At 39.6% G+C, this 144,179-nt stretch overlaps 2 long non-coding RNA genes across 2 annotated transcripts; one reads left to right on the plus strand and one right to left on the minus strand.

Annotated features, from left to right (window-relative positions):
• Positions 1 to 29,415: 29,415 nt before the first annotated feature.
• Positions 29,416 to 89,784, plus strand: LOC109277017 (uncharacterized). The gene is made up of 4 exons (XR_002084945.2): positions 29,416 to 29,670; positions 35,430 to 35,508; positions 82,314 to 82,405; positions 89,652 to 89,784. It is a non-coding gene; the product is annotated as an uncharacterized LOC109277017 (long non-coding RNA).
• LOC109277018 (uncharacterized) lies at positions 35,386 to 38,408 on the minus strand. The gene is made up of 3 exons (XR_002084947.2): positions 38,303 to 38,408; positions 37,027 to 37,105; positions 35,386 to 35,503 (listed from the first exon to the last, which is right to left on the minus strand). It is a non-coding gene; the product is annotated as an uncharacterized LOC109277018 (long non-coding RNA).
• Positions 89,785 to 144,179: the final 54,395 nt, after the last annotated feature.

The following is a 144,179-nucleotide window of genomic DNA, read 5'->3' on the forward strand; positions in this document are numbered from 1 at the left end:
CCATGTATTAGTTACCGTCACTACACAATGATATGGAAAGAAATAGGGGCCTCTATCCCTCCCTCAGGTTGATTTTAACATTCAAGGCAGTCGAAGCAGGATAAGCTGTGCCCGGACTTGGGTTTGCAGAGCAGTCTGAGAGGGGGATGGGAGCTGGGACTGACTCTGTTCTTGATCTTAATCCTGTTTCGGCCACTCTCTGGCTATGTGATTTTGGGCAAGTTATCCAACTTCTCAGAGTTTCAGTTTCCTCAGCTATATAACCTGAGAATAATACCTAAGTCTGCTTTTTGTGGTGGATATAATAAAGTCATTGACCACACAGGAAGTAGACAATGTATACTACCTACCTACCTACCTATCTACCTACCTACCTACCTACCTACCTACCTAGTCATCCATCCATCTGCATGCTGTGCTCATCAACCTTTTATCAAAAGAAGTGCTTGAAGAGGGTTGTAGTTAAACTGGGAGAGAGAAATATACTACTTGGTGAAGTTGCTCAACCCATCACAGAGCACCTCCATGTTTATCAATTCTTCCAAACATTAAGGAAAACATGATTTTAACATAACTCTGTATAAGGCAGAATATCTTTTGAGAGTCTAGAGGGGTGTGTGTGTGTGTGTGTGTGTGTGTGTGTGTGTTTAATGGCTTTGATTCTCTCAACTCCTTTTGCTAGCTGAATCTTAACTGGAGAAAGAAAATTTTAAATCATTCAATGACCCATTCAGTGCAAGAATTCTCCCTGTATTGCCCCTGGCAGGTTGTGATCCAGCCTTCACTGAACCCAATGGGGAATTTAATATCTATCATGCATGAGAACCTTATGGCCAGCTTCAAGCATTATAAATTCTTCCCTGTGCTAAGCCCACATCTCCTAGAGTCTCTGCCTTTTAGCTGTCTCCATTTTGTGCTCTATGGCCACAAAGAACCAGTTACTTCCCTAAAGAAAATCCAACATCTTGTAACTAGGGGCTAATGTGGCTCTTAAGAAAGAGGACTTATTTATGTTTCTGTAGAAAATAATAATGGTACTTATCCAGATTTCTTTACCAGACACCTTAGTAAATTGTGCCGTCCAAGGGCAGACAGCTAAATCTTTTGGTGGGTGCCAGGTTGCGCTGGTGCCACATTGAAAACCACATGCTTCACTAAAGGGGTGATCTAATGAGTTTATTTCTCTGCCCCGGTTCCAGCGACAGGGCTATTTGAGTGACTTCATTGCAATCAGTATTGCTGACTAATGCCTGTATCAACACCTACCGCCACCACCGCGGGCACTTCAGTGATTTTACGTTTAGTTTGATTTCTCCAGACAGAACTTTTCCACATCATTGGAACTAATTGAGGTAATGGAGAAATTATTCTGGTGCCAGAACACTCTTACTTTCTTTCGCCCACTTCCCCCCTTGGTATTGAAAGACAACAATGTGCACAGTCTCTCAGTGTTTCTTTACAGCAAGAGGGGGAAGCTTGATCATGTCACCGTTACGCCGAGCCCACGCTTGGACAATTAAGGCTGGAAAACATATTCTAACCTCCATCTTTCTCTGCTTCCCAAGGCTGTGGCTGCACGGTCCAGCACTGTCTTCGTGCCATGCTCCTGAGCTGCTTCTCAGTGAGGATTTAGGAATCCTTGCTGTTGTTCTCCAGACTGACCACAAGACATCTTCTAATAGTCACTAAAACAATTAGCAGACAGAAACAAACATTTATGAGAATGTATTCCACCTTAATTACATGCATTGTCTGCCAGTGTTTATAGAGTCTCAGAGGGAGTTTGGAGGGAAGACGGAGCTGGCTGAATATGGTTTTGATTACAGGGATTTGTATCGAAGGTGGAATGGTGCCTTTTACTGACTCCCCCCCGCCCCTCCCCACGCGGCTTTGCATCCCTCACTCAAGAAGGTTGAATGAATCGTTCCCTAGACAGCATGGCATACTGCAGGGTCCCTGGTATTGCCTTGTGTCAATAGTTAGGGGCTTAGTAAGCATTGGAGGTTGAATTTTGGTAGACTACAGCGAGCTTCTCCACTGCCTGGTTTGGATTTAAGGGGCCATGCCACAGTGTGAGAGGGTAGGATAGCCTCTCAACAGATCAGAGGCCTCTGCTTGGCACAAGAAATGTTGGTTCATCAGCAGGGAGGAAGCGCAATTAAAGATGAGTGGGAACACTTACAAGTCTGTTTGAGGTTGGAGGGAAGAATCTAATACATTCTCAATAATAATTACTTTAATAATAATAGTTAGTTTGCATATTATACCACGTTCCGTTTCTGCGTTTTCCTTCTCTCTCTGGTTGCTAATCTTGCAACCTCTCCCTTATTGATCTGTTCACCCAGACTGGGTAGCAGAAATGATGAGATCTGAGCAACCGGTTGCAAATTTATCTGTGTTACTACCAGTTAGCAACTCTGGTCAGCATTTGGTTAGAAGTGGCTATTTGAGCTCAGAGCTGAAATGGGTGTTTTACATTACTTGAGGATTTTATTTCTCCACATCACCTCTGACCCCTTTTGCAAAGTTAATTGAGGGTTGGCCTTTTTCAAATTGACTGCAGGAAATTGACCTTTGTGTTCACGCTATGTTAGGAAAGGCCTGGATGAAGAGCAAATCAAGAGGGAAAATGGGAATGATCTGGCCCTTACAGTCATGCTCCGGCACTCTGTGAAATAATCACAAATTCCTTGGTGCAATCACATAGGCCGTGGTACCTACAAGATTGTTTCCCTGCAGAATCAAACCATAAATCAGAAATTCCCATTTTAATTTACAGCATACTCTGATGGCTCAAAAATTTAACAGTCTAAAAGTCTCTTTTAAATTAATGTCTACTATGTTTATTCTTCTTTAGCTGAAGCCTGTTTGCTCATATTTTTTTAAATTTTATTTTTTATTTTTTAAAATTTACATCCAAATTAGTTAGCATATAGTGCAACAATGATTTCAGGAGTAGATTCCTTAATGCCCCTTACTCATGTAGCCCATCCCCCTCCCACAATCCCTCCAGGAACCCACAGTTTGTTCTCCGTATTTATGAGTCTCTTCTGTTTTGTCCTCCTCCCTGTTTTTATATTATTTTTGTTTCCCTTCCCTTATGTTCATCTGTTCTGTGTCTTAAAGTCCTCATATGAGTGAAGTCATGATATTTGTCTTTCTCTGACTAATTTCACTTAGCATAATACCCTCCAGTTCCATCCACGTAGTTGTAAATGGCAAGATTTCATTCTTTTTGATTGCCGAGTAGTACTCCATTGTGTGTATATATATATATATATATATATATATATATATATATATATATATATGTGTGTGTATATATATATACACACCACATCTTCTTTATCCATTCATCCCTCGATGGACATTTGGGCTCTTTCCATACTTTGGCTATTGTTGATAGTGGTGCTATAAACATTGGGATGCATATGTCCCTTTGAAACAGCACACCTGTATCCCTTGGACAAATACCTAGTAGTGCAATTGCTGGGTCATAGGGTAGTTCTATTTTTAATTTTTTGAGGAACCTCCATACTGTTCTCCAGAGTGGCTGCACCAGCTTGCATTGCCATTCTCATGTTTAATCACTGGTAGAGATAGCTGCTTGAGGCCACTTACATAGAAACCTAACTCTAGGGACTATCTGTCAGGCAAGTGTATCTGTTCCTTGGGGAAGAAGGAAGGGCGATGAGGAAAAAAAAAATGCGTGCATTTTGACCTTAACAATCCTGGGTTCAAAATGTGACTCTGCCACTCATTCTCTGACTTATTTTAAGAAAAGGATGTAAACCCCTGAATCTTAATGCTTCATCTGTAAAATGATGAAATTTGCAAGAAATAAGAGTATGTGAGGATTAAATGAGTATTTTCAGAACTCAGCACCTAGATGCTTAGTACCTGCACTCATTTTTTTTCCATGTTGTGTGCCTCTTCTGTGCACTGGGGATCAAGTAACAAAGGGAATAGACAATGGCCTACCCTCATGAAGATTGTGCTCTTTGAGGGATGATTATTTCCTTACACTTCTGGGGACAATGAAGAATCCTGGTTAAATCAGCAATGTGTGAAATCCAATAGGAAATGGATTGTTATTTTTAACTAGAAAACCAGCATGTTAGGGGCACCTGGGTAGCTCAGTCGGTTAAGTGTCCAACTTCAGCTCGGGTCATGATCTTACAGATCATGGGTTTGAGCCCCACATTGGGCTCTGAGCTGTCAGCTCAGAGCCTGGAGCCTGCTTCAGATTCTGTGTCTCCCTCTCTCTCTGACCCTCCCCTGCTCATGCTCTGTCTCTCTGTCTCTCAAAAAATAAATAAACGTTAAAAAGTTAAAAAAAAAAAAAAAAGCCAGCATGTTAAATGGCCTCCTAAATCTCACAGCTGGATTAAATAATTCTGGGTCAGATTCTAGATTTCATGGTCTGGTGGTAAGGTCAGGCTGAGCTTGCAGACAGGGTGTCTGATTCGTTGCTTGATCCCAGACAAGTACTCTATATCTATCTGCCTTGATTTGTGTTTGTTTTATTTGTTTTACATGTAAAATTGGTATAACAATCCTTTTTTTAACCTCATAATAATACAAATGTAAAACCAGATAAAATCTGTGAAGGTGGCGTACATAAAATATATTCGTAAGTTCATTCTGATTTTATTAGCCAACCAAGGTGTAGAGGCTCTCCATTCCAACAACTTAATTATATGGACAAATTATTCAAAGCAAAACAAAACAAACAAAACACACAAGGCAGTCCTGGAGGAGTCTACAGATTTAAATACAGTGACCCAAAATAGATCCTGGACAGAGATAGCATGAGTGGTTTCACATTAAAAGCACCTGTGGAGGGGAGGCAGGGGAAGAGAATTAGGCATATAGCCTCAGAGAGATCACTAACTCCATAATGGACACAGGGGATGCCTCAGAAACACAAGGGGAAGCCTAGACCTGGGTTCAAATCTCAGCTCTTTCACTTTCTGTTGTATCAGTGATGTGTAACAAAATGCCCCAACCTAAGTGTCTTAAAGCAACAACCATTACATACGGGTCAGCTGGGCAGTTCTGCTGATTTGGGCCAGTTCACCCGATCTTGGCTGGGTTTACTCAGGAGTCTTGTTGTCAGCTTACAGGTTAGCCAGGGTCATGCTTGTCTAGGATGGCCTTGTTCCCATGTCTGATGTTTAACAGCTGGTTGTCTGTTGGCTGGGGTGATGGATGTGGCTGGCACACTGTTTCTCATCATCTAGCATTCTAGTCTGGCCTTATTGGCAAGGTAGAGGTAGAGAGAGTAGAGGTGTCCAATGGATCTCAAAGCCCAAGCTCTGAACTGGGACCACATCACATCTTCCGTCTTCTCTCAGCTGAAAAAGTCAGAAGACTGGCTGAAATGCAAGAGGCAGGGGAACAGACTCAACTTCTTAGTGAGAGGAGCTTAAAAGCCACATTGCAAAGGCTGTGGGTATAGGGAAGTGTAGAGAATTGGGTTTTGTAATCTATCACACTAGTCTGTGCACTTAGACTGGTTCCTTCCTTTTTCTGAGGACAGCAAGTACCTCACAGGACTGCCGTGAGGATTAGAAACACATGTAAAACCCTAGATATTATGTAAAATCTACGGGTAGATACCACAAATGGTAGCCATGATTATTTTCCTCTTTACTTTTAGTTATACAAAAGTATAACTTTTGTATCATCTTTTTTGGTAATATACATTTTTGGTAATATACGTCATCACAGAACAATTTAAAACATATATGAAATAATATTTATATGGTTTATAATATAAAGTGAAATACATATAAAAATAAAAAATAATTTTAAAATCACTGAAATCTCATTATCCAGCGCTAAGCACTATAAACATGTAGGAAACGTGGAAATTTCTCATAATCTACCATTATCCACATTGGCTTGACTAGATTGGTCTTACTTCACTTGACATTGGTAGGTTAGGCGGTCTTTCCCCATAACTTGCAGGTAACTACAATGTCTAAAACTAGACTTGATCTGCCTGTCTACCCCTTTCCTAAGCCATGTCTACCTACCCACCCATCTACTACAAGCTTCCTCTATCCATTATTTGGCATGTTGCCTATTAATGGATCCACCTTTACCTGTAATTCAGGTCTATCTGACCCCCCCGGGTTCCAGTCGCTTTCCCTCGGATCCACTCTGTGGGCTGGTGCCAGAGTAGACTTCAGTCTTGCTGTTCAAATCTTTCAGGTACTTCCAGTCACCTCTGGGGAGAGGTGTGTGCAAAGCCTCTGAAACACTGTGTGTGCAGAGCTTCTGAAAACACTGTGATCTTTGCACATCCTGTGTTTTCTGCTTGCCTTCAGCCTCATCTTCATAGCCAGACCCCTTCTCGTTTAGCTGGATCGTCATGTTATCTGTTATGCATAAGCCTCAATGTGTGAGCCACACAGCCTTCTCTGATATGCACCATTTCTCACATGGAATTATGGGTTTATATGTATATTTCTACTACCAGACCCTGCATTTACTAAGTGGGGGGAAAGTCACGATGATTCAGTCACTAGGCAAACATTTGCCAAGCACATGGGCAGGGCATAGCATTTGAGATTGGAAATAAAATGAATGAGTGAGTGGTTGAACAACCTACAGATCCTCCCATTCAGGCTCTCAGGGCTTCCACTAGTGGAACAGAGGACGAGGGTTAAAATGGCTGTTTGAGGCCACAGAACAGAAGGAAGTTCGTTGACCCACATGGACAAAATGATCCCTTTTCCTCATGATACTTTTCTGCCCACGGGTTTTTAGAGAACATAAATTGGGAGCTCAGCTAATTCATTCCTTGTCTCAGCAAGGAATCACCAAATACAAAATCAGATCTGAGGAATGGAAAATATTCCCAGGGAGCCATGTACTCAGTCAGTGTCACATAGAATCCATTGTGATTAAGTCTGATGACTTACCCTAGATGCACAGTGTGAATGAAAATAGGGAAAAATGCTGGTAAAGAAACGCTGATTAAAATATTCACCTCCTTTGAAAATAAACAGATTTGAAAGAATAGGTAACATTCAATGCTGGCAAGGCCGCTGTCAGGACTATTATTTTACAAACTATTTGGAAGTGTAAACAGTGCACTTTGGCAATATGTATTAGTATCGTTAAGTGTTTTATAATTCAACAATCAATATCTGAGATCCTATAATAAAGAATCTGTCTACAAAGATGTGGACAGCAATGTATGCTCAAATTGCTCACCTATGTGAAATTACACAATGGATTTTAGTTGTCATCAAAATAGGAAAAGATTCATGACGTTTTAAGTAAAAATAGTACACAAAAATATATATGCATATGTATGATGTATGTATATCTGTATATCTAGACCTATGTAGATCTCTATATTACTATCTATCGAGAGAAAAAATGAAACAGAAAGAAAAATTAATTTCATAGCAGTACTTATATGACTTGAGTAATCATACATATCTTTTGTATTTTCTAAATGTCTTGCATAGAGAATGTATTATTTGAATGTTAGAAAATAGCCAGTAATTCGTGTAAAAGGCAATTGAAGAAAACCCCATCATTATGTGCAAACTAATACGTTCTGTTTTCCCCCTGAGACATAGGGACTATAGGACTACACTTATACATTTATTAACATGGCTACATTTATGCACAAGAAGTTGCTAAATGGCCCTTTGGATACTTTTTATTTAGGAAAAACAACATTGCTACTGCCGCCTTGCATGGAGAAACTCCAGACAAGAATTAAAAAAAAAAAAAAAAAAAAGCAAGTATTAGAAACAAACAATATAGTTTTCTTTTAGAAACAAAACCTGTGTTTAGAATCCAAAAGTAATGTAATCGCTCTGGAAACTATTATCGTAAGTAATTCCATGTCGATTAGTTCATGCTCCCATGTCTCCAAGACATGTAAAGTCTAGAAGAAACAAAGGTTTGGACAGGAGTGAAATTAATCTTAGATTCTCAGCCCCATCCATGTCTCTGGGTAAGTCATGAGTGAGCAGTGACAGAAAATTCCTGATAGCCTCAAACCTTTCTTAAATGTAGACTTTTTTCACGACTTCTGGGTTCTCCCACCCTTATTTTGACTTCCCAATTGTTCCTATTTTGGAACATACTACATTTGGAGGAGTTGCCTCTTGGTCAGAATCCACTCTGTTTTCCATTTTCTTAATAATGCGCCTTCCTCCTAAGGCTCATTTGAAACCCTCAGGCTCCATTGTGTCTCAGGAAGGAACTGGGTGCCTGTGAGGTGAATCAAGGGAGAGAAAGCAAAGTTCAAGTTGTCTGCATGCCAGCTCCTCCCTGTGGGGCCTCCCGGCCTTGGTGGCCATCCAGATGGAGCGTCCCTTGGGCACTCTTTCATTTCTCTGAGCGGAGATACAGAACAATGGGATACGTGACCAGTATACTACTGCAGCCTCTTGGGCTCCTGGTGGGGTGTTCCTTCATGGCCCTACTACATACACAAAATAATGATAGTTGGGGTTCCTGGGTGGTTTAGGTCGTGATCTCGCAGTTCATGGGTTCGAGCCCCGCATCAGGCTCTGTGCTGACAGCTCAGAGCCTGGAGCCTGCTTTGGATTCTGTGTCTCCCTCGCTCTCTGCCCCTCCCCCGCTCTCTCTCTCTCTCTCTCTCTCTCTCTCTCTCTCTCTCTCAAAAATAAACATTAAAAAATAATAAAAAAATAAATGATAGTCTTCATTGTATTGCCTGGGACGTATGTAGTTCCCAAGTCTGATTCTTACACAATTAGTTGTCACTTTTTACTTTGGTTGAGCTGGAACCAACGTGACCGCTGAAGACAATATGGAGTTTGGATCCAAGCAGACCTGGGTGGGAGATGTTAACCCTGCCTCTTCATAGCCAGGGGATTCTGGGCATTCTATAAAGTAGGAATAAAAATACCCGCCTGCTGTGGTGTTCCTGGTTACTCAAGCTAAGGTAGTCTATCTGTGCACAAAGTTCCAGGAGCAGGACTCCAGTGAGGCTGAAATGCTGGAAAGTACACTGAGTCTCCATAAACCTTCCTCTCCTAAGGGGACGGAGACCTCAGGATACATGCCACTTTTTGATTCTCCTCTTGGCTTCTTATCAAAAACTTGGTGGCAGCTTTTGGAGACTTTACAGGCATCATCTTAGTGGGGTAGAACAGTAGGGGGCTTGTCAGAAAGTTGGTGAGAACGCTCTCTTACATGGTACATCACAGGGCTACTAAAATATAAGCGAGTTTCCCTAACTTGTGCTTTAGGCAACATGTCCTTCTTCTCTTCTTTTTATATGGGGCAGATAGGTGGCTCATGATGAATGTCCGAGGTTTGAATTCTTTCTCCTCTTGCTACAGACGTTTGGATTTCTGTTTCCATAAGGATGTCTGGACACGCCTGCTGCTCTGATGGGGCTCCTGCCTCCTGTCATCCCTTGGAGAGGAACCCTCCACCCAGTCGCCAGCTCCCTCTCCTCATCTGCCAACCCAGTCTGACCTGGCAAAATGATGGGGATGGAGTAGAATGAATTCACTCATCAACTTTACCAATATTTTATTTAAAAGTTTTTTTTTATTGTTTATTTATTTTTGAGAGAGAGAGAGAGAGAGAGAGAGAGAGAGAATGAGTGGGGGAGGGGCAGAGAGAGAGGGACACACAGAATCTGAAGCAGGCTCTAGGCTCTGAGCTGTCAGCATAGAGCCCGACGCAGGGGCTCAAACCTGCAAACCGTGAGATCATGACCTGAGCCAAAGTCGGACGCTTAACTGACCTGAGCCAAAGTCGGACGCTTAACTGACTGAGCCACCCAGGCGCTCCAACTTTACCAATATTTTAAAGGTTCCATGAGAAAAAATACATAAAGAACTTATGTAACAAAAATACGTAAAGGGATATGATATGAGCCTACTCAGTGCTCTTCCTCTTTAACTTTCATACCCTGTATCCTTAGTTCAGGTGGCAAAGAATCACACTTAGGAGGGGAACACACAATAATAAAACAATGACTAACATTAAAAAACTTTTCCTCGAGTCCCCTAAGTTTTCATGGTAACTTCTGCTAGTATGTATAAGGCATCAGAAGTAGGTCTGACCTGTGGGAAGACTGCTGTCTTTGGCTTTTTCCCCCCCATAGTAACTTCCTAGTCACATGCTTTTATCAGCCAGGAGGAGGATCCAAGAAAACATGGCTCTTGGCAAATATATTTGCCTATTTAGAGAAATTCTTCAAAGTGGTACCGAGAGCGGATCGGCAGTGTCTTCTTTTACTTGAAGGTCTTTTTCTCTTGTGATCAGGGCTGGAGAACAGACAAATCTATTAGCAGCTTCTGTTTCTAATCTTGTGTGTGTGTTTCTTTTCTTCTAATTAATTCTGTGGCCTCAGGCAAGTTGTCATGTCTCTGATTCTATTTGATGACATTCTCTACCCTGTGACCAGAGTTAACCATTTTAACACGGATCTCATCTGATCAGGCCTTCCTCCTGCTCGAAACCCTCTTGGGTCTCTCCTCTGGTCCAGATCTCTTGTTATTGAAGACCCTTCATACTTTGCCTCACTCTTCCTCTAATTTTAGGTCACATATATTTCACTCCAGAAAGGTGGAACTGTGTGAGGTTACCTCAGATCACTGGGCTATTATCACTGCTGAAGATACCAAGGTCAGTTTTTACTTAGTCTCCACACATACTTCAAACATCTTCTGCTGGGACCTACTTCAGATCTTACTCTCTATTCCCAAATCCCTGTACTCCCTCCTGAGTAGGATATTCTGCTTGTTTATATCCCTAATTTGAATACATTTCATATTATCCTAGGGCCTATCAATCATGAGCTCTTCCCCCAAGGTCTTCGATTCCTTGGTCAAGATGCAAATTCTGAAAGTCTCAGGCCAGTTAAAAATTCTTCATTCATATTACACTCTCCATATTCTCTATTTGTTATGGTATCAGATATCATCCAAACTTTTCAAGATTTCTCCGTCTTGAGGCAAGTGTCCCTAATCACCTGGATGATCTCAAGTCCACTGGCCGATGCACAAGGACCTCACTTGGGGATGGAGGTGGGAAGAGGCACAGCAGCACCTGAGATCTCGTAGGTATGATTTTAGGAAGCAAAAGGTGCCAAATGAAGGTTCACTGTCCTTTATTCTTTCACTTCAGGTAGAAATCAGAGGCCCATGCTGACATCTAATCACAATATTTTTCCACCTTATTCAGGTCACAAATTGGCAAGTTATGATTTCTTGTATTTTTTCCCCCTCTAGAACAGCAATTGATGAACTATGGCCTGCAGGCCAAACGTGTCTATTGCCTGGATTTGTACATTTGTGAGTGAGTTTTTAATGTTGAAATAGTAGGGGGGAGAAATGAAAAGAAGAGTGGTATTTTTGACATGTAAAAGCACACTGGATTGTCACTAGATATGGACTTTTTTTTTTCTTACATGTAGTAGCTTTAAATTTAGGTTTTGATCTCCATGAGCATGATATTGGAAAGAAAGAGTCATTAAAACATGCTTCCACCTCTCTGATCATGTATCTTTTTCCTAGTTGCTACTTGTTTGCTTTTTTGTGTTTTTTTTTTTGATGCCAGTATGTTTACTCTTTGTTTGATAAGCAAAGTAAATAAGCCAAGATAAATCAGTTTTAATCTACTAGCAAATGAGAGAAGCTAAGTTATTCAAGATGGTGGGGAATGGGGTGGGAGGGAGGAATAGAGGGAGGAATAGAAGGATGGAGTAGCGGATATTTTTAGGATCTGTCACTGTTTTAATAGCTCTGCTGTTATCACTTCAGAACAGCCCACATTTGGGACCATTTACGGCTAATGGACATGTGTTGAGAGGTGTATGTAGGATGATACGTCATGCAAAAGTGAAAGCTAAATGTTTGATTTTGCCTGACCAGAATGTGGATGAGAGGGAGAATCTGTGCCATTATTTTAAGTGCCTCCACTCATAGCTAACAGGTGTCCTGAGCTCGTTTGGGGTGTTTCTATATATACTGAAATTTTTCCTTTGAAAAGAAGTTTTGCCAAGAATATGAGGTCAAGATAATGCTTTAAATCATGCAGGTTCTACAGGGACCCAGGCTTGGCCTAAAAGAAAGCCACCGACCTTTCAGCTTTGATAATTAGACGGTCTTCCTCCAAATCCCCAGTCTCATGATTTGAATTCATCTAACTCTCACAAATAAATTCTCGTGTCTCTACCAAGTGTTTGAAATCTTAAGAATTCTTCGTTCTAGTTTCTGCTTTCCAGTGAAATTATTTATCTGGACATGTTTGTGATTTGACTATGTTTTTAAAAACATTAATTTTTTTTCTTTATTTTAGAGAGAGCATAAGTGGGGGAGAGGGGCAGAGGGAGAGGGAAGGGGGGGAGAGAGAGGGAGGGAGGGAGGGAGGGAGGGAGGGAGAGAGAGAGAGAGAGAGAGAGAGAATCCCAAGCAGGGATCCTTGACAAAAGTAGCCCACCTACTACTTTTGATGGAAAAAAAATTCTTACATCCTTAGCTCAGACCACCACCTAGAGAGTTATACGAATTTCTCCAACTTCCTTCCTCTCATACACTGCATTGATAATAAATAATGTTGGCTTACCATTTTTGTGCATATTTTGGGCACCATTCTAAGACCTTTTCATGTGCTAACCCATTTACTTCTCTGAATAATTCATTACATAGATGCAGAAACTGAAGCAGAGGTAACTTGTCTAATTGTTCTTCTGACAGCTATTTTTTTTTAAAGTTTATTTCTTTATTTTGAGAGAGAGAGAGAAAGAGTGAGAGAGAGCAAGAGCACATTGTGCCCACAGGGGAGGGGCAGAAAGAGAGGAAGAGGGAGAATCCCAAGCACGCTCAACTCTGTCAGGTGCAGAGCCTGACATGGGACTCAATCTCATGAACCATGAGATCATGACCTGAGCTGAAATCACAAGTTGGATGCTTAACTGACTGAGCCACCCAGGCAGCCCTCCTCTAACAGCCTTTCTTATTGTACACCTGTGTTCCACCAGGTACTGTTCTAGGCACTCGGATGTCTTCATAAACTAAATATGTACAACCCCTTGACCTCAGGGAATATTCTCCTATCTAATGCCATGGAGCAGAGGCCGGTTTAAGACCACAACAAGGTGGTGCCACTCAAAGTAAATTTACATCTTCTCTGTATGACACCATGCCTGACTCCAGCACAGCTCCATGTTTCGGCTCCCTCCCAAGTGCTATGAGGTCCTGGTTCAATGTCAACTAATTGATTGTGACTCTTGTAAGCCTCAGTTGCAAAAACTGTTTTTCTATCAATGGATCTATCTCCTTTCTGTCTTCAAAACCAGCATGTCCTTTCTTGGCTAATTACCGTCAGTCATCAGAGGCAGAGAATGAAAGCAAACTACTAAAAATGAATGCAGGTAAGGATACGGCTGAAGAGGGAAATCACAGGTGTGAACTCATCCTCCAACTCCTTGATGTTGGTCTCACCCTTATGCATCTACGCCAGTCCGAGGCACATGTGGGACACACGTGGCCTGTACAATGATGGCCCAGGTCCTGTCCTGCTACCCCATATGGCTCCCTGCAATTCTCCAGTGTGGGAGTCTGCCCTTATTGTCAAGGAGCTAATATTGTCAAGGACCTAAGTAATACCGCAAAAACTGTGGATTCAGAATTGGAGTGACAGAGTGACAAAAGTCCCAACTTGCCTGTTTTACTGTGGTTCCAGCATAATTATAAATAACATCCTTCCCCCCACCCCCCCACACAAGTATCCCATTTTGATAAGATCAAATGATATCATAACCCTAGGTAGTACCATCAAGATCCTCAGAATCATATAGCCCACACCCTGATCCAGGAAGCTGCAACTCGTCTGGAAAGGCATCTGGAAGAATGACCCTTGATCATTCTGGTTCACCATTTTCCACCCAAATAAATAGTAGAACTAAAGCACATTTTCTCTTCCTTTCCTTCATACCTATGCTGATATAATGAAGCTTGTGGATTTACAAGAGCTTTTCACTTGTATTCTTCCTCTATTTCTTTGCTGAAAATGCCACCATTTGTTGGCATCTCTGTTAAAAGCCAAAGAGTGAGAGCAAGGGAACATAAACTCTATGCACAGTCACTTAGAAGTATTTGTAAAAGTTTGAAGGTAAAAGCTATTGGAATTGTTATGTAAAATGAGTCTTTTGTTGGGATGCTTGGGTGGCTCAGTTGGTTAAGCATCTGATTTTGGCTCAGGTCATGATCTCATGGTTTGTGGGTTCAAGCCCCTGCGTCAGGCTCTGTGCTGACAGCTCAGAGCCTGGAGCCTGCTTTGGATTCTGTGTCTCCCTCTCTCTCTGACCCCCCCTTCCCCCATTCATGCTCTCTCTCTCTCTCTCTCTCTTTCTCTCTCAAAAATAAACATTGAAAAACATTAAAAACAAATGAGTCTTTTGTTTTAGCTGGAGATTTCATTTGTGTATGTGAAACCAACTATTGATAGGTGCTCATAATTTTCAGGGAAAGGACTTGAAGACCATTAAATACAAAGAAAAAGTGAATACAGGGGTGCCTGCGTGGCTCAGTTCATGATCTTGCAGTTTGTGGGTTCAAGCCCCGCATTGAGCTCTGTGCTGACACCTCAGAGCCTGAAGCCTGCCTCAGATTCTGTCTGTCTGTCTGTCTCTCTCTCCCCCTTCCCCTCTTGTACTCTGGCTCTCTCTCTCAAAAAATAAACATTTAAAAAACTCTTTAAAAAAAAGTGAATGCAAATTTATATTCCAACAAGAAATTACTTTTAGGGATTTGTTAGGTCTTATCTGCATCCAAGGAGATGCCTTTCAGACCCTCCTTAGGGTAGCCTGGCCTGTCTCTGCTTAGCCTCTAAGTAGCACTGCGGCTATAAACAAGACACTTAAAAAATTCTCTGAGCTTGAATCCTCACCCATTATCTGGTCATTCAGCACACACTGAGACACAACGATGAGAGATCTGTAACATACTCTGAAATATTTCAGCAGAGGTTTTGATATTGTGTATGTATGTGTCAGCTAAACTTACATCCTACGTACCATGATCATTTTTTTTATGTGAGAGAGAGTGAGTGCACAAGCAGGCAGGGGAGGAGCAGAGGGGGAGAGAGAGGGAGAATCTTAAGCAGGCTCCATGCTCAGCGTGGAGTCTGATGCAGGGCTTGATCCTACAACCCTGGGATCATGACCTGAGCTGAAATCAAGAGTTGGATGCTCAACCAACTGAGCCACCCAGGCGCCCCCATACCACCATCATTTTAATCAGAGATCCACACTTCAGGTGTGGTTGCTGGAAATACATCAGAAAAACAAACTCCAGATGTGGATATTATAAGCATGTTTGTCACAAAACCTCTGCTTAATGCCAGACTTCAGCTAATTATCAGTCTGTGTGTAAATTGGTAGCTTATTAACCAGCATAAGGGACATTGATTTACAGCATTTGAGGGATGTGACTTGGCTTAAATATTTTAAAGACCTCTGTGCCTTTGTGGTTAGAGGGCATAAAAGTCCAACAAAGGCAGCAGATTTAACATTGGGGTCAACAACCAAAGATTCATAGCTAAAAGGTCTTATGTCTAGCCATTGGCTTTGAGCAAGGGTTCCCAACCTCAGCACTACTCATATTTTGGGCCATGTGATTCTTGGTTGTGACAGCTGTCCTGTGCGTTGTAAGATGTCTAGTGACATTCTTGGTTTCTTCTCACTAGATGCCAATAGAGACCCTCCTTCCTCCCCTTCTGTTTTGTCAACCTTAAAATGTTTCTAGACATTGACAAAGGCCCCTGGGGGTGGGGGGTAAAACCACCTCAGTTGAGAAAGACTAGTTTAAGAGGACATAAGGTCATGGGACTAACCTTAAGGATAACTGAGTTCTAACAGTGAACCATTGTCCACTTGAGTAGACCTTTTCTTAGAAGGTGGATCCAGACTGTCCTAAAGGATAGAGCACTGAGGTGTCCCTGAACTCAAAGAATGGATCCTCTGAGTTTTTTGTGCTGCTTGCTAACAATTGTGTACTTTAATATCTGTATGTGTATGTGGGGGGACAGATTTGCTTTGATAGCTGGTTTGATTATAACTGGTTAGTGAGTTTATGGGGAAAATAAGCCTCTTCCACCTTGAACTTCTTGGTGCCTACCGTTATCTATCACAAAGAATCTATGCACTGTGACCAAATTGCCTTTGGTCAGTTCCCAGCAGGGGTGGACAGTGTCAAATAACTGATTTGGTTGGTATGCAGAGCTGGTCAAACTCTTCAACATGAAGTTCTAGGCTCCTAGTTGTAAGGAACCAGGACAAGGGTGTGCACAAGTGGAAGCCTCCCTCTCTCACCCTCTTACCCCCCAACACACCCCTAACTTGGCTGCAATTTCATCATTTCGTTTCCTAGAGATGCTCTGAACCACCTTGGCGATAGTTCTTTCTGTATAAGCCACTTGGTGACTGTCTGAGATTCTGAGAGGTAATAGTAGTATATAAACACAATTTTTTTTTTTTTTTGAGTTAAAAAGCGATGATCTCACTGCTGGTCTCCAGAAGACATAGGGCTGAGACTCTGCTGACCCCCTCCCTGCCCAGGTCTCTTTGGTGGGAGATCTGGAGTTCATTCACAGCTTCCTATCTAATGGAACCAAACGCATGCTCATCATAAAAATAAAATGCCCATCTCTGGTTTTGAAGCACCTCAGGGAACTTATGCAGGCCCCTAAACTAAATTCAAATCGCTCAGTACTTCCTTAGCTCCCCTCCCTGGAAACCTCTGTGGGAGCTGCTTTTGTAGTCAAATAATGCGGCAGGGCAGCAGGGTTGTGACTTGCAGAGCAGAGAGGCCCCCAGCACCGAGCCTCTCTGCAAGCCGTTCTCCTGCCCATCAGCTCCACCAGGTGGCTCTGTGCCCAGAGGAGCACCACTGTCCCCCAGTCCCTGGGGGCTCTGCTGCTCTCTCTAGGGGAAAGTTAATGATTTAATTGTGTCTGTGTGGGATACATAATAAATGAGCCTGAATAATTCAAGACAGGATGGCAGTGTAGAGGACACAGCCAACACCTGGGCTGGACAAAGATTTCTTTGGCTGCTTGAGAGGGTTGGGGGGGTGGGGAGGGGATATGCAGTCTTCATTTTACCATATTATGTATGCTCCCAGCTGCAAAAAGTCTAAACTACAGGACAGCCTCTTTCCCTTTTGAGAAGACAACTATGGCTGTCTGGATGTATGCGTGTGTAAGTGTACGTGTGCTTGTATGTGTGTGCGTGTGTGTGTGCGTGTGTGCGTGCGTGTGTGTGTGTGTTTCCTTGCCAAGACAAATTCTGATGATAAATCTGGCACCTTTAGAAAGATACTGGTCTTGTATCCCTTTACTCAACTTCAGATGTGGGCCTGAGAAAAATATCAAGCAAGCCACATTCTTCTCTAAAGTTTTATAATAATGATAATAAAATGGACCCCTACCAAGTTCAAAGGGGCTTTCAACTGGATACTTTTAGACCAGGATCTTGGTTGAGGGCGCATGGGGATCCTCTGGAATTTTGCTGCTTTGGGAGAAGATGGGAATAGTAAAGTCAAACTCCTGGCTCACCTGAAATAACCCCATAACTGAAATTGTTTAGTGACAGTGCCCGGGCTTTTTTTTTCTTTTTCTCCCAACCTGGGTATTACATTTTATTTAAGGGGCTGTAAATGTTATAGGTTCTGGGGGTTTATTATTGTTTTCCTTTTGTTAAATCTTAGAAAGTAATAAGATGAAGAACTGACATCAGTTCTGCAGAATACTTGCAGGAATTGTATAGGATTATCTCGAGGAATGTCACAGTATTTACTTTAATAGCCCAAAGAGATAATCATTCAGATAGACCTGGGGTCTCTCTACCATCACTATCAATCCCACTCCCTCAAATATCAATCTCCAGATGGTTTACCTTAAGACAATGATTGTTATCATCTTTGTTAGTCGAACAAAGTCCTGGCCACACTCCCTCGCCAGTAACACGCACACCCAGACATATTTGAAGGCAGATGACAGACTCTTTAAAGAACCACCCACCAGTCCTCCAGTCCTCCAGACCCCTTGATGACTACGGTCTCAACAGAAATGAAATCTGTCCGGGGGATGGGTGGGGGGGGGGGTGGGGAATGTCGCCATATTTCAAATGCTCATCAACTCACATAATTTGACAAGCGCATGGGCAAGAGGAAGTGGGAGCAATAGGTTGTTGAGTCCGGTAATAAATCCAGACCGCGAGACCACTTTGAAAAAATTATTTGAGGGGCACCTGGGTGGCCCTGTCGGTTAAGTGTCCGACTTCGGCCCAGGTCATGATCTCGCGGTTCGTGGGTTCGAGCCCCTTGTCGGGCTCTGTGCTGCAAGCTCGGAGTCTGGCACCTGCTTCGGATTCTGTGTCTCCCTCTCTCTCTGCCCCTCCCCCGCTTGCACTCTGTCTCTCTCAAAAATAAATAAAACGTTAAAAAAAATTTTTTTTAAAGAAAAAATTATTTGACTTTGGGAAATGCTTAAAAGGCACTATCAGATTTTTCCGGTGGCCCTACAAACGCTGGATAAGGGAAACAATGAGACAGAATAGAAAATGGAGGCTGTATGCTCTGGAAAGTAAAGAACATTCTCCTGAAGCGATGGTGCTCTCATTTCTGTTTATCAGCTGCCAGACTCTCACGTGAGTCAGATTCAGTGCATGCTTTCTTTTGCGGTCCACTTCACTTGGAAATATGGTGCAGAATGATCGAGAGCATTGATTTAAAAGCTCCAGGTAGAATATGGCCATCTTGTTCTCCTAGAGAATTAACACATTGCAAATATCCTGGCACATGAGAGCTTATGTCCCTTGTCAGTGAAGAAGATATGACAACTGTCATTAAGTGCCTCGCTCAAGAGGGACCTTAGACAACATTGAGTTCCTCTCCCCTAGATGAGCGTATTGAGACACAGTCAGGAGAGGACAGTGCCTTGCCTAGGCCACTTCTGAGTTGGTGGCAAAGCCAAACGACATCCATGGCCAGACTCAATCGGCACTTCCTCGTGTGTGTCTCCGTTTTGACCATTACCCTGTCAACTTCAATGACTCAAATGCTCCAGCTTTAAATAGGTTCCCGTGATTTAAAAAGAAAAGAAAAGAAAAAAAATACAAAATCAGGCTAACTTTCCATGACTCACTTTTCCAAAATGTTTTGTATCAATGCATCATGTATAGGGCAAACGTATGAGTTGCAGCAGGACCACAGCCAAGATTCTCCAAGGCGGAGAGTGCGTTAGGGAAACCCTGATACAGGAGAATTGGTTGCAGGGTCTCTTAGTAAATCATTGTTTATAAGTTCCACGTTCAAGAGAAAGAAAAACTAAGGCTTCACACAAACCACAGAACAAAAGTGGAGATTTCCAGCGAGGCGAGAACGCAGGGAGTGGGGGAGGTGGGAGGAAGGAAGGGGATTCTTAATGGTATATTGTTTTCTGAGCTCTACCAATTAGCAAACATCTCTTATAAAAGGAAGAAAGAAAGAGGGAAGGAATTTCATGCACTGAAATAGCCCCAGTCAGCTGCAAACGCTCCAGGCTTCTGCTACAAGGCTTTCAACCCCCCTCCCCGAACCCTGGCCATTACATCAGTCCAAGTGCATCCTGGGGGCTATTGTCATGCTGATGAGACTGGATTCTCCCACTGCCCGGGGAGACATTCCCACCACAGACTGGCTCTGGGGCGCATTCACGCTGTGCTGAATTGCCCTGGAGAATAAAAGATGCAGCCTTAATTAACTACTGCGCTCAGCTCCCAGTCACAGCTTGATTGTTGTGCGGGCTGCACTCTGCGCGAAAGAGGAAATGCCAGGGCTCCTTAAGCAGACCCAGTGCTGGGAATTAGGGCTCTCCTTAGGGAGCTGCCGTTGGGTTCTGTCTTGTTCTGAAAATAAAATATCGTAGGGTCTCATATCTCTGGATCGCTCGTGTCCCGTTTTCCGCAAAGAAACAAACGTCGGTGTCTGTTGTTATTTCTCTGCTCCTGCTCGAATATCCCAGTGAGGGTCTTTCCATGCATTTTATAACTCTGGCAGAGAACTCAACTTTATTCTTAGCACTGTCTTTATTTCATTTGAATAGTTTCTGGTGCTGTTGATACTCGGAACCATAAAAGATCCTGGGTTTTTTTGTTTCTGTTGTTTTTTGTTTGTTTGTTTGTTTGTTTTGTTTTCTGTTTTTTAGCCCATTAGATTTGGAAGTAGATCTGTTTCACCAAGAGGTTGGGTGGGAAGTCAATAGTAGTCACACCTTTTCATCCTGAGGCATCTCACCTTTAATCCTTCCTAAAATCATAGTCTTTGGAGATTGGCTTGATTTTTTTTATCATTGAGTTTTTTTCTTTAATACTGTAGGGAAAAAAAGGGTGTTCTTAATGGTGTATCAGACAAAATTGAGCACAGAAGTTTCAAAAATGCTGCAGTTGGTGGACTTGATAATCTCTAAATTCTGTGGCAGGTTGTGATTGAAGAAGCAACAGGGCCAGGAGAGGGATTCCCATTTTCCCTGGGGCCCATGAAGTGTGTTGGATCAGGCAGGACAGCGACTGTGGGAATGATGTAGAAAATGCCGGGATTCAGAGCCAATGGCCAAGAAAGAATTCTTGAGACCTCTTTGATGCAAAAAGGCCGTTTTATTAAAGCATGGGGACAGGACCTGTGGGCAGAAAGAGCGGCACTGGGGTTGTGAGGGGTGACTGATTATGTACTTTCAGGTTGGGAGGGGGTTAGGGACAGCATAAGTCTCTAAGGAATTTTGAAGCAAGGTTTCCAGGACCTTGAGGGGGCTAGCTGTTGTTAGGAAAAGATAATTTATTACTGTTAAGTAAAAACTCAGTCCTGAGACCCTTCAGATGTGTATCGGTGGAGCCTGGAGGATGACTGCCAACATATATCGTGGGGGAGGTAGAGATAAAGGAAGTTTCCAAAGGCATTTTTGTATGTTAAAGTAGACTTACAGGAAGGATCCTGGGGGTTTGGGCTAAGACTGCCTTTTGCCCTTAGCAAAGTGTCATCATGGAGGCAGCTGAGCTCCTAGAGCAATGTTGCTCTGCCTGTCTCAAGGACTTGTCTGTCAATGGGCTGTAAGTTGTAAGGAAATTTAATTTTTTTTTCCTTCTGCCTTTGTTTCCCACACCAGGAAGAGTCAGCAGGGCCTTAAGGGCCTGATTCGGGTCTCTTACTTCTGTTCCTTCCTGGTAGCCTCCCAAGTGCAGTCTCTTCAAACCTCCCCTCCATTATTTCTCACTCTTAAGTAAAATCACAGAGAGCCTTGGAAGTCTGGGAATGGATCATTTTCTTGGGAATGTTTTCTTTATACCAAATTTCAGTGATCAGGTGAATTTTTTAGGAGATCAAAGATCATAATGTATTTTTGCTACTTACTATCCTTCTAGAGCAATTGACTTGCCAGGTCTGTGTCAAGGGGCCACTTGTTCCCTTTTAGAGTATTGAGGCCACTACAGGACATGGTTCTTATCTAGTGTGTGTCCCACCTTGTCATTTAGCCCGCAAGACTTTCCATGGTTATGGTTGAATAAGAGAAATCCTACATTCCTAGCTCAGGGATTTTTTTTTTTTTTAATTGTTTTATTTATTTATTTTTGAGAGAGAGTGGGGGAGGAGGGGAAGAGAGAGAGGGAGACAGAGGGGACAGCTCTGGAGTCCAATGTGGGGCTCGAATTCATGAACTGTGAGATCATGACCCGAGTTGAAGTCAGATGCTTAACTGACTGAACCACCCAGGCACCCCATTCAAGGTTTATTTTTAAATATTTTAATGTTTATTTTTGAGAGAGAGAGAGAGAGAGAGAGCGCGCGCGCGTGCGCGCGCGCGCGCACTCAAGTGGGGGAGGGGCACAGAGAGAGGGAGACACAGAATCCGAGGCAGGCTCCAGGCTCTGAGCTGTCAGCACAGAACCTGACGCAGAGCTCGAACTCAGGAAAGGCGAGATCATGACCTGAGCTGAAGGTGGACGCTTAGCTTAACTGACTGAGCCACTCAGGCGCCTCAGGCCTTATTTAAAAAAAATTTTTTTTAATGTGTATTTATTTTTGAGACAACGCGAGAAACAGAGTGCAAGCAGCAGAGGGGTAGACAGAGGGAGACACAGAATCTGAAGCGGGCTCCAGGCTCTGAGCTGTTAGCCCAGAGCCCGACACAAGGCTTGAACTCATGAACCCTGAGATCATGACCTGAGCCGAAGTTGGATGCTCAACCGACTGAGCCACTCAGGCGTCCCTCAGGCCTTAAATTTTTTAAAGAAAATAACAAAATATTTAACAAACTACCCAGCATTAAATACTTGCCAGTATAATGGACCACTGAGTATTTAAAAATAGTATAAGATTAGACCAAGACTTTAAGAAGCCTTGGGTATAATGGAGCTCAGGCTGCCACCCCAGTTTACCTTAACATTTTCTTTCTTAAATTAGTTCTTTTGTTTCTATGCAGTTGAGTATTTCTCTGCAGCCATTAAACATAAAGAACCAGACAGAAAATGTATTAGAGTGAAAAAAGTCAAGTCCAGCAGAGATAAAGTTAGACCCAGACACACCAACGTAAATAGAATTTAACATACTTAAAATAGCACCCCAAAGTGATGTCACCACCAGGAAGAATGGAGTGAAAGGGTAGCTCTATTGCAGGAAGCAGGTAGGTTGACATGGACGAACACGTGGCTAGGTCCATGGTTTTGAATTTGTGTTTTTTGGTCAGCAGAATTTTAAAAAGTGAAATGTTATGTAGAACCCCAGTGTTAGGAAGCCGATATTTTTCTAACAGGAGCAGAGGTCAACAAAGACTCAATTTCTCTACTGTCTCATCATGCTAGGCTCATTTCCCAACTCCAATGGCATGCCTCCAAAAGAATATTCAACTTGATGTAAAAGAGTTGGAAAGACATTGCAATGACATGAAACTATGAGCCAGAAAATGAACGGGGGGGGGGGGGGGGCTGCTCCCCTCCCTGCCCACTAGGGCGTCTGTGAGCATCTTGAAGTAAGGCTGTGATCAATATAGCCTTATTAAGAATGAATCATTCAGAGACTAAGCCCCTTATGCAATTAATGATACTTAATGTTGATAGATGAGGTGGGTAGGGTAAATCAAAAATTCAGTAAAACATCAGCAACATGTCCTTAAAAGATGTTGAAACTGGGGCACCTGGGTGGCTCAGTCAGTTAAGGGTCCGACTTCTGACTTCAGTTCAGGTCATGATCTCATGGTTCATGAGACTGAGCTCCCTATCTGGCTCTAAGCTGACAACTGGGAGCCTGCTTGGGATTCCCTCTCTCCCTTTTTCTGCCCCGCCCCCGCATGTGCACATGCTCTTATAAAAATAAATGTTTTTTTATTTATATAAAAAAAAGTTGAAACAGATGTGCAAAGGTATTTCTTAGATGGATTTACAATGTCCAACTGCGCAACGGGATCACACTTTCTGTTGGTTGTCAGATAGACCACAGGAAGCAAGGAATCAGTCATATTTTAACATACTACTTAAACCCACCAAAGTGAGACCACAGTATGAAAGGAAAGAGAGGCATTCTCCCAAGTTAGGGGAAGATAGTTTAAGTCAACAAATAAATTCTATGTAATCGGTGAGTGACTCCCGCTATAACATGGTTTCCTTGAGAGCTGACTTCACATGGTAGTCATCTGGGTACGCCTAGGGCCTCGCTCAGTTTAAACTTAAACATTTAGCATCTAGCCAGATCTATCATCCAGTTCCATCTCAGCTGTTGTGGATATAATCCTGTTGTTTGCAGTGGACACACTTCCCTCCAGAGGGGAGCAAAATTTGTGCCTGATGGTGGCTGGGGGACTGTTCACTCTGCCTTAAGTTCAATTCCAACTTTTGACCTTTTCACTTTTTAAACTTAATTAATTAAATTATTTTTAAAAATTAATGTATTATTTATTTGCCTTCATTCTTTTTGATCCTTCAAGATTAGTTCAATTGGTCCCTCCACTTCTGTGAATGCCCAGCTTGGATCAAATATGTCTTCTCCCTTCTCCCTCTCTCTACACACACTTCATCTTTGTGTTTAGTATGTCATACTTTTGTGTGTTTTGATCCCTGCATGCAAGTGTTTAGTTCGAGAGGCAATGACTGCCCCATCCATGCACCATTAGAGTAATGCCTAGAATGCAGTGGGCATTCAAAAATGTCTTTTTGGAATTGTTCAATTTATTGAGAAGGGCCCAATTCATGCATTAGGCAAGTTTTCTGATATCTTCTTTTTTAGATATTTCTTTGCCTGCCAGTGCATGAACACAGGATGATTTGGCTAGCAGGTTAAATGCAAGACAGTGATTTCTTACAACCATAAAACAAACTCATTTAGAGCACTAGACCCTTCTCCTATGGAAAATTGGTTGCTCTCTCATTGACTTCCCATGATATTTTGACTGTGGCTCTCTTAATGCTAGGACGACTACATAATGTACTATCCAAATGGGTATATTGGCATTATTAGTATTTACACCACAACGGCAGATATGTCTAGAATATCTGGTCACATACTTAATGCACTGAGCTTGTACTACATGAGTGGTATTAAGATGCCTATTTCTACCCAAACTATGTTTTCCTCGGGAGCCAGAGTGGCACTTTATTCACACTCATAGCATGCCTTTCCTTTCTTAGAATTTTGTTTCATGTGTGTTGAAGGAATGAATTTCCTAAAGCTAATACCATAAGGTCATTTTCTTCACTCAAGTACACACGGAGGGTGCCTGGCTCTGCATTCTCCACCATTCGGCTATGAGGTTAACAGTGGAAATGACAGAATCTGAGGGACAAGAACAGTTGTTTACGAGTACTTGTCAACCCTCCCCTTCTCCAGAGATTCTCAAAAGTAAAAGAGAAACTTAAAAAAGGAAACTCTCAAGTCTATAGGACAGAGCATCAGGATCATAGCTGTGATGGTGACTCCTGCTGAACCAAGGGGTAAATGTGGTTACGCTGAATTCCTTCTCTGATATGTTTGTTCAATCTCCTATCGAGACAGTAGAGCATGGAGGTTATGATTGTGTGTTCTGAAGCCTAACTCAAGCATTAGAATTTTGGCCCTGCTAATTGTAAATGTTGTGTGCTTGGGTATGCTCCTTTACCTCCCTATGCCTCGGTTTTGTCAATGGGGATAACACTGTAAAATGGGGATAACACTACCTCCTTTCTTCTCCTGCTTCCTTCTTCCCCCTCTTTAACATAATTATGATCATAGAGTATTTAGATTGTCCTCAAGGGCCTAGGTCTTGTTCATCTTTGTATCGTGAGCATGTGGAGCAGTGAATAAATATACTAGGCACTCAATGAATAATTGATGAATACGTAGATAAATGAATTAGTGCTATCCTCCATGCACCAAGTACTGGTTTTATTGTGTTCTGTTCTGATTAGATATGCTGTAAGTAGAGCCTTGGTTGTTCAGTCTTTTAAGGCGTCTTTTAGGGGCATACGGAGGGGGCCATTAAGGAAGGAATGAGGAGCAGGGGTGAGGATTCTCAGGGTGACAAGTGGAGGATGATATTGCGTTTGTAATGTCCTCCATTGATTGTCCAGAATTGAATGAAGTCCTTCAAAATTTTCAGAGAACAAAACAGTTTCCAACATCTCACCAAATCAATCAATGCAGTTTTAATGCTCTTTTAAAAACAATGATTCTTGCAGTGTTGGGTTTATAGTGACTCATTTTTTAACCCGTGAAATAAAAGAAGCAAATAAATCCACTAGGGGAGATAGTTTAGTGGTCTAAATCTCAGGTAGGAAACGGGAGCTCCCTAGAATTGCAAAGTTCAAATGACAGCCACATTGACTTACCCCTTCATCTTGTCTGCAATAAATTGCGCTTGGTATATAGTGACAAAGACTTTTGGATAAGACTCTAAACACCCAAGGTTTGTTTGCTTTGTTTGGGACATTATAGAACTCCTGAGGTTTCTTTCTTTCTTTCTTTCTTTCTTTCTTTCTTCCTTTATTTTTTTTCTATTAGAAAAGGATTTGCTGTAATTTGGCCCCAAATTCTGGTACTTGGCTGAAATGTTGGGAAAACAGAGAACTGGCTTTCTCCTATAGTCTATTAGACACTTAATAAAATACGTACGATTAAGAGACCTCTTTCTGCTTCCCAGAGGAGTACTTGAGACTGGGTAAGAAATAGAAGTAAAGGAATGGGGTGACAAATTTCAAGACGATGTTGTAAAAGTGGGCCTTAGTAGTATGGCTAGCAAAATAGCTCTTAGGACTTTCAAACTGACATTGAGAAGCATACAAATATTATGTCCAGTATATTTTCAGATAAAAATGTAATAACACCAGCACTTTTGCATATGGGCAAAATGAGTATAGAAGTGATTATTGGATTATTGGAGATGTAAAAGAACTATTTCCTGCTTTAAAAAGGAGATCCAAATCTATACATAATGACTCTTACATTTCCAAATAAGATTAATCCAAAAAACACATTAAAAAGAGCAGGGTTTACACATAAATATACACTGATGAAATGTTTGCATTTCAAGGATTTAAAAAAAAATTCTCTACATATTCAAGCAGAAAACTTAGGTTACGTACAAAGGAACCAAAGTAAGCTCTTTCTCCTTAGTAATACTTCACTTAAGAGATAATTATGGAATTCCTACGGAGTTTAGAGTGATAAAAGGCAAGATTCAAAGATTCCAATAATATGCCATGTTGTCATTCATGAGCAAAAGCAACACAAAGATTTTCTCAGATGTGAAAATAAAGAAAATATGAACTATTTGTGAACACTTTGGATAAAATTACTTAGATTTACTCTAGAGATATTAGAAGTAAATGAAACCGGTGGAAAAAACACATAGATGGGGCAATGGGTGGCTCAGTTGGTTAAGCATCCGACTTCCGCTGAGGTCATGATCTCACAGTTCATGGTTTCGAGCTCCGTGTCGGGCTCTGTGGTGACAGCTCAGCGCCTAGAGCCTGCTTCAGATTCTATGTGTCCCTCTCTCTCTCTCTGCCCTACCTCCACTTGTGCGTGCATGCTCTCGCTCTATCTCAAAAATAAAATAAAAATAAACATTAACTTTTTTTTAGTGTTTTTAAAAACACATAAAGATGAGAACAGGAATTCAGTGAATTCTTATTGAATGAATTTTATGTATATATGTATGTGTGTGCATGAATGTGTGTGTGTCTCTTTCTCTCTCTATATATATTGACACACACACACACACACACACACACTGATACAAAAGCCAAATTGGGTACTTCTCAAATGTAGAGTAAATAAATTTTGTCCAACAAAATTGGGGAAGTGTCACATGCCTATGTACGTGCCTTTGGGATCTATCCTAGCATTCACGGGAAGCTCAGCCAATGGCTAAGCACAGCAGGGGGCTATATTTGGGTCATTTCTGCCCAATTCTCTTGGCCCTGTGATGCTCCATGGGCTGGCGGAGAAGTTTCAGACCTGCATTGTAGCCTGAGGCTCTATTTCTAGGTGTCAGATCTGTAGGACGATACTTTTCCCGGCTTCATTTCTCTCCTTTGTCTTTCATTCAATAAACCTCTTACATTTCTAGTTGCACCTTGGGGTCTCCTACCTGGAAGAGTGGAATTGACAATGTGTGTATGCTTGCTTGTGGTGAACTGGTAGGTGGATAATGGGCTCAGAGGTTAGAGAAACTAATAACAATTTTTTTTAAAAAGGGGGGGCTAAGATAGGAGGCATGCAACAAAATGACAGAGGTAAGATCCAACCTATTGTAAAAGTAAGACCCACCCATCTAGCTACATTATCCTCAGTTTGCTTCTTTGTAGCAGGCAGAAGATGGAAATGAAAACATGCCTATGTTCTAAATTTAGACCTGGGTATCTCCGCACTATTTTGGTAAATCCTTCCACCAAGGCTCCAGAATTTTATTTTGTCACACTCCCTCACCTCCATACTCACCGCCCCCCTGCCCTGGTACATAGTTTCATTCTATCTTAGAGAAGGAGGACTAAAGAAAATCCCTATTGGGCTCTGAATATCAGCTTCCAGTTTGGCCAACTTCTGACCATAGAGGAACAACAAAACAAAGCAAAGCAAAACAAAACAAAACAAACCATTCTTTTGAATATTTTGTCAGGTTTCTGCCAGGACAAACAGTAAATATTTCTGGCACTATTAAACAACCCCATGGACACAAGAGGCATCCCCAAAGAGGGTTCAAAGGATACTACCCTCCCAAGATCCAAAGATAACCAAAAGAAAGGAAGACAATTGTCTTGAGAGTTGGCAATAGTTCATAGGACTCTAGCTGCAAATGAAGTACAACCCGCATTTATGTCTGACCATATTCTGGGGACCCCCAACCTGATAGATGCCAAACCAAGTTCTCGGGACACAAAAATGGGACAAACAGGAAGGTGTTTCTCCCAGCTGCCCCTGTGAGAAGAAGAATCGACCACCAATAGGTTCTGTAAAAAGCAAATTCACAAGTCACATTCAAAGATCTAATTCTTATAAATGTTTCTTTTCCCCAGCCAATCTGAATTTAGGAAAGAAGAGATAAGGTGAAATTTTACCTTTCTCTCTCCACCAGGCACCATAGAGATCTGGGAGCGCTGACTTTGGCAACAATTTCACCCTCTGCCAGCTTCTGTGCTTTCCCAGGATCCCAGGCTGCAGGCTCTGGACTCGATGGGCTGTTCCAGAAGATTTCATCCTGTCGCCAGAAACTGCAGAGACAGAAAACCAACCCCTTTTACCCTTTCTAGTTAGTGCTTGGCTGAGACCCCCTTTTCTCTGGGGCACTTCTTAAATGGATAAGCTTATCTAAGAGCTTCAGAGTTCTCCCAGTAATTCAAGATTAAGTTTGTTAAGGTTAAACTTACTTGCGCAGCCTTAAAACACAATTTTATTCACCTGAGGCCTCTCACTGGCTCCAGTCTGACCCTGGATCCTAGTCCCACTTAAATTCGGTCCGGTTTCTATGTTGGACACAGTGTGACCCCTATGGTTTCTACTTGGGACCCCATGCGAAGTCGGACCTGTCTGATGTGGGACCCAGGGGGGTATGGAACCCAGTCTGAGGCTGGATCCAGTCTGAGGCGGGACCCAGCGTGAGGTGGGAACCAGCGCGAGGTGGGTCCCGTCTGAGGCAGGACCCAGTGTGAGGTGGGACCCAAGCGTGATGTGAGACCCAGTGTGATGTAGGACCCAGTTGGCGGTGGGACCTCGTTGGAGGCAGGACCCGGTCTGAGGTGGGAATCAGTCTGAGGTGGGACCCAGTCGGAGGTAGGACCGGGGCTGAAGTGGGACCAGCTCTGAGCTGGGGGCCCGTCTGACGTAGGACCCAGGGTGAGGTGGGACCCAGTTGGAGGTGGGACCCGGTCTGACGTGGACCCCGGCTTGACGTCGAACGCAGTCTGACGTCGGACCCACCTGACGTCGGCTCGCTCTGACGTCGGCGCTGTCTGGCTCCAGTCTGAGGCCGTCCTGGTTTTGAAGTCAGCCCGGACGCCGGCCGACGGTTTCCACACCCAGCCTGGAAGCCGAAACGCGCACGTGAAGCCTGAAAGCCCATGAAGGGAACGACTGCGACGCTGGGATCCCGAGACGCGGCCTCCCCGCCTGGAGAGGCAGCCAGCGAGCGGCAGGTTCGGCAGCCGGGCAGGTACGAGGGCCTTGCGGCTCGCTCCTCCAGGGGGCGTGTGTTTGTGTCTTTTCCAGTCCCCTCTTCTGACCCCAGAGCCGATACGAGGTAAACGGAGGCCTCGTAACCGACTCAAGTGTTGATTCGCTCAGAACTCGCCGCGGGCCGGGCAGCGTGCGAACTGGCGGACGGAAAGGGCCTGCGAGGAACTGGAGGAAGTGAAAGGGTCTTAGAGGAAGCGGGGGAGTCCTCCTCCGGGAAACGGCGGGTTGGCCATCGCGGGGAGGAGGGGGGGACCTTGGGGGCCGGCAGGGCTCCGTGGGGGCAGGCGGCCCCCCGGGAGCTGATCCCCGCGGCTCCTGATCCACCGGAGTGGGGTTCCAGTTCCGGGCGAGCGGACGCCGATCAGGCCTCGGTGGGGGCTTCGCAGAACCACGCCGTTTGGGGCCTGTTGTCTTGCTTTCAACAGACCCCGGCTCTTAATATAGTAGAACGGCTATATTTTCCCCTTAATTCCTTTCTTTTTCTTTTTTTAAATTGGAGAGAGAGAGAGAGAGCGAGCAGGGGAGGGGCAGAGAGGGAGGGAGGGAGAGAATTCCAAGCAGGCTCCACGTTCAGCGCGAAACCCGATCCCAGGCTCCATCCCACCTCCCTGGGATGCTGACCTGAGAGTAGTCAAGAGTCGAGAGTGGGACAATTAACCAGTTGAGCCACCCAGGCGCCCCTATAGTGGAAGGGCCCTTGAAAAGCCATGCATACTCATTTATCTCAGGGGCTTGAAGAGTGGGGAGAAGACATGTACAGAGAGGTGGCCGCATCATTTGTCAGAAGTGTGATCGCTGCGTTTCCTACAGATGCTGTGAGCTATTTGGCAGTTGTGTGTTGGCCTGTCCGCTGGTCTCCTTCCTTGCCCTCAAAGAGGAGTGTTTGGGATTTATGAAGATCCAGGGATTGTGGAACAGGCTGTTGGTAGATAAAATACTAAAGCCAGTGAGGCTGAGAGGTCAGAACCCCTAGACCCTCACGTGTCATTCAGATGTCTGTTACTGTTTTCAAGACTGTTCAGCATCATCTCCCATCCCCCCTGTCTCTGTCTCTGTCTCTGTCTCTATCTCCTTGTCTCTGTCTCCATCGTCAGTGCAGCTAGAAGCAAAGGGCTCCAAAGGGGGCAGGACCATAGGACAGAAGGAATCCAGACCCATGAGCCAATTGGGGGAGGGGTGCCCAGGGTCATCAGCAGTGGACACTGCATGCGTGAGAGAGAAATCTTTGTTGGGCTAAGCCACTGATGTGCAGAGGGTTGTTTATATCAGAAGCTAGTAGTAACTATTGTAACGCAAGTCTCAAATCTGTGACTCTTTACATTGATGCAAATAAAGGAATACACATTTTAAACATTATTCATTTTCACCATTTCAGTTTTACTCTTTTTCTGTAGGAATAGGATGAGCTCCCATCCCCCCACCCTCTCCTTAAGAGATATTATTTGGGTTCTTTGGATGGATCAGATCTCATTTGATGCCAGTTTTGTTACAAACAGTTCTCCCTGCAGAATGCCATCACGGGAGCAGAGAATTGGGATTTGAAAAATTAAGTCTGTTTTATAACAAAAGGTCAGCAATGAGGATCAGATGAGTTTGTATTCTTTTTCCCTGAGTACAGGTTTTATGTGAATATGTTTTAATGTGTAGTCTTAGACCATCCATCGCCAAATATCCAAAGAAAATAGAGAAATTTAGTTGGTGGCATAGTGAGATTTTTCCAAGTTGTTCAATTCTGTATAAAGAAAACTATTTGAACATTTACTGAATCAGTTTTCTGTCAACATTTTGGAATAATATAGACAATGCTTTCATTGGTCTCTCAGGTAAGGGCTGAAAAAAATATTAGGCCACAGAAGTAATTTAGTTTTTACTTTCCCCTTTCTCCAGGAAAAAAAAAAAAAAATAGTGCATAAAATGTACAAAGTCAGCATTTGTTGTTATTTGACAGAAATTATCATTCTTCTCTCTAGGAAAATTGTCCCAGAACTTAACCCCTACAGAGTGGTCAAAACTAAGAATTGACATGCTGAAGAATTAGGATGCTATATAAATCATGACATTCAGTCTCTTCTCGTTGATATGAACCTGCTGAATTACAAACCCAGGTCTCCTATGGAATTGTATCTCACGTGGCTGCTTCTGTAGGTCGTCTCTTTATCCTTTGGGTTTTACATAGAAGTGCTCTTAGCTGTTAAATTCTGTCTCAGTCCTGGTGCACAGAGTTGGATTAATGCCTCTGCACGTGTTGGTAGAGATTTAGCACACTTGCTTATCTCTGCATATTATTCCATACCAGACTGGGCTTTGGAAGATGCTTTGGTAGAACTTGGTAGGGAATATATATTCTTTTAATGAACGGAGGAATAAATTACTATCTTACCACGTTCGGGCTTGCTGAGGTCTGTTTAATTGTGAGGGCAAATGAAAGAGCTGTAGAATACCCAAATTATTGGTGACCAGATGTCAAGTGCTGCCATGTAGGGCCTGCTGATTGCATAACAGCCACTAACTAAATGTAAAGGTCATCTCCCCTTTTGCCATAACATTATGATCAAAAACACGAACCCATGCTTTTAAAAATAACTCCTTTGGCACTGAGGGGGACAGAAGAAAGAATAAGAAAGTAGAGTCAAAGTTTCACTGCTCTTCCTGCCAATATATACAAACCCACATCCAAAACACATCTCATTTACATGCCTGTTTATTTTGTTTTCATGGCTGTCTGGAAGCTGGGACCTTTCCTTTTCTATAAACTGAGACAAAGAGTTATAAAGATAAACTCTGACCCTGCCTAGCTCCCCATAATGTCTGGCCTTACCATCTTCACCTGGGCAAATATTCTTATCACTAAGGGACTTGGTGTATGTGTAGGTGTATTACCAGAAATTTAGAAAGCATAGCACGAGTTCTTTTGTTTACAAATTTTGAATTGGTAGTTTTTGCTCTAAGCATTACACATTCTTCTTGGTTTTAGGAAGATTTGAAGGAGGTGGAAGAAACATAGCTGGAGTCGAAATAATTTCATAGAAACGTAAACTTTAGATTTACAGAAATTTTAGAGTAGTAATTATTGGTAGGTTTTTGCTATTACTGTTGTCATTATAAAGCACTTATTCTGGGACACCTGGGTGGCTCAGTCGGTTAGGCGTCCAACTTCGGCTCAGGTCATGGTCTCGTGGTTTGTGCGTTTGAGCCCTGCATCAGGCTCTGTGCTGATGGCTTGGACCCTGGGGCCTGCTTCCGATTCTGTCTCCCTCTCCCCCTCCCTCCTCTCCCTCTCTCTTTCTCTCAAACATAAATAAACGTGAAAAAAAAATGGGGAAAAAAAAGCAATTATTCTGTGTCAGGGATTACTCTATGTATTTTATACATATTTCATCCTAATAACAATCCTCCAAGGTAGGTACTATTATTTCCCCCTTGTACATATGAAGAACCTGAGGCTCAGAGAGCTTAAGATACTTGTCCAAGGCCACAAGGGATGTAAGTGGAAGAGCCTGGTTTGAGTTCACCACCTGCTCATTCCCCAGATTCCTTTTGTCATGAAATCCTCTCTTTGTAAACTGGGTGCCACATCCTTTTGAATATATAATGTTTGATCAAAATCGTTCTTTAATAAGGTTTATTTCCCAGTGTTGAGCTACTGTCATCGCTGAAGGCACCTACCCATTCCTCAGACCCTACTGCGCATTAGGCTGGGTCTTAGCAGTAGGGAATTTTGAGAAATTGAATCCTCCTAAAATCACTTCCCTATTTGATGGCACACCGTTTTGTCCCCTTGAGTTACTGCTTTCTCTCTCACATTCTGCTGGTTTGAAAGGGATGCATTCACTTCCCATCCCATTTTAGATCATGTCGGGGGGCTTATTTTTCTTTTCTCAACTACTCCCTTCCTTTCTTAAGTAAAAATGCTAGAGATTTGAGTGGAAGTTGAAAAGGTCTTACGGAGAATAACAACAAGGAGGCCCAGCACTGCCTCACTGAGTGAGAAAAATACTCTGGTGAAAGATTTTATATTTTTCAAGAAGAATAAGAAATCTCCACATAAATCTCTGCAAACTTAGCCTTGAACACAAAGTAGAAAAGAGCTTTGAAAATGGCCTTCAAACCGGGCATAACCAACAACCTGTGCGTGCAATGATTCATTCTGGAATTGTTCTGCTGAAATGTAAACTCAGCGGTGAAATGGATGCTGCATGCTTTGGGGTTCTTAGCCAGATCCCGTCTACCGTCTGGAAGAAGGAGGCCACAAACAAAGTGATACTACTTTGTTGTAAAATAAACAGTCCCCCAAGGGCTTCCAAATGAAACAGGCTCTTTATTTTCTATGCCTGCAGTTTCCCACATCCATGGCAGAGCCTCCCATTCAAGTAAACAGAACACCTTCTTCCTTTGTGTTGCTTTTAGAATAGACTGGTCCAAACCGTCTGCACTCATAAGAGCTGATAACTACCGATCTATCTGGTGCCATCCTTTACAATTTTCTCCTTGGAACTGCATAATCCCTCTGTTTTTCAATTTTTCTCCTATTCTTCATAGACCCTTGTGCTTTTATCTTTGCACTCACTGCTCTATCCTCCTTCTTCTTTTAAGTTTATTTATTTTGAGAGAGAGAGAGAGAGAGAGCGAGCGAGCGAGCAGGGGAGGGGCAGAGAGAGAGGGAGAGAGAGAATATCCTTCTGAAATTGGTGGTTCCTGCCACGCTTCTGTTTTATTCTTCACATGGCTACTTCCCCTCATCAGCCTAGATCTTGCCTAACCCTAGCAAGCTTTATCCTGGCTCGGGTGCCCTTGAGGACGTTTTCCTTCTCTCAGGTTTATCTTACCACATGTGGCCATTAGTGTGTGAGCATTTAATTGATCAAGTCAGGACACTCTTCCCAAAGAGGGAGCTATTAATAAGTATGCTGAGACAACACACAAAAATCAGGACTGTCCAGGGGAAACTGGCCTGTCTTGTCAACTATTTTGGAATTTTTTTGTTGAATCGAATACTCCCTGCCCAACCCCCCGGTTATAACTTACAGAAGAGGAAGAACCTCATTTGAATCTTGTTTTCTGCTTATTTCCTAATGCGTGCTATCTCATTGCTTAATGCATAATTGGAGATAAATATAATAACAATTGCATGTGACAGCAAATATATGTATAAATACGTAAAAGTATGTACATACGAAATAGAAAAATAATATATTTATAAACAAGTTTGTGATGGTAGAATACAAAATTATGTGTGTCTGTGCCAACTGTCTGTCAGGCAGTGAGCTAGCTACCATAAACTGAAATACTGATTTTTATAATTCTCATCTTACAGTGAGGCATAAAGAAGTCAAGTGAAGAGCTAAGATTCAGTTTCCAGTCGGATGCTAAACCATGCATTTCAGTTGTGCTTTTTCCAAGAGTCATGTTAACACATTCCCTTTGTTTTGTCCTCTTAACTCCACTGGGCCCAGTAGCCAATACAGGTCATTATTTATGTGACTTATAATTATGCCAAATAGCGAGAAGAGGAGAGAACAAAATCAAAATAAAATATTTCTTTTTGGTAAGGTTAGGGGAGGTGTTGAGGAAAAAAGAAAAAAAAAATAGACTAGATGTGTTTGAAGGAAAGTGTGTTTCTGGCCAGGAATTGGTGATTAGGATCAAGCCATTTGAAATTCTTCACGGAGTTTGGACAAACACACATGCATCATCTAACACTAACACCATCGATATGACTTTTATTTCTGTTTCCAGCTGAGAGAGTCATTACTGTGATCTGTGGGACATTCTATACATGAGCTGATACTTCTCTTCCTTCTCCTCAGTCTCTAAGGTAAGATAAGTTCACACAGAACTTTAAGAAATCTAAACAGTGGCATTTGTGTCAAATAACTTTTACCTTCATAGCTTCTGACTCTGGCTGCTTTCAACATATCAGGATTCTGTTCTGCTCTGTCTTTCTAGTTTGTGTTGAATGGTGTTTGTGCTCTGCTCTTAAGACAAAATACATGCCTGAAGCCTGTCTTACTTCCTTTATTACTGTTAAGTTATATGTCGTCCATGCATTAGAACTTTTCTCCTTTTTTTTTGGTTTTCCGCTTTATTAAATATGTTATGACTTCCCATTATAGCACGCCATAACCTGATTGGTAGAAACTGTGGTTGTCTGGTGCCAAGAATAACCAAATATGGCTCCGAATATCAATCTGGTATAATCCCAGGGCAAGCCACACTGGAAACCGAATACGCTCGAAGTCATCGCTCTGTTAGTCCCAGGGAACAGGGGAGGGTTATGGGGAGTGGCGGTGGGTGGACTGACTCCCCGCAGGGTCTCATAAGTAAGAATTTGCCTATAGAGGTAATATTTAGGGGGCAGTCTCGGTCATTCAGCATTAGTGTTTCACAGCTTCTAGGCCACTTGCTAAGTGTTGTATTTCTGCTGCAAACTGGAGTAGAACATATTAAAGAATAATTTACACAGTTGAGAAATCCATGATATCTCCCAATATACTTCAGAGTTCAGATTACTTTTTAAAGAATTCCATTTTACTTACAGTTGGAGACGTCATTGCCATTTTGGGATAAAAGACTCAATTTTAAGTCACTAGAGGTTTGTATACTGGAGTTATTATCTACTTTCCAAAACAGCAAGTTTTTATTTTGCTACGGTTTAATTTTAATCTCTTTGACATTAAAACTTTGGCATATATGTCATCTTAAATTTTCTTTCTTTTTTTTTTTTTTTTTTTTTTTTTGCTTGTTTGTTTTGCTTTTTGTCAAAGGTAGAACATTCTGGGCTTTTTATTTTTTATATTTTTTTAAATATTTATTTTTGAGAGAGAGTGTGGGAGCACATGTGTACGAGTCAGGGAGGGGTGAGAGGGGGCTAGGGAGAGGATCTGAAGCAGGCTCTGTGCTGACAGCAGAGAGCCCAATGCGGGGCTTGAACCCACCTGACGTGAGCTGAAGTCAGACACCCAGGTGCCTCTAGATCATTCTAGACTCTTTAAAGATTAGCAAATTATGCTACCTTAAAACATAAAGGAGAAGCCTTTGGCTATTCTATTTAGTGCTTTGATTTTGTGAACTTTCTCTCAGTTTCTTTGCACAAAGTTACCCAATCCTCCAGGCAAAGTTTTCCAATTATTATTAGTAGTAGTAGTACCTGTAGTTCCTAGAAGTCCAAGATATCCACAGTAGTTCAGACATATTTAGATGTTGGTCAAAAGCAAATAGTTATACTCTATATAAGTCATTATTATTCCCTAAAGCCACTAACATGAAAATTATCATCTGCAAACAAAAAGAATAAAAGCAGAAACAAAAAGATGGGGCAGGTATCAAGGCTTACCATGTGTTGGAAACTCTTTGGAGAACTCTGGATACGAGGATGAATAAAATATAATTCCTAAGCTTGAAAAATTCACAGCCTGGTGGAGAGGCAAAGATAAACAAAGAACTAAAATTCAATGCAATGTGCTCTACACATGAGACATATGCAAAACTCTATTAGCATACAGGTGAAGGAGAAACTGATTTTTTCTGAGGATGTTCAGGACAGTTGCGGAAAAAAAAATTGAGCTGGACATTGGAGGATGAGTTTATTTTCCAGGTAGACAGGTGAGGCAGGTCATTCCTGAGAGTGGGAAAAAGTCCCCTGGACATGTATATGGCACCCATATACCAAAGGACTTACATAGGATGCAGAGGAGTTTAAATTTTGAATGACCAGATCAGATATCCTAGGACAGTGAAGAGACACCTGACCGGAGAATCAGGCTACATGGGTGCAAGTCTTGATTCTGCCATTAGCAGGACAGTATCACTTGAGGAAAGTGCTTTACCTTTCTTGCCTCCAAAATGAGGTGATTTTTGCGGCACAAAAATTCTAATTCATAGGTTAAGGCTAATGTTTCATCCAGAGAGACACTGAGTTAGAAAATGAGTTTTGTTTGCCTCCAAAACCAGAAATGTATTTAATTCCTATTCTAGTAGTAGTGCTTCGGCTTATAAATAGGACTGAATTTATATGGTGTAATCAAGCAGGGGACTTGATATATAGGCTGACAATCTATAAATACCCTGAGCAAAACATTATAAATGAAGAATGGGAAATTGCATCTTCCAAAATTGGTAAGAGTAGAAATAATGGCCTGAGACAAAGGATAGGACTATTTTTTTAGACTAGACTTAAAAGTATTTCTAATCTTTGAGAGCATCTGGGCTGTGTTGCAGACTCCCTGGAGGGTGTGGGAAGGGCTTCCCTGAGACGCTCAAGGGCAGGCAAGCGAGCCAGTGAAATGTGGAAGAAGAAGGAGGAGTCGAAGTAATAATAAGCAGGCCATGGCAGTAATTTGCAACCTGGAGTGGGGGAACAATGGGCCTCAAGAAGCTCAGAGCTGACGCTGTCTTGCTGGTTTCCAGCCACCCACTGGCACTCTGCACTGGACTAACACTACCAGGGGCATGGGCCTCAGGGCTCCTCACTGTTTCTTAGGAAAGTGCCATTTACTTAGCATCCACTGTATATTTGCCACCATTGTACTCCCCCGATACATTCAGGAAAGCTTTGAGAAAGAGGAGGGGAACTAACCCATGTTGACAAGTATTGGACACTTACTACTTACCGCAGGCTGTGGCCTGTGCTGTAACAAACAAGATCTCATTTAAATCTCAGCAGCCTTCTGAAGTGTTATGTAATTATTATATCCCTCCTCTTTATGTAAAATGAGGAACCTAAAGCACAGAAAGGATAAATAAAGCTGCCCAAGGGGGGCGGTCAACATTTGAAACTAGAACTCTCCACTCGAAAGGCCGCTCCTTGCTGCAACATCCTAGCATGGTATTGCCAACCAGTTCCCTGCAAGTTTGGTTTCTCACTGGGTCATTGCTTGTGATCTGCAGGAAGATTTTCCTTAATAAAAATGCTCCATCTGAATCTGTTCCTGCAGGTGGTAGAGACACAGCCTGTAGTGGCTGACACATGACCAGTGGAAGGCTGTCCATTATTCTTTCTTTCTTCAGTTAAGGCTCTGAATTGGATCCAGCTGTTCTTTGTTGCAAAGGCCAAAAGACCTCAATATCCTGCTCTTTGTTTTCCGGGAAGTTATTGGCTATTGTTAGCCATGAAGGCCAGGTTGGAACCCCTTAAAGAACTAAAATGTTGGTAGACAGGTACTAGGGAGCAAGGTCTTAGAATAGCAGAGATGATGGTATTTCAAGACCAAGCCTCAGTTTCTGGTCTGGCAAAAGCCATGTGTTGACCCCACGGGAAAAAATCTGTAAATAGACCCGAGGAAAGAAGCCAGCTGGATTCTTCTCACCCTTCACTTAGAACAAATAATAATGTAGTAATTTTAATACTTCTTATGATGTAGCCAGTCATTGTTGCATGCTAAATACTGTGCTAAAAGCTGTTTGTAAGCACCATCATCATTTTTAGCTCTAACATTTACTGAGCACTTATTAGGCACCATGCTCTTGTGCTAAGTATTTAAAGCTTTGCCGTTCTGTAAGGCAAACACTGATATAGTCCTCATTTTTGAGGCATAGATACTGAACCTTAGGTTTACTTTTCCAATGCGCCATAATTAGCTAATGACAGAAATAGGGAACTAGAGTATGTATGTTTACTGAGATTCTCAAAGGACTAGAAATCGGTTACAATAAGATTAAAAAGAAAGCGACAGGGAAAGAGCAGAATTACTGCAAGGACTGAGAAATCTGTCACCTTCTTATACCACACCAGCATTACCCCACTGCCTCTTGTAGCAACTGTTTTCTCTTTTTATCTTCTGTCTTTACAGCCAGAGGGGGCTGACCATTTGGACTGGCACAATCGTAAGCATGTCTAGAAATGAATTCCCAAATTTCCTACTAAATAGCAACTCCAGTGTGATGACCAAACACAAGCTTGGTCAGGCAGTACCTTTATGGATCAGCTTGGTCAGAATAAGAAACTCACTCACAACTAAACTTGGAACTCAAAAGAGATTTTCATCCTCCAAATGTCAGATGTGATAGAGGGCTGTTGGTGAGTCACTCCCTTTTTCAAGAATAGAGGCATAATTCCCAGTGGAATAATGAGCTTCAGCCCACTGGCGCCCAAGGAGCTAACACAGTGGGCAGATGTCCGAACTCTACTGGCCATGTCCCAGATGCAAACAATAGAACACTGGCCAACTTCTACTAAAGAGAATTTCTGAAGCCATGGTATTGCCTTGGCCCGCCAAAAATGCATTACAAGACCACGGTTGCCCACAATAGTCTCACTTCATAAAGAAGGAAAGGCTTGGGGAGGGGAAGTAACGTGAGCTTATATTCTCTGATGGAGTTTGAGGAAAAGTGCTCAGAAATTTTGCCTCTTTGCCCTTTTAGATGATGGATTGCTTCAGTTTTATGAAATGCTGGGGCTAAATCCCTTCAAGGTTGGGTCTACATGAATATTAATTGGTCCTGAGTAAGAAGAGTGAGGCCTTGCTCATTGCCAGTTTGGGGCAGTCCTCATCAGTGGTCTTTTCCAGACTCTTTCTTTTAAAGGAGATCTTTTCGGTGGGGGAAGGAAACTCAGAGAGTTCCATTTGGGAAGGAGATTTTTTTAAAGCTTTCCATAGTTGTCAGTAATTCTGTTCCTTGAAAACTGCATCATGTTAAAGGACTATAATGACATTGGGTTGTCTAAGCAGATCGTATTTCATATTCTCTAAAATGGATGCAGATTACAAAATTCAGGGTAAGCACTTTTTTACAGTTCCCAGAATTTTGTCTATTTGCATGTTTACATTATGTAATACTTTCACATATATCATCTTCCTTCAAGGTAAATACAGCAGATATTGTTTTTCCCCCTTTACAAGCAAGATCAGCAATTAAATAACTTGTGAATGGGAGATCAGGATGATTGAGTGGCTGAACTGGGACTTTAATCTGGGTCCCCTGATTCCCAGCCCTCTCCGTTTTCTATACAGGTCCTGTCCAGTCCATAGGGGCCACTCCTTGCTTTCTACCATTCATTCATTCCATTAATCGGTTCAGCTCTCACTATGACAGCTTCTCCATAAACAGGAAGAGAGTGGGGCCCAGACAAAATGATATTTGTATAATTCCCCTGGAGCCAAGGAACAACTTTTGCTTTCTTGGATGTACTAATTTTGGGCACAAACCATTTGTCCTGGAGGAGTGATTTACCTTTAACTTTAGTGGGGCAGGGGGCGGGGAGAAGAAATTGTCTCCTAAGGCTTGTACAGAGGTGAGTTTTCTTCAATGATAGAACCCAGTCAATCACATGAAGACAGTGAAAAATAAGAAATGCAGATGCATTTGCCTGTGTAGGATCAAAAACATAAAAACATTAAAAATCACAGTCACTTAAGGGAGTTTTTCTCAGAGCCACTGAATATCTATACACAGTTCCCTTGGGACATAATTCTGAAAGCTTGCTAAATTAGAGGAAAATAAAACAACTCCCCCTCAACTTCCAGAAGATTCCAGCCAAGGCTGAGCTCTCAACCTCTTAGATTTGGATTTGGTTCTAAACTTGGCAAAGAAACACTAGCCCATCCCTACTGGAAAGCTCTCAAGAGAGTCAGTTCCAGCTTTCCAAAAACTTGCAGCCCAAATATGTTTGGCTTCACATCTGAACCTTTGTAATATTTGACATCTATTAGAAATTACCAAGTCAACTTTAGAAACCTAAAATCAAGCTGAACTCCAATGGGTATATGCAATCAAACTGATAAGATTGCCATATAACTTAAGCAAACATTGAACCTGATTTGAAAACCCATGTGAAGGCTCAGTCACATTTTTGGCAAGGGCTCCAAGATCTTTGGAGATATTAATGAGGAGGAAGAGGAGGGAGATCTCATTTTTCTCTTCTAATCCATCGTTTCCACCTCTTGTAGCTACTGTATTTCATGACCTCAGAGGACAGAACTCCTGAAACTAGCATAACAATGGCCCCTATGAAATCAGAGTTCTTTAAAAACAAGGTGATAATTTTTCCTAATCTGAGTTAACCCAGTGGAGCTAGTAACAGAATAAGAAAGTTACTGCTTTGGCTTCACCAAGAGATTGGCAGCCTTCAAGCTGGGGAAACCTGGATAAGTTTGCTCACAACGACGAAAAAGCACTTACAGATCAGATAAGATATGAATCCAATTTGGAGCTCTCAGGAGAACGGAGAGGAAGTGGCCAATTAGAGGAGTTCTGATCTGGCCTAAAAGCTGAGAAGACCCTCAAAGTGTCCAATAGACTTTTTGGTTTGTTTGGTTGCTCGTAACCTCTCTAGAGGATGCTATAACGTAGAAGAAGTGGTCCATGTATTTTGTCTCTTGTAAGCTTCCAAGGGGGTTGGCAACAAATACAAATTTGTTTGTGAATGTCTAAGGCTCGTGGACATGTTGTCTAAGAAGTAACATCTGCTATATCCATTTGAGGCAGCAGGAGGTTGCAGGAAAATCCGTGGGCCTGGCCCAAACATTCTGCCACTTAAACAGCAGTGTGACCTTGAGATAAATCACTTACTTCTCTGGGCTTCTGTTTCTTCAACAGTAAATAGTTATTATAATATCTTTTTCAGAGTGTCATTGTGAAAACTGAATTTAGGATTGTATATGCAATCACTCAGCATTGTATCTGCCATAGAATATAGTGTAGAAAAATTAAAGTTGTTTATAAGGAAATGCAAAATCCATCTGTCCTCATTCATGTCTTCCACCTTCTTATATTATCTGTAGGATAGGAAAACCTGAGCTGCTTTCTGGAATGTTATTTCATAATATTGTGGTAAGTACTGGACTCCTAGCATATCTTTACCTTCCACCTCAAAATCATAAAGACGAGAAGGAGATAAGGCAAAATATATATTAGTTATCATTCCCTCCTTTCTCTTCTCTGTTTCATTAGCCACCCTGACTGCTTTCCTTAGATTTCTTGTGATTATTTTTTTCCTCATTGTATTTTTCTTATTATTTTTTAAAAGTTTATTTATTTATTTTGAGAGAGAGAAAGAGAATCCCAAATGAGCTCCACTGTGTCAGTGTAGAGAACCTGGAGATCATGACCTGAGTTGAAATCAAGGCTCGGATGCTTAACCAACTGAGCCACCAGGTGTCCCATTTTTTCTTCATTTTAAGACACAATAACCAGTATATTTTATCGGGTGAAATCCTTTTCAATAAGCTGATCCTCTAGTCATCAATAACTGTCCCTCCCTCTCACTTCTCTTCCCACCCTGTCTACCTTCCTCCATCTTTTTCTTCCTTAGTCCCATTCATTTATATATTCAACAGTATGTTTGAGTGCTAATTGTGTACCAGTCATTTGTTGAGACTTTATATGTAGGAACAGTAAACTCTATGCTGTCTCTACTCTCACAGAGCTGACATTCTGGTGGCATTGGCGGGGAGGGACAGGAAGTAATGACATATAGAACCAAATAAACCTATAGTGGCAATAAGAGCTATGGTGAAGCATGACACTGGATAATAGAATAGAGGCTGATGGTGGGGGGGGGGGGTCTGACTAGGGAAGATATTTCTGATAAAGGAACATTTGAGCAGGGGCCTGGGATTAGGTGAGGGAGAAAGACATATGATCTTCTAGGGGAAGAGCATTACACAAAGGGAATAGCCAGCCAAAGGCATACTGGAGGCACAGTGAGGAAGCCAAAGACTTTGGGGTTTACTCTAAATTGGATGTGAAGCCAGCAGGATTTTGGGCAGATGAGGGACACGATAAAATGTAACTTTTAGAATGCTCTTCTGGGAGCCCCTTTGGGAAATGGTAGTAAACTCTGAGTCTGAAAAGAACAATCATGAGGAAGGTTAGCATTCAGAAAATAAAGCATATTCTCATAATGGAAACTCCTGTTTTTTTGTTGAATAGTAGTGTTTCGTTTCAAAACACAAACAGTGAAGTGCTACTATTTCTTATTTTTAAAAATATATTTTTTTTAACATTTTATTTATTTTTGAGACAGGGAGAGACAGAGCATGAACAGGAGAGGGTCAGAGAGAGGGAGACACAGAATCGGAAACAGGCTCCAGGCTCTGAGCGGTCAGCACAGAGCCCGACGCGGGGCTCGAACTCACGGACCGCGAGATCATGACCTGAGCCGAAGTCGGCCGCTTAACCGACTGAGCCACCCAGGTGCCCCGAAGTGCTACCATTTCTATCTAGAGCTGCACCTTCTAGCTTTTCCCTTATTCTTTCTTTTGCCTTCCCTTCTCTGTTCTCATTCCTTTGCGTGGAAAGAAAGAACAACAATTTGAGAAGGGGGTTATTCTCCTTGAGTAGGAAGTAGGTAGAATCTAGAACAGTCTTACCTCTGATCAATTTATAGATGACCATCCTCATACTCAGTGCTAGTATTTGCTGAAGACTTAGTATGTGCTGCCAAGCATATTGCTAAGTGCACAGCAGGCAATACATTGATTCCTTAAAGCAAAACCACTCTATTTGACCATTGAAGAGGTTGAGTAATTTTCTCAACGTCATATACTAAGGAATTTCTGAAGGCAGGACTCCAGTCCATTTGATTCAAAGTTTGTATTCTCTACAGATACACAATATTGCTTTCTAGTCACTCACTCACTAACGCAGTTATTAAATGGGAAATTATTAACTGTACCCAGTATTGTGTTAGGGTAGGATGTGGCATGGATGTATAATTGTATAAATCAAATCTAATGTAAATGGTTTTCAAAATGTCGAGCTTAATCTTATGTCCACCAGAAATTTGAACTAGGAAATGAAGACCTTACTTACAGTGGTAAATTGTGCCCCTTTTTATAATCATTTGAGAGTTGGAATGCAATTTAAAAAGAGGGTCTGTCCTCCCAAAATATCTTAGGTCCCATTTTTCTCTGAATGGAGACAGCTCTACATTCAATTATTTTATGCTAAGCACCTGTGTTTTACTTACTGTCAGAATATGTTTATGAATGACCTTCCCATTGCTTTAATCAAAGGGACTAGTTTTTAGGAGGAATAAGAAAGATTTCAATGGTTAAAGCCAGCAAACAGCTCTACATTGTTAATGTTGGAGAGGTAAGTCTCCTATTTTCAGTCAAAACTGAAAGATTGGTAGGTTCTGCTGGATGAAACCATAAGACTAATTTTCTTAGTGATGAGTGTATGTATGATGTATACTTCTGGGATCTCCTTGCAATTTATCTTTTTTTGTTATTTTTTCTAATCATTTCATTAGCACTGGGAGGCATTTGATCATTTTTTTTTCCCCATGAAAGAGGAGAAAAGGAGCCTGAGAGAGTTCACTGAATCACCTAAGATCCTGCAGTTATTTGACTAGAACCTGACTGTACTAGCCAGGGTTCTCCAGAGAAACATGAAGCAGTATGTGTATATGCTAGAATTGATTGGAATTAGCTCATGAGATTATAGGGGCTTCTGAGTCCCGAGATAGATATCCAGTGAACTGGATCTGAACTGGAGGTCCAGAAGAGCCAGCCATGCTCCATTCTGAACGCTCGCAGGCTAGAAATCCCAGATGAACCAATATGTCAGCTGAGTCTAAAGGCAGGAGTGAAATGATATCTTAGCTAAAGTAGTCAGGCAGGAGAAGTTCCCCCTTCCTCATGGAGGGGCTAGCTTTCTTTTATTTGGGCCTTCCTCTGACTAGATGAGGCCCACGAGTGGAATATTCTGCATTGCGCAGTCTATCAATTTCAGTGTTGCTCTCAGTCAGGAACAACCTCACAGACACACCCAGAATAATGTTTGCCCAAATGTCTGGGTGCCCCGTGGCCCACTCAAGTTGACATATAAAGTTGGCCATCACATTGAGTTTCTAGCTCTGTGTCTTGTACCATACATTTATATTTGACTGTGCTTCCCCCTTTTTTTCTTTCAATTTTTATTTTGAGAGAGAGAGAAAGAGAAAGTGAGAGTATGTACATGTGTGAGAGCAGGGTAGGGGCAGAGAGAGAGGGAGAGAGAATCCCAAGCCAAGCAGGCTCCATGCCATCAGCACAGAGCCTGACTTGGGGCTCCAACCCATAAACTGCGAGATCATGACTTGAACCGAAATCAGGAAGTGGATGCTTAACTGACTGAGCCACCCAGGCGCCCCTGACTGTGCTTCCTTTTAATGTTCACACACACTCTCTTTCTCACACACACAATATGCAGTATCATAGTAGCAGCAAACCAGAAACAAATGTACGAGAGAAGAAATTTTTTTCTGGAAGAATATTCTTCTAAATGAGAAAGGAGCTTGCTAGTAGGGCTGAACCTAAGCATAAGACTTTATCAAGATTATTTGTCAAAGGGTAACATTCATCTGAATTCATCTGATCTCACATAAGTTACACACACAGGCATATTAAAAAATTGGAAATGAAAACCACGACAGAGATTGCTTGTACATTTTAATGTGTGCCGAACGTGAATCAATACCTTTGTGAGTTCCTGATTCATTGCATACCACGAAGTGACCCAGGAGCCTTTCAGCACTCCCAGTGCCATCCAGCTTGCTTGCCTTGGCCTGGCTGAGAAAACCGCAGCTCACTGCCTTGCTCAGTGCACTCAGCAAGAAGACGGCGAGAGCACACACTCCAGGCAGCACTGACTCCATTTGGAAAGCCTCGGGATAACGAAGGGGTAATGTGTCTTGACTTCCGACACTGTTAAATACTCTGCTACTACTTTTCCTTCCATTTCTCACCTTCCTGAAGTAGGGGTGAAGTGAGGGGGAAAAGGAAAGTTTGGCAGAAACTCCACTTTGGAGAAAGAAAATCTTATTTGAACAAAGGTCCTACATTGAGAAGCCCCCATTGCTTTGAAAACCGGTTAACTCTTGATTAACTTGCCCTCAAAAACTTGCAGATGTTGGGTTGGAGGAGGGACTAGGGGAAACTGAAATGAAATAAACATCAGTACACACATAGGAAGGGGGGAGCAGCAAAGAGTCCAGTCCTCATGACTGGGAGTAGTGTTTCTGAACAGCTCCTTATAATAGCATACTGAGCCTGAGTCCAGTGAGGCATCTCTGCTGTTCTCTACTTAGGTTCGTTCAGTCCTAAAATGCTTTGGGTTTGCACTAGACTTGGGAAGCCTTTATCTTCTCTTGTTCTCCTCCTGATTAAGAACATGGGGACACAGAGATACTTGAAGCCTAGTTGAAAATAGAAGTCTTGATTTCTGGTTGTAAGAAGAGACTTTGTTTGTTTGTTTTAAAGAAGAATACCTTGATTTGACTGTAAGGAGGGGAAATTACATTAGAGAATGGGAGGTAACTCTGAACTGGACTCCTGTTTGGAAATTGGGTCTCTTCACAGATAACTGCCTGGGGCTGAGAGCGTGCCTTTCCTAATAATATGCTGATAAGTACCAGCTGAAGTGAATTGAATCTTTATTGGCCCAGTGAGACTGGGAAACCTATTACAAAACGAGCTGAATAGTTTTGGGGATCTTTCCAGGCAGCAGAAAAATCCCAAGAGCCATGAGTACCCAACCTGTAATAAATACATTGTTCTGTCCAATTGCAAAGCCTTCTCTTCTAATACTATTCCCTACATAGATTTTTCTTATTAGGAAATTCATTATATGGCACAAGATTTACTTATAAGACATTGCCACAAAAACTTTGCCCATAGGAAGAGTCTCTTATCCTCTTCCTTTTGGGGAAACTGAGGATTTTTTAAGTACTGGGATGATACTTTTCTATAAAGGTCAAACTGTGAGTTCTTCTGGATCCCCTGAAGGAACAGTAGTTTACCAGAATAAACTTGTATAAGTGTGTGTGCATGTGTGTGTTACATAGGAAAATCTACTTGGGATTAAAGTTACTAAGAAAGCAAACAGAAGCAGTTCTAGTTAGGGTTTGCAGGAGAAGAGAAGAACCAACTTTTGTAGTTTGAGTTATTTAAAAAGAAGTCAATTCAGAAAACCATCTGTACAAACTTACTTGAGCAATGAGAAGGCAGACAGGCAGCAAGCACATGGTGTGTGTGTGGTGGGGTTACTTTTATTCTCCATTCCTGGGAGGAAGGCTGGGGCACTGACAGTACTCTGTATACATGTCTGTTGGGTGTGTTGAGAAAAACAAGACTTTAGCCACATTGAAAAAGAAAACCCCAGTGCATTTTTCCAAGACCTGGTATTCTCAGTTTTAGAATACCTGGGACTAGAGTAAAGCTGTGTGTCTTCCCTGGTTTTTAGCCCCTGATACATCTGTGATTCATTCCTTTAATGCAAAGTGGGGGTCTAGATGGCACATCTTTTTATTGTTTATTGCTGGTGTATTGGTCTCTAACCCTGCCAGCAATATTATTTTAAATTTGTGCTTGGTCTCCTTCCAATGGAGTTAGTTGCTTCTTCTAAATGGCATCATAATGATGATGATGGTGGTAATACCATCATAAACAACAGTAACATCTGCCATTTGATTTTTAAAATCATTTATTTATTTTGAGAGAGAAAGCACGAATGCATGAGCTGGGGAGGGACAGAGAGAGGGGGACAGTGAATCCCAAGCAGGTTCATGCTGTCAGCGCCGAGCCCAAAGTGGGGCTCGATCTCACAAACCGTGAGAGCACGATCTGAATTGCAGTCAAGTGTTGATGCTTAACTGATGGAGCCACCAGGCAACTTTGCCATTTATTGAGCATTAATTAGGTGCTAGGCGTAGCATGAGGGAATTTAGAATATGCTAGCCAGTAACTCAGGCTCTGTCTTTAGACTGTTGGATTCACACCCTCACTCCACAGTTTACTACTTATGGACCCATGGGCACTTTAGCTAGACCTTAGTGTCTTGTCTGTAAAACGGGTTTTCCAGTGTTGATGAGGATGGAATGAACTGATGCAGGGAAACAGCTTTACACTGTGCCTTGTACATGGTGAGCACTGTATACATGTTAGCTATTATTACTGTTTTTCATTATTTTTAGTGTTTTATTTAACCCTCATGTCAACACTGAAGAACAGGTATCATTATGTCAGTTTTATAAATTATGAAGCAGAGACCTAGAGATACTGAGAATTTATCCACGTTTATGCATCTTGTGAATAATGGAATTGTAATTTAAATTTGGATCCATTACTTTTTGCCACTAGGCTAGACTACCCTATAGCCTGTTCTCCTGTGATCTGACTTTAGAAGGCAGCACACATCTCTTGGAAAATCAGCACTATGGCAAGAAGAATGTTACTTAATTACTCATATTAATTAGTTACTAAAAACCCAAGTGCTTTTCATAGATTGTTTATAATTATTTCACAAAAGTTCTATGAAGTTGATATTGTTATCTCATTTGGGACTACGTGAAGAAATAAAACTCTGAATATTATGAAATACTCTATAAATTGTTGGTTCCTTGAGAATGCTCCTGCCTCAGGGTCTTTGCACTTACTTCCTGCCTAGAATGTTTTCTGTCCAGATACATGGCTCATGCCCTCAACTCCTTAAAATTAATGAAGTCTTGACTGTCCTATTTAAATTATGAGCACCATCCCTATCCTTGAAAGTTCCTAAGCCCCTTAGGTGATTTACTGTATTTTTTATACCACTTATTCCCAAATGACATTCTGTATAATGTAGTTATTTGTGCATGGATGGCCTGTCTCTCCCCACTAGAAAGTTAGCTCCACAAATAAGAACTTTTGTCTCTTTTGTTTACTGCTGTAATCACATTTCACAGCAGAGAGCCAGGTGAATAGAAGGCATATGAAATCTATTTAATTAATGAATAAATGTGCGTTGCCTCACATTTTATAGTAGCTGTATATTCTAAGACCCGAGTTTTCTACCTGCTATGCCAGCAGTTTTCAATCATATGACCCTTGGGATTTTAAATTATTTGCTATTGGAGTCTTCATGCAGTCTACTTTGTAATCATCCGCACAGTGAATTTTTTTCCTCACAAAAGGGTGTCATTGGGGGGAAGGGGGACGCACATGATAAGGAAAGTGACATTTGAAGCAGACCATTAAATATCTGTAATCCACACAAATCTGTGTGCCTCCTGTTCTGTTTCCACACAGTGCCCCATTCAAATAAACACCAGTCCAAAACTGACGTTCATTGGAAAGACATTTTTGACTTTACTGATATCTATAAAAAATAGGTGTATTTTTATTCCACTTACTGCACACACCAGGATTTTCTAAAATGTTCCATTCTTACCTCACAGATACTCTCTGCCCACCAATTCCTTCTCACATTTCCAAAAAAAAAAAAAAATCTCCCTAAAGCTCTTTTTCCCTTCTGCCTTCCTGTGACCTTCCAGATGGAGTCTGTTCTTTTTTGAGTAGTGATTCTTTTCTCTTCCCACTGTGAATTAAGTGGCAGGTCTGGGCTCCTCTAAATGATCTCCTTATCCATTACCCTGATTCTCTACAACAAAGGGTTAAGACATCTGGGAGACCCAGAATTTATAAGAGTGTTCAAAGGAGTAACAGTGATAGTTATTTGAATTCACTTATTTTTTCTTCCTGTACATGGAAGCCAATTAGGTTTTCCCGAGCATGTCCTCTCCCTTTATTTAAGAGAATGCAATAATTTGTTAGCTCTCACCCTGCCTTGTGCCCATCAGCTTGGTGATAACCCTTGTAATGACTGAAGTGTGCTGTGGACATACGCTCCCAACAGACAGGAGGGCAGGTGGGAAGAAGATTTGAAAGTAGGAAGATGGAGGAAGATTATATATTTGTTTTCTAACATTCTCCCATCCTAGAAAGTTTATATGAGCTCAGACTAACCCAAACATTTTAACCTGTCAGTCATACCATGTTTATTGACCTAAGATGGACAGATAGCAAGATAATTATTATAGGGGAAAGTTCTGCTCCCATCTCTGTTATCTTGGCATTAATTTCAGAGTTTTGTTTTCCAACGTGGCTGAATAACACTGAAAAAAGTGCATGTACTCTTCTCATTGTAGCTCTTTAAAAGGAATGTATGTGTTTAATGTTCTTTAATTTATTTATGGCAGGGCATCATGAGTCCTTCTGTTTATCTCCTTAAACAGCCTCTTTCCCTGTCCCCTCTCACTGTTTGGCTTTTATGTCTATGTTTTCTATTTAGCAGTTCCTGTCTCTGAACTTGTCTTTGTGTGGCTATTACTTTTTTGAATAAAAGGAGGGGACAGCAGTTAGTGAAGAAAGTCAAAGGCACAACCTCCAAATATGTCTTGATTCCTGGGCTCTGCGATGGCCCAAAGTCCCCGTCTTGTGAAGTTCCCTGATTATAGCTGTCAGGCCACGGACACCATGTTGATGTTCCTGAGGAGGATTCCAGAAGCTGCTCTTCTGGTTTACCCAAAGGAGGAGTATGGCCGCCCATTTCTCTCTTTTACAGGCAGAGGTGTGGGGGCCTCCTGCATCCTATTCCTGGAAATGTCCTCTCTGTATCAGTCTTGTTCAGTCTAATGGTTGGGGCACTTGTGTCCTTATCCTCTGAGACTGTGGGTTTTAAACTAGAAAGCCAAAAGAGAGTTACTTCAGGGAAGAAGGGAAAGGCATCTTGAGGGAGGATACTCTTTTTGAGGTGGTGTGGTGCTCTGCCTTGTCTGTTCTTAAGCTGAACTGTGACCGAGGCATCATATGTGGAGGGGTTGCCAATCCTCAGTGAAGGATGTGAGTGAAGGGTTACAAGCAGTCGGCTTGCAAATTAGAACTGATGGGTCCTAATTCCAGATCTGCTTCCCTGTGACCATGTGATCTCTAATGAATCATGTTTCTGCACATCGATGCATTTGGATACAAGAGCCAATTATGTGATTTATGCCTCACTCTATGAGATGTGAATTTTAGACCTTTTTCCTTATTCCACTACAGAGGGGATCCTTTGCTGGGGCAATAGTGTGCATTCGTGGGCAGAAAGTTGAATGTAATAATGGTTTTGGGTTTAATCTAACAGATTTTCTCTTAATGAAGTCTTAAGAATGTGACCTAATGCAGTACTGTCCTGTATGGGGCTCTCCAGGGAACCACTTCAGCCTGGAAGTTCAGAGAAGGCATCTGGACTCAGTCTTGAATCTTTCACTATCAACCATGTGATGAAGAGTCAGCACTGTAGTCTTTGTATCTATTTTCTCAGCCACGTATCTCATATAAACGTTTTGGAGATTCAGTTAGTAATACAAAGAATTTACAACAGAGCCAGGTTTATAATAAGCACTCAATATTGTTTTCTGATTTCTGAATAAAGACTAACAGAAGGCCAAAATAAGGAGCAAGGGAGGAATGGGCATACATTTTTGATTCATCTGATATATAATGAGTACTTTTGGTGTGTCACATGACTTCTGTGTACTGTCAGAGATGCAGAAAAGAGTCCGGCATGGCTTCCAGCTTTAAGGAGCCATGAAGGAAGAGAGAGAAACAGGTCAAGAGCTATAGTAACAAACTGATAAAGGTGATGGCAGAGATATGCCTATTGTGCCAGAGTGTAAGCGGTATATGATTAGACACATCACCCACTAAACCCAAACTCAACAACAACCGGAGGCACAGTGCACAGGTAGGATATTTTATTTTTTTATTTTTTTTAAAGAACCGTTAAAAAAAAAAAATGTTTATAGAGAGGGAGAGAGAGAATCCCAAGCAGGCTCTGTGCTGTCAGCAGAGTGCCTGACGTGGGGCTCAATCCCATGAACTGTGAGATCATGACCTGAGCTGAAATCAAGAATTGGATGCTTAACTGGCTGAGCCACCCAGGTGTCCCAGATAGGACATTTTAAATGTCTGATCAGTTATATGTAATGTTGGTATTATCAGGAATTTTCTGTGGGGCTTGGGGAAAACATGTAATGTAGCAACCTCATATGAACTATTAAGATCACAACATGTATTCACTTTTAGTTATTCCTCTAAGGCCGGGGTTCTTAATAAAGAGTGCACACTGAGACAACCTATTGTAGTCTTCAAAAAATAGCAACAGTAACAACACAGGCTTTATTGTCATCCCTGTTGATTCTCATTGATTAGGTCTTAGGGGGTCAGGCCCAGACATCTATACTTTTGAAAAAGCTCCGCTGGTAATTGTGTGTTCCCTGGGTGAGGATCAGTCTTTTAAGGGGAAAGCTTTCAGAAATATGAGAACTTTTGCTGGACATGTGACTTTTGTTTACTGTGACTGGTATCTATATCTGCTTTGAAAAGAGACCTAGACAGACCATGTTTTATTGTACTCTACCTTGTATTCTTGGCAGAGCTAAATGATCCAGAGTTGAGAGCACCTGTGGCCAATATAATCTCAGTTTATAAATTTCCTAATTCATGATGTAATGGGTTTGTAATGTGTCAGCTTGGCTAGGTTGAACTACACTTCCCAGAATTCCCTTTCTTTTAGGGTAGCCAGGTTAAGCAAATAAGAATACGAGGCACTCACTTATATTTGAATTTTATATAAACAACGAATATATATATATATGTATATATTTAATATGTACATATATACATATATATGTTCAATATGAACATGTCACACACATGCAATATTTGAGATATTCTTCTACCAGAAGAGTCTGTTGTTTATCTGAGGTTTGAATTTAACTGTGTATCTATTTTTACCTGGCAACCCTGCTTGCTTGTATGTCTCCAGTTGGGGTGGACCACAAGGGAGATTCTTAGAACATTTGGAGGGTGGAAAGGAAGCAGCAGCATTTTGTAGTTCACGTGTGTTGTTGCTGACTTGCTGACTTACTGGTGTGAAGCAACAGAGAGACCTGAAACTACTGGGCCTTCTCCTGGATCCTCCTTCAGCTTCTCCAACTCCTAGACCAGGATTATGTGTTTAGCTCTGTAACGAATGGCTCTGTAATGAATGAGGGACAACCTCAGCACCGAGGTCAGATGCAGTAAGAACTGACCTGGGTTGCAGTCTGCCCCCATGAGGTCCCAGTTCCCGCTTATGGTTTCTTATCTGACCTTGGTCTTCACTGATTTACACCCATTGTCCTGTCCCAATTGCCCATGCAATTTCAAGCTCACACCAGACTGAAAGGCGGCAATCGGACAGAAACTGCTTAACCAGCTCTGACAGTTGGGTGAGGGAGATCAACAATGCCTACCTGGATTTCAGAAACAAGTCCAGGTCAAGGGTTTTGCTAAGTTTCCTTGGCCATTGCCTGCTTCTATTCCACATAACCAGCCTCGGTGTCCGTGAATGATTATTTTCAATTAGCAACTACACTAAAATGCAGGATGAGGACTGTTATCCGGAGGTATCATGTACTGCTGTTGGTGTGGAAATTTCCATTAGGGAAAAGGGAACAACAGCATACTGAGCACATCAGACGTCTGCCTTCTATCGTGGACTCGTGCATTTGCAAGTCAACGCTCTCAAGTCTGTCTTTCCTTGTAACTTTCTTCAGATAAATGAGTAGGTCATTTTCTTATTTACCATGTTTATTATAAAGGAACCACAAAGATAGAAAATAAGACACTGGGGGACAAAAACACAGGCTTCCATTTACTTTGGTCACTCACAGAGCTTGGTAGTTAGTTCTCAAGATGATTTCTTTATTTAACACAGCAACACATGGGCCCTGGATCATATCAGACCATCTCATCCATGTGGGGAATCCTGGGTGTTTTGTATATGTTTTATGACGTATGTTCAGGCACAAAGTATGCACATAGTGTCGGGAGAAATGGGTATTTTAACACTGGAAGCATCCAACATATTAAAAGGAGACTCGGCTTTTAAACGTGTATTCTGGCCATTTAGCTCTCTACAGGATAGCCGCTGAGATGCTGCTGTTGACGCACCGATCTCCAATCCTTTCCTTCCCCTTAAAAATTAGTGGTTTGCATTAACCATCAACCCTCCATTCTTCTCCAGTTGAGGAGTTGTATTTGCAATAGTCCTGTCACATCAGATGTTAACTGTCTCCTAACGTCTGGGCCAAGGGCACACAGTAACTTCAGAAAAAAGAGAAGATATTCAAAGGGAGGAAAATGAAACCCATAAAGCTACCTTAAATTCCAGAGGAATCAGAAACGACTCCTTTTCTGTTTGAAAAACTGCAAACCTCAGGAGCTTCAGTTACCCTGCAGATCTGTATGTCATCTGTTGGACCACAGTATTTGTCTTTTCTACTGAGCCTTCTTCCTTAAAGGCAGAGTTTTCTGTTGATGAGGACATGAGGTATTCATTCAAAATTTTTTCTGAAAAATGCTTTCTTTTCAGGAATTAGGGAAAATCCTAGGTGATTTCACCATAATATACTACATTTTCTTTTCTTCTCTTCTCTTTTCTTTTCTGTATGTGTGTATGTCTTTCTCCCTCATGTAATCAAGACAGTGTCAACTTACATTTAACTTGACTGAAATTGGGAAATCATGCAAGCCTTAATAGGGGCAGATGATGGAAAGAAAGACAACCCAAGAAGTGACTCTGCAAGTTTTCAGCTTTCCTTGTTCAGATATGTAATTGCTAGCTTGGCCTCACTTTTAGCGTTCTTTTTATTTCTGTTCCTATAACCTCAGTCATGGGTTTGGAGAGAATCTTTAGTTTAAATTCCCAGAGTCAAATGGCACAGATACATCTTCTTGGCAAGATCAGGTCTCTCAGCCTTGATTGTATACAATTTACATGCTTTAATTAATAAAAGGCTTAAAAAAATCCAGTGTGGGCAGTTAAAAGCATCATACTCCCTTTAATTTATTTATGCAAGGAGGAAATGTGTGAACCCTATTGTTTTAATTAGACAGAACATTGTACAGTATTAAGTTGCATTTCCATCTGATTGGCAGTCAGCAGAACAAAAAGAAGCAAAAAAAATCACATCCTGAAACTGATAGCAATAAATTATGAATAAAGAAAATGTAATAAACTAGAAACAATTTTTGAGGAGTGACAAAGAGATAATTACAAGTTTCAGCTGAATTGGTTTGCCAGGGGTTAACATTCCTACATATTTGTAGTTTCCTTTGACATTTGTCAGTGTTCGTGGTCATAGCCTTCATGCAATAAGGAATGGAGAGAATAAAGGTGAGAAGAGGTCCTGATAAGCCAGAAGTTGGTGTTAGCCTTTGTGGAAAAGAAGCAAAAGAAAGCAAAGAGTGGGAGTAAAGGTTGAGAGGGAACTGGGAGAAAGATCAGACTCCCTGTCAGCCCTCCACTTCGTGTCTGTTCGCCACGAGTTGGAGGACATCCTTCACTACCCACAGGCATGCTTACCCCTTTCTCTTCTCACCGGTGTGGGTAATGCTGACTGCCTGTGTGGAAGTGCCTGGTCCCCATCATCGCCCAAATTACTGTTGACAAAGACTGTGAGCAAGTTTAGTCTTGAATCTGGCTTGCTTTGTCTACCAAAGTCAAGCTGCATGAACTCTGACTCCAGGGGGAGCTCTTTGGCCCAAGAACTGATCCCACAAAGAGGGATGTGTGACAGTATGCCAAATGGAGCTTCTTGGCCTCCTTTCTGTGAAAATGATGTGATTTCTTATAAAAAGAATCTAATGTATTCGAAGTTTGCATTCATGGTACCACACTCACCATGACATAATTGTGTTGTGTTGTATTTTGTCTTGTTTGTTTTAGTAAATATGCCAATATAGTCTTAACCTAGTGTTTAAAAAATGGTTACTCACCCTTGCCATGTGTTAGGGGTTAAACAGAAACTCTGGGGTTCTTAACGATGGTATTAGCGTGGCATTTTGGTAAGGGTCTTAGGTATACCAGAATTCCATCCTAAACCACAGCCACAAGTTTTCTAATATATGGGTGTACGTGAAGGACACCAGCGACTGGAAAAACACTACTTCACCTGTGGCTCGGCTCATGTCTGAATTCTGGCTCATGATACTCTACTGAACTGGATTGTGGAATGTGATTTAAGGGATATCTTTGATCTTGCTAAGCTCAAACTCGAATCCCTTCACCGCAGAAAGCATGGGGGGACAGAAATAGAACGTAGGCTGGATGGGCCAGTCTCGAGTGAGCAGTAAGGAGGTTCCGGCAGCTCTTTTACATCATTTGTGCAAGAAGAAGAGGGGAGCCCTCAGAGAGAGAATTACAACAGTGACTAGAGAGCTAGAAGTCCAGGCCCAATTAATCCTTCAGAATCTAAGTTGTAGCAAATTCTCTTCCCTGAGAGGAAATAGAGAGTAAAATCTCAAGAGTTTCCTCTCCTGGATGTCTACACAACATGGTTTCTCAGAGAATTTGCTGGGTAGAACCTTTGACCGTTTTTTGGTCTAAATATTTAGTCAGCATACACTTATTCATCATATACCACATGACTGGCCCTGTGGAAAATATTTAAAAATGTAAACAATGATACCTACACATAGGGTGCTGGTAGCTTTATCCAAGAGACAAAACATGAAAGGTGAGAAAAAGTTAAATAAAATTTCTTCAATTTCTCACAAGCTGTACTTTGTGTTTTCTTTTTTTTTAAATTAAAAAAGAATTTAATCTCTACCCCCAATGTGGGGCTCGAACTCACAGCCCCAAGATCAAGAGTTGCATGCTTCACCCACTGAGCCAGCCAGGTACCCCATCACAAGCTGTACTTTGATTCTGGAAAGTCTGTCTTAAGTTTTTCCTTTCTTTCCAACTCCCTAGTAACCATCCTGTATCTTTTAAGAGTTTTCATATTAGAATTTAGCCAAAAAGTTCTCAATAGAGAGCAGTTTTGCTCCCCAGGGACATCTGAAGATATCTGTGACATTTTTTTGGTTGTCACAACTGTATGCTTGGGGGTGGGGGTGGTTACTGCTGGCATTTAGTGGGTTAAAGCCTGGAATGCTGCTTAATATCCTACAATGCACAGGACACTCTCTACAGCAAAAAATTATTTGGCTCAAAATGTCAATAGAACTGAAGTTAAAACTCCTGAATTTTAGCCTGTTAAATAATTTCTCCACTGTATGCCGTCTTTGAACCAGTATCCCTCATATATCTCTGGATATTCTCTTTATTCGCAATTCCATATATTTGCTTGGGCATAATGTAAATAAATATATATGGATATGTAAATATACATGGATATGTAAATATGTGTGGGTATATGTATGTATGTATATTTGACTTTGATTTATATAGGTCAGTGCCGGGAGATGGATTTATTTTTCTTTCCAGAAGAGTACAACAAATTTAAACTTGGGGAAAGGGGAGTGGAGACAAATCCGTTATTTCAAGAACAAACTTGAACATTAACTAGACAGTGACAGCCTTCTTTCTCTAGTCAGATGACACATCTTCTCCAGATCATCTTGTAGCGATTATGAAACCCTATTTTTGTTATTGTTTTAATTAGTACTCCGAGATATTCTGTCCGTATACGTGAAAGTTAACATTATTCATTCTCTGGCAGATTAAACTTAATGTTTGTCCTCTCGCCCTCACCCTCCAGTGGAAGGTTAACAGAGACAGACATGCCCATAGCCATAAAATAAGTCCTGACAGGCCCGGATTTCCATTTCCACTTTTAAGAATTAAATCAGCTGTCCTGTGAACTAGAAATAGGTATGGAATCTCCAGTTTTAATGTGACATTTTTATTTGCCTGACTGCTTTTAATTTTATTAAGCTTTATTTAAACAATTTATTCCTATGAGTAATTATTTCATTATTTTAAAAATTGTGAGTCATGTTTATGACACAATTCCAAACAAAAAGAGGAATCAAAACAGACAAAAATCGATTTTCCCAAATCCAGTATTAACTGTTTCACGTATGCTCTTGACGACACTCTCTACTTACACGCAGATGGTTGGACGGATAATATATAGATACAAAGAAAGCAGTAATTTTACTATGTAGGAGGCATCCATGAATTACCTTTAATTTTCCTGGAATTTAATCGTAGAGACACTGAAGTAAAGCTAAATGAATTTCCAGGCTACAGATAAATGTTTCATAAACACCAGTGAGATGAGTTCTCAGAGCACTCCTCTAAGGCAGAAGTTTTAAACCTTGACTACATACTGGGATAAGCTGAGAAGGCTTTCAAACTCTATATCTAAGAGCAATTATATCAATCTCAAGGGATGGGACTCAAGCATTAGTGTTTCTTAAAGCTCTCAGGTGATGCTAATAGGCAGCCAAAATTGTGAACCACTGCTATAAGAAAAAAATGATCATAAAAACATTCCAGAGTTAAAATCTGTACATCTTTAAATTTTTTTTGAACTTAATCAATCCATGTAGTGCTGTGTAATATGAGATTAACGTCCTTACACTTTCTCCCACTGTTTTGCTGCCTCCCTGTTTTTGTGGTCTGTGGTATTTTTATTTTGTCAGGGTTTATAAGATTTATCCTTAATGCTACCAAATTCCCTCAGTTAGGGGGATAACCAGAGAGATGACTAGAATGGAGAAAGATATTCCAGAACAAGAAAACAGGTACCTAGGCATCAAAGAATATATGTGGGGAGACTGAAGTATGGCAGTGGGCTGGCTATGTCCTCAAGGAAAAATATCAACCCAACTCTGTATGGCTTCTTACTTTATTATTAATGAATTAATTATGTTTACTTTGGGAAATTGGAAAATTGATCATCAACTACATCTTAGGTATCTTTATTCAACAATTTTTTTTTTTTTTTTTTTTTTAGTGATTGTCACCTATGCTCCAAAAAGGGACAGGTTATTTTTAACTCTTTTTAGACTGGTGGGCCCCTTTAACTTTCAGATGAGGGCTATAGGAGTTCTAACTGAGAGGCGGAGTGGGGGAGTACCAATTCACAGAGCCCTGAGCCAATTTTAAATGGTTTACAGACCTCAGGGTAAGAATCTTTGTTTTAAACATTTAGTCTTGCCTGTTCTCTTCTTTGTTTATTCACTGAGTAAATTGCATTAGGGTGAATGGGACCTTCCCAATGTAGGAATAGGTTTCTGACTGAGGAGAAAAATGTAGGAATATGTTACTATGTATGCTATTTGAGAGTGTTTTCTTTTTTTCTTTCTTTCTTTCTTTCTTTCTTTCTTTCTTTCTTTCTTTCTTTCTTTCTTTGTTTTGTTTTGTTTTTTGCTGCTAACTTGTTAAAAAAAATTAAAACATTCACAAAACATGGCCAGGTAGTTCAGGCAATTAGGGCTGCAACAAGATGGGTAAAAAGGCCTTCTCTAGAAATAGACATGAGAATACGGTTTAGTATCCTAAGTAGTTTTGTCTAGAAAAGCAAAGATGAGTCCCTGGAGGGGAGCCAGTTAGTGTAGTGAATTTTCAAAGCAGTGCAGGCCTTTCCTGGGCATGGAGATTAACTCACTGCTCTTGCTGAGTCGCCCATGACCCATCTAGGTCATGGTCTGTATAGAGTAGGGACATAGATCTTTGGTATACACCAGAATGCTGAAAAGCTTCCAAGACTACTAATGCTTCTATCTCTTCCTTAACTGTCCCATCCCATCCTCTTACACCTTGAATTCCCTGGGCAGGAGTAGGGATTTGTGGATGTAGGCTCCAAGGCAACTTCCAGACAATTGTCCCCTCTCTCTCTCTCTCTCTTTTTTTTTGAGGATTCCGCCACTGTTAATACTGCATCCTTCCGACCTTGAAGACTGTATCTTTCTTACCTTCCTTTGTAACTTCAGGCCCGTCTTCCTCTTATTCATAATCATTAAAATCATCCTTGTTGCCTTAATACCATTCTGAGCTAACTGTTCTTTTATGTCTACAGGTCCAGTGATCTCTGTTTTTTCACTCCATGAACTATCCCCAAGTGTGGCCACATCTTAGATCTCATCATGATCAGAACTGTCCCATTTAAAAGGTCTCAGAATGTGTAAATCCCCTCTTTGAGCATGACCCCCTTTCCATTCATATTTTCTATCCCGTCACTCATGCTGGGAATTCTATTTATCCTCAGAGTAATTAAATCTCAATGGCATAACACAACAGAAGCTCATTTCTCATTCACACAAATCCAGTATGGGTCATCAGGGCCTCCATGTGGGGTCTAGGCTCCTTCTACCTTGTGCCATTGTCATCTTGCTCAATACATGGCTTTCAAGGTCTAATACTGGTAGAATAGGGTGGAGGAGACACTTTGATTTTTTTCCACTGACTTGTCCTGTACGAGATGCACTTCATTTCTGCTTAAAGTCCATTGAATTGAGCTTGTCACCTGGTCCCAGATAGGCCGCGGTGGAGGCTGAGAGATGCACAGAGTCCTAGGGTATTTGGTGGCTACTGACTGTCTCTGCTGCTTCCAGTACACTTTCCAGTCTCTTGAGGTCTTCATGAATGTCTCCTTCCTTCTAGTTCTATGGACCTCCTTTATAAGTTGGAATCATGAGGCCTATCATGTCATAAAAGTACTCCTTTTAGTGACCATAAGATCTTTCTTCACGTATTCCCCTGCTATTGCCTTATTGATCCCATAACCCATATCTACAGGCAGCATCTACAGTGTACCCTCTCCTCCTCCTCCTCTTGTGGTTTGCCAGGGATAATGTAATGAAATCACATTAATTTGATACAAGGAAGATAAATCCTATGGAGTTTCAGGTAGGTCATAAATTGCTCATTTTTCATCCCTAGTTGACAACTTATTCTGTGATGATTTAAAACCTTTTTCATATCTTTAAGTTGCTATCTAATCCATATCTCTTCAATTTCAGCGTATGGATTAATATTCAATGTTAACAAAAGGCAAGAGGTTTGTGGCCAGTTTGACGGAATATTCTTCAGCTCTTCTATTCTCAACATTTTCTGTATCTTTTTTCATCTTCTCTTCCTTTGTGTCTACCTTAAAATAAATATTCTTCTTTCTTTTGTTCTTTCGATCAAGTTCTATGCTTTTACTAATCGTATGGTGCCTTGTTCCATTACATTCAAACTCTTTTCACTATTTAAACCTTTTCTTTCCTAAGAATTCTCTAGCTGTACATCTGCTAAACGTTTGTTTAGTCCTGATTTTTTTCTAAAATTTTTACTCCAGTATTCACTTAAGCTACTGCACTGTCTCTCACCTGTCAGCATCAAACTTCATGATGGAGAAGTCTACAGCTAGTACTTTTGCAAAATACCTTCAAGTGCTGACACTTCCCTTGTGAAAACTACACATTTAGATGGCTATTAATGGCCAATGGAGTTTCATCATAATTGATATAATTCAAACTTCAGCAAAGTTTAGTAGTATTTTTTATTCTGTAATTTCCTCTTTCCCTAGCTTTTATTATACAGTGTGCACATACATATCTCTCCTACTTTAATGATGAATTTTACTTATAGATTTTTGGATGATCTAATGCCTCCTTCCTTTCTCCTACTAAAACAATGCAAATGACTGAACTCTGTTTCTCTCAGATAGAAGGGAACTTCACAGAGTCATTATCCACACTGGGCTGTATTTCAAATTATAGCTCTCTTATAGAGGCTAGTACATATAGTATCCAGTGCTTCACTGCCTGAAGCTAAATAGAAATTCCTGCCCTTCCTGGTTTTTATTTCACTTAAACATGTGGTCTCCAGCTAATTCGCAACAGTCTGAGGAAAATCCCACCATTGCATCCTGGATCTTGTGACCTATGACCCACAAGGGAAACTTTGGATCTATGATGTTTTGATGTATGAAAACCAAATCCAAATAAAATAAAACTGAAATGAAGAGCTATTATCTGGAGGTCAGCCATCAGCTAATCTAACTGGTTATCAGCTCAGAATTGTTGGCGAGAGATTTGTCATGGACCCAATGTCAAGTCTATATGGTTGAAAGGAAATAGAGAATTGGCTGTTGTGCTGAAATGTGATAACTAATCTGTATAATCCAAAAAGAACAAGTGGAAATGTGGTCCTTTGTGACACTTGACAACTCCTAGTAAGAACGGGTTGGCGATATGCATCTTCTTGAGGATTTTTATTTCTTTTCAGGCATCTTATCGAGGTTTTGGTTACTATCAACATGATCTTTTGTGAAATTACGTTTTTCTTCGTAATTCAAAATTTTGTTGGAATTTATCCATCTGTGGATTTATTTCCACTAATACTATTCAAAACAGATTGAATCTGTTTAATCTCTATTTTAAGGTGTTTAGCTTTGAATTCCAGAAAATTTTCCTTCATTATGGATTTGATTACTGCTTTTCTTGCTAGTGTTAAAATTGTGCATTTTTTCCACCCTTGAAAATAACTGTGATTTTTATCTTCTGTATTTATTTATCTTCTGTCTTCTCACCAGTTTTGGTCCTTTGTCCTTTACTTTCTTATTGTGGAAGAGCTTATCAAGTCTGTTTTGAAGTTAGTGAAACATTTTGCATGCCATTGCTATTTTCAAAAATCTGTGAAGATTTTAATCTTGCTATTGTAATTTTAATTGTCATGCAGTCCTTCCCTGTATCTCCTGATTTTTATGCATGTGTTTATTTGTTTTATTTTGGTTCAGCTCTGCCTTTGTAGCTAATTATTTTTTGTTTTTCAGTTTATCCCATCCTTTAATGTTAGCCTGTTTGCTACTTAAGGATTTTAACCTTTGCTTGATATAAGGCAATTTGCATACTCTGGAGAGTTATCTTCTGTCTCCTGAACTGTACTTTTGTCAGAAGTATATTTTTCTCCCAGATTTTCATGAGTTTTTGTTTTCTCTTATTCTTCCTAGCCTTAGGTCCCATTTAGCTATTGTCCTTTTTATTCTTTCCCATCTTTAAATGGAGAGAATCCATTTCCATTTAGTGTTTGCAAACACACAAGGTGTGTGTAATGCTCTTGGTTCTGTTCTCCCTGACAATGACGAGAAAACTTCCAGCCCAAGATCCATGAAATAAATTAGGGTTTCTACTATGAGAGTGGCTTTTTGGAATAATCAGAATTTTGGTTGGCCAGACTTTAGAGGTCATCGAATCCATCTCCTATGTTCCTGGAACAACTCTGTCTAAATTGCCTTATGTACATCTTTATAAAAACAAGGACTCTGACTTGACTGGCTTCCTCCCTGGCAGCTGCTCCACCTCCCACCTCCCAGTCTTTCCCAGGACTTGGTTTTAGGTCGGCAACCCGAGGTCAGATGGAGATAAGGCCTGTGGTTCCTGGAGTGGCCCCCACGGAACCTAAGGCAAGGAGGCCTTTCCCCACCAAGTCTGGGGATAGCTGAAGGCTCCAAGCTTCCCACTTTACCCACCACAGACCACCGCCTGCGCCAATTTCCTAGTCATTCAGTGGCCTCAGCAGCCTGTAATGAAGGCTCAGCTTTTGTGCAGGGTGCTCCTGGGAAAAGCCCCAATCAGTGCCTTTAGGAATCATGGGGGATTTACCCACAGGATTACAGGCCTCATCATCCCAGCCTAACCAAGGGCTGAACTAGGCCCTAGAATAATATCCAAGTACAAAGATTTCATTTACTCTAACGGAGCTTCTAGTACTATAACAAATATGACTTTTCATCCCTCCCCGCCCCCCCCCCCAAGACTTTAGAGCAAGATTGCAGTGACCTTTGAAAAGATAGTCTACATTAGTAACTGGAGCAGATAATTTTATACATCCCTGTCTATATCTATGTTGTGCATGTGTGTGTATGTTTTGCCTTTCCTAACTAAAGATTCCTTAAAGTCCATTTAAGCCAATCTGCTTGCCCAGCTTTTTTAGAGGGAGGAAAGAGTTAGGCTGGATTAGTACCATAAAACCTGATTTTCTTGTGTTTATGTGAACTTCTTAGAGTTGTAGGAAATAATTGTGATAGTGGTGATATTGGTAATGGTTGATAAAAGCCTTTCTGCAGGCTAGCCAAACGGGGATTAATCACCAAGAGAAGATGTAGAGCACTAAGTATCAACTTTTTTAGGAGGAATTTGAGGAGTCACTGACATTCTTTGTGTAAGGTTGAGGTAAGGTGAGAGATGGCCTTCAGAGATTCATCACTGGGACGGGAAAACTCAGCACCTTGAAATCAACAGGGAGGCAGCTCACTTGCAGATGAGAGGAGCTCATGTGAAGCCCATGAAATTGGCCTGATTATGCTCAGGGATGTGCTTCTTGGAAAAAGGAGGGCATCTCTCAGAATCCTTGCCAGGACTGCAAGGGCTTCCAGCATCCTGCAGATGGGCCTGCTGGGGAAAGTGGTCTTCGGCGCATTCTTCTGTGACCATGAACAATTGGGGCTGGGTGCTGAATGAGCTTGGCTGTGAGTCAGTCTGGCTGTATAGTGGCTATAAATTTTCCCTTTTTGTTTTTATAAGTTAGTCCCTTACTTTCTCTGTTTGCCAGCCTTCAATGCCCATGATTTTGAGGGGAGCTCCTAGTGCCCTCTCATGTCCTGAATTGATGTGATGAAGATTGGTAAAAAAAACAAACAAACAAACAAAAAAAAAACAACACCATAATGGAGAGATACAATAATGCACCTAGATATCAAGATACTTTCTGTGTTCCTGGGTCTTTCAAAGATCTAAGTTAAAGGTCTCAAGAAATCTTATAAAAAATGGCCCAAATACAAAACAAAACAAAGCAAAGCAAAAGAAAACACTAAAAACAAATGGGTTGCCTGGGTGGCTTAGTCAGTTAAGCATCCGACTTTGGCTCAGATCAAGATCTCGCAGTTTGTGGGTTTGGGCCCCACGTTGGGCTCTGTGCTGACAGCTCAGAGCCTAGAACCTGCTTCAGGTTCTGTGTCTCCCTCTCTCTGCCCCTCCTCTGCTCATGCACTCTCTCTTTCAAAAATAAATAAACATTAAAAAAAAAAAAAAAAAAAACCAGACACTCAGAAACAGGCAAATAAACACAACACAGTAAAAACCAGAAACCAACTTTGCTGCCATTTGTATCCAATGGAAAATACTTTTTTTTTTAAAGCTTTAAGTCACTCTAATAGTTATACTAGTTAAATATTTAGCATGTTTTATTTGTGCTTTTAAAATATTATCTTTGGGATACCTGAGTGGCTCAGTCGGTTAAGCATCTGACTCTTGATTTCGCCTCAGATCATGATCTCATGGTTTGTGAGTTGGAGCCCTGCACTGGGCTCTGCTCTGATGGCGTGGAGCCTGCTTGGCATTCTCTCTTTCCCCTCTCTCTCTGCCCCTGACCCTCTTGTGCTGTTTCTCTCTCAAAATAAATAAAAAGTTAAAAAATTAAAATATCCTTAATAGACAAATGCACATATGTAAATTGTGTGTGTGTAGGAATAGAGCTAGAGATAGACCAACTGTATTCTTTGTTTTTAATTTTTTTTTTTTTACATTTATTTATTTTTGAGAGACAGCATGAGACAAAGTGAGAGTGGGGGAAAGGCAGAGAGAGAGGGGGACACAACCTGAAGCAGGCTCTGAGCTGTCAGCACAGAGCCCGATGCGGGGTTCAAACCCACAGACCGTGAGATCATGACCTGAGCCGAACTCGGACGCTCAACCGACTGAGCCACCCAGGCGCCCCTAGACCAACTGTATTCTTAATCTCTCTCTTTCCTGTGTCACCATTTAAGTTTTAAGTTCAAGCCCTGAATCTTATTCTAATTAACCCCCCTCCTTTGTAACTGTTTCATAGTTATTCATATAAATAATAGGCCAGCTATATAAAAAATTGAAAGAGTATAGCAGATATTATTGATTAAATACAACCAGCATTTCCACTTCCCCCTTACTCCTTAAGCAAAATTAATTCCATTTTTGTTAGTAAAGGGCTTCTGGTATAATTGTGGCCAGTATGAAATGAGAAGAAGTGTAGTAAGGAGCTTAAAGGAAAGGTATTGTGTCTAATTGAGAGAAGACATAAGCAAGAGAGGCCTCATCTTCCGCTTTTGGTCATTGCCGTGTCTGCTTGTGATGGCTGTTATCTTAGCAGCCATCCTGGAATGCTAAGTGATACAAATGGAGAGCAAAGCCAGCATGCTGAAGATGGCAGGACAGCAAGAAGGGAGGTGACTGATCTCTGATGTCATCTTTGATCCACTGAATGGTTCAGTCCTGGATCTGCCTTAGTTGAGGACTTTTTGACACGTAAAATAATGAAGTTTACTGGCTTCTTGTTTTACTAGTTCAGAGTTTCGTTTTATGGAATTTGAAAGCATTCTAACTGATGGGAAGAACAAAACTTGTTAAGCTGTATGTGTGTTTCCTAGATGATACAAGAAGATCTTGTGGTTATTTTGGTTACAAAAAGTAGGTTATTCAGAAATGAAAATATTAAAAAAAGAAAGAAAGAAAGAAAGAAATGGAGTCCTATGTAGTGGTCACAGTCTCTCCTCCCCAGAGAGTTTTGTAGTTAAGAAAAGTAATGATGCTTTTTATGTAGAATACAGCTGGGATTTTATAACCAGTAGGAACCTAGGAACAAGACTAGAAAGAGAAGTAGTTCTTCTCCTTTTTAACCTCTCTACAGAAAACGAAGTTTCTACTGCTGTCCAAGAAGACTAGGAAGCCCCAAGCTCAATCCTGCACATCCACTTGCATATGCATATGGAAAAGTGTTAGTATGTTTACCTCTGTTTGACTTTGTGGTCTATGCAGTGATTTCTTCCTGGGAGTTTTGCAGAGTATTGATCCTGTGTTTTATTTTTATTTTTTTAATTTTTTTTAACGTTTATTTTTTATTTTTGAGACAGAGAGAGACAGAGCATGAACAGGGGAGGGTCAGAGAGAGGGGGAGACACAGAATCCGAAACCGGCTCCAGGCTCTGAGCTGTCAGCACAGAGCCCGACGTGGGGCTCGAACTCATGAACTGTGAGATCATGACCTGAGCCGAAGTCGGATGTCCAACCGACTGAGCCACCCAGGCGCCCCTTAACGTTTATTTATTTTTGAGACAGAGAGAGACAGAGCATGAACAGGGGAGGGGCAGAGAGAGAGGGAGACACAGAATCTGAAACAGGCTCCAGGCTCTGAGCTGTCAGCACAGAGCCCGACGTGGGGCTCGAACTCACGGACCGCGAGATCACGACCTGAGCTGAAGTCGGACGCTTAACCGACTGAGCCACCCAGGCGCCCCTTGATCCTGTGTTTTAAGATGAAGTACCATGTGAATGAATTTTGCGACATATTGTCACTTTGAATTCACAGTGGTGGGTCACCAAGCTCCTAATGGAACTCAAGGATTTGTACCTAGTTTCTACATTTAGAGTAGAGACAGTGAGAGTCACCCCCGAGAGCTAATGACTTGCTCTCCGGAGTTCTTCTGAGATTCCAGCTCATCTGTGGGCAAGACGCTCCTCAGTGATGCTGAAGTGACTAAACACTGAGAACCATTTTAGTATCTTAGAGAAGACCTAAACCCTTGCTTTACATTGCTTTTACACTGCCCTTGAAATGCACTCACACCTGTACACTTTACCTAGGAGGTTTAGGCAACCTTGAAAGGTTGCCAGTGTGTGACTCATTAAATTTCTAAGTGTCACAAAGTCCAGTGTCTTACCATAGCCCTTTTCAAAGGGAAGGAATCAAGTTGGGTCACGTAACCTTGAAAGCGATCATGTGAAATGCAGCCTTTCTGGTGATTAGATGGAATTGGGGCTCATGGGGAGGTGACCTTTATCAAAAGACACTTGACTCCACTAGATCTACACATAGAGAAACCATAACTCACTTACGATCTCTAATAATCATTAATCTATGTTCTTTCTTTCTTTGTATATTTTGGACAAATGAATTTTTAGAGGGACAGAAGGGGCTGTTAACCATACTAATAACATGCAAAATCAGTGATATTAACTGCTTAATAAGGGAAATTATAACCACAGGTGAATGTAATAATGATTAAGCATAACTCAAACCCTAAAGAGAGTTACAATGATGAATGTTTCCAGCCTCTGTCCAACTGTCGCCATCTTTCTCAAAGTTACAAAGTGCTGGAAACATTACAGTATTATTGAAGGCACAGACACCTTAAAGATACCAAGGTGTAAAGCAGATTATCTCTTTTACAGACAGGTTCTTTTTGCATGTTCTCAGTTCATTTTACCTAGCGATATTTAAGATTGTAGAGTTGTGTCACAGTTTGTCTACCCTGGAAGATTGTGAACATTTGTTGCAGAGACCATTGTTTCTTCATCTATAGTGTGAGAACTAAGCGAGACATTAAGTAAATGGATACAAGATAAAATGATGTGAGGATTAATCAATGAAGAGCTGTGTATCATTGTAGGAACTGCAAATATTAGCTTGAAAAGAAATTTCTATTTTTCCTTAAGGCTACTTGGAGAGTTTTTGATAATTGCATTAAAAGAAGAGTCTAGGATAGCTCTACCTAAGCAATATAGAACATCAGGAAGATATGTAAAATATATTATGTAAATGAGTTACTTCAATTTTTATTTAATTTGTACTCTTAATTTTCTGGGTTGTTAAATATTTTGTGTGTTGGTGTTTCTAATTTGTTTTCCTTTTAAAAATTTTGCATGCTTCTTTTTTTTTTTAACATTTATTTATTTTTGAGACAGAGAGAGACAGAGCATGAACGGGGGAGGGGCAGAGAGAGAGGGAGACACAGAATCGGAAGCAGGCTCCAGGCTCTGAGCCATCAGCCCAGAGCCCGACGCGGGGCTCGAACTCACGGACCGTGAGATCGTGACCTGAGCTGAAGTCGGACGCTTAACCGACTGAGCCACCCAGGCGCCCCAAATTTTGCATGCTTCTAATGGAAAGGATCAAATTAAATAACACTGAACACACATAATTACTTGAAAGGAATTTTGATTTTGATAATGACATGTACCATGTGTATTTTCCAACACCACTAAGCTATTCTTCAGTTGTCAGAGGGTACTAACTAGATGTCTTACAATTTAACTCACTTCTGCCACTACAGGTAAGGGCTCAGTTCCATAAGACTGCCCCAACTTAGTTACCAATTTCAAGTTCAAGTTGTATATAACCTTTGCTTCTGACCAGCCTTGGCTGTAAATAGGAGTTTCCCATAATCCCCTCTTAATGTTTGATTAGTTTGCTAGAGCAGGTCACAACAGTCAGAGACACATTTGTCAGTTTATTATAAAGAATATTGTAAATGATACATATGAACAGTCAGATGAACAGGTACATTAGGTGTGGTCCCGCAGGATCCCTAGAGCGTAGGAGTTTCTCCACAGAACTGGAGTTCACCACCCTCATAGCCTATGGATGTGTTCACTAACTCCAAGTTCTCAGCTTCCTCCTCGTTGGTTTTTATGGAGGCTTTATTACATAGGCATGCTCTATTAAATCATTTGACCGCTGGTTATTGATTCAACCTCCAGCCCCTCTCCCCTTCCTGGAGGTCAAGATGTGGGACTAAAAGTCCCAGCCCTCTATTTGTGGTTGGCATCTCCTCATCCTTAGGAGCCTTCCAAAAGTCACCTTGTTACTACGAACTCAGGTGTGGTTGAAAGTGGCTTGCTATGAATAACGTGGTATGTTCCCCACTCTAATCGCTTAGGAAATCCCAAGACTCATAGGAGCTTTGTGCTGGAAACGGGGACAAAGACCAAATATATATTTCTCATAAATCACAGTATCACAACATGGTAGTGATAAGAAATGAGAATCTTATTGCCATGAAAGAGAGTATCAATAGAAATGAGTGTGGTTTAGTTTTTAGCCAAGCTCTTTCTACTTGAGTGAAGATTTTGTTGAGCTATGCCTCACTTGAAGAAAACTTCACTTAAAATCTGTATTTCTAAGAGATGATGGAGGTTGAAATTTTAAATTATTATAGTAACTAACATTTGAAATGAGCTTTACAGTTCCAAAAGTCTTTCAGATCCATTTCTTCTTGTCAACCTTAGAATAGCCATGTGACACATATGATTATGACATTCTCCCCAGACAAGCAGTAAACATAAAGAGTAGAAGATGAACTTAACATTTTGGCTAAATATGCAAATTGAAAAATATGTCCACTTTCCCCTTAGAAGTGGTTATGTTCCTTGCAAAAGCTATTTTTTTAAAAAGACAAATATAGGGGCACCTGGGTGGCTCAGTCGGTTAAGGGTCTGACTCTTGGTTTTGGCTCAGGCCATGATCTCATGGTTTGTGGGATTGAGCCCCATGTCAGGCTCTACTCTGACAGCAGGGAGCCTGCTTAGAACTCTGTCCTTCTCTCTGCCCTTCTCCTGCTCACGTGCATTCTCCCTCTCCCTCTCTCTCAAAATAAGTAAATAAACTTAAAAAAAAGTAGCAGCTAAGGATTACGATATCTTAGTTTGAAATTTGGCTTCACAGCTTAGTTTGTTTGAACCCCAGCAAGTTTCCTAAACTTCTCAGCCTCAGCTTACTGAATTGATAAATGGGGACAATAATAGTACCTAAGGAAGAAATGAGATGATGCTTGTAAAATGCTTGGCACAATAAATAATAGCTGTTGCTATTACTATTGTTATTAGTAATATTATTCAGGTACTTGGGTTTCAAATATGACACATTACATTTCCTTAACGGGAGATCAACATAGATATGGGAAGTAATTAGTCCTCCTTCTATCATTTCTCCTACACTTTTTACTTCCGTTTCACTCTAAACAAGAAACTGCTGTCTTCCCTTTTAGTTCAGTGTAAATGTAATACAAATTAAGGATCCCATGATAAATTTTAGAGCAATCAGTAAAATTTTACCAGGTAGTGAAACCACAGCCTAGTTTCATTTGTGGGCATCATTTGTCTAATAATTGGCCTTCAGAACCATTTGTAACTTAATCTTGAATTCCACCAGATGTTCTATGTGATGATATAACATTTTTTTCTTCAAAATTAGGTATCACCCATGTACTTGGGACACACTGGTTTCCCTCCGCCTTCCCTAATCACAACAAGCCTATGGGATATGAAATCATAGTCTGATCAGGGTTGCCCAGATGTTCTGAAATCTGTTACTCAGCACTTACTGTGCCAAAAACAAACAAAAAAAAACCAAAAAAAAAAAAAAAAAACCCTTGACTTTCAAAAAATGCAAACTCCTTTCAAAAGCTAAGCAAAATGAAAAGAAGAGTAAGCCATTTACTAGTTAAAGGAGAGAAGAGCAGAACGTGGCTCACCAAACTTAGGAAATGCAGTAGTAAGAAATGCTGAAGCACAGGATAGGTCTTCTTTTCAGACTTTGAGAGTTTCACTTTGAGGAAATTTCTGCAGACTGCCTTAAAAGCTATGCTTTGACTGAAGTTATACTTGCTCAAAACCCTTTTTGTTTTGCATTGCTTTTGGTGCATCTGCCATATATAACAGTCATGAATTTTAGGATATTTTTGCCACTACTAAGTCATGCGCAGTCTGTCTTCAGCACAGCAGGCAGCCAGCCCATCCTGTTAAAACACCAGTGATGTTATGCCCCTTGCTCGCTCTGAAGGCTGTCCATCTCCTTCAGTGTAAAAGCCCAGTGTCCCATAACATCCTTGTGATCTGAGCTCTCAGTACCTTATCACCCACTTTTCAACCTCTCTTCCACTTGACTCCAGCCGCACTTTCCTTACTGTTCCTTGAGCCCACGAGGCATGCTCTTGGCTTTTACCTTTGCTTCCCCATCTCCTTGGCATACTCTTCTCCAAGATCCTTCCTTTGCTTAATCATTTACACTTTCTCTTGTCAGTGAGGAATACTCTGAAAACCCTGTATAAAAACGTGACCCAGCTCTCCCCAGCCTTATTCTTATTATTTTTTAACATATCATTTGTCACCATTTAACATACTATGTATTTACATCACCCTGTGAAATGTAGGTGCCAAGACAGCTGGGATTTTTATCTCTTTTGTTTCCCACTGCCTCTTTACCACCTAGCATGGCTCATGTTAGGCATTCAATAAATATTTGCAGATTTGATTGATTAAGTAATCACTTGCTCAACCAAAAGTATTTAGGGAAATGCATTTTTCTCCCAAATTGCCTATTGAACAGAGGGTGGAGTATGGGAGTGATTCTTTAGGCTTGTGGTGGGTAGAAGTAGTTGCCTATCCCCAGTGGTTCATTGTTAATGAGTCAGTATTCCCTTTCAATCTGAAATACTTTTATGTGAATGGTAGAGATTAAATAACCTTGCAGCTTTGTGACTGCTCGTTGCTGCTGAAAAAGTAAATAAAATTCACTTCAGGATACTGCATTTCCTATTAGAGTTTATTTTTTCTCTCCCTTGTTGTCCTCCCTTGATTTTGTACAGCAAGTTTATACTAATCACTCTTGGAATGAATGGCTAGCTAGAGATGCTCTTAAGTTGCATTGCAAATGGAATTCTTTTCCTTTTCCACCCTCAAGATTTACTTCTCTATTTTGAAGAGAGGGTCTGTAAGTTGATGAGATCTCTAAGGAACCACTTGGAAGGTGGACAAGAATAATACTCCCAAGTCTCAAACCCAGTCACTGTCAGGCCCACAGTGGGAGGTGGGAGGTGTCATTCGAGGTACTGTGTCCACGGTTGGAAGATTGTCGGGAAGCTCCTGATGAATGAGATGCTAGACTTCGTCTCCTGCGTCTCATCCCCGGGCCATGCTGCAGAACCCAGCCACACCTGTGCCTGATGGGAAGCAGATGTTTAGCTTTGCAGGGAGAAAGCGTTCAGAACTATGGAATTGAGGACTCAGACGCCCTTTCTCTTTTGTTCCCTCTCAAAAAACAAATCGAGGAGGGAAAATTACACCCAAGTAATGACCCTGCAAGAGGACTTAACTACAACGGGTTGAAACCAATCCCATGTTTTAAGGATTTGTGTAATTCAAAAAGAAAAAAAAAAAAAGCAGTATGTTTTAAGGCTAAGTTCAGCCAATTGGATAGTTTTGAGAATTTTTTTTTTACATCAGTTCTATTACTGCTGTTTCCATAATACTTCGTTTCTGTCTCCTCCTGTTAATTCTTGTGGTCACTCGGATTCCCTTGACCTCTTTTCCGCATTTTTGCTATAGCTTTCAAACTTGCTTTCTCACCTTGTCTTCCCCGTTGCAAACCATCCTGTGCTCTGCTGCTACATTAATTCCTTAAATCTTAGTCTGATCATGTTATTCTGTTCCTCAGAAGCTTTCAGTGGCTTCCTGATTTTCACTGGATAAAGTCCATATCCTTCAGTCTTGAATTTATGTCCTTTGTCATTTAGACCCAAGCTGTATTGGTTTAGCGGATCTCTCACTATATTCTTAATACTCCGGGGAAATAAGAATATATTTCTGTCACTGTGGTTTTTGTTTTATTTTATTTTATTTATTTATTTTTATTTTTTAATTCCCTTGAGTTTCTTCCCTATGTGTGTTTGGTCATGATTATCACTTCATATGATAGATCCCCTCTATTAGCTTGCTAGGACTGCAGTAACAAAATACCTCAGACTGGGTGGCTTAAACAACAGAAATGTATTTTCTCACCGTTCTGGAAGCTGAAAGTCCAACTAAGATATATATTCTGTCAGGTTTGGTTTCTGGTGAGATCTCTCCCCTTGGCTTAAAGATGACTGCCTTCTCTCAGTGTCCTCACATGGTCTCTCCTCTGTGGACCCTCATCCCTGTGACTCTTTCTCTTCTTATAAGAACATCTGTTATGTTGGATTAGGGCCCTATCCTAAAGGCCTCATTTTAACTCCGTCACCTCCTTAAAGAACTTATATGCAGCATGGTTACATTCTGCATACTAGTGGTTGGGACCTCAACATATGAATTTTGGGGGCCACAATTCAGGCCATAACACCCTTCCCAGTATATTCACATGCAAATCATATCTGTAAAGAAAAAAATGAAATTTCCTCCATCATGTCTCATCTGTTATGGCTCAGTACCTTTGTCTTCCCTTCTCTTCATCTCATTAGTACATGTTTCTCCCATATCTTACAGCACTTTCTATATAACTTCTTTTTATTTTCAGTTTTTCCAGCTTTATTGAAGTATGATTGACAAATAAAAATGTGTATATTTAAGGTGTACAACGTGCTGTTTATAAATATATAAGTGTATATACTTAGAAATGATTAGCACAATCAGTCTAATTCACATATCCTCTACCTCACAGAGTTCACTTTTTTTGCGGCTGTGGTGAAGATTCTTGAGATCAGTGCATGATAAGAATGGACTGAACTTGCTGATTTTCACCTCAGGAAATACAAATGAAATGCACCCTTAGAGCATAACTTTGTAGATGGCAAATCCAGTAAATAGTATTATTATGAATATTGATTTTGTTCACAAGCATTTTTGAACACCCTTCCCTGTTTATTGGTACACTGAATAAGTGCATCCACATCACCTTATAATCCAGTAGACTATCAGTATACGTTGATGGAATGAATGGTCCCTGCCTGTAAGGAATTTGTGATTCTTCAGAAAAGAATATATATATAGGCCTTAAGAGCTAATGACCTGTATCAAAGGAAAACATTTAATCAAGAGAGAGTGTGTGCTGATGTGCCAGAGTAATTGAAAAATAGTTGCATTTCCCACTCGTATTAGTTCTCATTCATTGTTAGCTTACCAGTCAGGAAGAATGAAAATGGGCTTGTATATTTTTCTCTTGTTGAATTTCACTGAAATATATGTAAGAGTTGGGATTGACTGTTATCTTGAGGCTAGCAAAATTTGATTATATCAGTCACTGACAGACAACCCATTAAACCAAAGTAAGTATGCCACTGTTCATTTGAGAGGGATAAGAATAATATACAAAGAAGGAAAAGAGGAGGAAGAGGAAGGAGAAGAGGGGAAGAGGAGGAGGAGAAAGAGGAAGCGGAGGAAAAGGAGTGGGCAGGGAAAGAAGAGTAGGAAAAACAACAGGAGCAATAGAAGCCATCATCTACCAAGTGCGAAATGTGTGGCAGGCACTTTATGAGGAATTTGCTAAATAATACCTATTTTAGCTTTTAACGTAACATCTCATGAGGTGAAGACTCTTTCCCATCTTACAGATGATGAAACTGAAGTACTCTAAGATAAAATCGGTCGCTGAAGTTTACACAAATAAGTAACTGAAGTAGGATCAGAGTCTGTGCTGCCCAGATACAGATTCTGTCTTACCTTCTCACACTGCCGCACAAAATAAAATATATCAGCAATCTCAGATTAAATAAGTGGAACTTCTTGAAGCCTGTAGTATGATAATGTACACTGTGAATCTCCAACAGAAAGTTATAGTAAATTTGGCTTCCTGAAATTATTTGACTGCTAGTATTCTGTCCCTAGGAAGGTATTTCAGGAATCATGTTATTAGGACCTGCTATCCCTGGGCATTGATATTATTTTAGAATTACAGTGTATTATTTGTATCTGCTTTTATGGTCCCCTTTCCTTCAAAACTGTTTATGGCATTAACTTGTCAAATAACTTTAAATTTCTTTCAGCATATGAGTATGTATTTGGTGAAGTCTTGCTCTCTTTTTTTCCCCCACTGGAAATTGCTGAGGTGTCAAACCACAAAGTGTTTCCTTTAAGGCAGTATTCTTGGTGCTGTGTTTGGCCTTAGATATCTAAGGTGCATTGATAAGGACTTCTACAGAAATAAAGTTTAGTATAAGCTCTTATTCTTGTTTTATAAGCATTTTTTCAATCAGAATTGTAAAATAGAGGACTTTTCACGTCTTACAATCTAAAAGAATGTTAGAGACTATATTCAAAATTTTCTACGTTTTGTATTTCAACTGAATCTAGTTAGTTATGGAGTATCTGGTGTATACAGAACATTGAAAGTCCAAAGGATGTTAGAATAAGATAGGACCATTGTTCTCAGAATCTCACAGCCTGATATGTGTATAGAATTTCTTGTTAGAGATTTCAAATGAGAGTAGGTTAAAAATAGCAAGGAAGACCTGCAAAGATCCTCTCCTCGAAAGAACCTCTCACCTCCCTGGTAGCTAACTATTCGACAGCCTGACTCCCCCTGATGGAGGTGGTCTACCAAACCACATAGGGAAGCAAAGGGTGTGTTTCTTTACAAAGAAGTCTCAGGGGTAATAAAATCTTGAACCAGCATCTCCAAATGAAGGAGATTTTCAAGGCAGAGTCAGATTGGCGAAGGGTATGGGCTGCCGTGGTACTGGTGTTTATACTGCATGGCAAATAGCTGTCTCAGTTCTACATGACTTAGAATCCTAAACTGTTATGGGGAAAAAGACATTTTCAACATTCTTTTTCCAAATCCCACACATTAAAAAAAAAAAGCACAAATCCAAGACACATCCACCCTGCTGGGAATCCATCCCCCATGTGTGGGCGCTGACTACTCTGTCTGGAATTCGCTTGTGTGTAGGAAGCATGAAGTATATTAGTTTTTGGAAATTTGATACCAGACATGGACAGGTAAGGAAACAGCAGTCAAGTTAACTTTATAAAGAAGTTACTTTGTAATGTTTCGGAAAGTTAAGGAGATTTTGGAAAATGAATTTCAAGTACTTAAAATGAGAGTCAAATTTGTCCTGTTGGATTTCTCTTATCTTCATGTCTCAAGAAACATATAAGCATGACTATAAATTTTAGAATGAAATAAGCACAGGATTCTAACCTCTTCTGTGAATGTCAGAAAAGGAGAATTTTGTGGGGTGTGTGTGTGTGTGTGTGTGTGTGTGTGTATTTGAACTTCAGTGTTAGAAGAGCCAGTGTAAGATCAGTATATGTGCTGCCGAAGCGAGCACTGAGCCAGTGTAAGATCAGAATATCTATCTGCATTCTAATTCTTGGTTGGCTGTGCTCTCTTGGAAAAGTTACTTATACTATGCAGACCTGTATTTCTTTATTTGTAAAACAGGAGCAAAAAAGCCCATCATGATCTGTGTTATAGAGAATACAGCATAGAAGTCAAAATGACAGACTTGGGCCAACAGTATAGGAATTTAAATATGAATTTTATGAACTAATTAAAAGTACATTCATGCACAAGAAGTGTATAGAACTACAGGAAGAGAAAACGTGAATATTTAGACTGGTGATATTTGGATTATTTTTATTTCTTTTTAAAAACTTTATTATAGGGGTGCCTGGGTGGCTCGGTCGGTTAAGCATCCGACTTCGGCTCAGGTCATGATCTCACTGTCCGTGAGTTTGAGCCCCGCGTCGGGCTCTGTGCTGACCGCTCAGAGCCTGGAGCCTGTTTCAGACTCTGTGTCTCCCTCTCTCTCTGCCCCTCCCCTGTTCATGCTCTGTCTCTCTCTGTCTCAAAAATAAAAATAAACGTTAAAATTAAAAAAAAATAAATAAAAACTTTATTATAGATTTTTATTCTATTTGAGAGATATAACTAATACCAGGGAATTTACTTCCAACAAGCCTGCACAGCTCCTGTCAGACCAGTATTCTCAGAGGTAAAAATAATGAATTGTGGACAAAATACAAACTGCAAATATATGAAGGCACTAAGAGTAAGGAAAAGCCGGCAGATAGCGAACGGAAATCTCTGTAACAACTTGGTTGAGTTTCCCATTGTTCTGAGCTTTTAGCCTGAGGGCAGGCTGCGGTCCTTGGCAGTACTTGGAACAGCTGAAAGCTCAGATACAAAACCTCAGTCCTGTTAGCTTGGAAGGCCAGAGGAGTCCTTGGTGATCATTGTATCTGGAAAGTAGGAGAGGAAAATCCCAGAAAGGAGAAGCTTTAAATTCTTTATTTAAACTCTTGCAAATCTCTGGTTGACTCTTGAACCATACATGCTCAGAGAAGACCCCAGGTAGCCTAAGGCTAAAAAAAAATTGTATTCCAGAGTTTGAAATTCGAATTCAGTCAAATATTACCTGCTTTGCTTTTTTAAATTTATTTTTATTTTTTTAAATGTTTATTTATTTTTGAGAGAGAGAGAGAAACTGGGCATAAGCAGGGGAGGGGCAGAGAGAGAGGGAGACACAGAATCTGAAGCAGGCTCCAGGCTTTGAGCTGTCAGCACAGAGCCTGATGCAGAGCTCAAACCCATGGACCATGAGATCATGACCTGAGCTGAGGTCAGATGCTTAACCGACTGAGCCACCCAGGCGCCCCAGCTTGACTTACTTTTTAACCCTAGCTTGGTCTGTTCCTGGTCCCAAAAGGAGTTGAGTATGCATTATGGTGGGGAAGGAGATGAAGGGAGAGGGAAAAAAATCCATTTTGTCCCATAGTATTTTGCTATATAATTAATGCTTCCATTTTTAAAAGTTTACATGCTTTAGGGAAACATAACTGAACCCAGTGTCTCTATAACATCTTTTTAATATCCAAGGCACAACCAAGGTTACTTTACATATGAAGAAACAGGGAAATATAAGCCCTTCCCAAGACGGAGTAAAAAAAAAGGTCACTGGAGACTGATCCCAAGATGTTCGGAAGTTGGCACAATCAGACAAGAATTTTTAAGTGGCTCTTATACTTTTGATCAAGGGCTAAGGAAAGCATGATCATAATGAAAAAGGAGATAGCAAATCTTAGAAGAGAAACCGTACCAAATTAAAAGCCTAGATAAAGAGAAAATACTAGTAATAGAAGGATGAAAACTTACAAATCACAAGTTTCTTCAACAAGTAGCTACTTGTGGAATTACAATATTTTAGTGTATATTTGGGAAGGTTTACACAAGGTGAATACTCAATAATGTGAAATGCGTATTGTCAGAATATATGTGTCAGTAGAGGAAGTGGAGAGAGAAGCCATAGAACACAGTTGAAAGAGATAATACTGCTAATAACAATGCAAACATTTATTATTACATTCCATACCCCATGCTAAGTCTTTGACTTACCCAATTGTCCATTAATATCTAATATCTCTTTTTGGTACTGTTGTTTTCAGAATGCAGATTAAAAAAAAAAAAAACCTAAAAAAAAAAAAACAAACCTTGAGGCTTAGAACATTTAGGTATCTTGTCCATGGTTGCTTAGCCAGGAGGAAATGGATTCTTTTAAATATCCCACTCTGATGCAGCAGTTTGGTGAGAACACAACGCAGAAGCATAAAGAGCAGGGATAGAGTTCTCTTGTTTATAGGACTGTGCTTATAGATTGTGTCTGCAGAGGTGAGGAGGTAGTTGCTAGAGAGGAGATGATAAAGTATTGAATGGGCCCAGTTTCCACCTTAGGCTTTTGCCACAAATTTCTCTTAATTGTCATAGCCAAAGTCTATCATTTCATCATTAGAGGCAAGAGTGAAAAACAAATACTCCTGAAAGAAGAAACCATCTGACTTTAAACAATGTAAAGATATAAATTAAAATTATTCTTTTTCCTTGGATGTTACATTAATAACAATTATTTTTTGGGTACTTCTTCTATGCCATGCACACTGCTAGGTGATTTATATATATGATGTGTTTTACTTATTGTACTCTTATGGGGTATGCACTATTATCTTAGTTTATAAAAATAAAAACAGGCTTAATGAGTTAACAACTTGCCCAGTATCATAGTTGAAAATGGCAGGAGTGAATTAAAAATCGAGTCTCCTTGACTCCAGATCTTGATTTCTCAGACTCCACCAACACCAGAACACTGGTGTCTAAATTCGAAGGAGGCAGAGAAGATGAAGGAGGGAGGCTAGGGCACAGCAAAGGGAGACCAAGGACCCTGAAGAGAGACTTTTCTGTTTGATAATATTTCCTAAGGCTGTGCTGTGAGTGACATAGGTTCACACATGAAGGGCCCTGAAGAGAAAAAGGTGTGGAAAGACCTTAAAGTGGTATGATTAATGTCTGACTGGTGGGAACTTTTCTCTCAACTTCCACATCTAATCAATCATGAAGTCCTTCCAATTCTTTCTTCTCAAGGTTCTCAAGTATGTCTCTTCATATTCACTTCTATCACCATAATCCAGGCTACCGGTATTACTCACTTTCCAATTCTTGCCTCTCTCCAAATTATTCTCTTCTTTAGCAAAGGGTTGTCTTTCTAAAATGAAAATCCAGGAAGAACACTCTCTGCTTAAACATTTCAGTGACTTCCCAAATTCCTCAAATTATTATTTTCCATAATTTATGGAGTCAATTCATCTTTTAATGTTGGACTTTTATTCTAAAATTTTATTATAACAAAGAACCCTTTGGTGAACATTTCTATATATCTCTATGTACATCCCAAACTACTTTATTGTAGGGCCAAAAGTTGTACTCATTATTTTTACCTATGTCTGATTTTGAGGATTCAGTCATCATCCTGGATACTGGCCAAGGATCTAGGGCTGATCCTTGTGGTCACAGTCACAGCCACAGTTTCCTCCTGAAGACACACATTATGACATGTCAACCAACAGGAATGAAATAGTAAGGAGTCAGGAACAGTATTAATCAGTACTTTTTGGTGTAGAGGCCTATTTATTTTTATCTCTACTATCATACTGAAATGGGAAGTATATGGAGAAAGAAGTAACAAACATAATGAAGATTTACCAACCATGCTTTGCCATCGAGGAAAGGTGTCTAGGAAGACCTCAAGGAATATGCGAGGAAAATATTTTGAAATAGAAGGGTCAGTGGAAACTAAGAGGAGTTATGGAATGTGGTAGTGTGGTAGGATGTAGAAGAAAGAAGGGACTTATCCAGTGCATCTCAGTGATGCTATCATCTATTCAGGCTAGTAAATGGTACATTGGAAGATAGCCCCTACGAAGACTGATTCACACAGAAGGCAGAGAACAAGATACCACCTTCATTTTCTAAAAATGATCCTTCGGACAAGCATCCCCATCATTTCTAATTTCTCTTTATCAAGCATCATCTTCTGGGGCGCCTGGGTGTCTCGGTTGGTTAAGCAGCTAACTCTTGGTTTCAGCTCAGATCATGATTTCACGGTTTGGGAGTTCAAGCCCTGTGTCAGGCGCTGCACTATCAGTCCAGAGCCTGCTTGGGAGTCTCTCTCTCTGCCCCTCCCCCACTCACTAGTGCTCACTGTCTCTCCCAAAATAAATAAAACTTTCTTAAAAAAGCATCATCTTTCTCAAAAGGAAAACAATCAAGATAATTTGAAATAATCAGTAGAACTGGGCATTTAGTGAACAAAAATAAATGGTTTTGAGAGCCCAATCGGAAGTTAGATATGCTAGATGTTAGTGATACTAAGAATAAGAAAGAAAGAAAGAAATCTAGAGACATAGCCTACATGAAAATAAAAGTGGAAAGACAGAAGGAAATCTGCTGAGATTTAAAGAAACATACATATGTATTAGCAGAAAAGATTGAAGATGGATTCTTAACTCCATTTCATCTTCTTTGGACATCTTGTCCTTTCCCACCTCCATAACATAGTGTTAAACTTGTAAACTTGTATTTTGAAATTCGACAGATGATAATATTCTTCTCAATAATAAAGACAAGAGAAGAAGATAAATTTACCTAAGCTGATGTTATTGGGGAAGATTTGAAGATTGAGAAGCAAAACCAACTGACTTTAGAGGGAAGATGCATCATTACAGCCTTGAGGCATAGAAATGGTCTTGAATAGATGAGCTCATTGCTGAACTTAATAAGGGACTTGCAGATCTTTAAGCTGTTGGCTAAGAAATGCATCCAAAAAGGGCATATTGGTTTGCAGATGGGGAAGGATAAGCACCCTAAGCAATATTGTACACCAAATATGGAACATTTATGGGCACATTATTTATAAAGTTGAGCAGCAGTAGGTGGCAGAATGATGCATGAGACCTGAGCAGTAATGAAAGGAAGGTGGTGCACTACTTACTTACGTTAAGAGGCATGGCGAAATAGCTGCAAGAAGGAAAATGGCCAGATCACCCAGGGAGCATGGACTAAGACCAGACCAAGTCTCCTCTAGAAGACAAGGAGGTCTGTGTGCAAGAATCAGGGAACTGTGTGGGCAGGACTCAGGAATATGTACTTTTTCCATGTTTCCAAAGAGTATAGAGAAACTATTAGGAGAATAAGCTCCAATGGCCTGAAATCATAGGCTTTATCTGTGTTTCTTTGTAGAATGAGTCCAGACCCATTCTGGGACTCAGAGAACTCTTTCTGGACCGTCTCTTCCCTCTCACCGCCAGCCACCATCTCCCATCCATCAGTTTGTAAGTTCTACCCACTGTCCTTCTTTAAAATATTTTAAATCCATGCAGTAGTATTATTGGTCTAGTTCAAGCTCTTATTTATTACTTCTGTTGATACAATGCTCATGTATAGTGCTGCAGCCAGACTGATCTTTTAGACAAGGGAAATCAAATTATATCTTATTGGCCCCCTGCTTAAATTTCTCCAACAATTATCCATTGTTTTCAGGATCACATTTCGCTGTGACATATAAGGTCTATTATGATGAAGCCTATACCTAGTTCCATTTCCACTGAACACCAAATCTTGCCAAACACACACACACTCACACACACACACATACACACACAGAGGTGTTGCCACACACATATACCCACATATATACACATAGCCCCTACTCTGTTGAACTACTGAGCTCCTTGCTCTCCTCTAAATAGGCTATGATTCATTTTGTTTTAGCATATGCCACTTTGGCCAGGAAAGCTGTTACCACTCTCTTCTACTCCTTGAAATGCAAGCTTCAGGGTAACCTCTTCCTAGAAGGTTCTTCACAGTGTAGCATCTGGTGATTATCTCTGTCTCAGTGCTGGTAATAATCTATTAAAAATGAGATGTTACCTCATCCATCCTCCACCATGTGGCTTGAGTCTGTGGAGAGCAGAGATCTGTCTCTACAGATCTTCAGTAACTGTTATACAAATGGGTGAATCAAAAACAGCTCAGAAAAAAATAATTTTTTTCTTATAAATTATACAGTTTTATGTATGACCTGAGTTGGTTGGATCCTATACTTGGGTAGAGGGGAGGAAAGCTGTAAAGAACATCATTAGGACCTTTGGGAGCATTTTAACATAGATTGTGGATTGGATATAAGCATTGTATCAATGCTAAAATGGGTTTTGATAATTTTGTAGCTATGTAAGAGAATGTCCTTGTTCCTAAGAAATATACAAGGATATACTATATAGTAAAGTGTTGTGATGTCTCCAACTTACTCTCAGTGGTTCATAAAATATGTATATATGTAGATATATATAGATAAATATGTATCTATATCTATATCTATATCTATATCTATATCTATATAAATAGATAGATGTACAGCTTGATAAATTACTGCCTTCACTATTGAAACTTAATCAGACCTAGGTTCATTTAGTTGCCTGTAATGTTTTCATTTGTCTTTAGTCTTGTTGTGTACAGTTTTAAAAAAAAATTTTTTTTAAGTTTATTTATTTTAAGAGACAGAGTAGGTGAGGGGCAGAGAAAGAGAATCCCAGGCAGGCTCCATGCTGTCAGCATGGAGTCCAGTGCAGGCTTGAACCCATGAACTGTGAGATCGTGACCTGAGCTGAAACCAGGAGTCGGACACTTAACTGACTGAGCCACCCAGGTGCTCCAGGTCTGTGTGTACACCTTAATGGCCCTGAAGGCATGAGCCCTTTTTGTATATTCCCATAGTGTCTAGTTTCCTCTGATGAGAAGGATGTAAGATGTCCTGGTCCTGTTGAGAAACCACTGATAACACAACAAATGATGTTCAGTTGAGTGGGTGAGCCACAGTTTTGGTGTACTGGAAAAAAGAAAGGACAGAGATCCAGGACACCTGGGTCCCTGACTCTTCTCTTCACTAAGCAGTTGTGCGACCAGCAGTAAGTTATTCCTGTCCCCTTGCTAATGTCATAGTTTATGAAAAGAAGTTTGTGACTTCTGATATTCCTGTTAGTCCTAAAGCTATATGCCTAAACATATAATGCTTGGAAACGAGGATAAGAGTCCAAGACTCATTCATAATACAGTATGCATATAAACCAGAAGGAAACAAAAACATGAGTAATTGGCCAAAACGGACAGGGGCAAAAGATATTCTGTTGCTGCCTGAGATGAAAGGGATGGCCTTTCAAAGAGGAAGCACTACATCCAGTCCATAAAAGTCCTAAGTTATCATAGATGAAAGACAGAAAACAATGATGGAAAAGGTACACAATGACTATCAGAAAGAAGTCAGGCAAAGTGTCTCATTTTTATACACGGGGTACTATATGGTTATAATGAAAAACTCAGGGCCACATGTAACATATTGATGAGGCTCAAAAGAATGTTTTGCATAAACAACCAATGAAACAAGTTGCATAAAGATATGTACTGTATCATACTACTTAAAAAATGCTATATAATATTATGTACTGTATATATGAAGGAAATAATCATAAATACAAAATTTTGGACATTGGTGACCTCAGGAGAATAGATCATTAATAAAAGGGAGAAGTGTAATAATTTTGGAGATTGATGGATAAGAAGCATCAATTTTAGAATAATTTCTTAAAAGAAATTTGGGCCAATTCAAAAAATGCCAATATTTGACAAAAATGGTAAGTAAAGACAAATGATGTTTCTTAGATTATTTGTAATAACTTTCTGTGTATGTTGAATATTTCATAATGAAAGATCATATCTAAAAATAAGAGAGAGGGTAAAAGTGGAAGGTGAAATTGTCTCAAAGTATTAGGGGTAAAAAATTTGGAGAAAGGAACTTAAAAAGTGTGATAAGAAGATAAAACTAGACAAAATATAAGAAGTGCTTTTGCAAATTTGTTCAAATAAGCGTGGATGTAGAGCCCATTTGCATTCTGAAAGCAGGGAGCAGATACCTTATATGTATTAAGAAAAACATGAGCTGCATATTTGTAGCCCATGCTGTCTGAATTCAGGCATCCAGATTCTAGAGTATAAATCAACCTTTCTTTTTCTTGTGCTTTTGGCTAAAGTTTTATAAAAAGATGTAGCTTTATTTGGGGTATGTTTTTTTTCCTCTTTGGGGAACAGGAGCAAATGCGTTATGTGGCCATTGTTTCTGACAGTTCATTTGTGCAGATGAAACAATCCATTCATTTGGTGAATCCATGGACTCAATGGCTTCCACTTTGTACTTTTTGAAAAATATACAGCATTTCAGGCCCCTGGATTTACATTCCACAGACTTTCTGGTATAATGGAATAGTTTTGGGTCCCTCGAGGGCAAGCATATGGCTCTGCAAGAGTGTTGATGGCTTTCCTACGATGTGGGCATGTGCATTTCTAAATGTTCTCACTTGGAACAGTTCTTTGAAAAGCTCTTTGACATATAATGTGGGAAGAAATTCTTCTCAATGACCATTTATGAGAAAAGTTGCTTTATAGACTTAGGTTTAGGGCTACAATGTGGCTAGCTCATATTTTCCTTCAGGCAGGGATGCTTCTAAAATAAGAGTAAGTATCATTTTTAATAGTAATTTGATGTAAACCTTTCTTTGTAACAAACATCTATAAAACTCTAATTTTTCCTTTGGAGTCCAATTAGGCATTTGTGGAAATGAGTATTTAACACACTGGGAATTAACAGAAAATAATTATATATGGGTAGGCAAGGGTTTATCAATTAGCCATTGCCTCATGTTGCCCCACAAAAAATATAATTACTTACTATGTTTAATGATGTTATACTTGGGGTCATTCTTGTATAATTCTGTCAGGGAGACAATTGCATGGTTGTCACCAGGATCCTACCAGGTCTATACTGTCTGGTCTGGTAGCTGTGAGAAGCCTGACTACTTTGGGGACAGATGCCCTATGAATAAACAAGCAGTGACAAATCTGTGGCATTTATAGGTAAAATTTCAATATTAAGTTCATGACCTTGAAAGATATATGCCTGTATAGAGAGGAAGATCTTGAACACCAGGATGGAGAGTTTATTTAAATGGTTGATTAATAAATGAGGATAGATGTTGCTTTCAGCACCAATCTGCTTACAGTTTCATGGTCAGAGATACTAGACAAACCACCAGTTGATTGAAGGAGATGCACTTCATTCCTTCTCCAGGAGCCTTAATAAGATGCTGTGTTTCCTCATCCTTGGAGATGATTGGGTTGAACAAGGCTGATGGGGAAGAAATAAAAGATCAGAAGCCTTCATTGTACTTGCAATTAAGTGACAGAGAAATGGCACAGAGGAAGATTGTTCACTAGCCTAAACTATGAAAGAGGAAAATGGCTGAAGAGATTCATTTTCTGTTGGAATTAATTACTCTTTGCTATGCCCTTAGGGAAAGTTATTTTATTTAATTAAAGAAATTTTGTTTTAGAGAGAGAGAGAGTGAGTGGGGGGGGGGGGGGAGAGGGAGAGAGAGAGAGGGAGAGGGAGAGATAGAAAGAATCTTAAGCAGGTTTCATGGTTAGCACTAAGCCCAAAGTGGGGCTTGATCCCATGACTTGATCTCATGACATGAGTCCAAATCAAGAGTTGGATGCTCAACTGACTGAACCACCCAGGCACCCCAAAACAATACAATTTTATAGCTATTATCTTTTTCTTTTTTTTTTTTTTTAATGTTTATTTTTGAGACAGAGAGAGACCGAGCATGAGTGGGGAAGGGTCAGAGAGAGGGAGATACAGACTCTGAAGCAGGCTCCAGGCTCTGAGCCTTCAGCACGGAGCCTCACGAAGGGTTCGAACTCATCAGCCGAGAAACTGTGACTGAGCCGAAGTTGGACGCTCAACCAACTGAGCCACCCAGGCCCCTATAGCTATTCTCTTAAAAATGCTTTTTTTTAAATAGTCAATTCTCTACATGTCTGTCTGCTTCACTCTGAAGCAGGGAGCTGTAAGCCTCTGGAAAACTGCCTGCTAGGTTTAGGGACTGACTTCTGCACTGAATTATTGAAACAACTTTATAGGACTCTCAAAAGAGCACCAAACAATCTGATTACCCCAGAGCCTCAGTGGCTCAGAGCACCCTAAAATCTCCTGATATTGTTCTAATTTACCCATGGAACCTATCTCAGACCACTGTTTCCTTTAACACTATTTTTCTGTAATATTTTTAAAGCATGGCATGGTGGTTTGAGTATGAGTTTGGAAGTCTGTATGCTTAGTTCAAATCACTGCTTCAAAATTGTATAGTTTGGGAGACATGGAAACTTACTCTATCTGTATGAGCCTCAGTTTCTTCACCTGTAGAATAAAGAAGACAATTTTATCAAGTACAATATGTGTCAGTTGGGATGCCTTGTGCTGAAAGTTGACAGGAAACCCCAATTCATGTTGGCCTGCACAGTAATGAAATTTATTATCTCACACAAGTGGAAGTCAGAGAGATAGTTTGGTTCTGGCAAAGTATGATCAGTGGCTCAGCAGTGCCCCTCAGGACTCAGATTTTTTTTTCTTTCTCTCCCCTGGTCCATCTTATGGTGGCAGTGTGGCTTGCATTAAGTCCAGATATCACACCCAGGGATATTGATGTGATCTCAGAAGAAAGGGTGTCTCTTTCTTGCACATGCTTTTTAGGAGTAAGAAATCATTTCTAAAAGCCCCTCCCCAGACTTCCTTTCATATTTTATTAGGTAGTCTTTGGTCACATGCCCATGCCAAAATCAACACTGAAAAGAGGAATTGCATTGCAATGAGTATCTTAAGATAATCACTTAGAATTCGGAAAGCAACAACCATGACTGCCACACAAAGGATTTTGTTAAGTATTCAATGAGCTACTGCATCTACAGTAGTTCAAACAATCCTGGGCACAAAATAAACTCTCAATAATTGTTACGTCTTATTAGCTACTGATCAGTTTACTAATTTATACTAATGTGAAATTATAGCTATTATTTGATAATGTTTTTCTAGGAGCATGTTTGTTCCAAAGAGCCATGGGACTTTAAATCAGAAAAATATTTAATGATGGGTCTGCAGACTTTGATGGCTTGAATTAGGACTCCATTTTGTGGGCTTAGGGTACTTTCATGGAAAGCCATGCATTTGTGTAATGAGAGGAGTTACATCCTTAGAATTTCAGCTGCTGTTGGGACTGGGAAGTTAAAGGAACTAACAGGAGGAAGAAAAAGAAGAGCAGAACAAAAATCTCTCAACCACGACGTGGCCAAAGCCCCTTCCCTTCCTTGAATGCAGTGAATTACCTGATCTTTATGGCTATCACAGCCCCTGCAATGACTTTAGAGGGTCTCTTTTCTCTTAGCAACCCTCACACTGTCTGGTGATTTTCCTGCTGTAGCTGCAGGTCCAGAACAATACCAGGTAGAGCCCATTGAGCTCCAGGCAGTGGGGGAGGTATTCCTGCAAGTAATCACTGTTGTTCTTGTGCTGCCTCCAACTCCTTCAGAATTCTAACCACAGAATGGAGAAGGAGAAGGAATAGACCCAAAGGTTTAAGGTTGCTTGGTGTAGACTGAAACAGGAATGGAAGTGAGCTGCCTCACAAATCATTCTTGAGGAGCTCCAAGGTGAAAAAAGGATCTGTTCATAACAAATAATGAAGTGCCATGCCATGAATTTTCCCTCCTTCTGTACGTTTTATTTGTCAAGAGGATAGATTCTGAATAGGGAACATATTATAGCTTGACCTCAGGGTTCAAGTAAGGGTCCAGTTTGACTCCAAAGTTGAAGAGACTTAATAGGCATTTTCTACATTTTCTTATATGATCAATGTATAAATTTGGCTGGGGTAAGCTTTGTACCTTTCTGCATGAGTCCCTCCCCCCAACTCAGACCCATGACTAATAACAACAAGGGGAACTTCTTGAGCTTAGTGATGGCAAGTTTGGTTGAAAGGGGCAATGCAGGTGCTTCTAAAGCCCTCACCTCAAATGTGCCAAGACTCTGGCGCCTACAAGATTGGTTTGGGACTCTTACAAGACCAGCCATTCTCTGGGAAGTTTCCAAGAACTTCCTGTTACTAGTCAGGCAAAAAGAGAGAGATGAAGAAAAAGTAAAAACAACTTCATTTCTTTTGGGGAGTTCAGCATAATTTTTGTGGTTTTAGACAGATTCAGAAAATGTTAAGCTTGCAATAAAATGTCACCTTTTTGGTATATCTGTGGGTATACAGATGGTTACTGGTACTGTTGGTGGTGGTGGTGGTGTGGGGGTGGATAGAGAAAATCTTTCATCAGACTTTTTCAAAATACTCTCAATGACTGTTCCTTGACATTGGCCAACTCCTATCAATTCTAAATTTAATTAGTGGCTTCTCTCTGTGGCCTTGAGCTTAGTTGCATTATCATGTACTAATATTCTCTCAAATACTTAAATACCATATTAATAAATATATCTAACACGTACCCATGGAATTACTACTTTTAGTACTTTCTTTGGAACCTTTAAGTAAAAGAAAGATACAAAAAAGAAAGCTCTTTTTGTTATTGCAAAATCTCCTAAAAGCCTTATTTATGTATTTATGTATTTATGTATTCATTTATTTATTTTAGGAAAAGAATATCGTTAAATGTCTTAGCTACTGCTGGTTGAGCTACAGCTCAGGAAGCTCTCATCTCTCCTCTTTGACAACGTTATTCAAGAAATGTTGTCTCTCAGTAATAAATGTTTTACCTCCCCTGCTAACCAGAGTACAGTATTTCAAAACTCACAGTAGTACTTAATGTACAGGAGTCTCACTGCATTTTAATGTAAAAATAACAGAAGAGAAAACCATTCTAAAAACCCATTGGAGACAATATTGTATAATGCATTTTAAAACAGAGTCCTCTTAGTAATTGGCTATTAGGAAGGAAGAAAACAAATACTGTTGACCCTGGTAATCATAAGTTTACCAATACCCTTCTGTCTATTTAAGCCTCCTGCCTGACTTTCCCACTCTCCAGATAATATCATACACATTTTCTAATTGTAAATGAGTGGCCAGTTTATTTGGAGGTCTGCTATAGTCAAGGCAGATGCATAGAAAATAGATCAATATAGAAAAGGGAATGATCTTCATAGGAGCATATTTTTAATAGCCTCCAGCAAGCACATTCAGTACGAGTGTGGCTAAAATCTAACAGCCCCTACATCCACATAATTAATGAATACCAGTTAGTAAACTAGAAAGCATGAATTCCAGTTTCGGTATAATTCAAAGTGTTATAAATTACTATAGTCATATCTAGTATTCTTTTATTTATCCATTTACCTATACATACAGTAAATACAGGTTGAGCTTAAAATATCTGTGAGTTACTGTTTGGGAACTCGGGGTGCAAAGATGAATATACATACTCCTTGCTGTCAAGAATTTCCCAGTGTCTTTCCAGGAGGTAGGGGAGGGGAGATAGAGACTCATAATAGAATGTAGTAAATGCAGTGGTAGAAATTTTAAGAGGGAACTCGCAGTGCCTAGAAGAGAATTGATATCATAGCTTAGGAGTGATCAGGAAAGAATTTGTGCAGAAACTACTGTCTGTACGGTAAACTATGAGTAAAGAGATAGTCGTAATAAGGAAGGTAATCCAAGGGAAGAGATCCAAGCTTCCGGGATAGTTTATGCAAAATCATGCAGTTTAAAATAGCATGATATATGAGAGATTATAAGCAATTTAATGTTGCCAAAGGCATCTGTCAAGGAGGGGGGGATATTAACAGGTAAGACTATAGGGGGAGACAGGAGATCTCTTTGAGGGCCTTCTATGACCTTTTAACAACTTGGATTGATCTTGTAAGAAATTAGGAATCACAAGACTGTTTAAACAAAGTGTGGCATGGCTAAATTTTTGTTTCCAATAAATTATTCTCTGTAGAGGATACATTTAGGCAATGATATGCCAGTAAATGTTTAACAACTGCCTGTTTGAAAACAAAAATCTTGGGGTGCCTGGGTGGTTCAGTCAGTTAAGCGTCCGACTTCGGCTCAGGTCATGTTCTCATGGTTCCTGGGTTCGAGTCCCGCGTTGGGCTCTGTGCTAACAGCTCAGAGCCTGGAGCTTCCTTCAGATTCTGTGTCTTCCTCTCTCTGCTCCTCCCTTGCTCATACTCTGTGTGTGTGTCTCTCTCTCTCAAAAATAAACATTAAAAAAATTTTTTTAAAAAAAGTCTTGATGATAGCATTTGCCAATTTCCATGATGTAAATACTCCCACCATGGCAGATTTTAAGCTACTAATTTGAAGCCACTGAACCCAGAGTTGGGAAGAGAAGAGCACAAGTCTCATGAGCCAGGACAGCCCATCCTGCCCATCAGCAGATTGGAAGGGATAGTTGGGAAGAGCTAAGACACATTAGGAGACTTGCATAGTTCAGGTGAAAGATAACATGGGCTTGAAGTAAAGGAGAGGCAGCTGATGTAGAGTGAGGATGGCTTGGCTGTCCTGGAGATTGTTGGATATGGAGGATGAGAAATGACTAAAGATGACTCCCAGGTTTCTAGTTTGGATCGCAGGCTTAATGGCCACTAGGAGAGAGAAATCTGGTAGGAAGTGTGCTTTAAATAGAGAATGTAGTCAGGTGTGGAACACTCTGACAATGTATCCAATCATTGGTGGTCTGTGTGATTCTGGATTCTGGGAGTTAAGAAAGAGGTGGATATTAGGAGAAGAAGGTTACATATGGGAGTTACTGGTCTCTAGGTGATGATTAAAAATGTGAGTGAATAGGATTGACCAGAGAGATGTAGAAAAAGATGAGAACATAGCTTCCCAGTTGCTGTGATACAGTATTTGTGGTGTGCCTTGGATAGGTCTCATATATATATACAAACATGTTGATTCATTTAACTTTGGGGCTGCTACTGGGTGTCCTGGAATCACGGAGCAGGGCTGGGGCCATCAGAATCTCAGGCCCAGAAACCTTGAACCACAAGCATCTTTCTCATTCCTCTGTCCATATGCTGTAAAAATGTCATCATCTTTTAAGTGTTACTTGATGTGGAAAAACATGTGAAATACTAGCATATTTTGCAACCACAGAGTATGTCCTCATTTAAAGGAAAGGGAAAGGAAAATAATCTTTATAGAAAGGATACCAAAGGAAAGATCAGAAGGGGTCAAGGAGAACCTGGAAGGAGTAATGTCAAGGAAACTAAATATTTAAATTTGCAGAATGAACCTTCTTGCTGGTCATCAGTTACCAATGCATGCCAGTTCATTTGCTTATCATCTGTTTCATTCATTTATTTATTCATTCAGTAATTCAGATAGTTACATACATGTGTCAAGTCCCTATGAGGTGTCAGGTGCTTGACTTTTTGAACATTGGTCATTTGTTTGGTTCTGGCTGGTAGCATAAAGCAAGCAAACATTGTAGCCAGAGAGAAAGTAAATTAGTCTTTAATGATTCAAAGATCTAGAGATCATCTTAGCATTCCTACCATTTGAGAGAAAGTGAGCATTTCACCAGGTACTTCACAAAATCAAGGGGATTCATTCTGGCATTTTGATAAGAACCCCCCTTTAAATTATTTTATTCCTTCAGGAATACTTTTTGAGTACATATAGTGGGTCAGACACTGGGCTGAGAATTCAATAGACAAAACAGAAAATATTCTTGCTGTTATGGAGCTCACATTCTAGAAGGAGGAGATAGATTATAAGCAAATGGATAACTACAACATATAGGTTGTCAGATGGTGATGGGTGCTAGGGAGAAAAATAAGGCAAGAGAGGGAGTAAGAATGACTAGGAGAAACTGTAATTTTAAATAGGGTGGTCAAGGAAATTCTAACATACAAAAAATATATTGAGGACGTCTCCTGAGTCATAATAACGAAACTCAACCAGGAACCCATTTGAAAATCTAATGCATTTTATTTTCCCAAAGCAACTTATTCTCATTTAAGAACGCTCTAGGGACTGGGGCACCTTGGTGGCTCAGTTGGTTAAGCGTCCAACTTCGGCTCAGGCCATGATCTCATAGTTTGTGAGTTCAAGCCCCATCCGTATTGGGCTCTGCGCTGATGGCTCAGAGCCTGGAGCCTGCTTCAGATTCTGTGTCTCCCTCTCTCTCTGCCCCTCCCCTGCTTGCATTCTGTGTCTCTCTTTCAAAAATAAATAAAAACATTAAAACAAAAAACCCTCTAGGGACTAATCTTATATGCCAATCTTGGCCCATGAGTCCATGGATTTATTTTGTATTTGTATTAGTTAATGGGTAAACTTTTCTTTGCTCAGTGTTCTAGAATGAATACTTATCATCAAGTTCCATGTGTTAAGCAAAAGGAATACTTGAAGTGTCCCTAAGACAGTCTTAGGTCTCCTCTGGCCTTGAAATGGGATATTTTGAGTATCTTAAATTTTATCCTCTATATTGTCTCACCCACCTCATATCCTTTTATTTCTGTAAAAAGGCCCACTGACAATTTTATTTCCTCTGCTGATACTTTTCCCCAGAACCTCATTGTTTTCAGAGCTGGCTGAAGCCAATCTCTGATTTGCTAACTTCACTCTGCCTGAGTATGCTGGGACCTGGGCGGAAAGCTGCTCATGGAAGTTTTTGCTGTGGGGTGTCTGGGGCAGAAGTAGCAGTGGTTATAATGAGGTCCCTCTGGTCCTTTGAAAATTAACCTCCCTTGGATGACATTCAAGATAGATTTGTATTGGACTGAGGTTGGCAAAACAGGTGTACCTTATTTTACCTAATGTGTATTTCATGAAAGAGTGAATGAAATCAGGTTTGGTAAATCAAATCCTGTCTGAAGTACTCTAATGAAAATCACTGAGAAATCACATCTTATAGTGAATCCTTATGGAAAGTGAATAATTGATGTCAAATTTATCTTAGCACAGTCACAGATTCATGTATTTGGGGTACATCTGCTGGTGTTACACCTTTAATGAAAATTTGGGGAACACTGATTTATGCTCTGGTCAGTGTGATAGTCCAGGCTTTATAGCATGAGATGTTTCCTTGAAAAGGAGGCTGTTGGCTAGGACAGGGGTCGGCAAAATTCTTCTGAAAAAAAAGCAAATAGTAAGTATTTCAGGCTTTGCAAGCTATAAGGTCTCTCTTTTGCAAGTACTCAACTCTTCCACTAAAGTGTAAATGCAGCCATAAGACACCATGCAAATGAATAAGCATGGCTGTGTTCCAATAAAACTTTATTTATGGATACAAAAATTTGAATTTCATTTAATTTTTATGTGTTGTGAAATAGTCTTCTTTTGGTTTTTCTTTCAACCATTTAACAATATAAAAAATATTCTTAGTTTGTGGGGCATACAAAAACAGATGGTGAACTGGATTTGGTCCATGGGCTGTAATTTGCCAACTCCTGGGCTGGAATGTTATGTTATTCAGGGTACTGCTCACACATCATTTTCTCCAGGTTTACATGAATTTTGTTTAGTGGAAGTTTGGGGCATTGTTTTCACATCTGCATGTTTAATGGCTAAAAGTTCCAACATTTCCTCTACTTTTGGACCAGTTATATAACCTTTCCGACTCAGTTTCTTCACTTGTAAAATGGGGAGGATGATACTTGCTTCCAGTAGGTGATAGGCAGATTAAATTATATGGTGTGTATAGAGCGGGCAGTAAAATATTTCATTCAGTAAAATAACTTTCATTGTATAATAATAGGTGCTTAAGAAAGAGTAACATCTGCTCATATTCTCGTTGGAAAACTCTTTTGCTGTTGACAATAAACCGAAGGCAGGAATGTGGTGAACTAGTTGGAGGATGACTGGCACCATCCCTCTTAGTATATTGTGGGTTGTCTTGTGTGGATGCTTTTAGCCACCGAGAAAATTTGCCCCTCTTGAGTAGTTCCAATCCTTTGTGACTTGGCCATTGGGCTGGCAGGATGAGTGGGCCTCACCTGTTGCTAGATATGTTAACTTGACATGCCTCTTTAAGGTGCAGTGCATGGGGATACCTCCTAATTTTATCAGCCTACATATCAATCGGTTTCCCTCTACCAGAAGACCGTCTCAGTCCCTTTCACCAGTCACAGGTATTCTTATTGCTGTTGGTCATCATTAAATTGTGAAGGACATAGTTTAAAGGGCTTTCCTTCCCTAACACTTTGCTTTTTCTTTTCCTTGAGTATGTACACTAGGTCACTTTGATACATTTTTAGATGGGTAGGAAAAATTCACCATAGACAACTCTGTACTGGATTGGAGGCAAAAACTGGATACTGTAAGTCAGTATCATAGGGTTGCCTGGGTAGCTCAATCAGTTAAGTGTCTGACTTTGGCTCAGGTCACAATCTCGTGGTTTGTGAGTTCAAGCCTTGTGTCAGGCCTTGTGCTGACAGCTTAGAGCCTAGAGCCTGCTTCGGATTCTTTGTCTCCCTCTCTCTCTGTGCTCCTCCCCCACTCACATACTCTTTCTCTCTCTCTCTCTCTCTCTCTCTCTCAAAAGTAAGTAAACATTCAAAAAACAAGTCAGTATCACAGCAGGATGAGGAGAACAGTTGTGGAAAATGTGGCTCCTACAGGACCCTACAAGTAGAGCAAGAAATAGGGAAGTCTGAAGATCTCAAAGATTCAGTGGCATCTGTATAAGAGGAAGCAAATTGGAGTTTGCTTTTTATCATCCACTTTCGGAAGGAGGGTGCTTCCGCTGCTACAATAGCTGTGGTTCTCTCTATTGTATGGATAAAACATATAATATATATAATTTGGTTTTTGTTAACAATATAAGAAAAATACAGCAAAATACCCAAAGCACATTGTTTGTTGTGTTAAATGTATGCATGTTCTATAGAATAGACAGTAAAGCCACTACCAAGGGGTAACATGAAATATCAAGTGTGGGTTCCCCACTGTCCAGGGCCTGTGGCCATAAAGATGAGTGAGAAGGTGGTACTAGGGCCTGCTGTTTTATGGCCACCAACAAGGAACTGCTTGCCTGTAACATTCCTTCCAAGTTTGATCACTTCTTTTCACTGTAGAAATGATTTTTAGAGTAGATTCCTGCCCACTGACAGCTGGATTATGGTTAAGAATTATTTTCACCAAGTCTATAAAAGCTGAACTTCTACCTTTAGACCACGGAAGGTTGTTTCAGTGTTAGTAACCAGGAGGTTGGATTCACAAGGTTCCCTGTTTTCTGTATCTACCTTCCAGTTCTTAAAACTTGAGAAAGAAGAATCAGCTGAGATGTCCTATCTGGTTAATGTTGGGGAAAGGCTCTCAAGCACAATAAAAGATGAAGTTGCTGGGAAGCTAGCAAGCTACTGGGCAGCAGAGCAGTGGTCCAGAAAATAATAAACGTTGAGGAGGATGTGGGGAAATAGACATTCTTGTGAATTGCTGCTGTGACAGTATGGCAGTTTCTCAAAAAAGTAAAGCTAGAATTACCATATGATCTAGCCGTTCTTCTGCTAGGTATATATCCAAAGGAGTTGATAGCAGGGACTCGAACAGATATTTGTCACCCATGTTCGTCGTGTTATTCACAAGAGCCAAAAGGTGGAAGAAACCCAAGTGTGCATCCATGGATAAATGAATAAACAAAATGTGGTTTATACGTACAATGGAATATTCTTTCTAAAAAGGGAGGAAATTCCGACACATGCTGCAACATGGATGAACCTTGAAGACCTTATGCTAAGTGAAATAAGCAGGTAATACAAGGACAAATGCTTTATGATTCTAGTTATATGAGGTACCAAGAGAAAGTAGTCAAATTCATGGAGACAGAAAGTAGATTGGTGGGTGCCAGGGGCTAGAGGAGAAGGGAATGAGGAGTAAGTGTTTAATGGAGACTTACTCCATTGGTCTGGGAAGTTTGGGCAGTTTGGGAAGTTGAAAGTTTGGGCAGTTTGGGAAGATGAAAAAAGTTCTGGAGCGAGATGGTGGTGAAGGTTGTACAATAATATGAATGTAGTTAATGCCACTGAAGTGTGAACTTAAAAATGAATAAAATGGTAAATTTTGTGCCATGTATTTTTTACCACAGGGGAAACAGATGAGAGAGAGAGAGAGGGAGAGAGAGAGAGAGAGAGAGAAATTTTCCAAATCAGCCAATATTGAGCCATAGAGACAATGGAATAGAAAAATGAGGTTCAGAACTAGGCTAAAGCTAAATTCTCCATAGAAAATGCTTTGTATTTAGTGTCTGCAAGCTGGGGATTAATATTTCATCCCCACCTCCCTTCTTTGCGCAGAGAGCTGGGTTTAGGCAGGGAAAAAGAAATCACTGTGCAACAATCCATTGTTAAAAATAGGTTCTTTTGGATCGGGACATAGCATATAAAATTGCTGTATATAATATACTGAACACCATATATATGGTAGAGATGAACCAGGAAATTCTGTTGTAGAATAACTTGGTATGCTGAATGATCAAGGATTTTCCAGTAGGAAAAGAACTCACATAATGCATGCATGTTCTCTGGTGTTACCTGTTTCTTTCTATTATGCTCAACCCCCTCATTTCCTCTCAAGTCAAACTCCATACGTACTCCCAGATGCATCTACCTATCATTTGTCTTTAAGAACATTTCGTTTTACCCTAAGGATGGTGTGAAATATATGATGAGAAGGTTGCAGGTCTTCCTTTGTGGTGAGAAGATATTATCTTAATGTTCAAAAAGTCTTTGATCATTCCCAATGATTCTGACCAGTTGACATCATCAAGAGCAGACCCACCGCCAGCTTTGAAAACAAAGGTGAGGGAGGAGTGGGGGGAATAAGAGAGAGAGCATGTATTGTGTGCTTTCTTTCATTGCTTCCTTCTCTGTCTCTGTCTTTCTTTCTTTTTTTTCTTTTTAAGGAAAGATTGGTTAAAATAAAGAATAAATATGAGTAAAAGAAGTGGTGGTAAAGAGAGGGTTAGGGTGGAGAAAAACACCAGGGTGTTTTTATTTTATTTTATTTTTTCTATATAGCACTCTGGGAAGTTTTGAAGGGAAAAAAAAAAAGATTTAAGAAGTGATACTTTTGAACTTCAGCCAAAAGCAAGCCATCAAAATGGGACACTGTCCCTTTAAGTGCAAGCCTGCACAAACGAAAGGAAATTAATTAAGTATCCGACGCTGGTGTGGCGCCATGGAAAGAATACACAATCTGGGTCCAGCATGCCAAATCTGAAATGAAAATGAAGGTGATCCGTCATATTTGGCTGTTTTTTTAAGACAGAATATATATTTTTGAAAGTTGACTAAGCAATTACCCAAATTAAAGAAACTAGAAAAGCAAACAGTGGTAAAAATGCTTTAATTTTTTAGAGGGTAAATTAGTTTTAAAATGTGTGCCTTTTATTATCTTAATACCAAAGAGAAAGAAAAAAAAGCCGGGGTGTTTCTTAACTCCTTAATGGCAGCATCTCAGAGAATTTATTTACTGCCGCTGCCAGTGATAAAGTTTCCAAACTTAAGGAAAACTTAAGAAGGCTTGGGCTGGCTTCTAAGCTCTAAGGAAGAGATGCTTAGTATACATTTCTGAATCTGAGTTAAAGGTATTTTTCCTCTCTTACATGTGGGTCCATGCTCCACTAGCCTGCCTTACATGCCATCAGCAGCCAGATGGATTCTCTCTCCTACCACCACGCATACCCTCTGGATCACGAAACTCAGGGCCTGCCATTTGGCAGGTAAGGGCAGTCTTGCATTGCTCTGTTTCTGTATTAGTCTCTGGTGATGGCCAAGGGAAGGGATGCAAGGACTTTAGAAAAGGGTCCTCTCAGAGGACAAGAGGACATGTGCCAGGCGGATTTTGTGGTCACCTGGACATTTATTGTTCTTCTTGAGCTTGGAAGAGAAAATCAGAGACAAAGCTCCTGAGAATTCCATCTTACTTCTCAACCTCCTTAAGGTTGATACAGTAGGTGGAAATAGCTGTCAGAAGGAGACACATCCTAAAATAAACACGGTTATTTATGGAGATCTTCGAAGGGAAGTCTGTGTTAGGTTAGACTCTCTTGGTTTTAAGAGACAGAAAATCTATGACAAATGGTCTTGAGACAAAAGGTAGTTTGTTGTCTTTCATAATTAGGAAGGTCTACCAAAGGTCTAGCTTCACCCATGATTAAAATTCAACACTTAACTGTATGTGGTGTTGACTGAAGTCTTCACTTCCTATTTTTGACAGTGCTTTCTCACTCTGAAGCTTTATTTTCCCTCATGTAAGTCTAGTGAGGAAGGAAGTTTCTGAGAGATCAAACAAAGGCTTTGGAAGTTTTGCTGGCTTTGACTGGTCTAACTTTGGGCATGTGCCTATTTATAAATTCTTCACTGTGTTCAGGGACATGCGATGGGCATATAGGATTATCTTTGTCAAATGTTGCTAAGAGTTAGGAACAGAACTGCCTACAGCAAAATTGCCTAGAGGAAGAGCCTTTGCCTTGATTGATTGCGACAAGATAGAGTGGAATATTATGAGTGGCAAAAATAAGATTGCTTGACTTATAAGTGATCTTAACCACCCTTAAATGTTTTAAATGACCAACAATTGTTTCCCAACTAGTTCAGAATTAGGGATGGAGGCAACAAACTCCTATCAGCAAACACAGTGCAGAAGGGAGTGCAGAAGGGTACTTATTGTCGGGAAATTGCTGGGGACTGGTGATGATTTAAAAAAAAAAAAAGTTTTAGGAAGTATAACAAATATACAGAAACATGCTCAACATTTAAGTTATAACTTTAATAGATTTTTAAGGTGAGCACAGCCATGTAAATAGCACCCAGATCAAGGAATAGAACATTGCCAGAACACATACATAGACCATATGCTATGCACATGTTTAGCTTCATGGATAAAAGTAAACAGTATTCCAAAGAGGTTGTACCAATTCATACTGCCACTTCAAGTTCTAAGAGTTCTAGTTGTGCGATATTCAAGAGAAGAATCTTATAAATATTTTATTCTTTCCTTGATGATATCTAACATATATGTATCTATTATATGATATAATAGATATTATATATAATTGATATAATTTTTATTTTTATCTTTATTTTTATTCTCTAAATGGAAGCCCAACATGGCTTCTGGAGCTTTCTGGGCTTCTGCAAACTTAGATAATTCTCTCACATCACTTGACTTATCTGATTTTCTGGGATTTAGGGTTCTTAGAAACTTGGCATACTTTTTCTTTTCATCTGTGACTTCTAATTTAATTAATGATTTGTGACTTCTAATTTAATTAATGATCTATAACTAGAGAGTCTGAGATGCAGAGAAGCCAAATAAGTTGCCTAAGGACAGCTAACGTGTCAGTGACTGAGCTGGGACTATACATCTTGAGTGTAACCAGCTGGCTTTTACACTTAAATGTGCATATATTTCTATTTACTTGAGTCTCCTCAAGTATATGACCCCAGGGGGGTCACACAATTATTAACTCAGGGAAGTTTCTTCCTTTATATTTGTTTGCCAGAGTAATGCATGCTGAGAGTTTAAAACATAAGAAGCTATATCAGTAGTTTATCATATGACATTGCCACCATTCTCTTTAGCTCCTTGACTTGACATCCTACTAATCTCTTTTGGTTTTCTTCCAGAGTCCAATTGTGTTAATCCTCTCTTTACTACCACAGCAACCTTATAAGGAACAGAATTATTTTCACTTCTCTTTTCCAGAAACTGTAGAACTCAAAAGAAAATTATAGTCCCCCAATAGGACTTGAATGGGCTTTAGCCATAACAGGAACCACCATAATCCAAAAGAGGAGATAAGTTAAAATGGGCACAGGTACAGATTTCTAAGATGCTGCTTCATACTCATTGTATGAAGAGGATACCTATAAGCTAAATGGGAATAAGAACTTTGTAATCAATGTAGGAGAGTTCTAATCTGGGCTTTGTACCTTGGACTGTTCCACGGCCTCAATTTTGTCATCTTTATAATGGTAGTAGTGTTGTAAGAGTTAGAGATAATAAATATAAAGCACTCAACCAGTACTATTAATATTCTTTATCATTGTTGAAGTGATGTATATTTCTGGCACATTGATATCTTTTATATTATTAGAGGAATATGCTTATTAAGCTATGTAGAAGCTTTCTAAAACAAATTAAAACAGCCTTTTCCCTAAATGTCTAACACTTAATACAATATTAGCACAGATGTTAGAAGAACCGCAATCTATTTGTAAGTGCACTTTCGAACAGAAATGTGCCAGAACAGTGGCTCCCAAGTCCAGAGGAGCAGGAGTATCCTCTAGGACTTTTAAAAACATACAACATTCTGGGCTCCTTCCCTGAAATATTGATGGATATGCCAGTGTGATGCCCAGGTCTGGAGCCAGACTGCCTTGGTGTGGATTCCAGCTCTTCCATTACTAGCTCCGTAAGTGTGGAGTTATTTCGTTTCCCGGCCTAAATTTTCCCATCTGTAGCATAGAAATAACACTTATACTTGCCTGGTACATAGAAAGAACTCCAAAAATGCTTGCTTTCATTAGGAGGTAGGAGTCTGTATTAAAACCAAAACAAACTTCCTGACAAATCTGGGATCCAGCCTTGTTTGAGAATCATTGACCTACACACAGAATGTAATGTGGTGTTCTGGATAAAAATTTTACATCTCAAACTATAACCTCTTAAATTCTTTACTCTTCCTTAGATCTAAAGAAAACTTAGGTGTTTGAAATTGAGACAATGAGAGATCCTTTAGTCCTGAGGAAGATTAAATTATATGTGTAGTTTGGAATATATATAATTTTTGTTTGCAAGAATTATTTATCCATGTGTATTTCTGTCCTTTATTTCACTGCCCAGAAGTGACTCCCTTAAAAAGAAGTAGGAATGAGAGAGAAACAGTGGTCACAAGTCTAGCATGATACACTTCCCGGCTTTCAAAGTTGATTTATCCTAATGGCAGAGGCCACTTAACTCAATGTCAGTTGCACAAGTTTTGGGGATAAGTCCTGACCTTTGCATTAGGGATTAAAGAAACTCCAGCTTAATATTCGAAGTATTAGCATCATGTCCCATTTGTTGCCTGTCTGGTTCAGAATTTGTCAATTGTTTCTGATTATTTGATTCTGTCTTTGCCCTTCCTTTGGTGCTGGGTATGGAACTGGAATTTCTGTGTCGGTTTCCGTGCTTGAATCCTTTGCTTTAGTTTTTTGCCCCAGAGCCTGCAGATTTGCCAGAAGTTGGTTTTCAAACCGCCAGTGCTCTTTTCTGCACTCCACCCTCATGTATGTAGTCCTCAACCTGTTCTGATTTCCCTCTCTGCCTGGGTCTGTGGACATTAACTGCTCTCACATCTACAATCTCTTTGTTCTGTTCACATTTTATAATTTTAGTATTTTGAGTCTTCTCTCCTTTTTACTTGGCTAGTCTAGCTAAGGTTTTATCAACCTTGTTGCTCTTTTTAAAAGACTAACTTTTAGCTTTATTGATTTTCTTAATTTTTTTTCTATTTTTCATTTATTCCCGTTCTGTTCTTTATTATTTCTTTTGTTTTGCTTACCTTGGGTTTCATTTGCTCTTCTTTTTTCACTTGCTTAAAATGGAAGATTCACTTACTGATTTGAGATTGTTCTTTTTAATGTAAGCATACACTATAACTAAATTTACTTCTAAGCGCTGCTTTATTTTATTTAGTGTTTTATTTTCGAGAGAGAGGGGAGAAGAATGGGGGAGAAGGCATACAGGAGAGAGAGAGAGAGAGAGAGAGAGAGAGAGAGAGAGAGAGAATATATCCCAAGCAGGCTCCATGTTCAACATGGAACCTAACACTGAGCTCGATCCCATGACCCTGAGATCATGACCTGAGATGAGATCAAGAGTTGGATGCTCGAACGACTGAGCCACCCAGGTGTGCCCTAAACACTGCTTTAAATTCATCCTGTAAGTTATAGTATATTGTATTTCTTTTTTCTCATTCATATCAAGGAATTTTCTAAGTTCTCTTATGACTTCTTTGAGCCATTGATTATTTGTTAGTTTATTGTTTAATTTCTACATATTTGTGAATTTCCCAAATTTTTATCTGTTCTTTCTAATTTAATTCTGTGTAGTCAGAAAACATATTTTGTATGATTTTTATTCCTTTAAATTTATTGAGTTTTGATTCATGACTTAATATATGGTATATATTGGAGAACATTCCATATGCACCTGAAAAGAATGTGTGTTCTGCTGTTGTTGAGTGAAGTGTCCTATTAGGTCTGTTAGATCTATTTGCTTTATGTGGTTCAGTTTTCCTATAATTGTTGATCTTCTGCCTAGTTCTTCTGTCCACTATTTGAACAGATATTGAAGTCTCCAATTATTATTGTTGAACTATCTTTTTTCCCTTCAATTGTATCTTTTTTTTTTTTTTTTTCACTTCATGCACTTTGAGGCTCTGTTGCTAGGTGCATATGTTTGTAATTGTTATACCTTCCTGATAGATTGATCTTTCTTTCATTATAAAATGACCCTTTATATATTGAGAAATATTTTTACTTTTATATTAAATTGTGCCTGATATTATACTAATAAATATATTAGTTTATCACTTCAGCTCTCTTATGGTTGATGGTTGTGTGGTATACCTCCCCCCATTCTTATATTTTTCTCTCTGAATCTAAAGTGTATCTTCTGTAAACAGCATATAGTTGAATTGTGTTGTTTTTTTCTAATATGATCATCTTTGTCTTGATTGGATTATTGAATCTGTTTACATTTAATGATATCAAAGATATGTTGGATTCACTTCTATTATTTTGCTTTTTGTTTTCCGTATGTCTCAAGAAATTTTTGTTTCTCTGTTCCTCTTTATTGCCTTCTTTTGCAATAAGTTATTTTCTACTAAATTTTTACATTCCTTTAATAATTTCTAAACTATTAAAAATTTTTTTTAAATGTTTGTTTATTTTTGAGAGAGAGAGAGAGAGAGAGAGAGACAGAGCATGAGTGGGGGAGGAGCAGAGAGAGAGGGAGACACAGAATCCGAAGTAGGCTCTAGGCTCAGAACTGTCAGCCCAGAGCCCGACGTGGGGCTCGAACCCATGAACTGTGAGATCATGACCTGAGCTGAAGTCGGACGCTTAACCGACTAAGCCACCCAGGCGCCCCTAAACTATTTTAAAAATGTATTTTCTTTGTGGTTCCTCTAAGGCTTAAATATATTTCTCAACTTATCTGAGTTTACTTCAAATTTATAATCATTAAATTCCAGTGAGATATCAAAACTTTCTTTTATATAGCTCTGTTCCTCTATAAACTTCTCTCCGTTTTTGTCCTGTTAGTGTCCGACATAGTGTGCTTGTGTATATGTTATAAACCCAACTATACCTGCTTATAATTATTACTAGATTCCTTCAGGAAAGCCTGTTTCCTCCACAGCGAGCTACTTCTGATGTCACTCCTCAGAGAGCGCAGCTTTGGGCAAGTGGAAATCTCCCTGACCAACAGGGATGATTATTGTTTTACCCAGCCTCTCTTTGTCCATCCCTTTCCCTGACCTCCCCATTAAACTTCTGGCCGTTTGCCTCTATTGATATCACACCCAGCTGTTAGCTTCCACTAATTGCTAGCTGATTGTTCTGTTGTTTTCAACAACAAGCTTAAATTGCTCCATAGTCTGATCCAATTACATTCAACCATCTTTTCCCGGTTATGTGTGGCCACTGTTTGAGTTTTGCTCTAACTCTAGGAGGAATATGCTGAACTGTCGTTTGCTCTGTGTTAAACTTCTAGCGGTCTTTTGTTCACTTGCTGTTAATATTAATCTATTAGTGTTCTCTTTATGGCTCACCACTAACATCTCTATTGGTTTACACAGTCCTCAGGCATGAACTTCTGCATAGTTTGTTCCATATAAGGTCAATCCCCTTAGGAAGGAGTTACAGAACTCTCTGTTTTTACGGACTGCCTACCCCCCCATGAACCCCCTTGGCAGAGTCTTTGCTTGCCTGCTTTGGAGTTGGGGAAAAGGGCCCACTTGTTTGCGAGTGAAAGTCCTGCACTGGCAGGTGTGGTAGCCTTCAGTCTTCCTGGCTTGCTCCTCTGTGTGTGGAACCTCTGCTCTGTGAACAGGCTGATCTGTGATAGGGATGATCAGAGTCCAGGATTCTTTAGTAGACCCTGTAACAGTTTTCTTTTGCCTTTGGGAAACTGGAGCGTGTGATGGGAGAATAGCAATGCTGAAGGCAGTTACAGCACTGGACATTAGGCTATTGTCTATGTTACTTTGTTTCTTTACTGTGCTCAGAGATTCAAGAGATAGTTCAGGGAACTGTATATGACAGTTGTTTAGTCATATGTTGGAGGAGGAACTTCATTAAGAGGAATATGTTGAGAAATATTTTAAAGCCACTGGTCTAGGAACACCACATATCTGGTCCAGATCTAGCGTTTCTCCTCTCTAGGGGCCAAAGGAATATATAAAACTATTATTTTGGGAATGCAAGCTGGTGCAGCCACTCTGGAAAACAGTATGGAGGTTCCTCAAAAAACTAAAAATAGAACTACCCTACGACCCAGCAATTGCACTACTAGGCATTTATCCACGGGATACAGGTGTGCTGTTTGGAAGGGACACATGCACCCCCATGTTTATAGCAGCACTATCAACAATAGCCAAAGAACAGAAAGATCCCAAATGTCCCTCGAGGGATGAATGGATAAAGAAGATGTGGCATATATATACAATGGAGTATTACTCGGCAATCAAAAAGAATGAAATCTTGCCATTGGCAACTACTTGGATGGAACTGGAGGGTATTATGCTAAGCGAAATTAGAGAAAGACAACTATCATATGACTTCACTCATATGAGAACTTTAAGACACAGAACAGATAAACACAAGGGAAGGGAAGCAAAAATAATATAAAAAGAGGCAGGGGGACAAAACATAAGAGACTCATAAATATGGAGAACAAACAGAGGGTTACTGGAGGGGTGTGGAGGGGGGGATGGGCTAAATGGGTAAGGGGCACTAAGGAATCTACTCCTGAAATCATTGTTGCACTATATACTAATTAATTAGGATGTAAATTAAAATAATAAAATAAAAAAAACTATTATTCTTTTCAATTCTTCCTCCCTTCCCAATAACAAGATACCGCACAGTTGATAGACATTGAAATAAGTCAGTGGATTAGGAAGATGTTCAGGAGTTCAAACATCTGCAAGATCCATGTAGTGAAACGGATATGGAGGGATATGAGGAAAAGGGATATGTTAAGAATGGTTCTTAGATTCTTAGGATTGTGCAACAGTATATTAAATCTCTTACGGAGAGAGGAAAGGGAGGACATAACAGACTGAAATTCCCAGGAATTAAAAGCTGTAGTGAAGAGGATGAGCCCATAAGAAAATTGAGAAATGGATATCAGGATGGAAGCAGGAAAATCAGGAGGTTCTGGGGTGAGATAATGTTTTATATAAAGAAAGCAGTGAAGGTATAATTTGCTTTTGAGACATTATGACAGAGGAAGTCTGAAAAGGATCATCTGATTCTGTGACATGGGAGTCATTGGTGACTTTAGTAGGAATCATGTGAGGTATGGGGTGGAGTTGTATTGCAGAGGTTTGAGTGATGAATGGGTGGTGACTTGGTGGAGATGAACACGTGGAGGCAGGAGGTGACTGCTTCCAAGTCCTTTTCCTTTTTGAATGCAGGAGAGACATCCTGAGATCAGGAAGGTATTAACAGAATGAGGAGCTAAGTCTCCTTGTGAAGAAGTTCATCAGAAGAAGGCATGAGGGCATTAAAGACTAACTTCTCTCCTACATGGGGTGAGCACAGAGTAAAAAATACTGGAACTAGTCAGATATCCTGGCCCTGACATTTGTTACTTGTGTAACTCTGTGAAAGCAAGAAATTTAGTCTCTCTGTACCTCAGTTGCCTCATCTGTAAGATGAGAGTAATTAGACCTACACTGAAAGATTCCCATGGCAAATAAAATCATGTATATGAAGCAGCAGGTACATAATGCATGCTAATGAATGTTTCTTTCCTTTCTTTGCCTCATTTTGCCTGCCCTATTTAATTTGAAATGTAGGTGAAGATATTACTAATGTTTTGTTCTGTACACACTCACCTTTTCAGGAACACTGACTACTCCATTAAAATCGTGATATTTATTGAGGTATTGATGTGAACAAAGAAGGGTTCAAGCATACCAGTAACATATTCAGATTACATTTAACTATGATTACTTTGTCTCAACTGTGGGGAACAAAAGCTATGTAGGAGACTGTGTAGGAGCATAGGGAATATCTATGCTACAGGTAGTGTTCTGGGGATCACAGTGGCTGTGTGGGAGAGGGACATGAGCTGATTTGGTAAATTTGAGGCGGGAGAGTGGACAGATGTGGAAAGTGACTAGACCCAGGGGGTGAATGGAGAGAATGAGACAAAGATGCTCCTCTAAGTTTTGGCTTGGACACCTGGAGGCATGAGTACTGTCAATACCTGACAATTATCTTGATGACTGATTGATTGACTGCTGTTCCTGCAAAGCTGTGATGAGCTGGACAGACATCAGTGACATACTCCATGTGAATTCAGAGGTTTTCTAACAACGGTATAGTATTAAAGGAACTTTTGGCATGATCTACACAGGTAAATATGAAATATATGAAAATGTATATACGTTTTTTAGGTAGCAATGCACTGTTCCAGAATTAATTATTGCCATATTCAGTTTTGCAGAAAATTTTTCTGTGGATACTGCCAGTCATGTAAGACTCCCTGTTTTTCGACACATGTCACTTCTAGAAAAAGTTACTACAGGAAGTTAGCAGCCTTCCCCATGTTGTCTCCAGACGTTGAAAGCTCAGCTATGGCTACTGTGGGTGAGCAGTAGGGACGATGTCAGCTTCCATCCAGCGCTTTTTCTTCTGTCTGTGTTTTGACTGTCATCCTTTCAGCTTGTAACAGAAGGAATGGGTTTTCCTGTGGCTAGATGGGCCTGGGAGGTTTGAAAAGTAAATCATTAGAGGCTTTCATTATGAGATTGAAATATATTATTGATATGCTGAACTCCACATGGGTATAAAACGAAAGCAAAGTAAACAGAATATCTCCCCACTGACCCAAGTGAGGAATTTCCAGATGCTGTCACAGCAGGCTCTGTGGATGGAACCTTTGCTGCTTCCCAAAGGTCAAATTTATGACCTTTCCTTGACACACACACACACACACACACACACACACACACACCCTGAACACATGTGTGCATACATACATAGTCTTCTAAACTTGGTATAGTAAGCGTCTGATAGCATCTGTTGCTTTCCTGCCTTGAGTGGACTTTGGACAATTAAGTTGAGTTTCAGGGGCACATGTGATTTGAGAAGACAGAAGAGTTTGCCTGCTGCTACATTAAAACCAAGATGGACAACACTGAGGTTCTTTTTTATTGTTCACAGTCTAATAGAATATCAGAGACAGGAGGGAAATCTGACCTCAAACTCTTAATGTCACGGATGTAAAATGGCAGAAGGTGTAAGTGTTTTATCACACCGAAGCTCAGGCAGCTGCTTTGTGGCAGAACACAAATGAAAAAAAAAAAAAAAAAGTCTTTCTTTTCCTTTCCACGTACGTTTTATCATTATGTGTTATCTCCTTTTCAGTTTTCCCCAGTGACTGAAAGACAGTATGAATACTCCCAAACAGAGAATAATCTGGGAATCAGTTCTTCATTCCCTTTGTTTTCCCTATAAAAGTTTTATGTTAGGTAATGCTTTCTTTAGACTATTTCGGTTTCTGGTGTCACCTCTCCTTGCTGGGATCCTCATTCCATGAATATACCACGTGGAGGAAGAAAAGCAATCTGAGATTTAAAAAAAATGAGTTTCTACCAGTAGAGTTCAGTGGTCTAGTTATCTGAGGTGAAACATAATGGCTTTTCTCTTTCATTTGCTAGAAATGCATGCTTTAATTCATGCCCTGATGAGAGGGTCACTGTACCTCAGAACTGTATGTTCTTTCCATCACACAGTTTTCTTTAAGTATATTTATATTCTAAAATGCATTAAGTGTATTTATTTCTAAAATCTCATTTATGGCAAAGTTTATGATTCATACACAGAAATAAAGTAAATACACCTGAGGTAGAAGAAGAATTGTGGATTTTAGAGTAAGGCTCACCCTGGCTTCAAATCCCACCTCCTCCATTTCTGAGCCTTGAGAAACCACACAAGTCAAGCCATGTCCCTATTTTCTCAGTGGCATCATGTGTGAGTTGTGGCAACCACAGCATGGTTGCAAAGATGACATAAAATAATATATTTAAAAGACTCACACACTGTAGGCCTTTGGGACGAGGCATGGCAAAGCAGGCTAAGCAGTCCATTCCCATTTGCTTGGTGTAATGTTCTGTCACAATTCTGTGAGCTACATTTGGACTATGTTATCCTGTTGTGGGAAAACAAAAATAAAAGTGCTCTGAAAGGAAAAATACTATGTAATGCAAAAAATTTAAGGGGATTATGATTGTCATCCTTTTGGTACTCATGAAATGATTGGACTATTTTTCAGCATTATTCCAGTCTTCAGAGAATGTATAGGCAAAGGGAACTTCTAAGAGAGCAGTAGTCTCCCATTCAACCCCACTGAACATTACGGTCCTGAAAACCCATGGCTTTTTAAGCAGGTGGTCAGTTCTGGTGCTGTCACAGCCCATCTTGACCAGGGAAAAGACCACGGCTGCCGTTCAGAGCCTGGCATGTACTTTGCCTATTGGTGAGGGCTCGGCTCTCAACTCCAAGAGCTGGACAACCTCTCCCAATGATCCCATCTCACTCTCTCATTTTACACACAAGGATGTAAGAGTCTACAAATTCCACTGGAAAACTCAGTGAATAAATTTGGCATCTAGTAGATGAATGACCTAAGTCGATTGTTCTGAGGTGAGGCAGGTTAAGAAAATTACCAAAAAACGTGAAACGACAGTGCTTTCAGATTTTAAAATTTGATGTGCTCAGTTTTAGTTTCTCTGGACATTTACTTTTATTTTCCTTGACTTTAATTTTCTTTCAACATGTAGATGATTGACAATTAATTCCAAAACAATACTTTAGGTTATTACTACGAAGGCATATGAAAGCATACTTTTTTCTTGAAGTTCCTTACTAAGCAACTGCTGTAGACAAACGCCTCCCTGTTTTTTTATTCTTTTTTTTTTCCCTGAGAGATGAGTGATTGTTTCCTTCCACAGGTTAAAATGTATCTCAAGGTCAGAGTATGTATTTTAGCTCTTAGCTCCATTGACTGAACTTTTTTCCTGACATGATTTGCTTCAATACTATTTGCTTTTGTGTGTGTGTGTGTGTGTGTGTGTGTGACTTTTCTTCAATTATTGATTCATGTGGTTTGAGATCTTGGTTTGGGTCCTTTTATGCAACAGTTTTTTAGAGTAGTCCAAGTGGGAACATAAAAGAGGCTATTTTAGAGGCATTTTAATCTTAGCCCAAAGCATCTGGAACTTTCTGAGTGAATACATTCCCACAAGTATCATAATTTGCTGTAACAATTTTAATGAAAAAAAAAAATTGTGAATACCAGCCATGTGATACTTGCACAACTAAACCTAGACTCTAAGTCTAAAGAGTGTTTCTGTATTAGCTTCATTGAAGCTGCATTATCATTAGGGGCTAACTAAGTTCTATCATGTATAGTGAAACTGTGACCTGATCCAGGGCCAGATGTGAGTTGTGTACCATAGTTCCAGACACACAAGTTGTATGGCAGGAGGTACTAGAGGTGGTTCATATTTTATTCACAGAATGTGATATAATCAAAGTATTCATATATGATTTGCTCCCAATCAGGAGGAAGTCAAATTATTAACACTGGATTATTAACCAAAGGATTCACTCCTTTGTTGAGTTTGTGAACAAAATTCAATTCATGTTTTAGGAGTTTTACAGTTACTTAAGAGAAGGGTTACATTTTAGAGACAGAAATATTATTTTTTTTCTGTTTATTAGTTCCCAGGTCATCCTAAATGATGTAGATGAACCCTGATAACAATTACCTATTTATGTGAATATTCCAAATAGTAGTTGGTGGGAATGAGATGACTGAAATATCTAAATACACGAGTCATTCGTTGACTTATTTATATGTTTACTTATTATTTTTGGAGGGAATATTAGGAATCATGTAGTCATGCCCAGCCTATGTTGGCAGAAATTTGTTTATACCTAGGATAAATAATAAAAACCCTAAGCAGATTAATGGACACCGTATTTCCCCTTTCTTTTTCTTTTTCCTTATTTAAATTGTAAACAATATATCCTATGAGGAACTGGAGAAGCAGTGAGTAGTCCAGAGCAAATAATTACCCTTTCTCTTTGTTTACAATAAGGTTCAGAGAGAACTGTTTTTCTTTTTCATTAAAAAAAAACCCCAACAACTCCCTCTTCTTTCTCCAGAAAAATTTAATGGTAAGAAGTAATCCCCAGCCCCCATAATGTCGTTAATAAGAATGGAAAGCACGGGGCATCAGCGTCACTGCCCGATGCTGATGCCTTCTTTCCCTTCCTGAGTGAGGAATGTTAACTGCATTGTGCTGTAATGAGCCATGCCCAAACTACTGTTTTCTGGTCCACTGTTTATTTGATTTCTTTATTGTAATGAAACTCAGATGGTTGGTGTTTACACTAGCAGTGTGCTGGGCGATCACGCTGGGAACCGTTCTAATTAGCTGCAAGTGGGTCTCAGAATTAGGATGGAGGAAAGAACAAATTTTTAGTAACGACTTTAAATTGAAGCCCTCATTTATTTTCATTATGGCCAGACCAGAAGCAAGCTAATGTTTCCCAGGTCTTTCCATGCAGGGCCTGTGGCTCAGCCCAGTGGAGTAGGATTTAGGATTTCAGATGCACTCAGCTTCCATTGCTCCAGGAAGGGGAGTTTTGAGGTAATACCTGAGTGGGCATCCAGCTGGAATTGTCACAGCAGAAGATAAAGTGCACAGGAGCAGTGAGGCACTTCTGTTCAACTTTGAGCACAGAAAAAGTTACGTTTTCTGAGTTCTGTGATCTGAGAACACCTTTTCATTCTCAGAAATGAAATCTTTTTAATGTTCATAGCAAAGTGACCAGTGAATTACATTTTACCTTTCACCATATAACAGAGACCACAGCCTAACAAGGATATGGCTTGCTCTAATGAGCCAGTGTTTACATATCTTCAGGATTTGTGGTGGTCATTCTTTGGAAGCAACTAATTGGTCAGTCATAGGAGATTTGAACTATCTAGTCATACTTCATGGAGAGGGTATACTTTAACACATTTTCTGTAGCATAGAACATCATTTTAATGGTTACAACATGTGGCCAGATGTCTTCTAAGGCTTATTTTGAAATGTAATTCTAGTATGTGAATTTGTAAAACATGATTTGTAAAAGCTGCAGTAGTCTTACTGGGGTAATCAGAAGTTCGTTCCTCTCTGTAGAGGCATCTATATACATGTCTTTGCCTATTTGTTTTCTTATCAACTGACATTGGGGGTGACTTTAATGAGAGTTAGAAAAGAGCAGAGTTTAAAATATTTGATGATCACTATATAGAAACTCAAATGTGTTTTGCAGAAAATAATACAACCGTATTTTTAATCTTGTACTGGAAGACTTTTTTTTCTGTTCTTTAGAATGTGGCAGTGGTAATAATTTGACTTCCTCCTGATTGGGAGCAAATCATATACATATCTGATAAGGTACTTATACTTAGAATATATAAAGAACTCTTAAAAACACTTCGCAGTCACTGGGATTGCCATAATCATGAGACAGATAATAATAAGTATGGGTGAGGATGTAGAGAGATTGGAACTCTTATCCTCTGCTGGTAGGAATGTATGTAAAATGGTGCAGCCGCTTTGGAAAATAGTCTGACAGTTAACTATAGAATTACCACGTGATCCAGAAATTCCACCCATAGGTATATACCCAAGAGAAATGGAAACACACGTTCACAAAAAAAAAAAAAAAAAAAATGGTACATGAATATTATTCACATTATTGATAATAGCCAAAAGGTGGAAACAACAAACATGCCCATCAGCTGATGAATGAGTGAGCAAAATGTATTTCCATACAATGGAAAATTGTATATCCTACAATGGAATACTATATTTCTTTAAAAGGAATGAAGTACCAGTACGTGACACAACTAGATGAATTTTGAAAATCTTATACTAAGTGAAAGAAGCCACTTACAATCCAGGTCGTATGGTCTTGTTTATGTGAAATGTGCAGTCTGAGCAAATCTATGAAGTCAGAAAGTAGATTAGTAGTTGCTTAGGGCTGGGGAAGGGGATGATGAAATTTTGAGGGTGATAGCGAAAGGGTGTGGGTTGCTGAATGTATTCTAAAATTGATTGGTTGAATATATCTGTTAATATACTAAAAAACATTGAGGTGAGTATTTTAAATAGGTGAATTGTATGGTATATGAATTATATCTAAAGAAAGCTATAACAAAAAAATAAATTGATTACCTGCTTTAATTTTATATATATATATACACACACACACACACACACACACACACACACATATATATACATATATATAATTAATTATATATATGTGTATGTATGTATGTGTGTGTGTGTGTATATATATATATATATGAGAATGGACCTATCAAATTTTATATATATATATATATATATATATATACACATATATATATATATACACGCACACACACATACATATAGACACATATATAATTAATTATATATGTGTGTATATATATGTGTGTATATATATGTATGTGTATATATATATACACATATATACACACACACACACATATATATAACTATATATATGTGTGTGTGTGTGTATATATGTATATATGAGAATGGACCTATCAAAAAGTGTTTTTGCAACAACCAGGTATGCAGGACTCTGCAGTTCTAGGAAAGTGCAGTGTGTTTCCTTTTCCCAGCTTTGACTCATCTTGTCCCTTGTCTGGAATGTCTTTCCATTGTTTCAAGTCTTCTCATTCTCAGTGGTTGACCACCAATGCTCTTGTCTTCTATGCAGCCTTCCTTGATGAGTCTGCCTGGAAGACTTTCCCTTGGTGCTTTTACAGCACTGATTGGTAACTACCATGTCCTGCAGGTTGATCAGAAGCATCTCTTAGACATGACTGAGTCTAAGCCCATCATTTTGTAGATGAGATGCACCAACACATATGGAAGAAAACTGCCCTGCTCAAAGTCACCCAACTCTTTTAAATGTAATCAAGGTTTCAGTTCTTTATAGACTCTGGAAGCCAAGGCTGAAGTGCCTCCAACCCTCAAAAAATGAAAGAAGGAAAAAAAAATGTCTATTTTCTATTTAATTTTGTCACCATAAAATCATCTTTGCTTCGATACACCTGCAACTTCTAGCTTGATTGTGGGACTCCAGAAGTTGATATTGGAGGAAAGAAGGTCTCTCTATGATTCAGAAGGTTATGTTGGAAGAGCAGGCCAATTTAAAGCTTTATGTTTTAATTGGATTTCAACTCAAAAGATTCCTAACAACACACTTCTGTCCTGTTGCTAGTAAAGACATGTGTGTTCTGTGGTGACACCGAGTTTAAATGGTGGTTGTTTCCTGTATGAGACAATACCCGGGATCTTTATGATGACTTCTCCCTTGCATAATATCAGAGACATGATTTATGCACGATTTTAAAGAGACCTTTGAGGTAAAATGAGGCAATAGTCTAATGGAAAAAAAGAGAATAGCATAAGCTTTATGGGAATTCACTTTTAATCCAATTCACTGCACAGATTTTTGTGAGAGCAAATTGAATGTGAAGAAGTCTAGTTCTTGGACCTATAAGAACAAACTTGTTCTTTTCTGTCCTCAGAAGAGATGATGGGTATAAAGTAAATAATACCTCTCTACCTCGTGGCCTTGCTATGAAAGTGCATTAGAAACTATGGAAGCAAAATTTCTGGAAGTTGCAATATAGAGTTTGTAAGAATTATATCTACATTTTCTCAGCTTAAAGATCATTTTTCTGTTTCTATGGCATCCTTACTGTTGGACTAAGAGCTACAGGCAGTTAAAAAAAAAATGGTGCATGAGATGGTCCCTGTCTTTGAAAACATACCACTCTTTTTCTTCTGTCTGCTCTAATGTGATCAGCAGGCCAGGGAAGTTGCTTCTCTTGGCATGGAGTGTCCTGTCTTCCAATTTCTCTTCCTGCAAATGAAGGCAGAGGTATAAATCAGGTCGGTCCTGCTACTCCAGTCTATTCTCTGTCAGAAAACTCTGAATAAACCTAGTTTTTAAATCTTATTTGGGCTAGCCACCATTGCACCTATTTTCTCTGTCAGATAAACACAAAGAGAAGTCTTAGATTTTTGCAAACCTCCAATGTATTATGCTTAGCACAGGGAGATCCCTAGGGTAGAAATTCAAAGGCATTTAGGGGCAGAAGTACAACTTGAGAGACGCAGATCCTGGGGAAGCCACCATGGCCATCCGTGACTCATGTGCTGCTGGAGCTAATATTATGGTCATAACAGCATTTTAAGCATTGATTCTGGGAATTAGACTATTCGAGCTGAGCTGAATTAGATCTGGATTCCAGATGGGATGCAGAGCAGGTGTGCTTGGCATTTTGCTCTATGAATGTTTGTCCTGTCAACAGTTGGTATTGGTAAATCAGGTATTCCTAATTCTGTTCCTTTGTGTCTTATTTTTAACTTCATCTCACATCAAGGAAAACATGATGGAAGGAGAACTGCTGGCTTTATTGTCGCATCTGAAGACTTCTGAAGTTACCTCTTCTACATACTGTGGGTTTCTAATTCTCTTTGGATTATTTAATCATGAGTGCCTTGGTCCTGGTTGTGGATTTCCAGGATGCTCCTCATAAGGGTAAAGGAAGGATAAGGACCTGGAGGCCCTTATAGTAGAGGCTCTGTCATCATCTTGGCTTGAAGTATAGAAACATCTCAATGTGATTACTATAAGGCCTGAAGTTAAAAGGGGATTTTTAAAAAGTATTAAACAATAGGACTCTCTCCAGGGGATTAGATTTTTTTATTATTACTTTGGAAGGAATAAAATCAATTTCAAAATTGATTTGTGTCATACAGTAAGAAAAGGATTAGTAGGAAAATGAATTTTCAAAAATGAAGGAAGAAACAGGAATTTTACTTTGTGCAAAAGTGAGATCACAAAGGAAAGACTAAGGAGATATCCAAAAACAAAAACATTTCCTGTAATTGCTTTTAAAAATGGGACCAGGAGAAAGGAATATTTTAGTTGTGACTGTATTAGGAATGATAACAACGATAACTGTGGCCCAAAGACATGGAACAGATGACAGCGGGCAAAACTCAGAAAGGGAGCAAATGACTTCCTCAGAGAAAAATCAGATCTAGACGTTAGGGAGAGTCCCTCTTAAAGCTAAAACCAGGGGTTTAATTAAAGAAGCAAATTAGGAGCAGTCCTGAAAGGTTGGAAGAGCTACTTAGAGCAAATTTGGATGGATTTGAGAGGGCGTGGCTGGGAGGACCGGAACTGAATCCTGCTAGCGCTAGGAGGTGAGCCTGCAGATGACAAGATTATTAAACAGGGCAGCAGGCTCGGCCCGTACTGCCAGGAAACATGCTCTCGGGACTTAGGATTCATGAGTCTGAGCCAGCCGTCTCAAGTTGGCTGTCTTTGGGCTACATTAGGTCCAGAAACATATTTTGTTTTGCTAATACAGTTTTTAAAAATATTCATTTTCAAATAAGAAAATGGTGGTTTCAAATAAAACGGAGTAAAACATCCCAGGGATAGGCGCTATGGCATTCCTGGGTCCAGTGCCTCATAGAGCAGCAGTCAGCTGGAGCTGAGCAGTGGAAGTCATTCCAGGTGGGGAATTCTTTCTTCTGGTTCATGTCTCCACTCACCCAGCCTTCCCTCCTTTATGTCATCTATGTGGTCTCAGCAGACATTTGGGTTTGTGACATCTGTTTAAAAGGAAGATATAGGCAAGGAGAGCCTGGGTGGCTCAGTCGGTTAAGCTAAGCGTCCCACTTTGGCTCAGGTCATGGTCTCATGGTTTGTGAGTTTGAGCCCCGCTTTGGGCCCTGTGCTGACAACTCAGAGCCTGAAGCCTGTTTTAGATCCTCTCTCTCTCTGGCTCTCTCTCAAAAATAAATAAACATTAACAAATTTTTTAAAAAGTAAGATATCGGCAAAACGAGGCACAGTAAAGGGCAAATGGCTGGCAAATGGAAGGATAGTCCAGACCTGGGCTAGAAAATGGAGTGAAGGGAGGATGTCACAGGATGTCAGGGGTTAGGTTAGTGCTGGCAGCAGTGTCAAATGGGTCAGCTTTGGGTGAACAAGAGATGCTCTTGGCAAACCCCTAAATCATTTATAGCTCTTATTAGGTAGATTATTATAAGACTGAATCCAGAGATACGTGTGTCTGGAGATATGGGCAGATTATCACCATCCAAAATCCAGAGATTTGTGTTTGAAAAAAAAAATTTCAGGGGTCATGGGTCAGGTGCTCAAATAACTGTAGATAAATGGTTGAATCTTGCCAGCTCTGTGGCTATAGGGAATCACCTGTCCTGAGGCAAAGGAGGGCGTGCCCTCTGTAAAACTATTCAAATGAAGAACAGAAACTCTGGGGCTTGTCAAGATAAAAGCAAACAAAAACATACTTGTAGAACACTAGTATTTCTAGTTTATAGAGTTTGAGGGAAATTGATGGGGAATGGCATTGTTGGAAGAAGATACAACCATAAGAGAAACAGTTTTGTTTTGAAGGACCCGACAGTTGAATACTGCAAGTGGCCTTTTTATTCTTTTTATTGTTATGTAGCAGAATATCAAAACTTGAATTAGTATTTTAATAGTTGTAACAAATGGCCTTAAGTGGAGGCCATTTTTTTTTCTTTAGGAAAGTAGCTATAATGTGGAAAGTGAGGGCATGGAAATAGCATGTTCAGAGAGTAAAACATTTGTGTCCTCCCCAAATTCATATGTTGAAATCCTAGCCCCTAATTGATATTATTAGGATTGGTGGGAACTTTGGGAGGTGATCAGGCCATGAATGTGCAACCCTCATGAAAGAGATTAGTGCCCTTAAAAAAGTGACACCAGGGAACTCTCTTTTCCCTTTCCACCATATTAGGGTGCAGTGAAAGGATGGCCATCTATGACCCAGAAAGTGGGCTTTCATCAGGCACCAGATGTGCTGACACCTTGATTTACTAGCCTCCAGAATTGTGACAGATAAATATTGTTTAAGCCACCCAGTCTAGGGCAGCTTAGACTACAGCAGCCTGAATGAACTAAGACAAAATAAACTTGCATAAAAATAAACATGAGTATAAAGATAGAAGAGAACAGAGATGATGGAGAAGAGTTAAGGGTTGGAAAGGAGCCAAAGAAGAAATGTGACCAGTGAAAAATTCCAAAGGTCAGAGTGTCTGAGAGACTTATAGGAACAAGCAACAACAGTGACAACAACAAAAGGGTGACAGACTCATAGCTATAGAGAACAAACTGGTGGTTGCCAGAGAAGAGGGCGTCAGGGGCCGGGAAAATAGGTGAAGGGGAGTAAGAGGTACAAACTTCCGGCAATAAAATACAGAAGTCATAGGGATAAAAGTACAGCATAGGGAACTTAGTCAATGATACTGTAATAACTTTGTATGGTGACAGATGGTGACTACATTTATCATGGTGAGCATTTCTTAATGTGTATAATTACAGAAACACTATGTTGTACACCTGGAACTAATAAAATACTATTTTATTACACTTTAATTAAATTTAATTGATACTTTAATACTTATACTTGAAATTTAATTTATACTTTATACTTTAAAAAAATAAGGATGATCTATATCCACTACCGTTTTTAATTATGTGCCATAACCTCCCTCACATCCAGAACTTTCATGAAAATCTACTTACTGTAGAAATGCTATGTTTTTTTGAGGGGGAGAAAAGAAAAGAGCTGAGTTCCATGTCTAGAACAGAGGAAGGAAAATGCCCCTAGGAGATGAGATACAAGCAAAACGAACTGAGATCAAAAGTCCAGCAAGAAAAAGAATTTGAAGCTAGATGTGACCATGAAAACATGAGACTGGTATTTTGCAAAAATCTTGGGGAAAGCTAGGCATGTCCCACAGGATGTGGAATAGGGGCTCAAGCCAATTTTATTTAAATCTCAAAGGATCAAATGGCCTTAGGCGACATCGCATTACAATTTTAGTTTTCCCGATGCAGAATACCTGATGCTCATTGAGTTTTCTTTCCTTTTAATAAACTTCCTGCTGATCTAATAATAAGCTGGCCAATGCAATGCTGAGACCACCTTGGAACACCACCTCCTGGTGTGAATGTGGGAAGAGGCACTTGAAGGGGCTGCTGATTCTGGACTGAGGGTTTTCCACTTGGAATCCTGGTTCCAAGTTATAGTCCTATTAGAAGGATCCCCAAGGAGTACGCAAATGTGCTCTAGTATCCAGTCACCTGTTGGCAGACTCCAAATAAAAGTGAAACAAGGAGACTTCAGAATAACCAAGTTTATGGTAGTTGGCTGGAATAGGGTTTGAAAAAATAAATACCGCCTTCTTCCTTGGAATGTGCAATTCCTGTGTGCCAGTTGATGAGACTGAAGAAATTCTTGTATGTGAAACATTCCTATGCTGAAATCTCAGTGGTAAATCAAGAGGATGTGTGTTTGCGGAGACTAAAAATCTGTAGTGACTTTGCAGAGACTAATGGCCCCAGGATAGATAAGTCTAGTAGAAAACTTGAGTAAAAGGCTAAAGAGTTTTCTTCTGTGAGATACTATTAAGCATGCTCAACTAATTTATTGAGGATATTACATTATAAAACCTTTAAAAATTATACAGTTCATTCCACTTAGCAACCAAGAGTCCCTCCAGAGAAAAGGGACATCATTTGAAATGACATCAAATTTGGCTGAGGTTGATAAGGTTGATAAGTCTTTCTTTAGAAATTTAGACTTAACCTGTGTCCTCTCTTTTTTCTTAGTGGTATAGACTGGAATAAATCTTATCTCCTTATGGTACTCATATGCTGTTTGGTAGTAGTAAAATTAGTTTATAGTAAAAAAGATAAGGTTTTTGAATATTAGTGAACCAAACTTGATGTACCCCTAAAATTTGGCTCAGGGCAGGACCAGAAAGATTTTAAAATTCAGCAGTATTTGCTATTCAGAAGGTTGTTCTAGTACCATTGCCAGTAAAAACTCAAAGTGAAAGGTCTAATGTAGCACACATTGGATTTGAAAAACTATGTTCAGGATAACAAGGCAATTGCTTCTGGCTTGCTCTCTCTCTCTCTCTCTCTCTCTCTCTCTCTCCCCCCCCCCCCCACCCCCACCCCCTTAAGAAGTGTCCCAAATTGCTTTTGACTGTTCTAATGTTCTGAGTGTACAGGGAGGGTCAGTGCAGGCAGGAATGTCTGTACATCCACCTCATCTTTTACAAATACACACAAAAAAATTAATTAAAATGATTAGTTATGGGGCTCCTGGGTGGCTCAGTTGGTTGAGCGTCCGACTTCGGCTCAGGTCATGATGTCACAGTTCGTGGGTTCGAGCCCTGCATCAGCCTATGTGCTGACAACTAAGAGCCTGGAGCATGCTTTGGATTCTGTGTTTCCCTCTCTGCCCCTCCCCTGCTTGTTTTCTCTCTCTCTCTCTCTCATAAATAAGCAAACATTTAAAAATGATTGATTAATTAGTGCATGAGTTATTTGAGGCTTTTGTTTCTCCTATGTTGAAGTGTAACCTATTTGGGGAGGTACAGTTCAAGCTAGGAAAGGCAGAAGGAAAGGAAAGAGAGCTTGAAAGTTGGATGCACAAAGTATTGTGTTGAAGCTAACACCTAGTGATGTAACTCAAAGAATTGCCTGCCAGTGAGATGAAATATGACATTGGGGGGTGGCGGGTAGGAACAGCAGGAGCCTCAGGTCCACTGTACCAGGTTCATCTGATTGTTACTTTGGTGGTTTATTCCATATTAACTTGTTAAAGGACTTTCACGTTGATGGCACCACCAAGGGCTAAAAGTGACATTAATAATAACTCCCATGACCTGAGTACCTATTGCATGCCAGTCTCCGTAAGCACTTTAAAATTTTTTTGTAACTGAATTTCTACCATCCTGTCTGTGAAGCAGCTGTCCTTATTCCTGTTTCATGGGTGGATGAAAAATGAGCTAGATGAAACAATTTTTTTTTCCTTTCTCTTTGGTATAATTGAAAGACAATGAGTTTACAATAACTAAGACTCATGTTTATCTTTCACCTGACCTGGGACATAGGAAAAACTGCACACTGTACATTTATGGAGGGAAGATCTTTGTTGAATGTGAATTTAGATATTAACATTGTATCTACATGAAAAGGAAGTCCGAGTTTTTATTTTTTATTTTTTTAAATTTTTTTAATGTTTATTTTTGAGAGAGACAGAGTATGAGCGGGGCAGGGGCAGAGAAAGAGGGAGACACAGAATCCAAAGCAGGCTCCAGGTTCTAAGCTGTCAGCACAGAGCCCGATGCAGGGCTCGAACCCACAAACTGTGAGATCATGACCTGAGCCGAAGTCGGACGCTCAACCAACTGAGCCACCCAGGCGCCCCACGAAGTCTGAGTTTTTCTAAAGAACAAATTAGAGTCAGTACGTTTAATGTGGTACGTGCAAAGGTCATAGCAGGCACTCTGTGCTCTCTACTTTCTTCTTGCTAGAGTCAGACTTCGTTTTCTCAGCTTAGTGTAACGGGAATAAGCATCAGACTGGAAAGTGCCTGGAGTTTTTACTGAAACACACCTGAGATTTAAGCCTTGCTCTAGTATTTAGTTACTGTATAGAGTTCTGCCAGTTGTTCAACCATCACAAACTCGCAGGTAAACTTGGGTATTTAATTTAGATTAAAGATAATGTATACAAAATGCTTGTTATATAGTGTGCATGCTATACATGGGAGCTATTTTTTACCTCAGTAGTTAGGGAAGTTTTCTAAAGAACATCATTGTCCAGTATGGTGGAATTAGAATGCATTTGCTTTAACCATGCATTATGGATTAATACTCTACAGATTTATCTATGAGCTTCTTGACTCTGTGTCTCTTCATCCTTCAGCCAGGATCTGTAGGGGTAATCAGTTCCTTGTATTTTTACCTATTACCTTGCCAAAACTAGACTACAGATGCCAGAATTTGAGGATTTGGTGCCAAATCTGTATGAGTTAGTCTAGTTTTGTAACTGTGTCCTTTCAACTGTCGTCTCTGGTGAGCACTAACATTTAGTGTGTTCTCAAGAATACCCATCAGGATGCCTTCTCCTCTTCTGCCAGGGGGTCTTTCTGTCAGTAGGATTTTCTTTATGAGATCAAGGACAACTTGGGGTTTGATCACTAACATCCACGCCAACTTTTGCTTCTCCCTGTTTCCATCCTGTGAAGTTTGTTTACTGGGTTCATTAAAACTATCTTGTTAGTGTTTGATTTGATTTAAAATTTAGTTGGTCCTGTGATAACCAAACAGCTTTCCAGATTTCTGCTTAAACATACCCAGACAATTTTATTGGTAAATAGCCTTTGAATGTTTAGCTATAATCTAGGTTTCTGGAGTCTTTTCATTTGTATCCATATAAAAATGGAGTTCTAGTACACAGACTTTTATGAGATATAATGTGAAAATGGGAATTAAGTGCTTGATGTCAGCTCAGCATATTGTAACACCTCCCTTTGTTCGTCATAGTCAGAAGTTGATCTGTTTCACATGGTAGGAGCCAATACTTTACAATTCTTAAATGGAAGTAAATCTAAAGTATATCACGCCCTAACATATGTTTTAAATAGCTTTTTTTCCTGATTATAAAACTAATGGATATATATTGTAAAAAATTCAAAGTAAAAAGAAACATATAAAAAAACAGTTACCATCCACCTCATGGATATTATACTTTGTTATTCAACATTCCATACATTTCTCTATGCATTCAAATATTTTATTTTTATTTAAAAAAATTGTTCATGTTTATTTTTTGAAAGAGAGAGAGAGAGAGAGAAAGAGAAAGAGGCAGAGAGAGAGGGAGACACAGAGTCTGAAGCAGGCTCCAGGCACAGAGCCCGACATGGGGCTCAGACTCACAGACCACGAGATCATGACCTGAGCTAAAGTCGGATGCCTAACCGACTGAGCCACCCAGGTGCCCCTGCATTCAAATACTTTAAAAGAGGGTCTTGTTTTTAAATCTTTTTATTGGCTTTTTGTTGTACAATTACATACAGTAAAATTTATCAGTTTTTAAATGTACAGTTCATTGAGTTTTGTCAATTGTACACTCTTATAACCACCATCATCATGATAATAGAATGTTTTCATCATCCCAAAATATTTCTCACATTCATTTAAAATTAGTTCACGCCACTATCCCTGGCTTCTTGGAATAATTGATCTGTTTTCTCCCCGTCCTCCTCCCTCTTTCTCCCCCTCCTCCTTCCTCTTCCTCCTTATTTTGAATATAGTTGATATGTGATGTTACATTAGTTTCACTTATACAACATAATGATTCAACAACTCTATATATTATGCTGTGCTCACCAAAAGTATAGCTATCATCTGTCACCTTGCAACATTATTACAATTCCATTGACTGTGTTCCCTATGCTGTACCATTTATCCCTGTGACTTATTCATTCCATAACCGGAAGCTTGTATCTCCCACTCCCCTTCACCTATTTTGCCCATCCCCCGCCCCCCCCCAACTCTCTCCTCTGGCAGTTCTCTGTATTTATGGATCTGTTTCTGCTTTTGTTTGTTTGTTCATTTGTTTTGTCTTTTAGATTCCACATAGAAGTGAAATCCTATGGTTGTCTTTCTCTGACTTATTTCACTTACCATAATACCTGCTAGGTCCATCCATGTTGTCACAAATGGGAAGAGCTCATTCTTTTTTATGGCTGTGTTCTGTTCCATTGTGTGTGTGTGTGTGTGTGTGTGTGTGTGCGCGCGCGCGCGTGCGTGCACATGTATATATACACCACATCTTCTTTATTTATTAACTGATAGACTTTGGCTACTTCCACATACTGGCTATTGTTAATAATGTTGTAATAAACATAAGGATGCCATATATCTTTTAAAATTAGTGTTTTTGTTTTCTTTGGGTAAATACCCAGTGGTAGAATTATTGGATCATAGGGTATTTCTATTTTTAATTTTTTGAGGAACCTCCATACTGTTTTCCACAGTGGCTGCACTAATTTGCATTCCCCCCAAGAGTTCATGAGGCTTCCTTTTTCTCCACATCCTTGCCAACACTTGTTATTTTACTGTCTTTTTGATTCTGGCCATTCTGATAGGTATAAGGCGATATCTCATTGTGGTTTTGATATGCATTTCCCTAATTTGCAAGATTGGTGATGTTGAGCATCTTTTCATGTGTCTGTTAGTCTTCTGTGTATCTTCTTGGGAAAACTGTCTATTCACATCCTTTGCCCATTTTAAAATTGGATTACTTGGGGTTTTCTTTTTGATATTGAGTTGTATAAGTCTTTTATATATTTTGGATATGAATCCCTTATTAAGTATATTGTATGCAAACATTTTCTCCCAATCAGTAGGTTGTCTTTTTCTTTCATTGATGGCTTTCTTTGCTGTGTGGAAGCTTTTTATTTTGATGTAGTCCCAATAGTTTATTCTTGCAACTTACCTGTTTTCTTAATTTCCTTTTTGGATTGTTCATTATTGGCATATAAAAGCAGTTGATTTTTGTGTGTTGATTTTGTGTCCTGCAACTTTGCTGAATTCATTTGTTAGATATGATATTTTCCCTTTTTAATGTATTCTATGGGATTTTCTCTATATAGGATCATGTCATCTGTGAATAGAGATAGTTTCACTTCTTTCCAATTTGAATACTTTCCCCCCCCTTGCCTAATTGCTCTGGCTAGAACTTCCAGGACACGGTTGAAAAGCAGTATTGAAAGCAGGAATCCTTGCCTTGTTCCTGATCTTATGGGGAAAGCTTTCAGTCTCACCATTAAGTATGATGTTACCTACAGTTTCTCATAAATATCCTTTATCATGTTGAGGAATTTCCCTTATATTGCTATTTTTGTGAGTGTTTTTATTACAAAATGCTGTTGGATTTTGTCAGATGGTTTTTCTGCATCAGTTGAGACGATCATATGGTTTGTGTAATCCCTTCCATCAATGTGATATATTGATTTTTTCATGTTCAACTACCCTTGTGTTTCTGAGATAAACCCCACTTAGTAATGGTGTATAATCCCTTCAGTACAGTTTTAGGTTTAGATTGCTAGTGTTTTGTTTAGGATTTCTACATTGATAATCATAGGTTATTGGTCTTTAGTTTTCTTTTCTGGTGCTTTCTTTGTCTGGCTTTGGTTTCAGTGTAATGCTGGCCTTAGTATGAGTTAAGAACTTTCCCATCCTACTTCACTGAGTGGAAGATTTTGAGGAGAATGGGTGTTAATTCTTCTTCAGATGTTTGCTAGAATTTACCAGAGAATCCATCTTTTCTTTGTAGTCAGGTTTTTGATTACTGTTTCAATCTCTTGTTATAGATCTGTTCACATTTGTTAATTTCTTCTTGAGTCATTATTGGTAATTGGCATGTCTCTGGAAATTTTTCTCTTTCATCTAAATAATTTGTTGGCACACAATTTTCCATAGTATTCTGTTATAACTCTTTTTATTTCTGTAATGTTGGTAGTGATGTCTCCACTCTCATTTCTGATTTTAGTTATTTGTGTCTTCTCTCTGTTTTTCTTGCTCAATTAATTTTATTGATCTTTTCAAAGAACTGATTTTTGGTTTTGCGATTCTTTTTATTGTTTTCTATTATTTATTTCATTAAAATCACCATACTTTTTATTATTTCCTCCTTCTGCTACCTTTTGGTTTACTCTTCTTTTTCTCGCCTCTTAAGGAATAAAGCTATGGTCAGTTGACAGAGGAAGAGAAGAACCAAGCCTGGTTTATACATAGTTGTGCATGATATACAGGTACCACCCTAAATTGCAGAGTGGCAGTGCTTTCTGGGACACCCCTAGTGAAGGCAGAACTTTGAGAAGTGATCCTGGTTATTCACTTTGCTTTGAAGGAGAAATGGCCAGACATGCAATTATAATCTGATTCATGGGTTGTAACTAATGGTTTGGCTGGATTGTTAGAGGCTTGGAAGGAGTATGAGTGGAAAACTGGCAACAATGAAATTTGGAGAAGAGATACGTGAATAAATCTCTCTGAATGAGCAAAAAATATGAAGATATCTGTATTCCATGTGAATGCTCACCAAAGGTTAATAATTAAGTGTATAGGATGGCTTCTCCTGTGGATACCAATCAGCCTCTTTCTTCAGGCACCCCTGTCATTGCCTAATGGACTTAGGAACTAAGTGGCCATGGTGGCAAGGTTGGAGCATAGGCTCAGCAACATGGACTGCTACTCATTAAGGCCAACCTAGTCATGGCCACCCCTGAGTGCCCAGGCTGCTAGCAGCAGAGACTAATACTTAACCCCTGTTATGGCAACATCACCAAGGGTGATCAACAAGCTACCTGGTGGCAGGTTGATATATATTGGACTGTTTCTGTCATGGAAGAGGCAGCATTTTGTTCTTACTGGAGTAGACACTCTGAATATGCATTTGCTTTTCTTGCTTGCAGTGTTTCTGCCAAAGCTGCCTTTGGTGGATTTACAGAATGGCTTATCAATCATCATCATATTTCTCACAATCTTGCTTCAATCCAGGAACATACTTAACAGCAAAAGAAGTGTGGCAATGTACTTATGCTTATGGAATTCATTGGTCTTACCATGTTTCTACCCTGTTGAAGGAGCTGGCTTCAAAAGATAGTGGAATGACCTTTTGAAGACTCAGTTACAGTGCAAACTAGGTGGCAGTACTTTGCAGGATGGGGACAGGGTTTTCCAGAAAGCTGTATAAGCTCTAAATCAGCATCCAATCTATGGTGATGTTTCTTTCCTAACCAGAATTCATGGGTCCAGGAATCAAGGGTTGGAAATGGGAGTGGGCATCACTCACTTTTAACCCTAGTTACCCACTAGGATAATTCTTGCTTCCTGTTCTCATGACCTTATGCTCTGTTGGCCTAGAGGTCATTTCTTCCAAAGGGAGAAATGCTTCAACCAGGAGACACAACAATGATTCAATTGAACTGGAAGACAAGACTGGTGCTCAGCCACTTTGGGCTCCTCATGCCACTAAGTCAACAGACAAAAAGGTAGTTACTGTGGTGGTTGGGATGATTGATCCTGACTACCAAGGAGAAATTGGACTACTGCTCCATAATGGAAGTGAGGAAAAGTATGTCTGGAATACAGGGGACCCCTTAAGGTGTTTTAGTATTACCACGCCCTGTGATTAAGGTCCATGGAAAAATCCAACAGCCTAATCCATTCAGGAATTGAAGGTTTAGGTCATCCCACATGTAAAGAATCATGAAACAAACAAAACTGGCAGAAGCTTTACTGAAGGCAAAGGAAATTCAGAGTGGCTGGTTGAAAACATTAGCTATAAATACCAGCAATAACTATGTGATCAATTACAGAAATGAGAACTGCAATCGTTGTGAGTATTCCATATTCCTCCTTATTTAGTTATGAATATATTTGCAAAGTATGTATCATATATTTGTTTACTTCCCTCCATTATACCCTTATTATATAACATAAAGTATATTTATTTTAGATCATAGTATTTAGGTATTAATTTATTTTATATCGTAGTATTTCAGTTACAGATTTCAGGGAGAAGAGTAAGCATCACTCAAGGACTTTTCCTCTTCTGTGGAAGGTGTTAGTGTGTTTCAGTTGTACACAGGATAGTTGTATCATATAAGGAGGAATTATGACATTATTGTCTATTTGGAGATTTAATATGATTTAAGGAGATATGTATAGGTGTCAAGTTGACAAGGAGTGGACTTGTGATCTTTAATTTTATGTTTCAAATAAAGACTCAGATATTTGGTTAAACATTATTTCTGGGTATGGCTATGAGGGTGTTTCTGGATACAATTAATATTTGAATTGGTAGATGAGTAACGCATATTGCCCTTCCAAATGTGAGTGGGCTTCATCCAATCCAGTGAAGGCTTGAATGGAATTAAAAGCTGAGTAAGAAGAAATTCTTTCTCTCTGCCTGCTCTTGAGTTAGGACATCAGTCTTCTCCTACCCTCAGACTTGGACTTGGACTGGAACTTATAATATTGACTTTTCTGTTTCGTAGGTTCTCAGACCCAGGCTGGTCCTGGACCATTGGCTCTCTTGAGTCTCCAGCTTGCTGACTACAAATCTTAGACTTCTCAGCCTCCATCACTATGAAAGCCAGTTCCTTGTAGTAGGTCTCTTAATATGTAGAGAGAAACAAAACAATATATAGACATACATACATAAATCTAGCTCTCGAACTACATATAGATCTAGATTCCTGTATCTCTTAATGGTTCTGTTTCCCTAGAGAACCCAGACTAATACACTTAATTGCAACATGGATAAAGCTTGAAAATATTATGCTTTTAAAAGCAAGAAGATATTTACAAAAGGCCACATATTATATGATTTCATTTCTATGAAATGTTCAGAATAGGCAAATCCATAAATAGGAAGTGGATTAGTTGTTGCATAGGACTTGGGAAGTTGGGGGCAAATGGGTAATGATTTGTAATGCATAGGGTGTTTTCTTTTGTCAGTGATGAAAATGTTTGAAATTGATTGTGGTGATTGTTACACGATTGTGTGCATACAGTAAATACCATTGAATTGTACACTTTATATTTGTGTATTGTGTGGTATGTGAATTATATCTCAGTGATTGTTATATAAAAAATCACTTGGCTCTTTACTTATGGAATGGATGTATATCTTGATTGTCCATGTATTCCGTCACTCTGTATTTCTGTCTTTCTGCCAATACCACATTGTCTTGATTACTGTAACCCTATAGTAAATATAATCAAGGAATGCAAATTATCCATTATTTTTCTTCTTTTTCAAACTGCTTTGGCTATTGGGCATTCTTTGCATTTCCTTGTAAATTTTAGAGTAGGCTTATCAAATTCCATAAAAGGAACTACTAGGATTTTGATTGAGATCGCACTCAGTCTATACATCTTGGAATAATTCTTTATTCATTTAGATGTTCTCTTGTTTCTCATCAGTTATATTTTATTAGCTATATGCCAAAGTATTTCATTTTTTATTGTAATTGCTGTTTTATCACCTTTGTTCATGAGAGTTGTATTCACTGGATATAGAATTCTATGTTGGGTTTTTTTTTTTTTTTTAACTTTCAGTATTTTAAAGAGGGTTTTCCCGTTATTTATCTCCTGGCATGCTTAGTTTTGGGCCAAAAAATATGTGTGCAATTTGAATTAAAAGGTAATTCTTGTCTGTGTTCCTCTGCATATAATGTGTTTTTACCCTACATTATTTTGAGACTTTTCTCCTTATCATTGATTTTTAGCAATTTGATTATGAAGTACCACTGTATGGTCACCTGGGTTTGTTGAGTTTTTTTGGATTTGTGTGTTTAGAGTTTTCATCAAATTTGGAAAAAATTAACCATTATTCCTTCAAGTATTTTTTTTCCCCTCTCTCCTTTTTGCTACCCTTTCACCTGCCTGGGGTTATGGGTCCACATGTGTGATACCATTTCTCTCTTTTTTTCCCCTCTGATTTTGATTTTTTTGGAGGGAATGACGTGAAGTTCGCGTTCTTCATCTTTAGTGTTTAATGTGCTGTTAATCCTATTCAGTATATTTTTTAATATTATTTTATTTTACTTTATTTTATTTTATTTTATTATTTTATATTAGAGAGAGAGAGAGAGAGCATGCAAGTAGGGGAGGGGGCAGAGGGAGAAAGAGAGAATCCCAAACAGGCTTCACACCCAGCACGGAGTCTTATATGGGGCTCGAACCCATGACCCTGGGATCATGACCTGAGCCCAAATCAAGAGTCATACATTCAGCTGTTCAACTGACTGAGCCACCCAGGTGCCTCCTAATACAATGTATTTTTAAAATAGGCTTAGCTTTTATTAGAGTAATTTTAGATACACAAAAAATTTGTGCAGATAGTACAGAAAGTTCCCATATACCCCAAATCTGGTTTTGCCTGTTACTAACATATATATTTATATGGCACATTTGTTACAAATAATGAACCAATACTGACACATTCTGATTAACTTTACTTGGGTTTTTTCCACTTCTTAAGTAATGTCTTTCTTCTGTTCTGGGATACCACCTGAGATACCACCTTACATTTATTTGTCATGTACCCTTAGGCTCCTCTTGACTATGACAGTTTCTCAGATTTTGCTTGTTTTTGATGATCTTGATGATTTTAAGTAGTACTGGGCAGTTATTTTCTGTGATTCCCCTCTATTGGAATTTCTCTGAGGTTTTTCTCATGATTACACTGGGGGTTATGGGTTTTTGGGAAGAAGTCCGTGGAGAAAAAGTGTCATTTTTTTTTTTTTTTTTTTATCATCATATCATATCTAGAATACATCCTATAGGGGTTCCTGGGTGGCTCAGTTGGTTGAGCATTTGACTTCAGCTTAGGTCATGATCTCATGGTTTGTGAGTTTGAGCCCCGTTCAAAGTGAGCACACTGACAGCTGCACCATCGTCTCAGAGCCTGCTTCAGATCCTCTGTCTCCCTCTCTCTCTGCCTCTCTCTCTCTCTCAAAAATAAACTTAAAAAAAAAAAGACTGCATCCTATAACATGCTTTATCACTATTCATGTTGAACCTTGACCACCTTACTGAGATAGTACTTGTCAGGTTTCTTTACTATAAAATTGGCCTTTTTCCCCCTTTTCCATACTGTATTTTTTAAAATATTTCACCCATTTATTTAATTTAAAGTTTATTTATGTTGAGAGAGAGAGAGATTGAGTGAGCGCATGCACACACAGGGAAGGGGCAGAGAGAGGAAGCGAGAGAGAATCCCAAGCAGGCCCCACAGTTAGTGCAGAGCTGGATGCAGGGCTCAAAGTCATGAACCGTGAGATCATGACCTGAGCCAAAATCAAGAGTTGAGTGCTTAACTGACTGAGTCACCCACGAGCCCCTAAAGATTTTATTTTTAAGTAACTTCTATAGCCAAAGTGGGGCTTGGACTCATAACCCCAAGCTCCAGAGTTGCTCACTGTCGTGACTGAGCCAGCTAGGCACTCCTTCTGTACTATATTGTTTAAGAATCATGTCACCCTGTGCAGCCCATGCTTGAACATCGAGACGTTATGCTCCCTCTCTTGAGGGAGAGTATCCATATAAATTACTTGGAAGTGTTGTGCATGTGGAAGATTTGTCTGTTCCTCCCATGCCATTTATTTATTCATTCAGTTGTTTATTTATATCAGTGTGGACTCATGGATATTCATCTTATTCTTTGTGTTATAATCATTACTAGTTAATTTTGTTGCTCATATTATTCCTGCTTTAGGCATTGGGAGCTCCTTCAGTTGGCTCCTGTGTCCCTTTCATATGTTCCCATCAATGTTGTTGTTATTCTTTCTGCTTCCTTACTTTCTGGCACTACGGGATGCAGGCTTGTCTTGCATATCTCCTGCTTCAGTCATAGAAGCAGCCGTTTCTGCAAGGAGCCCTTGTTCCCTTTATTGAAGAATGCCATTAGAAACAGGGTTGAAAATGTTTTTTTTTTTTTTTTTTTTTTTTAAATTTTTTTTTTTTAGTTTTTTAATTTTTTTTTAACGTTTATTTATTTTTGAGACAGGGAGAGACAGAGCATGAACAGGGGAGGGTCAGAGACAAGGAGACACAGAATGTGAAGCAGGCTCCAGGCTCTGAGCTGTCAGCACAGAGCCCGACGCGGGGCTAGAACTCACGGACCGCGAGATCATGACCTGAGCCGAAGTCGGCCGCCCAACCGACTGAGCCACCCAGGCGCCCCGAAAATGTTTTTAATGTATTTTTCATCTCTAGAAGTTCCCTTTGGGTTCTTTTTATATTTCACGTTTGTTTTCTAATAACAATCATGTTTTTTTTTTCTATATTCTTGAACAAATAGAATGCCTTTGTAACAACTGTTTTAGCTCATGTATTATGAGGTCTCTCCTACTCTGGCTGGTGGGAATATGCACTATATATACCATGTGTGGACTCTGGGAATTGTTGTGTCTCCTCCGTCCCAGTATTTCTTCTCCATGTCTTTGGAAGCTCTGTGGCATATGTGCACAGATTAGTAAACAGTCAAAACCCTGAGGGGACCCCTCCAGTGCTCTTTTTGTGCACCTCTCTTCTCCCTTTCTTGGCCACCTTGACTTCTGTTCTCTCTATCAGTGAGATCATGGGCTGTCTTTGAGTTCCCTCTACCTGATGCAGTTGGGAAACTGGCTTCAAGCAGTCAACCGAGACATTTCTGAACTCACTGTGCTTATTCTCAATCTCTCAAGGATTATAGTACTATGATGCCACTTGTCCAGTATTTCAAAGTCTTTTCTTCACGTGTTTTGTCTAATTTTCTTTTTGCTTTTTGTGACAGACTAAATCCAGCCCTTGTTACTCTATATTCACTGGGAGAGAAAGTCAATAAACTATTTTAAATATAAATACAAATTATGGGCACTTTCCATGTCATTAAATATTCTTGTGAAATATGATTTTAATTATTGCATGTATTTCCATCATACACCTGGTTCAACTGTTTTCTCATCTGGTCTTTAGCCTTTGAACTTTGGTTATGGTGTTTTTCATAAGCAAAAGTTCATATGGTAGACAAATATAACAGTCTTTACTTAATGGTTTCAGATTTTGCATTTGTGATTAGAAAGGCAAGATAAATATTTGCCTGTTCCTTTTATTCTGGTTAGTTTGTGATTTTATTTTTTACATTAAATTCATTAATCCATCTGGGATTCATTTTTATATATGATGTGAGGTAATGATCTATATTTATTTTCTCCAAAGTGATAAAAACATGAGAATATGGAAAGAAGCATTAAGTAGATAAAAACCACACCCAATTCCTATTTCTCTCTCCTCCCCTTCTAGGACTCCAGTAACATGCATTTTAGATAATTTTTCCTATTCCCCATGTTTTTTTTGTGTGTATACATATAAATTTATATATATAATCTTTTATATGTATATTTTTAATTTTCTCTTTCTTTCTGTTCTTTGATCTGGCCTTTTTTTTTTTTTTTTTTTTTTTGACTTATCTGTTTTCCATTTTACTAATCTTTAATTCTGTTCTAGCTCATCAACTTTTGAACCCATCTATTCAATTATATATTTGTTGTTGCCTTTTCCCCCTCTACAATTATAGGAAAATTTGGTTCATTTTTTATGCATTTCAGTTCTCCAGTGAATTCTTCATCTTACTGTCTATTTTTTTGAACATTACTCATCAGTTATAAAGGAGAAATCTTGACAACTCAAAAATCTGGTTCACCAAAAAGAAAATTATATATGCAAATATATATATTTGTCTCTCCTTAACTGTGGTCATTTGGTCTTCTTTATTGGCATTCTTGGTGATTTGGGATTAAATTCTGGACATTTTACATTAAAAGTATAGAAGCTCCAGATTAATTCCTTCAAAGTGGATTTGATTTTCTAATAGCAGTAAAATTGATCTAGGAAGATCACCTTTATCCAATTAGGTACTGAAACTATTTGAGGCTTTGTTGCAGGTTTTGTGAAGACCATTTCCTGTTGCCCTCACTTACAGGGCATAGCCCTGCAGGGTTTGAACTGAATGCTTATAGTGCTTCCAGGGTCCCTCCTCTCTTGGCCACTCCTGAGCTCTTTATTCTGGTCTCCTGAATCCTACATGATCCGGCTCTGCCTTGCCCCTCTACCATGTCTTACACATGTCTCCCTTTCTACCCTTTAGGGTCTAATCTTTTGTTGTTGTTGTTGCTTAAGCATGCAAGCTTATGTCTGCCTTAGATTTGTTGTAAAAACTCTCTGTTCTGCCCAGCATGCTTTTCATCAAGACTGCCTGCTTCCCACTCAGTCAAGTCCCAGGTTAAATGTCACATCTGTAGAGCACTCCCACCCCTCAGCATTTTCTAGCTCATCAACCTTTTTACTTTCTGCAGGGCATTTAAAATCATGTGATTTTTTCCTGTTTGTTGTTTTTGTACTTTTCTGTATCTCCATTGAAGTAGAAGGTAAACTCCACCAAAACAGGGACTTTATCTTTATTGTTCGCTACTTTATTCCTATCACCTAGAACTGTCCTGCTCAATCCGGTAGCTACTTGCCACATAGCTTTTGAGCACTTAAAATGCGGCTAGCTCTTTTAAGAGATGTAAGGATAAAATATATACCAGGTTTTGGAGACTTAATATACATGAAGATACTATAAAATATATTAATTGTTTTTATACTGACTGTTGAAATGATCAAATCTGGGATATACTAGGTTAAATAAAATGTCTTGTTGAAATTAACTTTGCCTATTTATTTTTTTACTATTTTTTTAATGTTTATTTTTGAGAGAGGGAGAGAGACCGAGCATGAGCTGGGGAAGGGCAGAGAGAGAGGGAGGCACAGAATCTGAAGCAGGCTCTAGGCTCTGAGCTGTCAGCTCAGAGCCCGATGCGGGGCTCGAAACCACAAACTGTGAGATCATGACATGAGCCGAAGTCGGACGCTTAGCCGACGGAGCCGCCCAGGAGCCCCTTTTTTACTGTGTTTAATGAGGTGAGTACAGAATTTAAAATATATATGTGGCATACATTTCTGATTGGCATTCATTTCTGTTGGACAAAATTGACCTATGATAGTCACTAGCCAGGGGAGAATGATCCTTTTTATTTAGCCTTTTCCCTATTTTCTTAATACCACAAATAGAAAAAATACAATATTTTCTTGTTGGTCCAAATTTCTGAAATGTTATTTAAAAATGATGACTATTGAGTGTTTAGGTTTGTTTTTACTACTTTAAAAGGTCTTAAACTTTAATGTTTTTATTTGGTTATTTGTTTAATTTTTTTTCAGTAATTATTTAGTTTTTCTGTATTTTTCCTATTTTATTTTATTTTTTTTTAATGTTTATTTTTGAAAGAGAGAGAGTGCACATGAGCTGGGGAGGGGCAGAGAGAGAGGGGGACAGAGGATCTGAAGCGGGCTCTGAGCTATCAGCCCAGAGCCTGCCATGGGGCTTAGCCCCATGAACTGTGAGATCGGCACCTGAGCCGAAGTCGCATGCTTAACAGACAGCCCCCCAGGCACCCCTATGTTTTTCCTACTTTAGAGTATAACCCTCACTTTTTTCAATGCAAACTTCTCTTGAAATTATCCTCTTTCTAAATGTTATTAACCTTCCATGTGTTATATAAAACAAAAACACGTTAAAACAAAGGTGTTTGGACATTTGCATCTTAATAAGAACAGTGAGGCATTAAGTGAAGATGAAATTCTACCAAAAGTGTTTGAAAATTTGTGACATATATTTTGAATGGCCAGAGGTCATTTGATCTTTTATTTTGTTGAAACTGTTGGCGTTTGCCTTTTAGACAGTATACTAGTAGGCTAAGACCCCTAAAATATTTCTTGGACAAGAAGACATGAAGGGTGATAAAAATGGATGGAGAATTCTTAAATAAGATACAATGTAATAACTCTTTTATGAGACTGTTTCTTTTAGGATATGAACCTATTTTTGGATTGTCTTTAGTGGACTGTTTCTTGATTGTGGTTGATAACTCTTGTGAAATCACTGATTAAAACCAAGCAGCTTTTAATTCTGGAAACATGACTCAGCAGACATATATAGAAACAGTTACACTTGCAAACATCCACATGAATGGAGAGATGCATACATGAAAATTAAGGTATGTTTTTAGAAGGCAGTTTAAATACCTCACAGTTTAGGGAAAGGCCATGGAACATATGAGCTGTGATTTAATTTTTTTTTTTTTAGTTTTTCAGGAAATGGAAAATAATGGCAAATCACACCCATCAAGTTCCAATAACTCAAAACACTTAGTCTACAAGGGACTAAAACAAGACCTTTTATTCTTGGAACGATATTTAGTTACTCTGGTCTTGTAAGAACAACTAAACTTTTCCTTCTGATTTTCTCTCTAATGAGAAAGTGGTATCTGGGTTTAGACTAATTTGGTTTTGAATGTCTGTTTGGTCTTATGCTGCGTGGCAGTAACATGACTTTTTCTACTTGGGGAAAGGGTGAAATAATCACAAATTGTAAAATTTGGTGGTTCATAGATAATTATTACTATCACCACTAAATATTTCAAAAGTATAAATATTGTGCAAAGTATTTATTTATGGGAACTTCATGTAAGTAAAAATGGGGCTTGGGGATTGAGTAAGAAAATATTTTCTCATTATTTTTAAGGTCCTAGTTTATTCCACAAAATGAAATTAGGAAGATTAAAAAAAAACAACATCTATTTAAAAACATTTTAGAAGTTTAATCTTTTAAAGGAGGCCTAAATCTTGAGTAAGGCAGGAGTTGGGCCGGTTCTGATTTCAATTGGGAAAATATAGCTCAATTACAAAAAGCCTCAAAGGAAGGTGTGAAATAATTGGAAGTTTGAAATAACAAATCAAGGAGACTGTGCAAAAAGTTAGTCTTTAGCAAGACCACAAATTATCAAGGTATCAAAATATCTGTTCAGGGCTTGAAAACTCTATTTAAGATGAAAATAACTCGAAGGCAAAGTCTGTAGAGCAAGGAAAAGTTTGAAGCTTGAAAACTAATTGCCTTCAATTCATGGGTTAGAAGCCTGGCTAGCCAAACACATTCACTGGCCAACAGCTCAACTTTCCTAATGAGAAACAAAACCTTCTCTTCTTGAGATTACCTCTATAAACTATGTAGGTTAAACATGGACAGGCATTGCTATTTTTATGTTGAAGAGATAGATTTTAGTGTTTCTAAGCAAAGACGTGGGACCTTAAGACCAACCTGCGTAATTTTAGGGTTCTGGGAATTTTTAGAATTTACAGAGATAATTGAAGGAAATTTTTTTTGTCATTGTTTTGAGTTTATCATGAATAACCACTCTCATTTCTTTAGTGTATGATGTCTTGCCATATATGTAGGGGACATTCTTCATAATCTGTGTTTAAAAATCAGTAAGCCTTTGGGGCACCTGGGTGGCTCAGTAGGTTGAGTGTCCGACTCCTTGTTTTTTTTTTTTTTTTTAATGTTTTATTTGTTTACTTTTGAGAACAAGAGAATGTGAGCAGGGGAGGAGGCAGGCAGAAGATTTGAAACCCCTGTGCCGAGAGCAGAGAGCCTGACGTGGGGCTAGAACTCACAAACTGTGATATCATGACCTGAGCCAAAGTCGGAGACTTAACTGACGGAGCCACCCAGGCACCTCTACTGTCTGACTCTTGATTTCCGCTCAGGTCATTATCCCAGGGTCATGGGATTGATCCCTGCGTTGGGCTCCATGCTGAGTGTGGAGCCTGCTTAAGATTCTCTCTCTCTCTCTCTCTCTCTCTCTCTCTCTCTCTCTCTCTCTCTCTCTCTCCCTCTTCCCCTCTCCCCCTCTCCCCTACTCTGTCTCTCTCTCAAATAAAAATAAATAAATAAAACTTAAAAAGAAATAAAAATCAGTAAGCCCTTACTTATAGATTATCCTCCACAAAAGTTCTGAAGGGTCAGCACAAAGCAAAGGCTCTTATGAAAGACTTTCTTCTCAACTACCCAGTACACTGTCTGTGAGAATGTGCTTGGCTGCAAATAACAGTAAACCCCACCAAGGGTGGCTCTGTTCTTATCATATAGCAAGAAAGTGGGGCTGATCCATGGATTCACCAAATCACTAAGAACCTGCACATGGTCTTTCTTTTTGCTCCACTGTATTAAACATCCTTCATTTTGCCTCTTGGTCGTAACATTGCTTCTGAAGATACAGGTGAAGGGAAAGAGGGCAAGTTGGTCAGCTCCATTTATTAGTTCATCATGAGCTTTTCCATAAGTCCCTTTCCAATGGCCCCCTTATATTTCTTTGAGCATGCTGGGTCACATGGCCACCCCAGCTGCAAGGGAAGTAGTAAATTAGGAATAACATTAAAGAGCTGGCTTAGGCCAAAATGCCTGACTTTGGGCACTTGCCATCCAGACTAAAATCAGGATGTGTTAGCAAGAAAGAAGGAGACAATGAATACTTGGCAGAAAAATACACATCACTTGAAATAACTTTTGAGCCACTGTGAAGTATTCCTGAAAATGGTATGTGTTATGTGATGTTAATCCTACTGTCTTTCAAGCTACCTTTTGTAATTCCATTACAAAATTGATGTTTCAAATATAATGGTAAAATGATATCTTAACTAAGTCATTGAAAAGCTGAGATGGATAAAAAAGAAAAATCTTCACAGTAAGGTTTATAACTCTCAGGTCTCTTATTGTATATACTTGCTTTAATATGTAGACATTTGATAAAAACTGTCAGGCCAAAAACCGTAGGATGGCCTTTCACAAGAGAAATACATTAAGAACCTGTCATATCATCTCATCTTACATAATCTCCTTGTTTCAAGCGAACCATATTTTAAAAAAAATTTTAATGTTTATTTATTTTGAGAGAGAGAAAGAGTGCAAGCAGGGGAGGGGCAGAGAGAGTGAGAGAGAGAATCCCAAGCAGGCTCCACGCTGTCAGCATAGGACCTGACATGCGACTTGAATTCACAAACTGTGGGATCATGACCTGGGCCAAAATCAAGAGCTGGACGCTCAGCCAACTGAGCCACCCAGGTGCCCTCAAGTGAACCATCTTGATGTTTCCATGTTTACAAATGGTGATAAAGAAAGTGACATTGTTTTTTTTTTCCTTTTTCCAAATCATTAAAAGCCAAATAGGACTAAACCTGGGGTTCATGTACTTAGAACCAGCCTTCCACAAATATCACTAAGAAAACTGATGTCAGCATCTCAGAGCATGCTCCTATTTTCATAATCACTGCTCTTTTCCCACATTTTAATGATGAAGTTTTCTCTCTGTTCTTGGTATTCACTGCGCTTTTACTAATAAGTCCCCATATTACAAGTGGTTATATAGCAGACTTATAATTACCTAAAAATGTGTTGCATCCCACCCCACCATAAAGCAGTGTCTCTCCTTCTGCTTAACAGGCCATAGAGGATAGATAATCCAGAGATCACTGAAATAATATAGTCATACCCTACTATGCCCCATTTTTAGGACTGGATCATGAGGCACAAAGATAAATACATACTACACCACAGTACTACAAGGAAAGGCACGGATAGATTCAGCACAAGGCAGGGTGGTAGCACTCTGGAAGTGGTTATTCATTCTGGCTAGTTTGGTAAAATGTTGCACAGAGAGCACAAACTTGAACTGATTTTGAAAGATGAATATAAGTGTGTTAGATGGACATAAGAGCTAAGAATTAAATTTGCAGGTAGAGAGAAGTATGAACATGAAGATGTTGTATTACGTAGTGAAATCAGAGAATGTTAAGTACCCTGTAATGGCTGAAACTCAGGCTGTACAAAAGAGTTGTTTGTTAGATGAATATGGAGAAGTAGAATAAAGACAGGCTATGAAGAACAGTGGTCATCAGATTAATGGACTTTACCCTGTAGAGTTTTCTCTAGAGTCTTAACACGTTGTGAAGAGCAAGGGATAGAACCAAGAGCTCTTGGATAGAACCCGGATACGTCAGTCATCTAAGAGTGAGACAGATTCAGGCCCTGAGCTAAGGCAATAACCTGGTGATGGAGTAGAAGAGTGGTATAAGGAAAAATAGGAAGTTAAAATCGACCGTTTTGAGGCTGATGGAATGGGGGATATGGAGGAATTCTTTCTCTTTTCTGGTTTCAGTGCCTAGAACCTGATATTTTGCTGCCAGAATAATCACCTTGTTTCTATGCTATATTAGTATGTGTGTGTGTGGGGGGGTATTTATTTAGTTATTAATTATGGGAATTGGCTCACATCTCATGTGGTTATGGAGGCCAAGAAATCCCACAGCCTGCTGTCTGCAAGCTGGAGAACCAGGGAAGCCTGAGATGTAATTCAGTGCAAGTCCAAATAAATGAGGACCAAAAGCTGCTCATATTGGTCTCCGAGTCTGAAGGCCCCCAAACCAGAAACTCTGAAGGCCCCCAAACCAGAAACTCTGATATCTGAGAGCTCAAAAAGAGAGAATTCACCCCTCCTTCACCTCTTCTAGTCAGGTCCTCAGTGAATTGGATGCTGCCCACCTACTGTGCTGAGGATGGATCTTCTTTATTCAGTCTACTGAATCAAATGCTAGTCTCTTCCAGAAAACCCTCCCAGACACTCCCTGAAATAGCCTTTTACTAGCTATCTGGGCATCTCTTAACCCTGGGCCAAGTTGACATGTAAAATTAACCATCACACGTGCTTTTTTTTTTTTCTTAAGTGAAGTCACACTTTATGTGACTTTAAAACTGTATATAGATTTTAAGGATGGGTCCATTGTCACTGTTTCCATGACACTTTATTTCTACCACTTGGAATTACCTTCTCCCTTCTACATGCCAGAGATATTTCTTGAGTTTTATAGTAACATTTATCATGTTCTCCCATGTGTTTTAGGTATCTCCTGTCCCTGCAGTGTAAGTGTTCTTCTATGGTCTAATCTGTCTAAATTCTGCCAGGAAGAACTGTTGTGGAACAAAAACTTGCTTTCTTCATCTGTGAGTCTTTCACAGCCCTTAGAAGAATAAACTGCACACAGAAAATACTCAAGGATTTTATTAGATGAATGAGTACATTCCTGTTAGAATTCGTCAACTTGAAAGTTTTAATTAGACAATTCATAATGTCTGGGGAAAGATTTAAACACAACTGGTTTTATAAAATAAGATGTATGTGTATAATACGACTATTTATTAATTCTAATATAGAGGCCTGATAGTCAAATATTAAAAAAAAAAATCTGCAGTGAAAAGAAAAGAATAACTTCCTAACAAAATTTATTTTTATTTATTTACTACTTCAGCTGTTTTCTGACACATGAGATTCCAAAATAGGTACAAGGGAGTGGAGGAAAGAAAACCACCTGGCCTGTGCTCAAATGTCAAGTTGTCTTAAATGCAAATGAGCAAGGACACAACCTCTCCTGGCCTTGCGAGGGGTGATGGAAGCCCTTGCCCCTCTTATGCTGTCATGCAACCCAATATGAATCCTCAGACCCAAAGCAGAGCAGAAAAATTTCCAGCCTTAATAGAAATTGTACTGTGGGTTAGTCAGTACAAAAAGAAAATAAATAGAATTTTGTTCACTGGTTACCATCTGTATGCAAAAGGTACTCTGTGTAATGAAAAGAAAACTGGCGGGGAAAGGATCATTCAATAAATGGTATCAGGAATACCATGGAGGGTGGGCCATGGATCACACCAGACTTACCCCAAAATATATGCAGAGAGGTAAAAATCCTAATGTAAAGAGGTATATATCTGCATATGTCAGATCAATCATTTTAGAATGAAAAGTCTTTCCAAATGTCATATAAATTCCATAAAATTTGAAAGTATAAAAAGTCAACAATTTGGTTACATACTTTCTTTTTCTTAAAGCTTGCCAACCCTAGCAGTACAAAGTTAGGCCTTTATTTGTTATTTTTTGAGTAGGCTCAATGCCCAATGTGGGGTTTGAACTCACAACCCCAGGATCGAAGGTCACAGACTCTACCAACTGAGCCAGACAGGCACCTCTGGTTACATAAAGTTTTAACAAATTCTTATAAAAATACTATAAACAAAGTCAAAAGTCAAGTAATAAATTGAGGAGATAGATTTGTAAGGCATGTCAGAGGCAAAGGTTTAATTTCCCTAATACCATTTATGTCTTCTATAAGTCAATAAGAAAACAGATATTTTTATTTTCCTTTATGTGCATTATCAGTTAATATCCTTCCTATGTTTTATTAGGTTGTTTTTCTTTTGTAAGTAGTTACTTGACAGATATGCCTGGACATATGGATACCGGCATATAATATATAATGGCAAAATGTTGGAAATAATTGAAATAGCTATAATTAGGGGACTAGCTAAAGAAATTATGAAACATCCAAATAAAAAATACTACTGAGTTAGGCAGTCCATTCTAATTGGTATAAAATGTTATTTATGATACATTAAGTGAAAAAGTTACAGGTGTGTGTGTGTGTGTGTAGTATTTCTAGTATACTCCATTTGTGTAAAAATTCTTTTTCAATTACCCAACAAAAAGAATGAAATCTTGCCACTTGGAATGACATGGATGAAGCTAGAATGTATTATGCTAAGGGAAATAAGTCAATCAGAGAAAAACAAATACCGTATGATTTCACTCATAGGTGGAATTTAAGAAACAAAACAGATGAACATATGGGAAGGCAGGATGGGTAGAAAAGAGAAGGAAATAAACCCTGAGAAACTCTTAATGATAGAAAACAAACTGAGGGTTGATGGAAGGAGGTGGGTGGGGGGATGGGCTAGATGGGAATGGGTATTAGGGAAGGCACTTGTTATGATGAGCACTGGGTGTTATATGTAAGTGACGAATCACTGAGTTCTACTCCTGAAACCAATATTGCACTGTATGTTGACTAATTCAAATTTAAATAAAAAATACTTATTCATATTTGCTTTTATACCTACAAAGAAAACCCCAGAAGAAAAATGGTAATCGCTACCTTTGGGTAAGGGAAGTAGATGCATAGGGACTGCCTGGGAGGAAGACAGTTGAGTTAGACTGTACCCATAATCCAGCACTTTAGTAATTTTGCAGCTAAGCACATGAGTGTTCACGTTAAGTGAAAAAGGTAAAGCTATGAATAACATACCCATGTTAGGCTAGGTTTTAACAACTAATGAGTTTGTCACAAATTTACAATATAATTTAGTATTTCAGAAATGAAATTTGATTTTGGAGTGAAATTGGATTATTTGAATTTGGACCATGTGAAAATGTTATTCATTTGAAAAATAATACTACAGTTAAGCTTCCGCAAGAGCAGGACTGGTACACTTGTGATCACTTAGTCAGCCTATGTTGGGTGAGTGCCTCCTGAAACCAAGTCAAAGCCTGGCTCCATGCTCTCTGAGTTGTGTGTCTCAAAAACATGAACAATGTAGCTGATGCTTGGTTTAGGACCTTTGTGAATGAGGAAAAAACGCTGCCAAACAGTTGTTTGTGGGATTTACTAGGCTAACAAATAAGCAAAACCTAGCATTGTAGGGCCTCAGGAAATACAATCTGAAAGTGAAGCAATGAAAATAATGTTTATTGGTTGTTAATAATTAAGTTATTGAGCCAGAGCTTAGCTAGGAATTTTTCTATACTGTTCAGTGAAGAGGTATGTTGAAATCAAGGATTGTTAAGAATGGATGATGAGAAACCAGAGTATTTTACCTTGGCAGCAGGGACAACTCAAATCATGAGATGATGCTCTGTTCACCCCTTCAGAACTGATAGCACAAACAAAAGACATTCCCCATTTGAAATAAAAAATTTTATTTTATTTTATTTTATTTTATTTTATTTTATTTTATTTTATTTTATTTTATTTTATATTTTGTTTTGTTTTGTTTTATGAAAATATATAATACTTACTTTACTTTGACCATGTATTTTTTTTTTTTAAATTGTTAATGTTTATTCATTTTTGAGAGAGAGACAGAGCACGAGCAGAAGAGGAACAGAAAGAGAGGAAGACACAGAATCCGAAGCAGGCTCTAGGCTCTGAGCTGTCAGCATAGAGCCCAACACAGGGCTTGAACCCACGGAACTGTGAGATCATGACCTGAGCCGAAGTTGGATGTTTAATTGACTAAGCCACCCAGGTGCCCCTACTTTGACCATGTATTAATAATAATTTTAAAAATAACTCGGTCTGGAATCAGGCAATTTGCTGTCTGTGTAACCTTGAGCAATTTACTTAGTGTCTCAAGGCCTCAGTTTTCTGATTTGCAAATTGATGACAGTACTAAGACCTAGCTTAGTGTTATTCCAAAGATTGAATGAATTTATGCATATAAAAAGCTCTTAGTGCCATGCCTGCCACATAGGGCAAGCTATACAAGCCTTACCTGTTACTATCAGAGTGATCAGTAGCAAAACCTTGAAACTAAAAGCCTGTGGGGTTTGTCTTCATGGGCAGGAAGAAGGTACTGGAGGGATG

This window comes from Panthera pardus, unplaced genomic scaffold, assembly GCF_024362965.1.
Source record: "Panthera pardus isolate Hobbes unplaced genomic scaffold, ASM2436296v1 HiC_scaffold_3, whole genome shotgun sequence".
Taxonomy (NCBI): Eukaryota; Metazoa; Chordata; class Mammalia; order Carnivora; family Felidae; genus Panthera; species Panthera pardus.